Source organism: Hibiscus syriacus, unplaced genomic scaffold (genome assembly GCF_006381635.1).
Source record: "Hibiscus syriacus cultivar Baekdansim isolate YM2019G1 unplaced genomic scaffold, ASM638163v2 tig00110809_pilon, whole genome shotgun sequence".
In the NCBI taxonomy this organism is placed as follows: domain Eukaryota; kingdom Viridiplantae; phylum Streptophyta; class Magnoliopsida; order Malvales; family Malvaceae; genus Hibiscus; species Hibiscus syriacus.
The window spans coordinates 1030574-1174752 of NW_024062869.1; the positions used below are offsets into that span (position 1 = coordinate 1030574).

The window sequence follows — 144179 nt, forward strand, 5'->3', positions numbered from 1 at the left end:
GGTCCTACATGCTACAGTAGTGAAGCAACTTGAGATTGCTGAGTGGCTGGATAATATACGAGCATCTAAATATAATGTAGGTTTCATTCTCCTATAAAGTAGTTCAATTCTACAGTCTTGGAACCTTTAGCTTGGTCCTATTCTGATAAGGTTGCATGTGTTTCAATATTCTGTCAAATGTGAGTCAGCTGAATGAAAGGAAATATGGGATCTAGCCTCTAGATCGAAATGAAGCCAGTGATTGATAATTTCACACCACCTAGTTAATCCACTTACTATAGAGAAGTGTTATAAAGTCCTATGAAATGAAATACGGGGCCTAGCCCCTAGATCAAAATTCCAATTTATAATTTTGGTGTTTATAGAAATTACTTTCAAGTCACTGTTTTGTCAAATCGAGGAGTGATGGTTGCTGGCATACTTGTTGGCTATTGTTGCAGCAACGAAGATTGTTGTGTGGAGATTGACCTATGTTTTAGATCATGTGAGACCGAGGCTCTTGGAGTAGGAGCTTGATGCTGGCAAAGCTCATCAAGAGGGGCCAGCTTCCCCGGCGGCACTGCACAGTCGATAATGAAGCATAGGGGATGGACTTTTACATTGTAGCTTCTTCTTCTCCTCCTTTTAACCACTTGCTGTAAGTATGACATAATGAAGTTATAGTTGATCAGTACGTTTTTTTTTCTGAAGCACAACTTTGAAACTGTGCATGTAGAGAGAAAAAAATATTCATGTATCAGTGAACATCATCTTGCAATTTTCACATGCTGCAGGATTTTTGTTTCCTTGTCATTGTATTCGAGTATGTCCTGCTTTAACTGTAAAAACGAAGCTTGTAAAATGGAATTTTGAACTCTTATCTTCCACTGAGACAGCCACAAACAATACAGAAGTCCAAGAGAACATAAAAATGCTTACACTATTAACCCATCTTCACCATCTGGGACTGAAGAGTGACCATTCAAAACCAGACCTTGAAAACAGAACAACCATTAAGATTCATATCCAGGCAAGCGCTCTTTTGAGGTGTGGTCGTTTCCCCTTCCTACTCCATCATTGTGAATTGGATTTCCTTATTACTAAAAAAAAATTGGATTTCCTTCAAGTGCTATATAGGTACAGTCTGTGTAGGTCACCTCTTGGTGCTGAAAAGATTATCATTATGGGTTTCTTAGCAGGCAAATTCTTGGGTCATAAAGCGTCCACCCATGTGCAGCTTAATTAAGTTGATTCCAGCCAGCCTGCTGTCACGGCCATGGAATCGAATTAGGGTTTGGGTTGTGAAGATTTTGGGGTTTCTGGAGGAATTTGGGGAATCGAGGGTTTCTGAAATTGATTTGGGAATTTTGGAAGTGGAGTTGGGTGTTGAAGATGATACCCGATCATCTTTAGTGCAACGTCGTCGCATTGGTAAAATAGAACGGTGTCGTTTAGTTAATGGGGAGGTAATGCTGTATAATAGGTATTGGGCTGAAGACAGGTCCAATAGTATGGATTGTTGGTGTGTATTCCATTTCGTTAACCCTGTAATTAGTCAGCAGGGAAGTCAATAGTATAAAGGGGAATCTATTGTACTTAGAATGATAATTTTTTGAACAAATGAAATAAAAACTTACTGATCTTCTTCTTCAACTCTCTGTAATCTCAATCTTCTCTATCATCCTAATCCATAACAAATTGGTAATCAGAGCCATTCTTGATCCACCATCAAATTGGGTAAAATAAAGAAAATGCAACAAAAAGGCAATGGAAGCCATGACTCAACAACTATTCAGGATCCTTCACCAGAAAATAAAGAAAAGGAAGAAACACAAGAAGACTTACCAGCTTGGTAGACAGCACAAAAAGATACGCTGGAAAAACGAATGTCTGCGCTGGAATCCAGAACTGAAGAAATTCATGGCTACTTGCAGAGGATCTTGGAACTCATGTCCAAGACAGGAGATACTGTAGAATCGTCACCTGCGATTTCCCAATCAAAACACCATAGTAAGCTTGAGGGAAAAGACCCACACAGCTAACCGTAATCAACGAGAAAGAAAGGTACTCTTTTGACCCTAAAGAACCGGGCATTTTATCTTCAAGACCTCATATGGTATGTCATTCTACCCTTCAAGAAACACCATTGCACCCACCCACCACGCCTTATAATACTGCTTGGCCTAATATAGGGAATAATTGGAACAATAGAGAGGGATTTTCTTCAATGTAACAACAATATCAACATGTTAATGTACCAAAACCTAAGATTGAACTACAAGAGTTTCATGGAGCTAACCCTCGAAGTTGGATCCGAAAATGTGAAAAAGATTTTGCTATTTTTACAATTCCTGAACATCAAAAACTTGAAATTGCTACTATCTACTTGATAGGACAAACAGAAATTTGGTATGATGGATATATGATGCAAAAACATAGAATTACATGGTAGGAATTTGTTGCAGACTTGTATCATAGATTTTGTGACATAAATTTTGCTCATGTAATAGATAAATTTAATAAGTTGTACCTAAAGACTACAGTAGCAGAATATCAAACTCAATTTGAAGAGTTAAGGCCAGTTATTTTTCAACACAACCCTCATCTAGGTGAAAGCTACTTTGTATCCAGTTTCATAAGTGGGCTTAAAGAAAAATTAAACCACAAAGTGAAGGTGCATGAACCATAACTATTAAATGAGGCCTATAGAAAAGCAAAACTGTATGAATTAGCTCTGGAAGTAGACAATAGAAAAACCATAACAACATTTAAGATGAATCCTCAAAATTCATACTATTATGGACAAAGAAATTTAAGGCAGACAAGACCTACTATTCAAAGAAACCACACTCCTCTTCTAAATAATAACAAACAAAGCTTATTCGATTACATGAGAACAAATAATGTGTGTTTTAAATGTGGGGAGAAGCTTGGTCCTGCTCATTAGTATAAACAGAAACAACTGAACATGATGGAAAAAGATAATATAACTCAAGACCAGTACACTATTGAGATAAACCAGAAATTAAGCCCTTTACAAAATACAGAACATGAGGAAGAAAACTTGGAAATTTTCATAAATGCCATCACTGGCAATACATGTCATAGTACTTTAAGAATTAGTGGAACAATCAAAGTAAGAAATTTAAGTATACTGTGGACAGTGGAAGTACTCACAATTTTATAAACCTTTATGGGCTAAAGAAGGAGAGGAATTAGTGAATTCACTACCATTAGTAAATACTGTAGTTAGTGGAGAGAAGTTGCAGAGTACAACAAAAAGCAAAATTTTAGAATGGAAAATGCAAGGACATATTTTTTAACATTACTTTAGGGTTCTAAAAATGGGGGTAGTGATATGGTATTAGGGGTGGATTGGATGAGGAAACACAACCTTTTATGTATGTATTTTTTTTTGGTGAAAAGGGGATTATTACCATGTACCTCGTTTAAAACCTCTCTAAAAGAAGTTATTAATGATTGGGTTAGATCTTTGGGTTATTAGGCTGGCTCATTTCCTGCTGGTTACTTAGGGCTTCCTCTTGGGGAAAAAAGGAATTCGGCCTTCATTTGGGATCCTGTAATGCAGAGGTTCCAAAAGAAGTTAGAGGACTGGAATATGGCTACCCTGTCATTAACAGGCAGAGTAGTGTTGATCAAGTCTGTGTTAAGCTCCTTGATAATATACTTTATGTCTCTATTCAGAATTCTTTCTTGTGTGCTAAAAAAGTTAAATGCTATTATGGTGCGGTTCTTATTGTGGGGGTCAAGTGACAGGAAAAGTGTCCACTGGGTAAAGTGGGCATTGATGTGCATACCAAAGGAAATGAGTGGCATGAGAATAGTAAATTTGGAGATTATGAATATATCTCTTTTAGGGAAGTGGATGTGGAAGTTCGTTTATGAAAAAGTCATTGTGGAAAATGGTTATATGCCATGTTAATAATCTCGACTTGAAATCCTTTGCTGTCGACAAATTGATTTCCTCGAGAGCTTATTGGATATGGAAATGGATAGTTAAGAGTTGTTATGTATGTGATGATTTTGGTGCTTGATTTAAGGGCAATACTCTCATTAGGGTCGGCAATGGTGAATCTTTTTTATTTTGGCATGATGCTTGGTTTGATGGTGTGCCTTTGAAAAATTGATTTCCAAGATTGTTTATCATTTCAACTAAAAAAGAAGGGAGAATTGTTGACTTTAGAATAAGAAGCTCGTCTGAGTAGTATTGGGATATTCAGTTGAGGAGGAACTTAGCAGATTGAGAGATAGAGCAGTTGCTTCAACTGTATACGTTGTTAGACAATTTTCTATCCTCTGAGTTCAATGATGATTATTATGTTTGGTTTGGACAGGGTGATGGTTGCTTCTTGGTGAAATCGTTTATGAGGCTTATGTTTGATATGTATGATGTTAACTCCTTATGGTCAAATTTTGTGTGGATTGGGGTTTGGTCACTTGTAAATGTATATGTTAAGACAAGCAATTATGTTCAAGTATACACAATTGAATCAAGTAATATAAGGTAATCTTTTGTGTTGACAAACAATTATTCTAAGTCCAGAATGAATTATTATGACATGCTCAAGCTGCCCGACAGAATTGCTAAGTATTCTTAGATGGTTGCAATGGCAATACTACTCAGCGTTAACTATAACCCTTGGTTTGTTAGACTGTTGTTGTAGCAATACCTCTCAGCGTGAACTATAGTCGTTGTCTATCCTACTCTAGCATCTATCCCTTCTAGTCGAATGAAACCCACTCCTTATCTCTAAGGTAGACAAGTTAGAACATCACCATCCCAGATCTATTCTATTACTCACGTAGATCTATCTTAATTCTCTCGAATCTAATAATCAATATCTAGACAAAAGGTAATCCCTCGACGCTCTTACATTGCCAAGACATGTTTCACCAAGACCCTAGGCTATCTTTCAAAGCTCTTACAGTGTCAAGGTAAAATATTCAAACAATGAACAAAACAGTCATGAAAAAAATCATAATTCATCATTCATAAAGTAGAAAATAATTGTCTAGGCAATACAAAGTTTAACACCAAGTAAGACAGTCATGGTTCTATAAAAAAGTCATCCAAGTATCATCGTTTAATACAACCCCAAATATATAAAGAACTTAAGAACAAAGGAAGAACGACTCCCAAAACCGGGGGCTCTATCGTGACAATTCTGATCAGCACCGTGCCTACCTTGGTGATCAGCCTCTCTCGAGACCTGACCACCGCTCTGCTATAGTCTGGCTAGGAGGACACCAAGGAAGGTTGGTAAATGGTGGGAAAGCACTGTAGTTGCTCGCTCACACTTTCACTAAAGCTCTAACTTCATCTCCTCTCTTTTTTTTCTTTGGTGGCTACGATTGGATATTTATATATGGGAATCTCCTGGGGTTTCACATGAGTGGAGATTCCTTAAATAACCATTGCTATCTTGTTCAGACTAAAAAGGAAAGACGGCTGTAAGAATTTTGAGGGCTTGCTTACACGTGAAGGAAGTCGTACAGCTGGCTTGTGACATAGGCAATTTCGTCATACCTGCTTCAGACTTTCCAGATAAACCTTGACTTGGCGAGATAAATCTTCCCTTACGTTCTTTATCTTCTCTATTCTATTGGCCCTTACGAATTTCGTTGTCGCGAATGAAATGTTCTTCCTAAGTAAATTTACTGCACATACACAATTCACAAAAACCCTTTATCCTCAACAGCATCAGTTAAACCAAATAAATCTTGCTGAAGCAAAACTTATCCACCACAAGCAAATATAACCTAAATGCAACTAAAATATTGTGCATACTTTGTTTAGACGAGCAATAACTTAAGTGAAAAGACTAGAAATTAAGTCTTTTTACGGAGTTTTCACACCCCCAAACTTAAGTATTGGTTGTCCTCAAGTAATGTACCATAGCTAGAAAAAAATCAAAATTGTCATGGCAAAGCAATGTTAAGAAAATCATATGGTTTGAGATTTCAGCCCTCAGCAAAAAAAAATAATTTGGCCTCAAGATGTTGACGATCATATCAGTTAAGTCCCTTCCCTAGTCAGGATTCATTGTTATTGTGTGTGCGTGATTATAATCAGTCTATGAATTAAGGTAATTAGAAAACTTAAAGTAAGTGATTATGGTTTGTCAAGGCATCAAATTATTTGTCAGGCTTAGTTTATACTCCTAGTTATTTATCAATTTTTTTGGAGTCAGTTCATCACACCTACCTTCCCACACCATAGGTGAAAGAGAGCATACCTTCCACCCCCAAGCTAGCTGGTAGAGTCATCCTGTGACTACTTTCATTCACTCGTATGCCTCGACAACTCTCAATTTTCTTATGGAGTTTTTTTGTTTATGCCCTTGCATAGAGGAGTGTCCCTTTTATTTTTTTTTTCAAGTTTTAAATATAGGGGTTCAACCTTAACCTTAAAATATTTCCGATGTCTCGGCAAGAAAAAAGTTCTTTCCTAAAAATTTTACTGATTACCTTAACCTGGGACATCCTACAATCGTAGGGTTGGTTCTTTTCTTTAGACAGTCTCCACAATAGTTCTGGCCTAGAAAATCAAATTATGCATTCATCATTGGGCATCCCTAATCCCAAACAATAACCCTAACATGCTTATGTTATGACAATCAAAATTTTCAACCAAATATCATCAATTGCTTTTTAACAAAGTATGGCAAAGTATGGCACAATACCTCCCCCAAACTTGAGCGATGCATTATCCTCAATGCATGAGAACTTAAGCTATATAAATCTATATGCAAATGCGAAAATAAAAAAAAACTAAAATGCGATCTTACTGTGGTAGTGTGGCTTGACTAGACGCCTTTGTTCAGCGTTATTTAGGAGGAGGGGGACACTCTGATCCCGAATCTACTGCTGCTATCGTCAAGGGTGATGGTTGAAAGACACGGCCTGTCATTCTCTTAATGTGTCTCTTGGTTCTCGGGGCTCGTGCTGGTGTTGGTTGGTCTACGGTAAGAGTGAATTGTACATGAATTGAAGCTTGGATTTGAGCTATTTCAGGTACTTGCGTTGCTTGACGGACGGGGGACTATACTAGAGCTTGGTCGGCTTGCATTGGGCCTGGAGTGAAATCTTCATCGATGAAGAAGTTGGGTGGAATCTCTTGAGTACTTTCAGAGGTTGAGAATGAGGAGTAGTTGGGGAACTCATCTGTATCGCCATGGCTTTCCTCTGGTACAAGCGAGATATGAGTGGCCAGTGGTAGAAGGTCTGTTGGTACTTTTGGGGGAATATTCGATGTCGAGGCATAGAATGTACTGTCGCCAGCAGTGTGTTTCAGAATGACGTTGGGGAAATACGACAGGTTATTTGTTGTGATCGGGAGTAATTCCTTGAAAAAGGTATTGAGTTGGGCGTCCCGTGCCTTGTCGTACCCAAAGAAGAATTTCATATGATTCTCAAGGTGCTCGATCTTCTCACGTGTTTCTCACGTGTACGTGACTACCACTGTCATTCTTTTCGCGACAATATATTTTGCTCCTCTCTTTAGACCTTAATGTTAGTCGTTGTCATCAAAACTCATCAGTTCTGGTACTTTCTTTTGGTGGTACCTTCCTTGGATTTGATTAAATCCTCAAAGGGCTCCTCGGGAATCTTTTTTTTCTGCACAGAGCAGTTATCAAGTTAGGAAATAAGAGATTACCCTATTTTTTTGGCACACTAAGGGATTTGCTCAAAGATGAGTTCTTCAACATCAATCTTTCTCCTGTATATTATCGAGTGTAAAAGCATCAGTCTTTTCACGAGAACGGTTGTGTTATGAGATGTTGACATGAGTTTACCCTTAAGAAAATGATTCCATAACTTTACAATCGATTTAAGGGATCAGAGATCGACTCTCTTTCTTGTTAGCGCATTCCCTTCAAACTTAGCCCACCCGAAACAAAGATCTTCAAGTACTCCATCGTAGGTTTCTTGGTCTGCTTCAGCCACAAATTTCTTATGTTGCTCTTCCACTTTCCCTAACTTGAAGTATCTGTTGAGTGACGAAGGGGAAAATCGAAGGAGCTTCCATCGGACATAGACCGTGTGGTTGGATGGGTCTTTGAGATAGGCGTAGAACTATCTGACCATCGCTGGTGCTACGGCTTTGGGGTGGCGAGCAAACTTCTCCCAATTGTTCTTTCAACTCACGTCCATGACCTCCAGTCCAAATGGATATTCGTCATCTAATGGAAAGACGAACTCGTTTTCCAAATACATTTGTCATTTTTGGAGGTTTTTGAAGCGTGCCTCATATTCGGCTGTTTGGAAGCGCTCAAAGCTTGGTGTTGGGGCTGGATTTTTCTTTGATCTGGCCATGATACTTGTTTGGTGCAGTGGGTTTAGCGGCGGTGATAGGGAAATTGTTGAAAGAAAAATAATATTTGCTGTAGAGAGATAGTGAAACACGATGAAAAAGATGAAGTTGAGGGTGGTTTTTCTGGAAAGTAATGGGTGGCTTCTTTGGGGTAATTCGGTCAAAACAAGAGGAGAAAATATATGGTATTAATTGTGTGATATTTGATTGGACGTAAAGTTGGGGAAAAAAGATATTTTCCATCCTTAATTCTGCAGCTCAAATTTCTTGTCCTAGGGTTTCTCTCATTTCATGCGTGAATTATCTTCCCATGCTGCCACGTGTACTCTGCATGCCTACAATAAATAAAGAAAAACTAAAATAAAGCAAAACGAATAATGTGTGTATAAAATAACTCTTGGGCATCATGTGTCGTTGATGTCGGTTTGTCTCGCATGACTAGGACTCCTTTGTATTCCTTTAACCTCTGTCCGTTCACCTTGAAAATGGAACAATCGTCTCAGTTCTTGATTTCTATTGATCTATTGTTATGAACTTAATGTACAATGAAAGGTCCTGACCATCGTGACTTTAGCTTGCCTGGGAATAACTTGAGACACGAATTCTAGAACAATACTTGTTGTCCAGAATAAAATTGCCTAGGCAATATTTTTCTGTCATGCCATCGTTTTGTTTTCTCTTTATATACGTGGGTATTTTCGTATGAGTGTACTCTGAATTCATCCATCTTGTTCAGTTCCAAGAGTCTTCATTCTTCAGCAAGCTGAGCATCCATGTTTAACTTTTTGATGGCCAGTAAGCTTTATGTTCAAGTTCCATAGGTAAAGGAATTCTTTACCGTAGACGAGTTTGAACAGGGACATTCTAGCGATGTCTTGATGTTGTACGATGCCATCGTTTTGTTTTCTCTTTATATACGTGGGTATTTTCGTATGAGTGTACTCTGAATTCATCCATCTTGTTCAGTTCCAAGAGTCTTCATTCTTCAGCAAGCTGAGCATCCATGTTTAACTTTTTGATGGCCAGTAAGCTTTATGTTCAAGTTCCATAGGTAAATGGAATTCTTTACCGTAGACGAGTTTGAACAGGGACATTCCTAGCGATGTCTTGAATGTTGTACGATAAGCTCATAGTGTCTCATCTAGCTTTGGTGACCAGTTCTTTCGACTATGGTTGACCACCTTCTCAAGGATCTACTTTATTTCTCGGTTACACTTCGGCTTATCCATTAGTCTGAAGGTGGTATGCCATAGCGATCCTATGTTGTACTCCATATCATTTCAATGCCTTGACAATTAATTTATTATCAAAATGTGTGCCTTCATCACTAATGATAGCTCGTGGTGTTCTTAAACTTGTAAATACGTTCTTGTGCAAAAATTTGAGCACCGTTTTGGAATCATTTTTAGGTGTTGCAATGGCTTCGACCCACTTGGATACATAATCCATTGCCAAGAGGATGTACAAATCTTCAAAGGATGTGGGAAAGGTCCCATGAAGTCTATTCCCCATACGTCGAAAAGTTCAACCTCCATAATATTTTGCCATGGCATCTCATGTCGTTTAGATATGTTTCATGTTCGTTGGCATCTATCACATGACTTGTAGAATTCATGTGCATCTTTGAATAAGGATGGCCAATAGAATCCAGATTGTAGTATTTCGCCGCTATTCTCATTCCACCAAAGTGTCCTTCATACGGTGACAAGTGACATTGAAGTAGAATTTCTTTGTGCTCTTCTTCTGGAAAACATCTTTGCATAATTTGGTCTCCACATTGCTTGAATAGAAACGATTCATCCCAATAATAGTGTTGCACATCGTGTCGAAACTTTTTTCGACCCTGGCTAGATAAATCAGGAGGAACAATACCACTAACAAGAAAATTAACTATGTTAGTATACCACGACACAACCGTGACATAATATTTTCTCATCAGGGAAATCCTCTTGAATTTCTATTATGTCTTGACAATCAGATTTGTTATTTAGTATAGACAAATGGTCTACTACTTGATTTTTTGTACCTTTTCTATCCTTGATCTCTAAATCGAACTCTTGTAGTAATAATATCCATATGATTAGTCTAGGCTTTGCATCTTTTTTATTGATCAAATATTTAATGGCAGAATGATCTGTATGCACAATTACCTTAGTGCCTATGGGATATGGCCTAAACTTATCGAATACAAATACTACTGTTAAAAGTTCTTTTTCAGTGGTGGCATAGTTTACTTGTGCATCATTAAGAGTACGGCTCGCATAGTAGATAACATGAAATATTATACTTTTTCGTTGCCCTAGCACTGCTACGACTGCATAATCACTAGCATCACATATGAGCTCAAAAGTTTCGTTCTAGTTAAGTGGGACGATAATTGGTGTTGCTGAAAGTTTTTTCTTCAAATCTGTGAAGGCATTCAAACAATCATTATTAAATTCAAATGGAATGATTTTGTTGAAGTAAAAGACAGAAGGGTTTAGAGATTTGAGAAAAATCTTTTATGAACCTCCTGTAGAAGCCTCATGTCCAAGGAAATTACATACACTTCTCACGTTGGTGGGTGGGGGAAGATTTGCGATTACTTCCACCTTGGCTTTATTGACTTCAATGCATTGACATGAAATTTTGTGACCTAACACTATTCCCTCGGTTACCATAAAATGACATTTCTCCCAATTTAGTACTTGGTTGACTTCTTCACATCGTTTCAATACTTTTGATAAATTGCCAAGGCATCGATTGAAAACGTCACCTGAGACGGAGAAATTATCCATAAATATTTCCATGCATTCTTCCACCATATCTGAAAAGATGGCCATCATGCATCTTTGGAATGTAGCTGGAGCGTTACACAGCCCAAATGACATTCGTCTAAATGTGTAGGTATCATACGAGCATATGAAAGTAGTAGTCTCTTGATCCTCCGGTGCTATGGCTATTTGATTATATCATGAGTATCCATTGAGGAAGCAATATAATGCTTTTCTCGCTAACCTGTTGAGCATTTGGTCTATAAAAGGGAGTGAAAAATGGTATTTCTTTGTGGCTTTATTGAGCTTACTGTAGTCCATACATATGCGCCAACCCGTGACTGTTCTAGTAGTGACGAGCTCGTCATGTTCGCTTTTAACCACGGTTACACCACCCTTCTTTGGCACACACTGCACCGGGCTGACCCATGAACTTCGAATATAGGGTAAATCACTCCCCGCATCCAGCCATTTTATAATTTCCTTCATGACTACCTTCTTCATGATTGGGTTGAGCCTTCTTTGGGGTTCCACTGAAGTACTATGGCTATCTTCTAAATTGATATTGTTCATGCATATGCTATGGTTAATTCCCTTCAAGTATGTCATTGTTCATCCGATATCCTTTTTGTGTTGTGAAAAAAACATTCAACAAACTATTCTCCTGCTCGGAGGTTAGATTGGCAGAGATTATCAGTGGTAAAGTTTCATTACTTCCTAGGTATACATACTTCAAATGTGATGGCAAAGTTTTAAGTTCTAATTTGGGTTCGTGTTGTAAAGATGATTCTTGAGAATTAACTTCATCAAAATCTAAGGGTTCGAATTTCATACCTGATCTATTATGAAGGAGCCTCGATTGTTCCTTTGTCTTTCCTTCATATTCTGGATTGGTGTTGTTTTCAGGGAACCCATTGTGTGCTTTATTTAGATTACTGTTGCCAAGGCTATAACTCTCATAATATTCTTCTGACAATAATTCGAATGGGCCAAGGTTTTCTTGTTCATGCATCACGGTTAGAGGGTCTCGGTATAAAGATTTGTATTCGTCTAGATTTAAGGATTCATCGTGGCTGAGAATTACCTTTTCTTCATCTACTATTGAGTACACTTTTCTAATGAATTGGTATTCTTCTGATTCGTCCACATATTTCAAGGAATTGAAGACATTGATTGTGACGTTTTGCTCTCCTACTCACATTGTGAACTCTCCCTTTTCGTAATCTATTAGGATTCTTCTAGTGGCTAAAAAGGGTCATCCCAAGATGATCATTGCATTTTCATCGGTTTTGCAGTCTAAGATGAAGAAATCGACTGGGAATACGAACTTGTCCACCTTTACTATGATGTATTCTATTATGCCCTCGGGCCGCACATAAGATCGATCAGCTAGCTGTAGAATAATTGTGGTTGGACAAGCGTGGTATCCCTCTAGTTTCATAAATATGGACTTTGGTATCAAGTTCACACTTGATCCCAAATCAACAAGAGCTCGTCCTATAAAGTTATTACCAATTGAACATGGTATTATAAAACTGGCAGGGTCTTTTTCGTTTTGGTGGAAGTTTGCTTACTGCAGAACATATTTCTATTTCCATGGCAACATATTCTACTTTTCTCTTCTTTGTAAAGATGTCTTTAAGAAACTTATCATAGGAAGCCATTTGCTCAATGGCTTCGGGTAAGGGCACGTTGATATACAACTGATCCAGAACAACAACAAATTTCTTGAATTGTATGTCATCGTTATGTTTCTTCAATCGTTGAGGGAGCAGTGGTGGAGGTCTCACATTTTCAGCCGATGGTGCTGAGAAATCTCTGGCCTTGGTCATGAATTTCTCGTTATCTGGATGATGTTTTTCTAAGTCTTCATCATTTTTCTTCTCTTCGGGCGATTCATCATGTTCCTTATTTTCCCCTCAATCCTCTGGTTGTGTTATGCCATGGCGAGAATTGTTTAGCTATTTTCCCCAAACTTTCATTTTGGTTAACCTGTGTTTCACTCCTTAGTATAAGCACACTTCACTGCTTCTTTTCGTGATGCTTAGTGATTTCAGTAGCACTAGGGAGATTTCCTTACGGACAAGAGTGTAATACCATAGCAATTTGGCCCACTTGATTCTCAAATTCTCTTAGAGATGAACTATGGCTTTGCAAAAGTGTAGCTTGGCTTTGTAACAAATTTCCTTGGTTTTTAATTATTGTTGAATGCTAGTGCATCAAAGCCTTTGTTGAGGCCATGAAATCTTTTGTCGAGGCCATAAATTCATGCAATGACAACTCCAAGAAATTAGTATTGGAATTAGTATTAGTGGAAGAATACCTTTATTATTTTGCCAGGGTAGCTGATGATGTTGATTCTGAAAATGTTGATGGTCTGAATTAGTTTGTTGTGGCCTATTGTAACTAGGTGCTTGATTGTTATTGTTTCCTTGATTTCTCTATGAAAAATTCAGATGTTGTCTCCAACCAGGATTGCATGTGTTTGAGTAGGGGCTATTATTGCTCCGGTTGTAATTGCCCACAAAATTGGTGGATTCATGATTTTTGGGACATTCACTCTCATGATGGTTGCCGTAACAAAATATGCATACGTTATTGGTGGCCTTGACTTCTCTTACCTCATTAGGACGCTACAAATTTTTCAGCATATTAGTTATGGCAGAAAGTTGAGCCACTACTAAATCTTTACCCTCTAATTCATATGCTCCAGATATTTTTCTGCCGGTTCTCAATCTTGTATTTATGAATTGGTAGTCATTATTTGTTATCTTGTCGAGTATATCAAAGGCTTCCTCGGTTGATTTGTCAAGTAAAGTGTCATTTATTGAGGCATCTAACATCATTTGAGTTGGTGCATTAACTTCGTTGTAAAACATTACTACTTGAGTCCAGTCATGAAACCCATGGTTGACACATTTGCGAAGTAAACTTTTATACCTATCCCAACATTCGTACATTGATTCATCATCTCCTTGGAGAAAATTTGCAATATCATTGCGGAGCTGTGTATTCATATTGAGAGGATTGTATCTGAGTAGGAAACTCTTGCATAAATTTGCCCATGATTTCATTGAGCCTGAAATGAATCACATACTTCAAGGAAGACACAATTATGTTATCTAGCATCCTCATTAGGTGAACCACCAAATTAGCCGATGGAATTTAGCATATTGAACATCACTGGTTTAAGCTCAAAATGAGTTGCTTGTATTTTATGTTCCATGATGTCTGGATTGAGGTCATCTAGAATTGGATTCAAATGGTCTCGTATTACTCTTGATCTTGCAACTTGAAGATTAATTGCTACATCGGGATCATCGAGATCTCCCATGTTGTTGCCTTGTAATTGTAGTTGATTTAGATATTCTCTGGTTCGTTGGTCACGTCGCCTCTGTCTGAACGACTATTCAACTTTAGGGTCGAATGGTTCCAATGGTTTACCAGGGGATATCAGGGTCATGCAATAATAAAAACCTATAAAAGAAAATAATAAAATACGTTAGACTAAGTAGAATAAGGTGACAAGAAAAACTTGTTATGGCAAAAATTAAAAATTTTGTCAGATGCCAATCCCCGGCAACGGTGCCAAAAACTTGGTCGCTTGTAAATGTATATGCTAAGGCAAACAATTCTATGCAAGTATACATAATCGAATCATGTAATATAAGGTAAGTGAGTTATCGTCTCCTCAGAGATTGGTTGAAAGTTTTTAAGCTTCACCACAACCAGAACTAGTCGTCACAAGCTAATTCCTACTATCTTGTCAAACTATAAAACAATTATTAATAAAACAAGAAAATACTATAAAGTATGATTGTAGAAAAGTTTAGCCGAGACAAAATAAATATGCAAATTATCGAAATAAAATAAAACAAAGGCAAACGTTGATTGAAATATAATTCAAACAACCTCGTATATTCAGACCTACCGCAGAGCACTTATGCTAATCTTTTCTGTTGACAAAAAATTATTCTAAGTCCAGAATGAATTATTATGACATGCTTAAACTGCCCGACAAGATTTCTAAGTATTCTTAGACAGTTGTTATGGCAATACTACTCAGTGTTAATTACAACCCTTGGTTTATCAGACTGTTGTTGTAGCAATACCTCTCAGTGTGAACTATAGTCGTTGTCTATCCTACTCTAGCATCTATCCCTTTTAGTCGAATGAAACCCGCTCTTTATCTCTAAGGTAGACAAGTTAGAACATCACCATCTCGGATCTATTCCATTGCTCACGTAGATCTATCTTAATTCTCTCGAATCTAAGAATTAATATCTAGACAAAAGGCAATCTCTCGATGCTCTTACATTGCCAAGACATGTTTCACCAAGACCCAGGATATCTCTCGAAGCTCTTACAGTGTCAAGGTAAAATATTCAAACAATGAACAAAACAGTAATGAGGAAAATCATAATTCATCATTCATAAAGCATAAAATAATTGTCTAGGCAATACAAAGTTTAACACTAAGTAAGACAGTCATTGTGCTATAAAAAATTCATCCAAGTATCATCGTTTAATACAACCCCAAATATATAAAGAAATTAAGAACAAATGAAGAAAGACTCCCAAAATTAGGGGATATATCGTGACAATTCTGATCAGCATCGCGCTTGCCTTGGTGATCAACCTCTCTCGAGACCTGACCACCGCTCTACTACAATCTGGCTATGGAGGACACCAAGGAAGGTTGGTAAATGGTGGGGAAACACTGTAATTGCTCGCTCACACTTTCAGTAAAGCTCTAACTTCCTCTCCTCTTTTTTTTTCTTTGGCTGTAACGACTAGATATTTATAGAGGAGAATCTCCTAGGGTTTCGCATGAGTGGAGATTCCTTAAATAACCATTGCTATCTTGTCCAGACTAAAAAAGAAAGACGGCTGGAAGAATTTTGAGGGCTTGCTTGCACGTGAAGGAAGTCGTACATCTGGCTTGTGATATAGGCAATTTCGCCATACCCGCTTCAGACTTTCCAGATAAACCTTGCCTTGGCGAGATAAATCTGCTCCTCACATTCTTTATCTTCTCTATTCCATTGGCCCTTACGAATTTCGTTGTAGCGACTGAAATATTCTTCCTAAGTAAATTTCCTGCACATACACAATCTATACAAACCATTTCTCCTTAGCAGCATCAGTTAAACCAAATAAATCTTTCCGAAGTAAAACTTATCCATCACAAACAATTATAACCTAAATGCAACTAAAATGTTGTGCATACTTTGTTTAGACGAGCAATAACTTAAGTGAAAAGACTAGAAATTGAGTCTTTTTACGGAGTTATCAGGGTTTCACCTCCTCGAAAGGAGTCCTTTGTGTGGCAGGTGGTTCATAAAATGGTGGCAGTCAAAGTCAAGTTAGTTAAGCGTAGTGTAATTAGGATCGAAGATCAATTGTGTTCCTTGTGCAGAGTTTTTATAGAATCTGTTACTCATCTTTTTTTTGCATTGTATATTGGGGTCTTTGGATAAATTTCATGAGAATGTGGAACATCTCATTCGATGTCCTCAAGAGCCCGATTAATTTACTCTCGACATGGTTTGGTTTGGTTCCAAATTTAGCTATATGAACCTTTATTCCTGAAACAATATTGTGGTTGGTTTGGAAGCAAAGAAATGAAATTGTTTTCAATAAAAGGTATTCTCGATCGAGTACAACTTTTCTTTTTGGTGAGATACAGAGTGGCAACATGGTTTTCTTCAAAGTTTCAAAATCATTCGGTCCTTTTTGATAGTTTAGTGGGCTATCTCTAGCAAATTTCTACCAATGTTAAAAAAAGGTTAATTTTGTCCATGAAGGTTGGTGTCCTCTTCCGCCAGTTTTTTTTTTTAAAGGTAAACGTGGATGGTGCTATGGACAACTTTTGGTAGAATGATGACATAGGTGGTTTACTTCGGGAAGATAAGGGTGTCATGTTGGATCGTTTTCTGAGAAAGTTAGATCATATCATATAATTTTGGCAGAATTGTTGGCTATTACGAAGGGTTTGAAGCTATTTTTGGAATCGAAGTGGGCATTAAGGGGAAGGCTAATCTTAGAATCTGATTGTTTAGTTGTTTTAGAATGAATTAAAGATATAGTTTCTTGTACTCCTTTGTTTAAAGGAGTGGTTAATGTCATTGTTAATATCGTGTTAAGTAGAGGTGTGGTCATTAAGCATGTTAAGAGATGTGACAATCACAAGGCAGATCAATTTGCCAAATTGGGAATTGGTTAGGTTTGAAGAGGGTGTTTAATTTAGGGATTAGTTAGGAGTCGTGTACTGGGTTTTTGTTGTTCGATGGTAGAAGATGTTCGGATGTAATTGGTCTAATGTACTTTTGTTGTATTTTGTTTTTCAGTAATAAAATTCATGGCACTCTTTTCCTCCTTCCAATGTCCGCTGAGCTACCTTTGTAGATTGACGGTTATGAAGGGGTTTTTTAACAAAGCTATCTTTTCTATTAAAAAAAACCTCTATAAACCTATCGGAGGAAAAGAGTACACACATAAATAATATTACAACATACGCAAATTTAAGCAAAGTAGTATGCCCAAGCCCCACATCAAGATCTCCAAACAGTAACAATATCACTCTATACCCTCATTCAAAAGAGGACGCCAAGTAGAGTAGAGACCGACATAAACACCCCAAAGTTCTGCTTCCAAAACCAAGCATACCCCTAGAAACTTTCTAAACCCCAACATCCAATCCCCCTTATGATTTCGGGCTACACCTCCACATAAAATAAAGCCATTATTATCTCTACGAGCATCATCAAGATTAACCTTAATCCAAGAGTCTGACGACATCATCCAAGTAACAACACCCTCATATAAATTATTCCTCCCCCGAATTTACACACATGTTTCCACAGGATAACACCAAATAATATTTCCCAACCTCTATCATCCATGGCGAAATAGCTCGTATGTACCAAATTGACATGGATCCAGGATTTAATATCCTATATGGATACACTTTAATAAGATGAAGTTAACATTTTACAAAGACCACAAAGAAATCACCTTACAAGGAGGAAATATGAATATTGCAATTAGAATGATTTCATGAACTAAGTTATAGAAAACAACAACAAAAGGAACATATTCAATAGGAAAAAAATATTTTCTTGCTACTGAAGAAGAGTCTACCTATGACACACCCAATGTCCTGCAAGAATTACTGAGTCAATACTCTACAATTTTTGAAGAACCAGTAGGCTTACCACCTAAGAGAAGTCATGACCATTCTATTATACTACAACCAAATGCTCAAGCTATTACTATTACGCCTTATAGATTCCCTCACCATAAAACATAGAGGTAGAAAGAAAAATCCCTGATATGCTAGCTTCCTTTATTATACAACCTAGTAGAAGCCCCTTTGCCTCTCCTTGCCTTTTAGTTAAAAAGAAATGTGGTAATTTGAGGTTTTATGTAGACTATAGGCAACTTAATAACATTACAGTAAAAAATAAGTTTCTTATTCCTATTGTAGATAACTTACTAAATGAATTAAAAGGAGCTCAATATTTTTCTAAAATTGGCTTAAGATCTGGTTATTGGCAAATAAGAATTAAGGAAGATGATATCCCTAAAATTGTATTTAGAACTCATCATGGTCACTGTAAGTTTAAAGTAATGTCTTTTGGGATTATTAATGCACCAACAACTTTTCAAGCCCTCATGATTGATATTTTTTGGACCCTACCTAATAAAATTTATTTTAGCTTTTTTATGATATCTTAGTTTACAACCTTACATTAGAAGACCATGTGAAACATTTACAGTAGGTTTTACAGATATTGTAACAACATTAATTGTATGTTAGAAGAAAAAAAATGCTTATTTAGACAACAAAAAATAGAGTACTTAGGGCATATAATAATAGTTGATGGTGTTGTTACAGATCCTACCAAAATATAGGCTATGCAAACCTGACCATTACCTACTAATATTAAATCTCTAAGGGTATTTTTTAGCACTAACAAGATATTATCAAAAAATCATTAAAGGTTATGGGTAAATTAGTAAACCGTTAACTAACATGTTGAAAAATGAAAAATTCCAATGGACAGAGGAAACAAGGTTGGCTTTTAAATTATTGAAAGAAACTATGTGTAAATCCCCTGTTTTGACTCTACCTGATTTTTCTACTAATTTTGTTTTGGAAACAAATGCTAGCTCAAAGGGGATTAAAGTTGTTTTATCACATCAAAGAAAGCCTATTGCCTATCACAGTAAAGCCTTGGGGCCCAAACATGCAGACCTATTGATATATGAAAAGAAATACCTGGTTATTTTGTTAGTTGTGTCAAAATGGAGACACTATTTGGAGAGCAAACTATTTGTTATTAAAACAGATAATGAAACACTTAAGCATTTGCTGGAGCAGAAATTAACAAAGTTGTTGGGCCTTGACTATGTGATTCACTACAGAAAAGGCAAAACTAATAGTGTGGCTGATACACTTTCAATAAGTTATGAAGAACAATATGATTTACTACAAATGACAGCAGTAGTTATTGTTCCTCAGTGTGTACAGGATATTGAACAAAGTTATTTGGAAGATGAGCAAGTTCAGAAGGTAATTCCAGCTTTAGGAGTTAATCCTTAGTCTTATAAGGATTGGACTTATAAAAAAAGACATTTTGATATTTAAAGGAAAGTTGTATGTGGGGAGTACAGGGGAGTTAAGAAACCAATTATTGGTACATTTGCTTGATTCCCCTCAGGGGGGACATTCATGCATACATAATACTTATCAAAGATTACATGCTTATTTTTACTGGCAAAGAATGAAATTAATGGTACAAGATTATGTGAAGCAATGTGATGTGAGTCAAAGGGTTAAGGGAAAGCATGTTCTTAAGCCATACTTATTGCATCCATTGTGTATTCCTAAACAAGCTTAGTAAGTTATTGCTATAGATTTTATTGAGGGATTACCTACCTTACATAAGTATAATTGTATTTTTGTTGTAATTGACAAATTCACTAAGAATGACCATTTTGTGGGGTTGTCTCATCTATATACAGTAGTGGAGGTGGCCAAAACCTATCTCAACCAAGTTTATAAGTTGCATGGACAATTGGAGATAGTTATTTCTGACAGGGACTGTACTTTCACTAGTCTATTTTGGAAGGAATTCGTGAAACAACTAGGGACGACTACATTTTTCAGCACCTCTTATCACCCTCAAATAGATGGTCAAACTGAGCGTTTGAACCAATGTTTAGAGCAGTACCTCATGAGTTTCTGTTTCCAGAAGCCAACTAGTTGGGCAAATTGGCTTTCCCAGGCAGAATGGTGGTACAACACGAATTACAATTATGCACTGGGTAAGACCCATTTTAAAGCACTTTTTGGGTATAAACCCCCACTGTTTTAGTGGGAAGGGGGTCACAAGTGCAAAGTGTTCAGCAAATGATGTCGGCTCGGAACCAACTTAACAAGGAACTACATGACTACTTGACTCAAGCACAGATCGAATAAAGCAAAATATTGTTAAAAAAAGAATAGAAAGAGAATTTCAGATTGGGAATAAAGTTTACCTCAAGTTACAACCTTATCGACAATCAACAGTCGCCTTACGAAAGAATCTGAAGTTATCTGCTCGATTTTATGGGCCCTACAAAGTGACTGAGAGAATCGGGTCAGTAGCATATCGACTGGACTTACCCAAAACCTCTAAAATTCATGTATTCATGTAAGCCTACTGAATAAATGAATTGGGCAAAATACAATTACCTCTCTGCATCCTCTGAAGTTGGGGAAAGAATGAAGTTATCTGCTCGATTTTATGGGCCCTACAAAGTGACTGAGAGAATCGGGTCAGTAGCATATCGACTGGACTTACCCAAAACCTCTAAAATTCATCATGTATTTCATGTAAGCCTACTGAATAAATGAATTGGGCAAAATACAATTACCTCTCTGCATCCTCTGAAGTTGGGCGCTGATTCGCAACTTCGAGTCTACCCAGCTATTGTTCTTGATAAACGCATCATCAAGCATGACAACTGGGCCGTCACTCTGTCATGATGAAAGGGGAATTAGTGTTCGAATGAAAAGAATTAGGAAAAATAAGGAAGGGAATTGGGGGAGAATCAAAATAAATTGGGAATTAAAGGAGATTTAGGGATTGAAATCTTACCTGATGAAGGAAAGGTCGAAGCATATGGAGCGTTTGGTTGAGAGGAGCATGCCAGAGCAAATGAAATTAAATTAGAGAAGTGGGCCGCATCAGAATTAGACACAATTAACTCCTCAACAGATATGGGAGGCAAGTCGAGCTTGGATGACTTATTGGGCTCAGCTGAATAGCCCACATGGGTAGATTGTGTGAGTTAGCAAATTATCAGTTAGATTGTTAGATTTGATGTCCATGATACAACTGTAGGTACTTGTAAATATATAATTGTACCTTATCTTAGTAAGGATCATCTTTTGGAATGAAAGATCGTTTTATGTACCTCATTTCTTTTCTTCCTGAAATCTCTCATTTCTCTATACAAAATTAACCCTAAACATAACATACTCAACTTTTGATATAGTGGTTGAATATGGGAGTGGAAAACGCAACTTGGGAAGATTTTATAGTGTTGAAGTCCCAGTTTCCTGATTTCGGCCTTGGCGGAAAGAGTCATTTACAACAAGGGTATTGTCACGACCATGGAATTGAATTAGGGTTTGAGTTATAAAGATTTAGGGGTTTTTGGAGGAATTTGGGGAATCGAGGGTTTCTGAAATTAATTGGGGAATTTTAGAAGTAGAGTTAGGTGTTGAATATGATACCCGATCAGCTTTAGTGCAATGTCGTCACATTGGGTAATAAAATAGAACGACGTCGTTTAGTTAATTGGGGAGGTAATGTTGGATAATAGGTATTGGGCTAAAGGTAGGTTCAATAGTATGGATTGTTGGTGTGCATTCCATTTCTTTGACCCTATAATTAGTCAACAGGGAAGTCAGTAGTATAAAAGGGAATCTATTGTACTTAGAATGATATTTTTTTGAGCAAATGAAATAAAAACTTACCGACCTTCTTCTTTAACTCTCTGTAATATCAATCTTCTCTAAATCTTTATTTTCTATCACCCTAATCTATAACACCTGCATCGATGCTTTAATGAGGGAGAATAAAGAGCCAGAATGCACTAACAACCAAAGCGCTACGCTGAACTAAATTTTGTTGGAGTATCAGTCAAGTCAATCATCTCTTATAAAAACCCTAAAAAAAGTACCATCTAAATTTTTTGAATTCATCGATGTGTTATGAACCCATGGGAATCGAAGAACAGTAATCGAAAAAAATAAAGATAGAGATTGAGAGAAGAGGAAATTTAAAGAAGGAAGAGAGAATTAAAAAAAAATAGCTTTCATTCAATATTCAGATAATTTCTCTACATTCTTAGTACCAGGGTTTTATTTGTTTACACCGTACTATTCAGCTGGATTCCACAACTGGCTGTCCTTGATGTAACTAATTACAATGGTCCTTCGTAGATTGTTGTTAGCTCATTGCATCTGTCTTCTTGTTGGATTCACAAGTCCTTAAATCTACCAAACTCATATCCTCTGGCCTACTGATATTTGCACAGCCCGTATCATCATATTTACCTCTTTGGTCCATTTGACTTTCATTCTTCTCTTTTAGTTGATCCAGCCCACTCCTCTTCTCTGCCTCTAACCCGACAACCCCTATTTTATCAATTGAAATCCCTAATTTATTTCCTCCTTTTCCAGCAATCCCTAATCGCTTTCCCCACTCTTCAGCAATTCTCAATTATATTCATATCTCTTCTCCCCAATTCATGATGACATACAGGAAGTAGTGTTTTTGTTAAGATATTGTGAAGCATTGCAGTAAGCAAAGATTGGAAAACAAACTGAATTCTGGAAATACTTTTCATTCATAAAAAACGTGAATTATACATCACCTAGGCTTAAGCTTTTATAGCAAATTGATAACAAATATAACAATCTACAGCTTCTAGAATAGAGTCCTAACAACTTTGACACGTAAGCAAATTAGTTATACTCCTGCTTCTTTATGTATGCCATGCATCAATTGCTAAATCATGTGAACATCACCCTCAGCTACATCATATATCTCAACATTCTCCCTGCTTCTTTTCCTTCCCTTCCTTAACAAGATACGAAACACACAGTTTTTCTCGAAACTGCTCAAATGCTGGTCTAGTGAGTGTCTTGGTGAGCCCATCAGCTACTTGAAACGTAGCAGGAACATAACTAACCCGAAGATGACCAGCTGCAATCTTTTCTCGAACAAAATGCACATCCAATTCAACATGTTTGGATCGATCATGACACACCGGGTTTATACTTAAGGCACAACACTTGTGTTGTCACACCAAATCACAGGTGCATCACTCAAGGACAGCCCAAGATCACGTAGTAAAGCAGCAAGCCAAGTAACCTCAGCAGCTGAATCAACAACACTTCTGTATTCAGCTTCCATTGTCGATTTGAGAGATAGTCTTCTGTTTCTTGGAGTTTCATGCAACCAAACAGCCCCCAAGAAAAACGTAATACCCAGACATGGACCTATGATCAGTGGCATCACCAGCCCAATCTGCATCAGAAAATGTTTTAAGACATAGTCTGGCATTACTGTTCGAAAAAATCAGTCCATAATCCAGTGTACCTGCTAAATAACGCAGGATGCTTTTGACAGCTACCAAGTGTATTTCACGTGGAGATTGCATGAATTGAGCTGCTTTATTTATGGCGAACGCTACGTCTGGTCGAGTGTGAAAAATATACAAGAGAGCTCCCACAATGCTGTGATACTCTTGTGCATTAGCTAGAAGAGCACTGCTTTGATCATCAGATTTTGTAGCAGCAACCATTTGAGTGCAAACAGGTGATGCTTAACTCATATGAGTTTTCTTCAACAAATCAGAAATATAAGCCCTTTGAGTCAACATTAAACCAGAAACAAGCTTCTTAACTTCAATTCCCATAAAATAAGATAATTCACCTAGATCTTTAAGGGAGAAGCGAGAACTAAGCATGCAAATTACCTGATTTACAGTATCAGCAGATGTGCCTGTAATTATAATATCATCAACATATACTAAAGCATACGTACAATCATCGTCTCGAATTCTAACGAAAAGTGACACGTCTGCCTTGGATTCAATATATCCTAAGTCCAACATGCAAACCTTAAGTTTGTCATTCCAATTGCGTGGGGCTTGACGAAGGCCATAAAGAGCCTTTTGCAACTTACAGACCAATGGATTACCATCTGAATCAAACTGTTCAAACCCTGGTGGCTGTTGCATATATACATCCTCATGCAAGTCACCATTTAAGAATGCATTATTAATATCAACTGCCTCAGGACCCAACCTCGAGCAACTGCCATGGTTAAAAGAACATAAACTGTTGAGAATTTCACAACTAGACTAAATGTGTTTTGAAAATCAATACCAGGAACTTGAGTAAACCCTTTTGCAACTAGTCGAGCTTTGTACCTAAGCACAGATCCATCAGGATTCCGTTTGAACTTAAAGAGCCATTTGCACCCTACCACACTTCTATCAGTAGGCAAGGGCACAAGCACCCAGGTTTCATTCTCAATTAACGCTGAATACTCAGCATGTACTGCTTCAGTCTATGCAGCAGACTGAAGTGCTTCTTGGATCGAGGTTGGTACAATGTCATCAAAAAATGTTGTATACACTTTTGGCTTAAACACGCGACGTTTACTACGGGTTATCATTGGATGATTATTACTGACTGTAGTCCCCGTATTATCTACAGGCATTGTCGAGTTAACACTGGAAATGTCAGGCAGAGCAATAGATTCTGTACCTGACCCTGAATATGTGGACCTGAGACTCGTATTATCTATAGGTGATTGAGAAACGACTGGTGAAGAACCAACATCTGACTGCAGCTTAGTAGTGTCCATTACAATATCGAGAGGCCTGCTCACAGATATATCAAGTGATAACTGGGTTGTAGGTTTATCACTAGCAAACGGGAAATACCATTCATCAAACTGCACATGGCGTGATATAACAACACGCTTATCAGGTGTTAAACAAAGAAAACCTTTATGTTGAGAGCTAACACCCAAAGAACGTACATGGTTGAGATCGAAAATCAAGCTTATGGGAATTAAACGATTTGAGATGAGGAAAACATATACATCCAAACACTGTGAATGATTCATAATCTGGTTTCTTCTTGAACATACACTCAAATAGTGAACGTCCAGCTAATACCCTAGAAGGAAGTCTGTTTATTAAGTGCACGGCCATAATTACTGCATACGACAAAAAACTGGTTGGCATGGATGCTTGTGCAAGCAAGACTAACGCCAACTCAACAACATGCCTATATTTACGTTCCACGACACCATTCTGTTCAGAGGTGTGTGGACAGGTAATCCGATGAGAGATGCCAGCTTCAGCAAGCAGTCGAGACAGACGACGATATTCACCTCCCCAATCACTCTGAACAGCCAAAATCTTTTGCCCAAATTGTGTCTTGACAAATTGATGAAACAGATTAAAAACATAAGCAGCCTGAGACTTATCCTTGAGAAGATATAACCACGTGTGTCGAGTACAAGCATCCACAAAACTAACATAATACTTGTAGCCATTAGAGATAACAGGTGACAGACCCCATAAATCTGTAAATACAAGTTGAAAAGGTAGCTCATACACAGTGGATGAATCAGAAAATAGAAGTTTATGGCTCTTTCCCATACGACAAGCAACACAAGTCTCATTAATACTTTGGACATCAAGTAATTTGCAAATTTGCGAAAGTGTTCCATGGATAGGATGCCCAAGGCGTCTATGCCATAGTTCATACAAATTACGTGAAGCAGTAACACTATTGACTTCAACAGAAACATTCTTATTACTTATAGAATCTACTTGAAACAAATATAGACCATCATTCTCTTGTCCTTGCAACAACACTTCACCAGTTCCTTCATCACGAACGCAGCAACGAGATGCATGAAATTCAAAATAGACCTCATTGTGCCTAGCAAGCTTCGAGACCGAGAGAAGGTTTTTAGTTATATTAGGTACATGAAGCAAATCATTCAGTATTAAAGCTCGAGAGGAAGAAGAGCATAAAGCAGTTTTACCAATTGCCCTAATAGAAAAAGAATCACCACTGCCAACAGTAACATTACCTGGTCCAGAGACATTCTTTTGATTAAACACGTTTGTTGAATCGGGTGTGACATGATGTGTAGCCCCGGAGTCAACCACCCAGTGATCCCTTGTGGTAGCAGTAACACGCGGCTGAGTCTGCGAGGAATGACAAAGCTGTGCCTAAGCACGAGATTTGGTGCAGCATACACAATCATCCTCACCAGTAGAAACCATCTCAACACCAGAGTAATTAGCAAAGCATGACGCACCACGAGCTACTGCATGATCTGTTGATTGACCAGTGAAGGTCTGATCAAACCTATACCAACAGTCAACAACCAGGTGACCATTTTTGCCACACAACTGGCACTGAACACGTGGACAACCACGACCACGTCCTCCACCGCGGCCAGAATTGTTAGATCCGGATCGTCCAGAACCGGAATCATGATAGCCCTGACCAACAATCTTCAAACGGCTTGCACGACATGTGCACTCATTGGAATGGACTCATCCTGAGAAACAAACCCAGCCAATTGCGTTTCTGCATCGATTAACATCGAGCAGATCTTGTCAAGAGACAACGCATCCTTCATGGCAATGTATGGTTGATATTCACGAGGGAGACCTTTTAATATACTAGCAACATGCTCGGCTTGAGGAATCGCACATTTACATGATTCTAATGCATCACAAACCCTCTTTGATACGAGTGAGGTATGTGCTCATGCTGTCATTGCCTTTTTTAAGTGATTGGAGTTTGTAATGGAGACTGATAACAGCCGTGGTAGATCGGTTCGCAAAGAACTGTAGAACTGTGCTCCAGACCGCCGTTGCCGTCTCCTTTCCAACAAACTAGGACAGCAAATGAGGGCTGATCGTGGACAAAAGCCAAGACACTAATGCACTGTCTTGTGCAACATAGTCTTCATACAGCTCATTTGGCACCAAATCACCATGCTCATTTATAACCGTCGCAGATGGAGGAGAGGTAGCTCCCGTTAACAACCGTTCCAGTCTATGACTGCGAACGGTCAGCAGAACTTGCTGCTTCCAAAGAAGAAAGTTGGACTCATCAAGAATGATGTTAACCTTCTTGTTTGTAAACGTCTTCCCTGCCGAGAACTCCATGGCGACGAGAACATCACAATATACAGAGGCAACCTCAGGAACGAATAGCGAATGATACCATGTGAAGCATTGCAGTAAGCAAAGCTTGGAAAACAAACTGAATTCTGGAAATACTTTTCATTCATAAAAAACGTGAATTATACATCACCTAGGCTTAAGCTTTTATAGCAGATTGATAACAAATATAACAATCTACAGCTTCTAGAATAGAGTCCTAACAACTTTGACACGTAAGCAAATTAGTTATACTCCAGCTTCTTTATGTATGCCATGCATCAATTGCTAAATCATGTGAACATCACCCTCAGCTACATTAGGAATGGCAACGGGTCGGGTTCGGGGCGGGTTTTGCTCGCCCCGTCCCCGAACCCAAAATAAATCCCCATACCCGACCCCGACCCGATCCTCGACGGGTTTTTTATCGGGGCGCCCCGCCGGGGATTTTTTTTGCCCCGTCCCCGAACCCGACCCGAAATATTATACCCGAACCCGAACCCGAAAATATTTTATATATAATTAATATAAAAAATATAAAATATTATATATATAATTAATATAAAAAATATAAAAAATTTTATATATATATATAATCGGGGCGGGGCGGGGCGAGGATACCTTTCCCCGAATCCGAACTTGACCGGGTTTCGGGTTTCCCCGTCGGGTTCGGGTCATACTGCCATCCCTAAGCTACATCATGTATCTCAACAGATATCATTAGCAAAACCCAAAAATGAGTTGGGTAAACCTTTGTAAAAAGATGAAGTAAAATGATAGTGGTTATTTATTTGCAAAGTTAGTGCCCAGTGTATTCATATTTTGTTTGTGTCCTATAATGGTATTATGTTAGCAAGTCTTGACCTGGTGGTGGGAGGTTGGAAAGAAGCCGTATGCCCCCATGTGAGTTTGGACCCAAATCATGGTCGATTTATGCACACATTTTTCGAACAAATACATAAACCATTTACATCAAAGATTAAAATATTTAAATTCAGCTAAGTTTCTTTAAAAGGCAAAGAACAATAAAAGAAAATTGTTAAAAGTAACTTTTAGTCCCTCAATATGATAATATTTTTCTAACTTAGTCATTTCGATGTTGAAAAACTCTTGAGATTTTATTCTAGGTGTCACAATATCAGATTTCCACAGCATAATATGCCCAAAAAATTGATTCGAAGAGCAAATTAGAACAAAGTTCTAAGTTCGCGGATTAAAAGTTGTGTTATCCCAAGAAAACTGCTACCCATACTAATACTCGTTAGAGTTAGTGGTTGGTACGAACCAAGCGAACTCAATGATAAAAAAAATTGTTATTATTTCTTGAGGTCTCGAGTTTGAGCACTAGGGATGTCAAGGGTACGAGTGTTCAATATCAAATAGTTAAGAATTATTTTTGAATAGATACTTCCATGTACTTATCCCATATTAATCAGAAAAAATAAAATAAAGTAAAATAAAGGTAGTGATAGGAAAAAGAAAAGGGTAAACTACTTATTTAGTATCTAAATTATTAGTTTTTATCTGTTTTAGTACCTAAACTTTTATTTTTTTTCTAAAACATAATTTTAAATTTTGAATGAGATACTAAAATAAAACAAAAATTAAAGTAACGAATGGATATAACATGAAATAAAAATTAAATTTTAGATATGATTTTATAAAAAATTAAAAATTTAAGTACTAAAATATATTAAAGCTGATAGTTTAAGTATTAAATACGTAATTTACGCAAATAAAAAAAGTGACGAGCTGTAATCAATTTTCAATGATTACAGAAAACACGGCTTACACTATTAACCCATTTTCACCATCTGTGACTGAAGAGTGACTATTCAAAACCAGACCCCGAAAACAGAACAACCATTATGATTCATATCCAGGCAAGCGCTCTTTTGAGGTGTGGTCGTTTCCCCTTCCTACTCCATCACTATTAGGATTTTGCATGCCCTTATGCGGAACAGATCAATGACTTGATGACCGATTGCTCATCGACGATGTTCAGCTACATTAATATTTACGGTAAATACCCTCCCGGCCTTTTTGCTTAAAGATAAATATCGTCCCGGCCTTTTTGCTAGCGAGTGTCGTGAAGGTAAATTAGGGCTGGCTTGCCCGGGATACCACCGTCAGCATCGGAAAACTCTAGTGGTAGTCGGCAGCTGATAACTGATAAGTAATCCACCGGTGCTGGTGTTGGTGCTGATAATGACCGCAACTATAGCCACGGCTATGTTGTTATGAAAACCCGGAAACAAATCCCAATCATTCCATTTGTTGATACATATACATATATTCCCACTTTTAACCTTGTGAATAAGAGTTGGTGTTCTCATTTCAGACATCAGGTTTGTTCTTGTCGCATGCTTTTATTTGTATTTTCGTTACAATTACATATTTAATTTAATTATTTTACGATTGATATGGCTAAAAATATTCAATGTATATATTTAAGTATATAAATATGCCAGAGTTTACAGCACTACTAGCTTTGTTTATGGATAATTACATCATAATTAATTTTCTATCCATTCAAGGGAAGATCTCCTATATGGACTCGCCTTAAGAATAATGTTCCATGGAAGAAATTTGAAACCAAGGAGTTAAGAACCTTGAGATACTTTTTAGGTATGGAAGTCGTAAGATCAAAGGAAAGAACTGTTATCAACCAACGAAAATATATTATAGACTTGCTTTCAGATATTAGAATGACATGATGTAAGCCTTCAGAAACTCCAATGAAGTGAACTGGAAGCTAAGAAAGGAAGAAATGGGAAGTTCGATGAACGAAGAGCAGTACTAAAAGCTAGTAGGTAAGTTGATTTACTTGTCACTCACTTGACCAGATATAGCTTTTTATGTCAGTATAGTAAGTCAATAAATGAATGATCTAAAAGAAGAACATTTTAGAAGTTGTGAACAGAATCCTGAGGTATTTGAAAATGACACATGGACATGGATTAATTTTTTAGAAAAAGTGAAGACAGAACAATGAAAGTTTTTTCATATTCAAATTAGATAGGGGAATTAATTGACAGAAGATCCACCTCTGTGTATTGTTCATTTTGTGGAAAATTTGGTGATATGGAGAAGCAAAAAGCAGGATGTAGTTTTCAGAAGAAGTGCTGAAGCAGAGTTTAGAGCCATGGCTCTTGGAACATGTGAAGGAATTTGGTTATAGAGAGTTTTGACTGAACTAGACTTTTGTGACAACAAGCACTTTGAACTTCAAAGTGTTAACAAGTCTTTCATAACTCTAGCTAAAAATCCAGTCCACCATGATAGATTAAAACGCGTAGAAATTGACAGACATTTCATTTATGAAAAGGTAAATTGAATTATATTCCTACTAAAGATCAGCTGGCAGATATTCTTACAAATGCACTTGCAAGAGTTACCTTTGATGAACTTATGTTCAAGTTGGGTCTTTACAACATCTACTGGCCAACTTGAGGGGGAGTGTTAGTGTGAATAGAATAAGTTGTAGAATATTTACATATGAATATACTATAAATAGAGTAATTATTGTAATTTAGATTGCAGAAAAGATAAGATTAAATTCCCATATATCTACTTGCTAATTATTAGGAATTTGATAGCTGATCTTGTGTAACTTTCCTAGATTAGACTCTTTTTGTAACCTATATACTATTTTTTTCAATAAAATATATATTTTTTTCAATAAAATATAAGTGAAAAAGAGAGAATCACTCTCTCCACCAAATACCTATTATATTCTACAATATAAGTTGCCCGGATTTTATCATTTGCAGGTTGATGTATTCTCATTTGGCATTGTTCTCTGGGAGATTCGTACCGGGGATGAACCTTATGCCGATATGCACTATGGAGCAATAATAGGTATGAAACCTCGATCGCTGCTTCGTTTGATGTCTCATTTGTTTTCTGTAATAGGGTTCTATTCAAGGGTCCCTTACCATATTTCGTTGATTTAGTTGCTATCTTGAATTTTCTATTTTTCATAAAATTTCTTCCGTTAAATTCAAAACTTATCATGTCCATAGTTTACGTCCATTTAAAGGGTCGATCTATGAATAACTATAGCATGGACAATGCTTCGAACACACGTTTCCATGCACGTCCATGGTGAATAGAATACATTAACATGGTACTCTATGGTCTGATTACCTCTTATGACATATCCATGCAGGAGGCATCGTTAGCAACACGCTGAGGCCACCTGTTCCGAGCTACTGCGACCCTGAGTGGAAATTTCTAATGGAGCAGTGTTTGGTTCCGGATCCTACGGTTCAACCCTCGTTCACGGAGATTGCTAGACGCTGATGTATGATGTTATAGGCATGCCGGTCGAAGCCATCAACTTCAGAACCAAGCATACAAGTAGGACGTGTCTCAATATTTCCCTTATTTTGATGGTAAATGTTTTAAGCGTGTAATTGTTATGAAGAGGCTCCCACTATCTTTAAGACCGGTGACTCAGATTTGGTTTTGCTTATGTAAGTTCTTACATCACAGAAATCTACTTCATTCCAATTGCTTTTGATCTTGCTCTGAGATTTTAATGTTCGACAACAAAATCTTCCATGTCAGAAAGTAAAATAAATAAATTTTGGAAAAAGTATTAATTCTATACACGTTTTTTTTCTTCAATACTTGGATTTTTTGTTTGAATCGAATGTGTAATCAGTAATTTGATACACGAATTTTGAAATTGCAATTCAAATATACGCATGAAACAAAATACAATATATACATAAAAATTTGATTTTGATTCAATTATACATATTTAAAAAATTGTATCTATTTTGATAAATATATTTATTTGTATGCATACTATGTATAAACACTTAATTCTATTCGAATGTTTTGATCTGAGTTAGAATATTCGAAAAGAAATTTAAACAGTTTGAACGGTGATAAATTTGGATTTCAATTCGTGTTTCCAAATTTTGGCTGAGAGCTTTTGAATTAATTAAAATTTATTAAATTATCTATTTATATTTATATAATTACTTTTAAAAAATAGTTAAATATATATTGGTTAATTTGTAGCATTAAACAATAATAAATATTCATTATAAATTGTTATATGCTTCTGTTAATTTTTTTTTCAACAAATTATCAATTAAAGCTTTTAAAAAATAACTAAATTACAATTAGATTATTAAAATATCCGTTTATATATATTAAAAAATTATTTGAATACATGTCAGTTGGTGACATTAAATGATAGTATAATTATTATCATTAAGTAATAATCGATTTATATTAATGTAGAATTATTTTAACCATATATATTTATAGTTTAATATAACTAATATTTAATTGAAAAAATTATTAATATAATTATATTTTAAATTTCGAAGTCGATCTAATATAATAAACAATTTGTTAGTACAACTAGAAAACAGATACTTATTTTTATACATCTTAGATTTCTTATACTAAAATATAGTATTACATATTTTTTTTTAAATGCAATTATTATTCTGGTTTTTTGTTAATCTCCAGATCGGAGACGAAGGCCAGCTTCCCATCCCATAATAATCTCAATTATTTGAAAGGTCTTGTTTTTTCCTCTCTCTCTCTCTGCTGCTTCACGATCCAATTGCTGATGTTTATATTCTGCGATCATGATTTTTCTTTGGTTATGTGATCTTTTTTTCTAATCGCTTCATAGGTTCGTATAGAAATGGATTCCTTTTTATTTATTTATCTTTAGGAAAGAAAATTAAAATTAGGGTTCCCCCACCCCACCAATTTTTGTTGTTCAATGTTTTGTTTTTGGATAACTGTTATTATTCTCATGTGAATTTCGTTCTTGTTGTTGCGTGATTGTGTTTTGATTTATTTTTATTTTTATTTTCCGCCGGGGTTTTTTTATTAATCTGGCTATTTCCCCGTATTTTTGAATCTTTGTTTGCAATTTTATTTTAAAGACCCTAAAGCCGTATGTTTATGAATTTCACGAAGATTTGGTTTGTTTATAGGAGACAAAAGTTTCTGAATTAGGGACCATGGGAAGGTTTTGTTAGCGTTCTTTTCTGGGTATTGCATACTTGAATGGAGAAGCTAATTTCTATATCAACCCTATTCCTTAAAATAACCCATGATTGTATTGACTTATGGACTATATTGATGTCTAATTTGTTTATCTCCTTACCGGTGTAATCATGTAAGTGTTGTGCTTTGTAGTGTTGAAAAGGAACATAAAACTATTACTGATATGATGGGTCTGTGATTGTTTAGGGCATGCTATTTTCAAAAAGAAAAATTAGATTGAAACTTGCATAAGTTGTGGTGGCACTACTCACCATATTACTGTCATGATGATATTAATATTGCTCCATCTGATCAATTTAAATCTTCAGTTCATCAGTGTACTTAGCAAAAAGTCCACTCCTTAAAAATCTAAGCCATGACAATATTCCAATTCATTGTTGCGTGACCTTTTTCTTTATTGGTATGGACGTATTGTTATTATTGTTGAGTTATTATTAATTTATTATTGATGCTTAATTTATATTGGTGTGTGTTGTTATCGGTTGGAATATGTCCCATTACCAAGAAGATGGTGCTGAATACATGGATGAGTATGACGTTGAAGACATAGATGATGAAATGGATGAAGAGTTTCCTAGCAGATATATCTCTGGCTCGGACTCTGATGTTGATGAAAATGACTACTCGGTTTGTTTTATGTTTTACAAGACTCACATGGACACATCTTTAACAACTGAGTTCATGAATCATTATTTTAGGCAAAATACGATATGGCTTTTCTATTTTTAAATCTTTTGAACTTTTTGTTCTAGTATTAATTATATTATTCATGAACTTGAAGCCCATATGTAATTTGAATATACTGCAGAACAATAAAATTTCAGATACTTCTGCTGCTCAAGCTAGAAGAGGAAAAGACATCCAGGGAATTCCTTGGGGTCGGCTTAGCATCACTAGGGAAAAATACAGGCAAACTAGGCTAGAACAGTACAAGAACTATGAGAACATTCCTCAATCTGGAGAAAGGTCTGGGAAGGTAGAAGTCCTTTATAAGTTTCTCACCTCCTTGTATATGAATTCAATTCTCTAATGTTCTGGTGCTAATTGAGCTAAATTTGTATATAGGATTGCAAAATTACCAACAAGGGCGTATCATTTTATGACTTCAGACTAAATTCAAGATCTGTAAAATCAACAATACTTCATTTTCAGGTTAGCAAAATTGGAAATTTTCATTTCGTTAATCAACTTTCTTTACCCCATTCATATTTTGTGAGTTCATAGATTTTTTTTAAGTTCCTTTCACCCCATTCATGTTTTGTGAGTTCATAGATTTCTTTTTAAGTTCCTTTTTCCTATCTTAAGATGTTACTAGCAGACCTTTTGTTTTTGTCTGCTTGACTGTGCTGTGATTACTTTTGTTGACTGGTAAACATTTCCATTTGTGGTGATGCAGTTGAGGAACTTGGTATGGGCTACATCAAAACATGATGTTTACCTTATGTCACATTTTTCTGTCATTCACTGGTCTTCGTTGAAACACAAAAAGCGTGATATTCTTAATGTTTCTGACCATGTGGCACCATCCGAGGTTAGTGTTCGGGCAGTGATTGGCTTTTTCTGAATTGTTGGTTTTCTACCCTTCTTTCCTCTCTTATTTCCCCCTTTCTTAATTCTTCTGAGATTGACCAACGTGTTTGTTCTTCCTTTAGAAACATCCTGGAAGTCTGATGGAAGGCTTTTACTCAAACACAAGTCAGTACTCTTGGAGTTAAAGATAAGCTGCTAGTTGCTGGAGGATTCCAGGGTGAACTGATATGCAAGGTAAGTAGTGTATTGACCCAAAAGAAAAATGTTATATTGAAGCTGAATGCCTACACCTTAGCAGTTTTATTTCAATCCATTGTTGGATTTTCGGTCATGTTATAAGATGAGTCTGGCTAAATGATTCCATTAAGCTCTTCAGAATTTATGATGTTTGTTTTCTTGTTCATTCTGTTCCAAGATTTTCCAACTTTTAAATGGCTTATTGCTTAAAACGAAAAGCTAAACGTGTTTTTTTGTTTTTGAAGAGGTTTAATGTTTGTTCTTTTGTCTGAGTTCTTATTTACTGTTGTCCTCTTGCCAGTTATCTTAAGAATTAATGTTGATTTTGATCTGGAATGTAGCATTTAGATCGACCTGGAATAAGCTTTTGCTCAAGGACCACATACGATGACAATGCCATTACAAATGCCATTGACATTTATGTCACTCCAAGGTATATCTTGTTCCCTGAACTGCTGGTGGCATCAACCACATTCAACCTGAACCTAATTTTGCTTGGTCTTCAAATTACTAGTGGTGCAGTTCACTTTACTGCCTCAAATAATGACTGTGGAGTCAGAGATTTTGATATGGAGAAATATCAGCTTTCTAAGCATTTTCATTTTCTTTGGCCAATCAACGTAAGTTCCTTTTATGGGGGTTCTGTTTGTTTTAGATTGGTGCATACACTTAATATTATTCTATCTAATTTTTTTTGTGTAATATGCTAATTATTGGTTCTATTAATACTGTAAAAGATACACTTGAGGAGAGATAACTGTAATTTCTGCTTGTGCATGCTTTTGCAGCATACTTCTCTGAGCCCTGATGGCAAACTTCTAATAATCGTTGGAGACAACCCTGATGTTATGCTGGTGGATTCTGACACGGGGAAGGTAGTTAGCTGCATACTTTTTCACAATTTTATTTTATATATACCTTTTTTTGGAGGTTTAAAAGGCTAGGGGTTAGTTTTGATAATGAGAAATTGCACTGCAGACTGTTATGCCTTTGCGTGGGCACTTGGACTACTCATTTGCATCAGCATGGCATCCTGATGGTGTCACTTTTGCCACTGGTAACCAGGACAAAACTTGCCGGATTTGGGATGTCCGGAACTTGTCCGGGTCAGTTGCAGTTCTCAAGGGGAATCTTGGAGCAATACGGTCCATACGCTACACATCTGATGGTAGGTACATGGCGATGGCTGAGCCCGCCGACTTTGTCCATGTGTATGATGTGAAAAGTGGGTATGAGAATGAGCAAGAAATTGATTTCTTCGGTGAGATATCCGGGCTATCCTTCAGTCCTGACACAGAGTCTCTCTTCATTGGTGTATGGGATCGTACATATGGGAGCCTTCTTGAGTATGGCCGACGGAGGAACTACTCATACCTCGATTCCCTGATTATGTGAGTTGATGTGAAGTATGCAAAATAAGCATGTCGGTTTGGTTACTGATGAAATCTGAGCGGTAGAAGTGGGGGGAAATACATAATAAGTGTCTGTTTGGTTATTGGTGGTATCTGAGCAGTTAAAAGAGGGGGGGGGGTGTTTGGATGTACATTTAATATGTATGCTGTAACTTTAGGGACTGGCTATTAAATTAGATACCGGTTTGGCATCAAACATAAGTAAAATGGGAGTATGCACAGAAGGCTAGAAAGCGCTGTTGATGTGAACAAGAATGAATGATATTATAGAAGTAGATAATTTTATTAGCCATTTGCGTTGCTGTAAGCGTCTTTGCTCTCTGTCTTCCTTCTTGCTCTCTTATTTCTAACAAATTTATTTACGCGCCCATATGAATCAAGATCCTGGAAAATGAATGTACTTAAACAATTCAGCCACCTTGGTTTGATTAAAGCGAAGGAAATTGTTTTTTTTTTCTTCCTCTCAATCTAAGCAACACCGCAATGGCTTCGTCCTCAGCTTTGATAGCCCCAATCTTCTCTGTCGCCACCACTCAAAACGAACACGGCAGCCGCCGACACCATCATTCGAAGCTCAACTCCATCTGCAGAAACTCGCCTCGCTGGGCACGGGTGTCTCCCTTTTCCTAGGCTGCTTCATCGTCTTCAATTTTCCAGTGAGAGAACGTGGCAAAGCAAGTGCCCGAACAAAACGGATTGACCCTTGGTACCTAAACTATCAGTTTTGATCCGTTTTAGTATATTAACTTTCAATTTTTCAAAACCATACCTAATGTTTAGTTTTTGTTTCATTTTAGTATCATGTCGTTAAAAACTTAACTCTCTTAGTACCTAAACTATTAGTTTTGATCTATTTTAGTACCTAAGCTTTCAATTTTTTTAGAACTTAATGTTAAATTTTGAACAGATACTAAAATGAAACAAAAACTAAGTTTTATTTATGGTTTTAAAAAAACTACAAGTTTTTATATTAAAACGGATCAAAATTGATAGTTTAAGTACTAAATACGTAATTTACCCTATAAAATATTACGAATTTAAGAAAGATTTTAAATATTAATATATATATATATATACACTTTACTAATGTTTTAAGTTTGATTTTCCCTTTCTCTTTCATTCTTATTAAATTTACTTTCTTTTAATTATGTAGTAAAAAATTAAATTTATTAAATTAAATTTTAATTAAAATCAAATTGAAAAAATATATAAATAAAAGAGATTAAATATGTAATTATACATATTAAGTGTTACATCACTTTTTTGATAGATTGATTTGAGTGATATTATTTAAATAATTAAATGATTTAATTGATAAAATTAAAATAATATATATCCATACTTAAGTAATTATAATTGGCTAATTTTTTTCCCCCGTAATTGGCTAATTTTTTTTACCGTGATTATAAGTATAATGTAATCTTATTATTATTTATAAATCTCAATTATTTTAGTAAATATCGGGGGGAGGGTTCGGTTATCTTTTCCTCTCAATTATAAAAATTCTATTATTATTATTATTATTATTAGTTAATTATTAGGGTAAACTATAAAAATAGTCCCTAAACTTTTAGGATACTTATATTTGGTCATCAAACTTTTGAAACTTGCAAAACAATCATCAAACGTTTAGTTTATTTTCATTTTAATCCCTACCATTACTTCATAGTTTTTGCTAATGTCACACTTAACCCGTTAACTCCCTCCTCCTCCTCCTCCTCCTCCTCGGTTGCCTTTTCTTGAAAATAATTTCACACGGCACCATGCATTTCACCTTCACTGCTCGTACCTGGCTCTGCACCGCCATCATTCTTCTTCTCCAACAGCCGCTGATGAACATACCCCACCACTTCCCTCCCGACGCATCCTTAAACAATTTATCTACGTAAACCGGCACCGTCGCTCTGTTCTCGTAGTAGCGTTGGAACCCGAAGGCGTCTCTTCTTGCTCTTAAGTTGAAGGCGTTGCCCTAAAAGCAGTGAAGGCCTAGTAGTTTTGGAAGCAGCTTTTTGAACCGGAGCCTTTTCTATAGGCATCGACTTTTCCATCAGATGCACACCCAACATTCAAAAGTGCTTGAACCAGAGCCTTTTCTATAGATAAACGACTTTTCCATTTGATGCACGCCCAGCATTCAATGTTTCAGGGCTTATGAAATTTCTTTCGACGTCCTCAGATTCTTAAAAAACTTTTTCAATTTTTTAATAGTTCAAAGTTTTTAACCGCAGTTACTTTTTTATTTTTGGATTATAATCTATACCGTATAGATTCTCTCTCGACTCCAGCTTTCTCCAATTCCATTCTCCATTGCGTTGACCCCCTCCCTTAGTTATTTTCGTTTAGGTGATTTTCTGTTCCTCTGTTATTTTCCATTCTCTTTTAATTTAGTTTTTATGTTTGATCTGCTCTTTTTTAGTTCATTTCATCTTCTTCATCTTCATCTTAAGCTCGAAACTTTTGATGAAGAATTCACTTGATTCCCGTGTTTCTATCCTTATTTTGAGTCTTTGACCTTCTGGAATACCGTCTCTCTAACCATTTTGATCTCGAAATTTCCATGTTGAAGAAATGAAACTCTGCCAAAATAAAACCATGATTTTGGGGTTGAACATGGACGTTTCTCTGCTCAAATTTCTCTTGGAAAACAGTGCCATATGATCCACTCAAAGTGATAGTTTTAAGGATTCTCTTTGAGCTGCATTGAGATTTAAGATGAAAAATGAATCTCATAATACCATGTGTTTTGAAACATAGTTGAACACTAAACATGAAAGATATATTGATGAGCCTTTGCTTCTTTACACTTACTCTGTTTTCTTTCTTTCTTTCTCTGTTTCGTTCAAAGAAGAAGAAGAAAGGCAAAAACTAACTGATGTAATGGCAGGGATCAAAATTAAAATGAACTAAAAGTTTGATGACTATATTGAAAGTTTAAAAAGTTGGTTGACCAAAATGAAAGATTCCTAAATATTAGGGGACTATATTTTAGTTTACCCTAATTATTATGGTGTATTTTTGACTATGTTTATATTAAAAAAATCCTTATAACTTTTTATTAAATTTACGTTGTCCTTATCCTGCACTTTCCCCGACCCAACTTTACTTTGGTATCGCTTGTTCTTAAGATTAATTAACTAATATTAATAGGGTAACATAGCATACCATAAATCATAAGACAAAAGGAGGGGGGGGGGAATCATAATCCAAAACTGTTTTTGAATGGGGGGGGGGGAATCATAATCCAAAACTGTTTTTGAATTTGGGTCTAAAGATGTCTCAACATCAACAGCAGAGTCAGAGTAGAAATGGGCATCCCTCTCCAACCCCTAACTACGACGATGTTGTTCAAAGTCCTGACCTTTTCTGGGAAAAGCTCAAAGCTTTTCACAAATCTCTCGGCTTGAAATTCAAGTAACTCTTTTTTTTTCCAATTCCCAACCTTATTTCCTTGTCTGGGTTGTTCTTTTTTCCTTGCTTTCTTACTGCTGATTTTGCAAGAGTAGCCTTTCACAGATCCTTGTCCATCGTATTTCAAGTCCTCTTTTTTCTTTTTTTAATTTATGGGTTGCAATTTTCAGGGGTTCTGGATGTTCTTATGATTTGCATTCATTACAATCATTTATGAGTTCGATTAGTTTTTCTAATTTCTGTGTACTGAAAAAAGGCATCTTCCACTTTAGTTGTTTAATTTGAAGTTCCATTATTGTAATTTTCCCCTATTTCCCTTTTCTTCTTGATAAGCACCCTTTTTCTTAGATTGCATGCAGGGTTTTGGCTGACTACTTTTGTGTGTGTGTATATATAGATAGATAGATAGATAGATTCCGTTGTACATAGCTCACACTTGGTGTTTTTCTTATATAACTGCTAATTGTAACATTTTTAGGATCTCATTCTCTTTATTGAAAAATGAAACAACTAAACTAGTAAAACTTGCTCTTCAAGGGAGGATTATAGCAAATCCTGCGTGTTCATTTTGAATTTGAACGGTCTCAGTTACTCTAGGTTAGCTTCAGCCGTATTTAGTAGTTTGCAATTAGATCCTGACACTTGGAACTATAGCATCAAATTATCTGCCTATGGTTTATGCTTCTGCTTTCTTGTTACTTATATTGCTTGATGTATCTGGTCTCCTGGTCGATGCAGAATTTGTAACCTTTTTCTAACTGGAAACTTCATAGTCTACCCCTTTTTGTTTCCTTTTCCTTTGTTTACTTTGTGATATGATTTGGAATGTTCATGCATGAATAAACATAACACAAGGTGTGCACACCTGTTAAAGGTGGGAGACTGGAGATTCTATTTTCATTTTCATTAACGCTTTTAAAGTATGTATCATTTGACTTGTTAAAGGGAAAATTGGGTGTTGGGAAATGATATAACAGGTTGAGACTTGAGAAAGAAAACTACTACTTAGGGTATATTTTCTTCTGTTGTTTTGGTCGGATAGGGTTCCGGTTGTTGGAGGAAAGGATCTGGATTTGCATCAACTCTTTGTAGAGATCACATCACGTGGAGGTCTTGAAAAGGTATTACAAATTCTTTAAAAGCTTTTGAGTTATCAACTAATTGAGTTGTCCCAACGTGTTAGTTTGTTACACCCAAACTGAAGGGAAGTTTATTTTCGTTTTCCGTTTAAATTTCCTTGAAATGGTTTACAGGTAATAAAAGATCGCAGATGGAAGGAAGTGATTATGGCCTTCAGATTTCCAACAACCATTACAAGTGCATCTTTTTGTTTTAAGGAAGTATTATTTATCGTTGCTTTATCAATTCGAGCAAGTCTATTTCTTCCGCAAACAAGTCTCTTCAGTCTCATCCCCAGGTATTTGGTAACTACTCCTTTTTCCCCTCGGATGGAAGCATCCTCGTCTTTGAAGAAATATTTGCAGCTTGTAAATTTTTATATTTTTTAACTACATCCTTGCAGGCAGTGCCAGTGGGAGCCTTGTGACCGGATCTGCAAATTCTAGGGAAGGCGCCTCTCCAAACCAATTAGCAGCTGTCGGTATGTTTAACTACCTATTGATATGATGGATCTGTTTACTCTGACGGGATATTTTAACTTCTAGCTGTATTTCATATGAAGGAGCTTTTCATTCCAATATTCGTGAAAATGACATCGGTATATCTGATCGACATTCATTACTTAATATTTCTAGGCTTACTAGACTTGCATAGACATGTCTTTGTCAATCCTATCATAATTTGATAGCTATTATAGTTGCCATCTTTTTTCTGGAGAAAACAATTGCAAATATATTTTGAATTATGAAAACCATGCATTACAGTTGTGTTTCCATGAATCCAGAATAATCTGCAATAAGTGATGTTCCTTCATACCTAGATGGTTGTTCGAACCTAGTTGGTTGAAATGGTTGTGAAACCCGCAATTCAAATTTCCTTAAAAAACCAAAAACAACATCATTGAACTTTTTAATGTCAATTACTGAGTTTTTGAGCTTCTAGAGACTAGAATGTTCGTTTGAAAATTATATCAGTTTACTTTGAAAGGATTTCAGAGGGTAGTTTTAGTTATAATTTATATCAAAATTTTCACCATCTTATTTGTCTATTTCGTATACCTGTTTGTGAGTGTTTGAATGTAGCTATCTTGGTAAATGAGGGCTTTTACCATTCTCATACAAGCAGGTACTCAGGAGTTGCAGATTGGCAGTTCTGTGACGGGGATCATTGATGGAAAATTCGATAATGGCTATCTGGTTACAGTTCGGGTTGGGTCTGATCAATTTAAAGGTGTCCTATATCATATCCCCCAAATGCTTCAATTGTCTCAAAGTTCAAATACATCAGATGTACCCCCTCTACGCCGAAAGAGATCCCGGCTAGCTTTACAAGACCTCTCTAGGCCAAAGCCTAACAGGAGTGGTTATAATGTTTTCTTTTCCGAACATTACGATGGAATCAAACCCTCATACTATGGGGAAGAGAAAGTCGTCAATGAGAAGATTGGACACCTAGAGAGCAATCTGACAGGGGCCGAGAAACAGGTGGAAGTAGACTAGTAATCTTTTGTTTCAGATAATCCAGCAGTATCTGTATATTGGATTGTCTCTGCAGTTTTACTACTACATTGTTTCATTCAAGTATTGGAGCTCTCTCAAAATGACATTTCTTAATTGGGATGTAGGTTTATCAGGGGGGAGGGATGAAGGACGACGAGAGATACAGAAGTGAGAAGTTGGAATATAGATCTTCCCGTGATTCGACGCCTTAGTAGCCTCTGATGTGTTGGTTGTTAGGAACTAAATGATGGGACGTAAACCCTAGCTCAAAGTATGTTTGTTGTTGCTCAACATTTCCCTTTTCTTAGATTTTATGTATGAGGATTATGTTAACCCTGCCCCATTGCTGAAACATAGGGTCATCAGATGGGAGAGCTTTGTAGAATGTGGTTATTTATCTATCAGACTGCTACAAACCTATAACATAATTCCAGTGCTATATATTTTTTTATTTTACTTTTGGTATCGTTCCTGCCCGGGTTTCGAGATTGTTCCTCCTAACAATGTTTCGTTCTCTCAGCCCCAACACTCATGGTATACTCCAGTGCTATAAAATAAAAGATTTATAGTGAGGTTAGTATATTGTTGTCTGGTAGAAAATATGCAATCTGGAAAGCATATGGAGATAGTAAATTTACATGAACATCTACTTCAAAACCAGATTTTAAGGTATGGGGCTCATCAATGATACTTTGCTGATTCATTGCACTTTTTTGAATAAAATGTAAGCTGTAAATCTTCTTTTTCTTTTAAAAAGTAAATAGAATCTCGTTAAAAATCTCCTCGTAACTTGATCGAGCTAAAGCTCATTCAAGATAGAGGAAGTGGAAAAGAGTGCCAATAAGCTTTTATTAACATGTGACTGTTACACATTACACCTACATTTTCCAACGTGTGAAGTTTAAATTTGACTCGGTTAAAACTCGATAAATACTCGATTTGGGTTGATTCGACTCGAGACATTAACGAGTTGAGTCGAGCAGAGTCTAACTCGACTCGATATGTTTGCGAGCAGCTCATTAAATTTTTATATAATTTTTTAGAAATTATCTCAAAAAATTATTTCATACACTCAAAAATCAAAACTTATTTATTATTTTAATGTATTTGTGGATTGTGACTTCGCAGTTTAGACTTCAAAATTACTTCATATACTCTTTTGATAACTTTTTTGTTAAATTTATTCATTTATGTTTATATTAAGTTCTACATAGTATTAGTAGATTTTACCTATAGTTAAGAAAATAAGGTAAAAATTTCGGTGAGTTTAACGAACAAGGAGGCGAGTAATGAACGTCGAGCTTAAGGAGCAACGAGTCGAGCAATAAAAATTTTTAACGAGCACGAGTCGAGCACTACCCAACTCACGATCGACTCGCTTAATACACACCCCTAGCTAACACACTACAACCCACTAAAAGTGAAGATAATCCAACAACAATCTTAACGATACATCCAGCCTAGTTCAAAGGATGGCAACTGGTTGGGTTTTTGGTCAACCTGACCCAACCCAAAAATATGCACCCTCCGCCAGAAGCCGACTCGATCCGAAAAATATATACCCTCCGCCCAACTATGACCCGACCTAAATTTTTAGAGTATAAATTCAACCCAATTTGTCCCGCTATAAAATAAGGATTAATTAAACAAAATAAAAATTTTAATAAAATTACATTATTATCTTGAGATCGGGTCGGATCGGAGTTTTTTTACCATCGACCTGAACCGACCTAACCCCACCCCTTAAAAAATCTGACTTGACCTTAATCCGATTTTTTTTTTAAATCGTATCCTATCAGGTCGGGTCAAGACCATCGGATTTGGGTTAAATTGTTCAAAGGAAAACATGGCTCATAAAAAGAGTGCAGAATGGAGCCGTCTCCTAGCAGTAAGCAATTCTTCTACAATGAATACCGTTCAATACTAAGAACATTCCAATTGACTATAAATCTAACTGATGAAACTTAGTAAGGTACACATCTCAACTGTCACCTCATCACATAGTTCCCCTCAATGCCAAATTATAAAGAGTAAATAATGGAGGTTTGCTCAGATAGACTAACACTACTATTCAAAGCCAAGCCATCGGCACTCGGCAGGCAGCAGCCCCCCATGACCAGAAGTTTAGAATTAAATTATACATACTTTCACAGCAAAAGGAACAAGCCCTGTATTTATAGGTAAAGTAGTAATATGGAGAAGTGAAGCCCAAATCAAGTATGAAAAAGGTTCCCACTTTTTAACAAAGTTGCGGTATTTTAACCAATGAAATCTTACAGTTGGATCATTGCCTAGACACAGTAGAATACACACATACACTCGCAAAAAGGCCTATTTTCCTCAATTCAGGTGGGGACAACCACCCCTGAATGGGTTGAAAAATTCAAGATAAGGAATAAGAACACTAAAACCAGCAGTACCAGTTGTATGAAAAAACATGACATAACCTTGCTCACTCTCCCGTGCATCTTCAAAACCTCTTCCACCTCTAAGATGTTTCCATGATACTTTTCCAACTCCACTGCTTGTTTCTTTAACGTTACAGCCTTGCTTTCTACCTCTCCAAGCTTATTCAACATCTGTTCTTGTTCTCCAGCCAATGCTGTTTTTTCTTCAAAAACTGTACCGTTCAACTTCTCTACTTTGTAGGTTAGAACTAGAAATTCAATTTCAGATTCCAATTTTTGTTGGAACAGGCCCTCAAGGTCAAGTTCCATTTGTCTATATTTATCTTGTTGCAACTCTGCAGTGCTTGATTCTTCCTTCTGTGACCTGCTACACTTTACAGTTTCCAGTTCAAAAATTCTTGACTCCTTCGCCCGAAGTACGACCCTTGCTTCCTCCAGTTTGCTCTCCAAATATTTTACTTTCTGTGTTAAGATTAATATTTGAGTTTCCAAGGAACTTGAAGTACCTTTTGTTATCTTTCCAGAAACTAATTGGTCAGATGAACAAGTTTCTTGGATTTCCTCGTCAGCAAAAGTAGAATCCACATCAACGCCCTTAATGCTAACTGAACCATCATGTAGAGGTTCCTTGCCTATATCTCCCAGCTTGTGTAATTCTGCATGGGGGGAAAATATGCACGGTCAGCAATTATGCTAGATGAAATGATAAGTACTTGGGTAAAATGGACAATTAACAATTTAACTTCACCAACAATGAAAACAAATATGCTTAAGTCCTAGACTCGTTAACCAACAAATATCCATGATGCATTGAAGACTATCGAAACAGATGTGTGTTGTAACATTGACCATAAACCAGCAAAATCAATTGATCTGAATCTCATATGAACTGAACATTATTCCTAGCTTCACCAAATACTTACCATTGCTATCAATTGTTAATTATTGAAAAATAGTTTCACTAACTTAATGATAGTCTGAAGTTCCCTTATGCTTTTCTCATTAGCATTTTACAGCCTATGTTGACAGCAGCCCTACCTGCCCATTAAGAAGCTTGTTCTAGACTTATCTAAGACTACCTGATACCAGTTCAGCCAAGAACATGCATGGAGACTGGTTTTGAGAATTTAAAAGTTGGCCCCAACGAGGCTTTATAAATAACAACTAAGTTCAATCTTTTTCCCAACCCCAACTTAAAGGAGGACCTTGTTATCATTTGCATTAAGTAAATACTTAACGAAATATCTCTGAAATTCCAAAATAAGCTAACTAAATATGAACAAATTAATACCACCAAGATAAATTTGCAAGATATGATACAGTATCCATTAGTAAATAATATATAAACAAACAACGAGGAGGTTCATCAAAATTTTCAGGAGGATAGCCCACCATTTTCAAGGGCTTCCTGAACAGACCGGAGTGCAAGAATAGACTGGACCAATGGGTCTTGATCTGGTGAAGGTTGATGATCCTCAATTTTCTCATCTTTATCCTCCCAAGATAATCCAGCAGCTAAATCAGATGAAAGTTCCTCAATGTCACCAGAATTTTCTTTCCTAAAAGCAGTTTGAACTTCTTCACTGATCTGTTGTTCGTCTTCATGGGCCTCATCACTATTTTCGCCATCATAATTCATGGAGTTTCCACATTGCTTTCCGTTACTCGTCACTGAAACTTGACCCCGTGTAGAGATGAAGTTCGAGCTTCTTGAGTCGGATTCCATGCTGGAATGAGAGTTTTCCTTTTCGATTTTGACCCTTACTCCTCTGGCCTTCTTGCTGCTTTCAGCACGACCTTTTCCCTGTTGAACTCCTTGACTTGAATTACCCATGGTGTTCCCACTTAAATTCTCCAACTGGTGTTTCTCGTGAATGTAGCCCAAAACTGAAGGCAGATCATATCTGACCTTTGGCATACTGGCTGCTGTAGATGACTTGCTACTCCGATCCTCGCTATTTTCAGAGTCTGTAGCAGCAGCAAAAGCAGCTCCAACTGCAAAAATGGAATCTGAATCAGGGCTATGCATCATGAACCCAGGAGAATCACTTGCATTCTTCAACATATTCAATGGTCCAGTAGGGGTTCCACTGTTCTGCTTGATCTCAGATGATGCCTTATGTTGTGGTTTACTAGGATCCGGATTTGTGGAACCGGTTAAACCGCGCTTCAACATTTTACCGCTTTCCATTGTGACAGTAGCATCCTTAACAAAGTCTCGCTTAATCCGCCTCCATTTCTTCAAGCCATACCCTTTGGTGGAAGGAGTAGATGACGCAAAAGGAGATTTAACTGCTGCAAGAGGTGAATGCATTGGCTGCACAATCCGAGAAGTAGCGTTTAAATGATTATCGGCTGTAAAAGCATCGGATCTGTCGGTTTGAATAGTGGCCAACCTCTGAGTCTGATCATCATTTGTGCACGATCCATTATACTTATTCTCGTGATCATCAGCGTGCTTATTCTTGATTGCATCGCCATCGACATGAGGTTTTAAGTTCTGAGTGGCTTCATTATCCTCAACCAATTCAAGTGCAGAACATTCGCTTTGCAAATCCATAACTGTAAATTGGGTATCGCACAAGATTCACTCAGATCAAAATCAAGAACAATAATTACCATTCCACCAAAATCATGACCCAATCAATTAAAAGTTTGAAAAAAAATGAAAAATCAACCCAGTCATTTCCCCCAATTAGAAAAAAAAGAGAGTCAATGAAGTGAAATAAAATATAAATGCATCCATCATTGGATTAACAATTAAACATCAATCCCGAATACAAATTAAAGAATTCCACAAGCAAATGAGCTTTACTTTTTCTATAAATACACATCACGAAAAACGTATCAAAGATTAAATTGAAATAATTAAAAAAAAAGAATTGAAATTAGGGGGAAAGGTAAAAAGATGTAATGAAATGATTACGTAATTAAAAGCCGTTCCTTTCTTTAAGCAGACATAGAATATATGTTTGTGAGAAATTGAAGTGAAGGTTTAGAATCGAAGATGAAGAATGTAACGGTGATGATAAACCGAAGGAAATGGGAAACCCCATACATAGTTATATTTTAAATTATATAGGGCAGGGATTTAATTTATTTTTTATTAAGCAAAAATAGTGTCATATCATATAATTTCATTTTTTAAAATCTTATATAATTAAGAGTAAACTACATATTTAGTACCTAAATTATTAGTTTTAATCCGTTTTAATACCTAAACCTTTAATTTTTTCAAAACCATACTTAATATTTAGTTTTCATTTTATTTTAATACTCGTCTTTAAAAATTAATGTGATTAGTACCTAAACCATCAGTTTTGGCCCATTTTAATACCCAAACTTCCAATTTTTTTCAAAACTTAACGTTAAATAAACAAAAACTAAAGTTTTTAACGACGTAGTACTAAAATGAAACAAAATGTAAACTTTAGGTATGATTTTAAAAAATAAAAGTTTAGGTACCAAACGCATAAATTACCCCATAATTAATTTGGGTAAAATTCAAGATTGATCATTAACCTAACTCAAAACAATAATTGTAAGCATAAAACTTTTAAGAGTTAAAAAAACACTCACTAAATTTTAGATTTTTCATCATCTCCGACAATGTGGACTCTCTTCTTTCACTGAATGAGGATTCACATTGTGAAGATCTTAGTCGACAAGCATGTCATCCTAGTAGAGAATGCCGTCGGTTTGGACTTGACTGGAGAGGAGGATGAGCAAATATCAGTGCTCACAGTGATGAAACTACGGTCATGAAGATGATATGAGCAATGCATAATTCGAGTTTGGCTTTCATTCATGGAAGGAACAGATGCATTGATGACAATGAACAAGCCAACAAGGAATGCGTTTTCTGATCAGCTCTCGTTTAAACACCGTTTTCTGTTTTTGTAATACTTTTAGAATTATTATTTAGGAATATTAAAAATGTTCAATGACATTTTAATAACAGTCGACGAATCAAGCGACATATTGTTCATTAATTTTAACATTTTACATTATCCATTATGGTAAGATAAGCCTAATATAAAAATAAGTGTCTAAATTATGTTTCGAAAAACGTTTTAGTGTTGAAAGAATTTTTCACTAATAATAAGTGCCTAAAGTTTTCGATCTTATACTTTTAAGTGTCTACCGTTATATATTATTTTTTTCAATTAAAATTTGATTTTTAAAATAAAAATATTAAAAAATCATTTTAAAAAAGGTGGATCCCACCTCACCCTCACCTCCCACCCGTCCCCTTTCTCCCCTAAGGTGTGCAAAATCGGATATTGGATTCGATCCGATCCGATCTGAAAATTCGGATATCCGAAATTTCGGATACTTAAGATTGTGATCTGAATTTTCGGATCGGATATCCAAATATCCGATCCGAGCATATCACTTATTTTACTTAGAAATAATCCCATTTTTTAGAATTATATGGGCAATATTCTGATACAACATTAAAATTATTCAAGAGTTTTAAGATAAAGAATTAAATAAATTTAAAAATAAATAATTAAACAAAATATCTGGGTATTTTCAATTTGTTTTAGAATCATATTGACAGTTTTATAATGGCATCTTTGATGGTGAAAAGAACAGATGAAGGTGAAGGCTCGCCATTCGCCAACAACTTTCGATGAATGAAGGCTTTTACGTTTGAATAACTCGTGTCCATAAGCACGTAAAAATATAAACAAAGACTTCAAATTATACGGAATTCGAATCAATAAATAGGTGATTTTAAGATGCAACGCTGATATGTGGTTTAGAAAATGAAAGGAAAATAGAACAAATAAAGTTGGAGGGCGTTAGCAGCAATATTACCTTTAATAGAAAAACATTAAACTTTAATGGATATCGATTAGAGAAGGAACTCTACAAGTTTCCAGGATCACGTGTACAAGCAAAAGGCCCATTTATTTGAAAAAGCTTCCCGTGAAAGATATAGTTATTGGGCCTAGGGTTAAAAAGCCCATTTATTTTCAGATAATTCGAATAATCTTAAACTAAGATTTTTCTGATTCGTATCCGATCCGATTATCTAATTTTTCTATCGAATATCCGATCTGAATTACCCAAAAAATATTGGATCGGATATCAAAATATTCGGATCAGATTGTTTGGATTGGATATTTTTGCACACTCCTACCCGTCGTAGCAGCTTCCCCCTCGCAGTAGATTCCACAATATGCTAAAATGATAAAAAAAAATGACACGATCGACAAAAAAATGTCACTTTTGGTTACCGCAGCCTTCGGTCCCCCTTCTCCAGTCTGAACCATCAAGATTATTAAGATTAAATCCTAGCTAAATCCATCACCCATTAAATTTAGATTTAAGGATTCCTAGATTTAGGGAGATTTGAACAACGGTAAGAAGGATGGTCGGCAATGGAAGTTCGACGACAGGTGGGTGGCTGTATGATGATGGTGATGGCTAACGATGGGTGGTTGAGAGATGGAATAAAAGATTTTAGAGTTTTAATTTTTTTTTAATTTTAGAAAAAGTTAAAAAATTAAATTAATAATATTTTAATTAAAAATTCAAAAAAAATGAAGGCGGAACATGTCAGAAATGGTCAAATTTAATGATCGTTATGGTCAAGTACCTAAAAATATAACATTAGAAACTTTATACAATTATTTTTGGCAAAAAATTATTTAGATACTAAAACATATTTCGAGATATAGTTTAAACACTTATTTTTATATTAAATCTTTAAAAATAATTTAATAACATTTTTAAATTTTACCTATTAACTTTTTCATAACTTTTAAAATTTCAGTGTCAAATAATATTTTAAGATAATTTAATAAATTTTTTAAATTTTACCTATTAACCTTTGTTAAGCACGAAAACTACAGAAGATTTAAAATAGTTTTAAATTCATACCAAAATGATGAGATTTTAATCTTTATAAAAACTATTTTATCTCCCTCTCTTAATTTTCATTTTTTTTCATTCTTTAAACATGATCCGAGGACCAACGAAGGTTGGCCTGAGTGGAAGGGATTCTGGTCGCTTAAGCAAGGGGTCCCTGATTCAAACCCTTGTGGATGCATCAAATTTTCTTGGGAGATGTCCCCACCTTCATGCCCGACAGTACCTCAGGGATTAGTCTCAGCCTGGGGATACCTTTGGATATACAAAAAAAAAAACATGATCCGAGGGATAAAGCCAGGATTTCAACTTGAGGGGGGCAAAATATAATTTTCTAAAATCAGTAAGGGGGCAATTTCATAATTATTTCATAAATACTTAAATTTTATATATAAATTAAATGTAAAAAAAATGATGGGTTGGGGGGCACATCCCCTCCCACTGCCTTAGTAGTTCCATCTCTGCATGAACCATTTCTATCACCGTGTCGATCATTGTTATTATCATAATCGGTTATTGTCGTTGGAGATCGATAAGTCTCAAAATTTTCTATCAAACTCGTCTTGTCCTTTTGAACACGAATATAGTATATATTTAACTATAAAATACCTCAAGCTCCATAAATATATTGCCTAACAACTTCAATTATTGTTTGACATAACTTCTCACCAACAATAATGTCATTCAACTCAACTTTTCTTCATTTGCAAGTATCTCAGATTAATTTCTCATAGAAACTCTATAAAAAGATTAAAAATTTATCTTTCATTTTTAGCTTCTCTTTTACTGATCTCAGGGTTTGATTGTGATTTAAAGTTTAAGGGGTAATTATGATTTATAGATTTGAAAAATAGAGACCGAATTTAGGTTTAATGGATAAAAGAGCCTAATATAAAATTGTTGGGTTTAATTATTGCTGACAACGATAATCGATGACATGATTAATCTAAAAATTAAATTGTGTAAGATAAACATTTCAATCCAAAAGTTTAATGATTAAATTTAAAATTTTATTAAAATAAAAATGCGAAGAAAGTTGATCAATAATTTGTAGATTTTTTTGGATTAAATTGTGATGATTATAACATGATATTTGTTTGGAAGATTTTTAACTATTTGACAATTAAAATTAAAACATGTTTATAAACATGTTTGAATATGAGATTATTAAAAATAATAATCATTCTTTATTTATTGAAGTGGTTTGGTTTGTATTAAAAAATTTATATTTTTATTAAATTAAGGTAATTATAAAATAATATTATTCTCAAAATTCTAAATTATTTAACTTTAAATGTTCAGACAATTCTATAGATATTAGTGCTCCGATTCAAAATCTTTAATCACATCAAATATTCCTTTAACTTATAAAATAATTTTGATTCGTGTTTAAACTTTTTGTACTTTAAATACTAGTAGTTGTACAATTATAATTACCTATCAAGTGGAACATAAAAGAGGGAATGAAAAAGAAAGTGGACGACGGGGAACACATGGTGGATGGGCCCCCCACCGAGACAATAGGGCTGGCCCGGTCGGCTGCCCATCTTGCAGAATTGACACAACAGAAGAAGACGGGTGTGTGATTCCCTAATTACCAAACTGCCCTCCTCCTTTTCATTTTGTAATGGTTGGTTGGTTGTGTTGGTTGTGTCGGAGCATTCGATTTGATTAGTTATTGTTTAATTGCAAATCACTCAAACAATTCACTGAATAATCCCATACGAAACATTAAACTAATTGATTATCAACAAATCTATTGTGTTACGGACGTGTACACAGAATATTCAACATCAAACTTACTTATACAATTAAATTAAATTAAATTATTATTTTATTAATTGAAAGTCAATTCTTTTGTTGTAATAATTTTTTTTAAAAACTTTATTTTCTTGCTTTTTCTATTGCTGTTTGTCAAAAGCTTATTTAAGCTGCGAAGTAAGCACGAATGCAAACACACAAGTACGTAGCCATGGCAGTATATAAATCATCTTTACAGTGGAGAAGCAATTATCTCCACTTGTGTGTGTATATATATATATATATATATATATATATAATACCATTCATCCTTCTCTCTCTCTCTCTATAATATATATATATATACACACTACGATGTGTCTATGTTTCATATCATAATGAAGCACGTAAATTATATATGATATCTCATCTGTATATTTACCTTTCTAAAGTCCAAACAGCTACCTACCATTAACTGCCTCAAGCTCGTCAGCCATGCAATGTATGCAAATACCCTCACCTCGACAATGCCTCAACTATGAAAGATCAATAAACTCAAACCTCTCTTGTATTACATATGTTCACACTTAATGATCTTCATGTTTATATTATGTCGTCAGGTTACTTCAACATCTAGATATTCACATATTACTTGATATAAGGACACCTTAAACTCTGCCCTTCGTCAGGTTTATTCTCAAGGATTTGGCTTATATATTATCTGGTTTTTGTGATAACTTTCTAGTTGCCGAAGCTTACAAGTCTCAAGAACTGTGAAAAGTTTGTTCAACAGTAAGTGAAGTGAAAAATAAAAACATAAGAGATCTCAAATGCTAAACTTGCACGGAAACTATTATAACTCAATCTGCAATTATTTTGGCTGTCGCGTATCATCATGTAATGGAGAAGCTCAAGATTCGGTACAAGTTTGATATGAAACCTGCGGATGCCCAGTATAGACCATCTAACAGTTCCCGTACGTCACAAAGCGCTAAGACAAACTCGGAGGATAATAAACTGCGGGTCTGAAATGGACTCTTGTGGGCGATACAACCATGAGAGGAGCACGCTGTGGCACTCCAGAGCCTTCTGAAGAGCAATCCCATTGGAAAGGAACTGTATTGGCTCGACCAGAAGGGATTGCATTGAAGTTCTTATTTTGTACCATGGTTAGGTCGCCACGTAAAGAGTCTTCCGACTGATTATGAAAAAAAGGATTCATGCGCCTCACACTATTGTTGGGAACTAATGGCATTGAAAGGCCGGGTGATATCAGTGAGCTTTCCCTCAAGCCTTCAAAATGCTTGGCAGTGTCACCAAACTTGTTTGTTTCACTTTCCGGAGCATCATCAATGACGATTACTTCTTTACTGGAAACAGTAGAATCACCTTTCCTGTGTCTGTGGTCTAGAGTTGCGGCTTTCACCATATCTGGTCCTGGCCTGTTCTTCGCTCTGCTTGGTTGAACTGGCAAATTATAGTCACCCGCATATTTGTAGAGCTCCATGGAGGTTGACAAACCACATTCCATACGCTCGTCAAAAAACATGCCAGCTGGAAATTGTGCTTCTTTTCGTGGTGTTCCAAGATTTGCAAGGTTTCTATAGCCACTTGCTAATTGGACATCAAAAGATAGCCCCGCCAAATCTGTTGGATGCTGATCTAAGATTAAAGAACTCTGAGGGATTGTCTGACAGAAGGGTATTCCACCTTGATTCCCGATATTGGTAGGAGAGGTTCCAGACGAAGTTGGAAACCTAGGAGTTAGATGATTACTCTGGGCACATGACTCAGCCTGACCAAGTGGCACAGGTGTGTTTTCTTCCTTGTTAACCACCATTAAGTTCTTTCCCATCAGCCTGAGAACGGGATTATTAGAAGATGGGGTTGCAGGATCACAGTTACTGCAATCAGAAAGCTTGACATCAGCATCATGGAATCCTTTACAAGCAACAGAACCTGCAGGAGGTTTCATGAAAGATAGAACCCTTTGTTCAGATCCTAAACTCGCACTACTGCTCAGAGAGTTTGTTTCTGGTCTTCCATCCAAACTATGAGGATTGATATTTTGATTGGCAGCAATTTGCATCGCCATGGCAGGGACCATCAACGAAGCTGTTGTCCGTTGCCTTAGTAGTTGCGACTCCTGATAATTTAGGGCAAAAACCTGGGAAGATCCGTCTTTTCTTTGGCAACAGCAAGGCTGATCGTCACTTTTGAAAATCAAAGGTCTTTTTTCAAGAGACGTTCTATGCACTCTCAACTTCTCTCCTTTAATAGTTCTTTCTAGTCCTGCGCTTGTATGGGGAAATGCAACACTATTTTCAACTAAAAGCTCAGATTTGGCAGTGGAGTAGCCAGACCTATAATTTTCTAGCATTGAAGGATTACTGACAAATGGTAATGGCTCGGCAAACTTTGAATATGACTTCGCTTCCAGAGAATTAGAGATTCCAGACACTGCAGATATGGGCGAATCTGATGAGTCCCCATCAAGGAAATCAAGCCGACCCTGAGAGGATTGAATTCGGCTGGTGGACAATGATGAATTCCCTTGAAAATCATCAGAGCCCATGTCCCTAGGACTAGGCAAAAATGATCCCAGTGGACCAGGAATAGGTATCGGATCAACCTCAGGAAAAGAGTTCAATGGTGCCGCATCAGAATCCAATTCTCCTCCCATATTACCTGTTTGTCCAATAATATCATGGCTAACTTCTGCACAAAACATGTGCCTTTCACGAAGACTTGGCTCAGTAAGGTCAGCCAGTCCTTCACCCCCACACAAAGTCCTGCTGTAATCCTCATGAGCCTGTAAACAATTGGAACTATTCTCAGAAAGATGACTCAGTTTGTTAAACTTGGTTTCTAAAGAGTGACTCAAACTAGTGACAGTCTCCTCAAAAGATTCCAAACCATCAGCTTTATGCAGAATATTCTCAGTACTTCTTGCAGAAGAATCAGTGTTCTCCGTCTCATCATCATCAGAACAACTAGGAGCTGAATGTATGCCATTCAAAGCCACGGATTCCTCCCTCCAGGAAATACTTTTTCTTCCTCTTTGTTCTCCAGATGGGGCTTCTTGGATGCTGCTTCCACCAAATGACATTTCTTCGGTAATCTCTTTCATTCCACGTTGGTTTTCGGAACTATCATACACCAAGTCGCATTCTTGATCAGACTCAGGACTCCAGGATACATCCTCCTCATCCGTTTCTTCCATAAAATGCACTCGACTTTTTGTCGCCAAATGATTCTTAACCAAGTTAGAACCAGATTTGCCGATGGAAGACCTTCTGCTAGCAGATGAAACATTTTTCTTTGGTGAGGATCTGATGCGTCTGACTGCAAAAGAACGACCACTAATAGGAGCTGCAGCAATGACAGGAGTATTGGGATTACTATTTGCATCAATATCAACCACCTTCTTGCTCAATGAAGATGAGCAATTTCCACCAGTGTTAAAAGATTTCACCAAATGATGCTTATCTAGATGGGGAGGAGGGTCTTTGCTCAACTGATTTTCATTTTGATCAAGCGATCTCCGTTCCACATTGTTACGGATTCTTGCTCGGCACAAGGAGCTCCTTACTCTCTTTCTTCCAAAAGAATGCTCCCTCTCATCCATATCCGGGGTTTCATAAACTGGCTTCTCTGTCTTTTCACATTTTCCAGAAGTACCAGATGAAGTTCGTAACTTGTGAACACAATTTCTCTCCGCAACAGAATCTCCTTGATGTGGTTGGTCACTCGGAACCTGCAAGTCAAGGGTAACATTCCGTCTGCAAAATGAAGGTTGATTTTTATCTAGATTATCAGGCTTCCTCGAAAGACCAGCTTGTTTAGAGCACACCCTTTCCCTAAGATTTCTAGAGTCATTGAATTTAATTTTCTTTGGCACATCTAGTCCCTCACTCTTGCAACTTTCTGCAACTCCACAGTACCCTTCTTGACCTCCAACCGCCTGTTGAAAAACAATATAGCAGCTGTGTTGATTACAAATGCTAAATTCTTCTATTATGAAAATTGCAAACGGAAGAGAAGTTAATTTTTTTTAGATCAAGAAAACATTCATCTTTTTATACCATATTATTCTAGCAGCATGAGTATACCATAATCACTGCAGAGCTTATAATCACAAACAAAACAAGCACGGAGCGGGTTTGGCAGCTAAGGGCATATAAAATTGTTTATTTTTAATTCAAAATTTACCGTTTTTAACTCATTGAAGAACTTATAATCACAAACTACAACAGCATGGTGCGGGTTTGGTGGCTAGGGGCATGCAAGATTGTTTATTTTTCAATACCAAATTACTCATCTTTTCAACTATATCACTAGATTTTATAAGTTTTGCCAAAGACCATGGGAGATTTTCAAGGTAGAATGAAGAGTCCGGGCAACATAGGTTTTCAAGGCGTTTAAGAAGATAACAAAATCAGCTAGTAGAAAACCAAATCAGCTAGTCAACATCAAATAAAGGCAGAAAAGTTATTCAAAAACACCCATGAAGGAAACATAAAATGATCTGGTAAAAAGGCAGAACATATGGATAAGGAGAAAACAAAGAGAGCATACCTTGGAAGAACGGCTCTTGTGCGAGAAAAAATTTCGGCTTTGAGGAGCAAGTTTAAGATACTTGTGATGTTTTGAGGAATGTTGTCTTTTCTTTTTGGTTGAAAGGAATTTGCTACCTTTATTCCCTTTGAAAGCTTTGTCTGGCCCAGGATCATCTCCAACTTTTGACACTAGTGGAACATTTGATAAAATGCGAATTTTCGTACCATTGGCATCAAAATAAACAGCACCTACATCACCATTGTCCTTGGGATTAATAGAGGAAGCTCTTTGCTTTTTCCCTTCATCAGATATTTCTAGTCTCCCAGAATCCTGGTTAAGGATGTTTGGTGCAGTGGCCCAACATGTACCATTCCTCCGATCAAGTTCTTCTAAAGTGCATGGTTTAGCAGTAGCATATACATCAACCATCATTCTCGTCTTCCTCGGCTTTATTCTATGGCGGGTAAACTTAGAGTCCACTGTCCACTTGGGAGTCGATTCATCAGAAAGGCACTGGTCGATGTGAGCATTCAAGGTGGTATTGGAAGAGGAAGAAAAAGTTTTACAAACAGGGCAAACTTTAGAAGCCATGGGTTCAGATAACATGGTAGAATTTGAAGTAATATCTTCAGTCGTGCTACGTTCAGAATGGGCAGCGAATTTCACGATTAATCTGCACTTCTTCCCTGACGGTCGGATTGCGTTTTCAGCCTTACGGATCTTACCAGCAGCTTGAACTTCAGCTGATGCTTCCACTGCTGTATTGATTTCCAATGGTAAGTCGGACTGCTTGTAGATGAGAACCGAGTCTATATCAGACTGAGAAACACTTGCTGTTGTGGAAGGTAAATCATTCCCATGTTCTCCTCCCGATCTGCACGAACTATTGTCTATGCAAGCACCTGCTTGGTTATGGTTTGAGTAAGCATCAATCGATGACTCTAGTACCACATGATCCGGCTCATCACCGAATTTAGTCCTAGTAGTCTGCTTCGCAATTGGACTGGATTCAACCACACATCTCTCTATGGATTGGTTTCTCACAGCACCAAGAGGCTCAACTGGTGGCAATGGATCTTTCAAGCCATGCTTCAAACACAGTTGCAAATTCTTGGGAGAAAATGGCCAATTCTTCTTGATATCCTTCCTCCGAGCAGTGAACACATAATCTCTACAGTACAAGAAGATCTCTGTTGTCAGTAACTGGAACAAATTACATGAAAATATTTACTTGTTAAAAAAGGGACAGTAATGATAAAAGGAAGCAAAAACTGAACATTCAAGAGCTTTCTTAGGGGAATCAAAGGTTGAACTATAGAAGATTCTGATATTGTATGTTGAGTCGGGAAGGAGGGGGACACATGGACCTTAACAGATTCTCAAAAGAGAGAAGGAAATACACCAACAGTGAAGAAACAGTCAAGCAAAACAAAACCCAATATCCAATGATCTATTATAAACTGATTACCCCAGCAGCAAAAGGGAGAGGGAAAATGAGAAGGTGCACATGTAGCAGCAAAGACAAGGCAAAGACCTTTCCAGAAGTTTGCTCCAAAAAATAAAACCCAGGTCCAAAGTGACATGAAATCAAAAGATAATAAGAAGAAGAAAAAAACCCTTCCCCAAGACCAAAATAGGGACAAAGATTTGGGGGGTGTCAATATTGTTGAACGGAGTCACCAAGCAACGTAAAACTCTGGATCTGACCCTACAGATGTCTTAAGATGAGATCAAAGAAAAGCTGTCAGAATCCATGAGGGGGAAATAGCAAGAAGGTTACTGTTCATTATGAAGATGAATAGAACTTGAATTGTACTGGATTATTAGATCATATTACCTGATGGAGAACTTGGGGAGTGGGGTATTATGCTGATGCTGCTGATTGTCAAAAGATGGCTTCTTTAGCAGATCTACCTCAGACAAGGGAAGCTTATGAGGAGGCCTCTCAATCTCACCACCACCACTTTTCAGCTGTACTAGAGCTTGGCAGGGACATGGGGGATCTGGTGGAGGGTTTTCAATGGATAACATCTGATGGAAAGCTTCTCTCTTCTTATGCTGTTTTCACAACAGTCACAAGCCACACTTCTATCTCCAGCAGTAGACCCCCTTATCTTCAGCATAACACTTTCCCCCTCTGATCTCTTCTTCTTCCTCTCTTATAATTTCCTTCTAGCAAACAGTACTCAAAAGATCAAACAAATATCCCACTAGCATCTTCATTCATATATAGCCTGCAACAATAGGGACAAGTAAAAAGATGAGATGATAAGAAGAAGATGGAAAAGACAAGGCAGTGAAACAACGTTATTTCATGTGAAAGAGGGGAGAGTATTCCAAGCATGTGCGATTTCAGTTCATCAAAGAAAGCAAAGAACATAACCCCGCAAGGAAAGATGTTCATGGAGGAACGTTATTTTATGTGGGCAAACCCAGGGAAATGAAAAGCACTGATCTTTGAGACTTTGTGGCAACACTATCCAATACGAAAAGTCACGAGAAAAATGATCAAGATCCATGAAAAAAAGGCAACCCATAATTAATTAATAGTTAGATAGAATAGAAACAAATATTAATACATATAAATGGGAAATTTTTGAAACCGTGTAAGAAACTGAACGAAGCAGCAAACACAGAAAGCTTCATGAAATAAAATAAAGAGAAGAAACTCAAATCAGAAACACGCAGTTGAACAGATCCCAGGAAGGAAAGCTAGTGTTTTAAAACCCACATACTAGATTTTCCTTCTTGGTAACCTTAGGACTAAGCAAGAAAGAAACCCAGAAGCTGAGAAGACAAAGGAGATGGTGAAATCAAATGTAAATATATATAGTAAGTAAATAGTTTTATGAAAGAACGTTTAAGTATACAAATGAGAAAAAGAAGAATTGAAAACAAGTTAAGCCTATGCTTTGAACAAAAACAGCAGGCGGGATCGATGTAGAAGAAGAGAAAGCGAAGGCAAAAGAAATTACCTTTGGGGGAAATTTTGGTCCAAGAGAAGGCAAAAAATTAGTTTTTGAGAGGAAGAGTTTTTGTTTGGGAAGAAAGAAAAGAGAGGAAATAAAATGAGAGATGAGAGAAAGTTGAAGTGAAAATCAGAACCACCCACTCACACATCAAAAGAGGCATCAGGTTCCCCCTTCCCCATCTTTTTCTTCCCACTTCCACCCCTTAATTAAGTTAAATTATATAATTAAAAAGAAAAGCAAGAAAAAAGTCTGCAGTACCATTCTATTCAATTCAAAACAGTGAACAAATAGAGAGTGAAAGATTGATTTTTTTTCAACATTCATTTTTTTAAAATCTTATGATAAACAAACAAAAAAACTAAACAATCCCTTAATTATTTTCTATAATTATTTTATTGTAGATATTTTTCTTCTTCATCTATTTCCATGGCTGAAATATCGGTTTTAAGTAGATTTAATATAAAAATATCGTTAAAAATATATACCTATTGTTTCTAAAAATATATATACTTAATGTTTCTAAAATTATACGTTTAGGTGTCAGTCCTTAAAAATCATCGTTAATTAATATGTTTCACGTTCTGATAATTTTACGAATTTATTTTTAAAATAAAAAATAATTTTTGTAAAAAGAAATTAACAATGCCCCCGTGCTCCCTCTCCCCTTCCCCCTTTTCTTGCCCCTGCAATAGGTTGTCAGTCGGAAAGCGGTGACCATCAGCACCACTATCACCAACACTAGAGTTGACATCCGATCAAATTTTCGATTATTTTTCGCCAGTAAGTTGTCGCCGTTTGTCGTAGAGAAACTTTCAAGGTATCGTCGAGTTTTAAGTCACGGTCACTATTTTTCGTCGATTATAGTATATCATGACATCCATATGTCACGCCGTCACCAGCATTCAAACCACCGTCCAATTCTACTCAAAATTCATCCTCGTTGTCACTCTGTCAATGCTCCTCCAATGTTCCACCATGGTAACGGGTTAAAATATGATAATTTATTTTTTTGAATTTTTTATAATTTTATTAAAAGTTTAGGAATTTTTTTTAATTTTAATTTTTATTAAAAAAATAATATTTTCATTATTAAAAAAATAAAAAAAAAATAACTACAAACCCTAAAAATATAACTAAAAAAATTAAATGATAAATTTTTTAAACATTTTCAAGATAAAATTCACACTTATTTTATATTAAACCTTTTAAATATAATCACTTTTTTTTTCTTTTTTTCCTTCAAATTCCAAACGCAACAACAGTTCTTGGATTATATTTTTTAGATTATGATGAAGAAAAGTCGTCGTAAACCGAAACCCATGTTGCGCTGCCCCTCCCACTACACGACACACTCTCCCTGTTTTCGCCATTATTTCTCATCATATTATTAATACACTGATGTATGATTCACCATCCAATTCCAAGTTTCCGTCCACCATTTGAATATGAAACTTCCATTTTACCCCTCGAATTATAATAAATTTCCATTTTAATATCAATTGATGATAACATGTAAATGACCTCTGTAGAAGAAATTTATCGTATCACTTGGTTTCGTTTGAAAATAGTTTTCCAAATGATTTTTTTATAAAAAATATTAAACGTAAAAAATTATTTTTTTCAATTTTTATTTAAGTTTAAAAATAACATTTAAAACATGAGTTTTTTTTATTAAAATAAGTTGTTTATAAATATTTTTACGTTTCAAATTAAGTTTTAAGTTAAAAACATTTCAATAAACATTTTCAAACGACCACTTAAAGTCTTTAAAAAAATACATAAAAAGGTAACTTTTTTAAAAAAAAATGCGCATAAAAGATATGATATTTTTTCAAGTTATAACTTGTAACCTTTCATCTTCCATGCATATGTCGTGTTGTTCTACTCATACGTCACGTAGGAGATATCTTACCGTCTGGTTAACTTTACGAATACATTAAATAGTTGATCATTTTTTTACACTATTTTTTCCCTTCAAATCAGTGTCTTAATATTATTCTTATTATATTATATTCTATTGATTGATGTTGGTAAAGTACACAAATGGTCTCCTATTATAGGATACTACTTTATTAAATTTCTCGATTATTAAAAATTATAAAATAATTTTTCGACTATAGAATGTTATTTTGTTAAGTTCTTAAATTATTAAAAATTATAAAATAGTCATTCAATTATTCATTATTTCCAAACTCGTCATTTTTCATTAAAAAGTTGGCAAGCTTAGTGTTAACAAAATGACTAGGATATGATAGTCATTTGAAATTCTGATATCATATTTTATCATATCACAATCAATATATTAAAGTTCATCTCAGAATATTATCTATTTCTTAATGGGAAGGACGAGTTTAGAACATAATGAACAGTCGGGTGATCATTTTATAACTTTTAATAGTTAAAAGACTCAATAAAACAATACTCTATAATTAGAGGAGTATTTTATAACTTTTTAATAGTCGATGAACTTAATAAAATAGTATCTTATAGTTAAAGGACCATTTGTGTGCTTTTCCCTAAAATGTAAAGAAAAAACCACCCTTTTTCACGGTTATAGATTGAATTTGGGGGGTTGAGGGTAGTGTTGGTGTTTAACTGTGAAGGGAAAACGATGGCTTTTATAATAATCATTGATGCATTTGAATTTTTGTAGTTTTCTAAAATTAAAAAAAAATCATTTTTTTATCGAGACGTTGTATCAAAAGTTCAGCTTTTTCTTTCCAAAAAGATTTACAAGCCAATAATAAAGTTAAAGGACGGTACATTACAGTACTGTTCCACCTATCCATCTTCTTGCATTGGGCGGTAAAATTTTATTAACAGTAGCTTTTACTTAAGTTTTATGATTTAGGGATGGGCATGGCAATTAGACCCACGAGTTTCCATCCGAGTTGGACTTTTAAAAAAAAAAAAAGGTTTGGATCATGTTAGGTTTATAATAAAAAATACCTAACTTGACCCGAAAAAAAATATAATTTTATTTTTATATTTAGAAATAATTACAATAATATATTTCTATGTATTATTTTATTCAATTAAATCTTTATTTTTATTAAATAAAATAATATTTTATTAAATATATTATTTTAGGTCGGGTAGGATGGAAGATGTAAACTTTTTGCGCAGGATTGGTTTGACCGAAGCTCATCCCTATTTATGATTAGTATTTATATTATATGTATTTTATAAATTTAATTTAAACTATGCCATTGAACACTCAACTATTTAGTCATTTTACTTTTACTACTGATCTTTTTATTTTGTCAATCAGACTATTTAATTATTTAAATGGATGTCCTTTTTTTCCCATATATATGGGGTAAGGGAGAGGTAAGATAGTAGACTACCCCCAACACCAGTTTGAGAGCAGCTTCCGTAAGAGACCTCCGAATTATGAAATGCCCATTATTATCAATTAAGCCATTTGTTGTTAGCAGTTGACATAAGTGTTGACTTGACATTTAAAAAAATTGACATAATTATACATTTATTCATTAATACTTGTACATTATATCAAATTGATCCAAATTTTAATTTAATAAATTTAATCATCTAATCAAATCATGTTATGTTTCAAAACATGAATGAAAGATTTTTTTAAATTTAATTATTTTATTTTTCCATCCAATCATATGGTGACATGTGTCACCATTGGATTGGATGCAAAATTGAGAGTAGAATAAGAAATCACAAAGATGAGGTAATATGGGAATCAAACTTGGGTAAAGGTGGATTAGAAACGAACACCCAAACCACTAAGCTAGGAGCACTACATGGTTTCAAAATGCAATATATAACATATAATATATTGTAATGAATGGAAAAAAGAAAAAGTTAAAAAATTGTTACTTAAGTTAAAAAATAATTTAATGATTATATATATATATATATATATATATATATTTGTTAAATTTATCAAATAATTTTAAGTTAAAAAATATATATGAAATTATTAATAAAAATTTTAAAATTGTTATTTAAGTTAAAAAAAATAATTTGATGGTTAATAATTTAAGCTTTATTAAAGAACCTGGTTTACTCTTTGCTCATATGTTCCGAGCTAAGTATTACCTGGACAGTGATCTTTTACATGCTAAACTTGGATGCAAGAGTTCTTACACAGAAATGTCTCTATAAGACTTTACAGGCATTATCACCGGCTTTCTTTTGGAGAGTGGGATGTAATAGCGGTACTCATCTGTTTCATGATAAATGAGGAGACACAAAGCCATTAACCCTTGCAGGTACCTACAACATCCCGCAATTACGAGATATCCGATGCGGAGGCTTAATGTATAGGGATCGACCGCTATAGAGATAGGATAAGGTATGTGAGTTTTTTTACTATAAGGATGCTGAACAGATTCTTCAAACTCCAATTGCGCCTTGCTTCATCGATTGTATAGTGTAGGGGAACAATGATTCGGGTATGTATTATGTTCGCTCTGTTTATTGGTGGCTCCAGCGGCCAACTCACATAAATGAAGCAATTTCATCTCTTTGGCGAAACCGTAGCAAAGATAAGAGTTCTTAGTAAAGTATGTATCGTTGCTTGGAGGTTGGCACGAGAGATTCTCTTGATCGGAAGTAAAGTGCTAGTGGTTGGACTAGGCTATGGTTGTTGTGTGTGATAGTGTACTAAATTTGATACGTAAATTATGCAAGTATACACGATCACACAAGTAATAAAAAGTAAGTGGGTATTAAACCCACTAGGATTAGATGGATTTCGAGTAAAGATCGTGCACTTACAATATAAACAAACTAAAAGAATATTATATGAATAAATGACTGTGAGTATTGATACAAGTATCAATTATAGGAAAATGTCGTGGTAGAGATTAAATGAGAAATGTTGTAACAAAACTATAAATTGAGAAAAGTTGCAGAAATAAGACCACGATCTGACCTCACACAAATGAAACTGCTAACAAGGCTAAATAGTTAGGTTTACCTTGGGATCCTATGTCTTACCCTTAATGAATATCAACAATTTCCAGTCACATTATGCTCGACAGAGTTTTCTAAGTTGCGTCTAAACTAGCTCTAACAAGAAACCTGATAGAATAATGCTGAAGCAATACCTCTCAAAGTAAATCCTAGTTGGATACTATTGTTTAAGTTCTACTCCTTTTAGTCTTCGAAACTTACTCCTTATCTCTAAGGAAAATTAGGGTTTTACCCCATAGTTCCACCCTATTATTCACGTAGTTCTAGGTTTAACTCTCTCGATATCAAACATCAAATAAATCTAAAAGTTATCTATCGAAAGCTCTTACATATCTAAGCAATGAAATAGTGAACAAAGCATGAAGGTAAACTGAAAGATGCTATGCCATTCATCAAAAGGAAAACATATTCATCTAAAATAAACCCAAACCAACTTAAGTTAGTTCATGGCCGGGTAACAAACATCCATAATTATTTGTTTAGTATAACCCATTTCTTTGTGATTTCTTCTTTTACTCTCAATTTTCCGTCCAGACCGATGGTGACATGTTTCACTATATGATTGGGTGGAAAATTAAATAATTAAATTAAAAAAATTATTCCATTCATATTGTGACACGTGTCATAATCTGATTAGATGATTAAATTTATTAAATTAAAATAAGGATCAAATTGATATCATGTACAAGTATTGAGGACTAAATGTATAATTATACCAAATTTTTTAACTACCATGTCAGCACTTCCGTCAACTGTTGACAATAAGTGGCTTGATTGACAACAATTAAATAGTTAAGTGGTATGATTGACAAAATTAAAAGATCGATAGTAATAATAAAAGGGTTAAATAGTTGAGTGGTCAATGACATAGTTTACCCTTTAATTTTTATAATTTATCAATTTTGAACTTTCAGTTCGACAAGTACAATCGTTATGAAATCTGTTAAACTAAATTGTATTATTAGTTTATACATTACAATTAGTTTTCTCACTAAAATTAAGTGTGCGATTCTAATCGATTTAAATGAGTTAGAACGAAGCTCATTTACCTAGATAATTTACCGATAATTTACAATTATAACTTGTTTCTTTAAAGTTTTTGAAATTATCCGAACAACGATCATTATTGACAGCTGTCTTTTGTTGACGATAATAATTGTTCTTGCTGGAGGTCATTGCTGCTCAGTTATACATAAAATAAAAACCTTGACCTTCACGTAGAAAGGATTGCAGCAATTAATGCTGGTAATATAAATTCAATGTTGGTTGTAATCACTGAACATGATCGTTGGTCGTTAAAAACATAATCCCGGAGCCATTTTTGTATTCAACATAATATATACCTGGAATCCAAGATTAGGAAAACTTAAGCTTTTTTTTAAAAAAAGAAAATCAGATTCACTTTAATATGAAGCAATTTCAGCTTAAAAAATTCAGGACAGAAAACGAAGAGGAAACCCGAAATGAAAAATGAAATATTGGTTCCAGCCTGCCTGATCCACCAGTAGACATGTATGTCGAGATGAAAATCGTGCATGCATGCACGAAAGTTGCTGTTTCACATTCGAAAACCAAACAAAGAGGCGTGCGAGTTCGTAGCATATGAATCCTCTTCTTAACTTGAAGCAGGAGGTGGTTTTGGTTTGGACTGACTGAGTGGTTGTACTCTCTTGGCTCAGATCAGGTATAACTACTGAGACACTTATCATCGTTATATTCGTAATTAATGTTGGAAAAAATGTGATAAATTGAAAACTTATTTTTTTTAAGTGTAAAAGATGGAGAATCGAATAATGAATTGATTGATTCATATTCTACTACATGAGATCTTTACAATGGTATGCCATATGCTCAAAACAATCGAGTAATGAATGAAAAATTGATGCTCAAAGTAGGGTACATATGAACTGTGTTGTGTAAGGAAAATAAAAAATGATTTATATACACAAACCCTTCGAGGGCCTGCAGATATTTTATCTACTACAAATTAAATATTTTCCTTAGATTTCCTTTTAATTTAAACATAAATATGGTATGACTTGCAATCCAAGAATATATTATTTCGATTTTATTCAGATACTAGTTAATAGCTCAAATATATTGTTTCCAATTCGTCTCCTATGTGAAACGCTATAAATATATTGCTAACCTAGTTGGTTAATCACAACTCAAAAAAATTTCTTTCTTATATGTTTTCGGTGATATTCTCTAGCATGATAAAGTTTTTGGTCTCACAAGTTGTGCTACTATACGCTGATTACATTGTTGTTGTATCATCGGAGACAGACGACCAAGACATCTCAAGCACCAAAGAGTGACAAAAATTTATCTTAAGGAAATTGAGTAATTCAAGTCTCAACTCGCATCAGTTTATTATTCGGGTTATGTACTCTAAACTGTATCTCTTTCTTTTCAATAATCAAATTCTATTTTATTTTTCGTCTCGGATTGTGTAAAAATTAATATTACATATTATATACGAATGTAGGAAAAATAAATGAATCGTGTTCCAATCTTATAGATAGACAAATGCGGAGAGTAGGTGACTGCGGGAGCATATTTAAAACAGGTCCATTATAGCCAGAAACTGGGAACATGATGATGACATGAAATCCTTGGAATTTAATATTATATATTCCTTTGGGAGTTTATAGAACCGTTAAGGGATTAAGATATCATATTACATGGTTTCATAATGTTGAGTTTATGAACTTTCGAAAGAAAGGAAAAGGAAAGAGACAAGTGTTGTGATCCAAAAGAATGTATTGTGATGCTGATGGGTTAGGCTAGGCTACCTCAGAAGCCTTGGATTCCAAAACATGATAAGAATCACAGACCAGTGCTAAAGCCAAGCACAAGCAGCTGCTGCATTTGCAGAGATCATGAAAAAACTTTCAATTCTTTAAAGAAAGGGACCTACATGAATAAGGCAAGTTTCTCCATCTCAAATCGAAATGGGGTCAGGCTTCTGCTTCTTCAAATTCATGAACCATCCTTCCTTTCACATGGAAACGGAATGTTGTAGTTCATTTCATACACGAATCATGAATTCCGACAATGTTTACTTGCTAATGGAAGAAATGATGATTTCAATACAAGAGAATTGTGCTCTCATCTCGACTCTTTGGAAGCTCAATGTTCCTCAAACTACCATTACAGAAACCTGAGGATTTGAGCATTTGGACGATTCATTTCCAGTCTTTATCTAATGGATCATTGCTTTCGTAGGGTCTCTTTTCACCTGATCCAATCATCAGCAAAGGTTACTAGCTCCTTCCAAGTCTTTTAAGGGAACCGACAACATTTGATCCAATGATATTATTATGATTACCCTTTCTTTTCATACATATACATATACATATACATGTACATATACATGTACATATACATATACATGTACATATACATATACATATACATGTACATGTACATGGTCCAAGAGTCTAAGATAGGACGCAATGCCATGAAGACTTGTTCTCTGCTAGTTATAAAATATTAGTGCATGATAATAATAAGTAAATGAACAAAATTATTGTGGAGAGAAGCAGTGGATAGCTTAACTAGAACAAGTAGTAAGCCTAAGCCACTCATCCTGCAGCAGATACTTGTATTTGAGGGCTACCAAGCTAACTTAGCTGCTTTACATCAGGGGATGAAATCGATGGGGCAGCAACAGAAGAGAACTCGGTCATGAGAAAGAAAATAGGATATGACAGAGAGGAGATGAATTCTTGGTATTAATAGCAAGATATCAGAAACACAAGGATAGTGTGGTAACCCAAAGTTGTACTAGTTAAATGCCTTATGGTAAATTACACAAGCATGAAATATCACCAGGCTCAAAATCGAGCTTAAACACAAGTAGATAAGATTTGGGCACCATTCTATCCCCTTATGGAGTCTTGCAGATTCAAAACATATTTTGTGGCACAAGCAGTACAGTATCTTATCCTACTTACACTCGAGATCTATAGTCAACCTTTAAAATTTTCCTCCTAAATAAAGCAATATATCTACTTGTCTTTATCCCTTCTCATCAAGGCTTACCAGGGGTAGCCATGCAAGTACCATTGCACATCAGCGATTGTGTGAGTCAAAAGTTTATCTCAATCAGCATCATCCTCACTAAAAAATTGCTAAGTTGGCTACAAAGACTTTCAGCGAATTACTTGAATATCATTCTATATCTCAATCCAGTCCAAGCAAAGGAGGAGAAGAAATATACTTTAGAATTCAACATGATGAGCTTTCTTTCCTCTTATCATGTAGTGGAACGGGCCAAATGAAAAAAACGCTTCACCATGTTGTAAATTCCTACCGGCAGCAGAGATATACAAGCATAAATTCAAAAGCAAGTTGCACTAGGATGGAACAGACAATAATGAGAGAGGAACTCCGGTAACTAATGTTAACATAGTAAGCGATATTTCATCGCATATTCGCACAGTTATAGAATCAGAACGGCTTTTCATACTCCTGTACTGGTGGTTGCTCCCACGCCGGCAAAAAGCCTGTAAAAGATCAAAGGCTTCTCAGCGTAGAAAAATAAATGAGTCGAAAAGAATGAAAAATAATTCACAGCATAACCATATTTAGTTAGAAGAGCATAGGTATAATTTAACCTATTTTTACCAATAATAAGTAAGAAACTAGCAGCAACTGTTTATATTAAAATGCAATGCAGAATAAATAATGGAACAAAAATGGGGAAAAACTTGTCCTGAGGCCAAGAAATCATCGAAAATCTTTTTGAACTAATGAAAAAAACCTGAGCTACCCTAAAACTTATTCATGCAAGTTTGCAGCTATTCCAGGATGTTCTTACTCTTAGAAAGCCTTCTATGGGAGGAAACTTCTCCCACCACACATCTTAGCACCTGATTTACATAAAATAGAAAAGAAAATCCAAAATTAGCATAACCGTGGGGTCATTGCAAAACCCTGGTGCTTGAGAATTCATTTTTGTTCGGGTTAACCAAGGAAAATGGAGAAGAAGAACAGTCACCACAGGAGATACAATTATTTAATTTCCAAATCAAACCTAGGGGAGAGGTAGTTCGGATATAGTGAGTTAGTCACTATATTGCTGATTTATCACTTGAAAAATTCCCAGTTTTCAGTTAGCCTTCCCTTCAATCAATAAACCAAACAAGAGATTTAGCTCTTCCTCTTTGTATCCCTCCTATTTTTATAAAGTTATTCTTTCTTATCTTTTCTATCCAAAACTGACCAATAAACTATCTAGAATCCAAGTACATACAATAAGTTTCATAATCCTTTACAGGATTACAATTCTTTCAAATCGTAAAATGCAAAAAGTTTAGTTACTATCTAGAATCTAAGTACACACTAACCAATTCTACTGGCACCCTCTTGGTATTTTCATATGCTAAGCATATACATTTGTATTCTTTCAGCAAACACCACTGGATTTCTTTTCAAAGGAGTTCCCAGGATCAATCAACTTCGGGAAATTTGGTGAAAAAAACCAATTAAATCCCTTTCGGCAAATGCAGTATATGAAATGGTAGTTGTTAAAGGGGAAATGAGAAGTAAATTCTCTGCGGCTAAAATTCATAAAAAAGAAAGCAGTTTCCATGTACTTTATTTATTGCCTTTAGCAGCTTTTAAACATATATCATGTTTCCACAATATTAGATTGATGCATGAATGTACAATGTATTAAATTACTGGTCCAGGGAAACAACAGATCAGACAGGTCAACCAGCCAGCGGCCACAAGAGAGCAAACTATAAATTAAATAGGACACATACTTAATGGTATTTCTCCAAGGGACATATATATTGAGTCGTCATCAGCAAGAGTTCCCTGAAAATAAAATCCCAATAAACTCATAAAGCAACTGCTGAACTTATTCAACTGAAATGCTTTAGTATAACTATTCTTCAAAAAAGTAGTAATATTAATATAGTAATAATCATCATAACAATATCAATTTTTTTAAAGAAATTAGACATTTAGGAACACTCAAAATTTTTGTTAACATTAATTAAGGTCAGTAAGTATCAAGATACCAGGTGTAAATAACATTAAGATTTGTACGCTGAATGAATATCCTACTCAACGCAATTAGTGTTGTACCTCTCCATTATGAAGGCCCATCTCATTCTGCAGAGTGTTAATGTTTTCATTTTGTAGAGGGTGAACATTGATATCGTCTGAGGGGCAATTGGAAAAATTTCTGAGGAACTCTGTGATCATAAGCCCATCATATTGATCCGGTACATCAGTCATATCGCCATTCATGCTCACAAACATTGGTTCACTCCTACATGATAAACAAGTCACATTCAACACAAACATTGGTTCACTCCTACATGATAAACAAGTCATATTCAAGAAGACAATGGGAGCCTAGAGGAATTAGTTGCTGCATGAGGCACTTTGCACTTGGAAAAAAGGTAGGAAATAACCGAAAACCAAGTTGTGAAGATCCTTTTGCAAATATTTGTATGCATGAGGGGAACATATGAGCAGAATTATGAATAAAGCATACCGGTAAAGTAAACTTACTTTCTCTCCAAATTATCTACAATCTTGTTTTCTTGGGTGCAATCATTCTCTAGATCAATCACTTCAATCTCTTTACAGTTATTTGCAAGCCTATTACCTCCAGCAGAACCATTGGAATTACTCATTGACAAGTCTATACCAATCGTTGCTACTTCAATTTTGGTTTCTGGAGCAGACGAGTACATGATAATTGGATCATTATGGTGACTTTCATTGATATCAGACGTTTCAATCAGATTAAGGTCACAGATCTTGAATGCATTTGGAAAAAGTTGTTTTTCTTGTACATAATTGACACTTGATTCACCATTTCCACCTGGAAAATGTGAATTAGTAACCAAGCTGTCTTGGATCCCTTTCTCGACAATCATGCCAACTTCCTCAGAAGTTGAAGCTATCCCTTCTACTAGACCCACTTTCTTGTCCTCAAAATCAGGAAATGGCAAGAACTCAGCCTTGGTAGTCACAGGCTCAGGCCATTCTCTTGGTTTTTTGGCTCCTTCCCTCAAATCACTCTGTTCCAAACCTCGTTTTTCGCCTCTCTCTTTAACAGTAACCATAGAGCAGGATCTTTGGAGGCCAGACATTCCCGGAACCAATTCCTGCTCACTATCATGCAAAAGTGCTCTATCAGGGAAAGACTGAGACCTTGTGCACTTGCCTTGCTCAACACCATACATGTGATCCAAGCCAAAAGAATGAACAGACAAATCTACAGAAAGTTCAGAATCAGGTTTCAAATCCTGACTTCTATTTAATATCAGATCACCAGAGGAACCTCCCAAAGAGTTGTCTTCGAGTAAAACTTGAGGACCATTAGTAGTTTCAAAATCAGAAACACTTTCCTGCTCATTTACTGAAACTGAATCGGCCTTTAAGTTCTTCAATGTCAACGAAGAACGTGTTTTAGTAGGCACCTTAGCAAAATTGCAGAGTGCCAGTAAATCTGTAGTAGTCTTGCCCGAGACATCATCCTCTGTGGAATAATGCTTGACAGACAAATCCTTCAATATACACTCTTCTTCAGTTTCAGCATTATCATTGCTTCCATCTTTCAGCTCTCCAGCCTCCATTCTAAAATCTTTTGAATCATCGGATCTCTTCAAGAGTTCACCATCAGCTTCAGACTTAAGAACTTTGTCGGCACCAGAAGAACTTGCCTTTGAGCTCAATTCACCCTGTAGGCCGTACTTATCATCGAAGTTATCTAATTCTTCACCTTTCGGAGCAAGCTCGCTTGAGACATGCTTCTGCAATCCATCACCAACATCTTTACCATCTTGTGACTCTTCATGATGTCCAGAAACATTATCATCATCGATTTCCAAATCAGGGGAATCCCGGATCCAATTGGACCATGATCCGCTACCCCCATATCCTCGACCTCGGTAAGATCCCTCTTTCCTTCTTCCTTTAGAAAGATTTCTAGACCATGAGGAGTTATTATCATCAGCATACCTCCTCCTGCCTAAACCCAAATCAGAGTTAGAATTTCTCAGACGAGCAAGGGCCGATGTTCGGCCATCGGAGGAAAGGTGCAAGTTAGCAGCCTCTTGTGACCTATAAACTTGATAATCCCCCGTCTGCTTTTTCAACCTACCGGTCTGCCATTTAGCAGGCAGCACACTAGGGGGGCAACAATCCCTGAGAAACCAAGTATTCCGCAGCAAGACGGCCAGCTTCCATAAATATGTCAGTGACTTCGCGCGGTGTAGTCGGATGCGATTGGAATGATTTTGGGTGGCTTTGACCACGCCCAAAACCACGCTTGAAGCTGCGGTACTCTGAATTGTAGAGCCCATGGCCTCTACCCGATGTCTCAGGGGATATTCGGGAGGAGGAAAGCCCCACCGCCATAGAATTATACCTGTAGTCTTTCCCAGCGTTTCTATGTCTGGCATGCATGTTCCTAGCGGAGCAAGTACCTACACAGCGCGACGGAAAATCAAAGAAAACCCAAGAGAAAAACAATAAATTAAAATCTGGGTATCTGCTTTCATTAGTTTCAATCCATTGCTAAAGACTTCTATCAATAAACATATTGGGAGGGGAATACGAACAAGAGTCGATGCAGTGGTGGTTGGGCAAACCACGAAATGAAATATAGGATTAATAGTTAAAGATCTAACCTTTTGGTTTCTTTTTTTATTATTATTGAATTTGAATGATGTGTGCTTGGATGAAGCTGGATATCATCTACCTCAATTTTAGGGTTCCAGATCTAACCAGGGAGAATGAAAATCCCTAATTGAAATTCATTCAATTTAACTGTCTCTTTTATTTATTAGAGGAGCAGCAGAAAATTTGTGTTCGATCATTCTTGCTTTACCTTGTATTTCATTTTGTCTTAATAATATTTTTTCTGTCTTAATAATATTTTAGGTCATTTATCTTTTATATTTATACATTTTCATTCACCAAAATAAAAAAAAAATTAAATTTTAATTACTCACGTTTTATTAAATTTTGACCACTGAGACGTTGAGTGCAGTTAGTTTAATAACAGGAAACATTATTAGAAGTGTTTATTTTTTATTTTTAAGTCCTAAATTAAAGATAAAATAATAATTATGGACCTTTTTATAGTCCTAAAATAATTTAGGGGCCATATTTAATTTACTCTTTTTAATATGTTTCCCGGTTTATCCCGTTGTTGTTCATCTTCTTCAATCTTGAGGCAATGCTTTTTATAGTCTGCATTTATCATATTCAAAATCTTGGTAGTTTGTTGATCAAGACATATAACGAAAAGGTTCGATCGATGGAGCCTTGCCTAAATTATTTGTTCAATTGAAATTGTGAGATTGTTCTATTGGAGGACTCGTATATGGGATTATTTCCCATTCTCTAATTCTTTTAACTACCTACTGATATGTGTAAGAGCTACTGATATGCAATATCCAAATGATCTGTTTATTTATCTTAACAACAGAAGTGGCTAGAATTTGGGAAGAAAACATATTTAGAAAAAGGAATAAATTGAAATTTTGTGTTACATTATTAAACTAACAACACTCAACATTTCAGTAACTAAAACTTAATAAAATGATAACGTAAGTGATCAAAATATATATTTTTAAAATTTGATAAAAAAATATATATAAATATAAAATGTAAGTGATCATTCTTATAGCTTACCTTAATTTTTTTAAGCTAAACTGCCTTACAGCCTTAATGGTTTTCTTTTTTATTTGATAAAAAGCGAGTTTCCTACTAAACTTATTAGGAGAAAAGAATGCCCAAACTTCATTAGCTGTAAATAGCGTCATTGACAATTACATTGTCTAAACATGAAGGATAATTATGCGTAAAAGAAATAACATCAGAAGAACGGGATGCACTACAGCAAAACAGAGGATTAGCGGTGTTTTTTTAATCCTGGTTCAGAAACCAGAATCTGATGAGCTTCAGCAAGAGTAAACTGGAGAGTCGACAGATCAGAAGGTTGATGAAGCAGCTGCGTAACAACCGAAGCTGCATCGCTTTCAACCGTCACGCGAGAGTAACCCAACTCTTAAACCAACCGTAAACCATGACAAAGAGCACGTGCTTCAACACAGCTGGCCACCCGAGGACAGTCTATTATTCTCGCCCTCCCAGCCAAAACAAAACCATCTGTGTCACGGATCAACGCCCCTACAGCAGTTAGTCGATCATCAGAAGGACACGCTCCATCGACATTCAGTTTCACAAAACTGGGAGGAGGTTTCATCCAATGGTCATTATGATTATGAGTGTGGGAAGTGGACCGAGAGGAGCAGGAGCGGGCATTGGCCAAATCATAAGCAGATTGCATCGACTTGCAGGAATAAATAATAAGCCAACCTGGGAGTAAACGCAGGTCATGGATGGATACATTCCAAGGAAACCAAATTTGAGACAGCAGCACCACCAAAAACGTGAAAACTAAAGTTTCTAGAAGTGCATGCAAAGAGGCTAACCACGTACCGCATGATTCAAAGTATCCGAAAGTCACAAACGAAGGGAGACTAGCCATGGTGAATAGTGTCCGAACCTCCAAGCAATCGCGAAGCGAGTTGTCAAGGAAAAGTCGTCGTCCAACAGGCAATGCTTCATGCGTAGCCCTCCAGCCAAATAGACGAACTCGGGGAAGAGTCGATAAACGAAAGAGAGCAAGCCAGAGGCATGGTGGAGCTTGAGCATTGCGGTGGCAGCGAGACAGCCATGAATATCCTGATTTAACAGTATATGTGCCAGAAGAATGGCTACCCCAAATCAGTAAATCGCCATGAATCGGGGCAATGGGACAATTTAGAATAGATGCAGCATCATCATCATTAAAAATCTACCGCACCAAACTGACATTCCATAGAGGTTCCCCATCAATCATGAACTCCCGACTTGTACTAGATTCTTAAAACTATCGAAATACGAACCCAGCAAATGAATAGGTGCTAGACCCCCCCGAAGTATTACTATGATTTGCCACGGAGTTGTTAATTCCAACTCGGTAGAAGTAACTTGCTTGAAATTCTTGTAGTGCAGCCCATATACTGCGTCAAACAAACGAAGGTCTCACCCCTAGTGTAGCATCCAGAATCTGACCATTCGGAAAATATTTGGAGGAGAGGATGCGAGAAACAAAATTGTTTGGACACCGAATGTAGCGCCAAATCTGTTTACCGAGCATAGCAAGGTTAAATTGGCGGAGATCATGGAAACCAAGTCACCCGGCTCTCTTCGGTTTGCAGATAGTGTCCCAACTAACAAACGACCAACCTCGGTCCGAAGGATAATGTAATACCCCAAATTTTTGTTAGTGACCAAAACGTAAATTCTGAAAGTTTATTGGCCAAAGTAGAAAGTTGGAAAACTTTAGGGACCAAAAAAGTAATTTTTAAAAGTTAGGTATTTTGAACCGTAAATAAATATTTCAACCTCAAGAATTAAGCTTTCATGGGAATCAGAATTTTGATCATAAATTTGTGTCAAAAGCTATAAAGCAGTAAATTCTGAAAGAAAATCAGATAATCGGATCGAATCAGAATTTCACGAAAATTTGAAGGATGATAGATAAAGGTTGAAAATATTATTTTCAAATTTTAGAACAATGAAATTTAATATGGATCGGTGGAATTGAAGTCGATTTTACATATCTATATGAAATTGGAAAATTTAGTGACTAAATTACATTTTTTGAAAATTTACAAGGGCAAAGGTGGAAAGTGGGTTTTTATTTGTTCAACTTTGAATTTGGAATATTAAAAGGGATGATAATGCAATGGCAAGTTGAAATTATCTTGTTTCATTAAGGGTAATATGATAATTTTACATTAAATGAATTTTAAATTTATTTATGTTAGCTTAAGCCAAGAGAATTATGTTTTAATTGAAGAAAAATCAGAAATTTTCAGTTTCTTCCAGCCCCAAAATATACGTGCATCACCATAGCTACAAGGTAAGATTTTTTTTTAAGCTCATTCAATTGATTTTTGGATTAAACTATCAGATAGAGAATTAATCCCCTTGAAATTCTCTATCACTTGATAGTTTGAAAATTAGGGTTTATGTAGGGTTTGTTTATTTTGAGGATTTGATGAAATATTTTTATGTTTTTGATGTTGGAGATTAATTCTAAAGCTTGTATGATGATTAAAACTACTTGAAATTGGGTGAAATTCCATTTGGCCAAGACCTAGGGTTTTGAGAAAATTGTGATTTGGTTAAATTATGTTAGGGCTTTGATTGTAGAAGTCTTAAAATGTTGTTTGGAGGTGGAATCCATGCTTGAATCAAGTGAAAATCAAGAACCCTAACCACTGTGATATTCAGCCATAACGAATTAATTGGGGATAAATTTTCCCTAGACTTAGAAATGATGTTTGAAAGGTTCTACAAGCTTTAGAAAGTTATTTGAGCCATTTTTTTAATATTATGATCGTTGAGGGACCTATTTGGAAATTATGGAAAATTATGGGGTTTATGTGCAAATTTTAGAAATATGATGTATTATGCTGGAATTGAAAGTTAGAATATTGAATTTGATGTTAGAATGTGAAATTTGACTATTTTGGAAAGTTGACAACGTTTGAGTACTAAATGGAAAATATTGAGAAAGTTAGTGACTTAAGTGGTAATAGTGGAGTTGTTGAGGTATTGAGCTGAAAATTAGATGCTGGAAATTTAATTAAGTTATTTGAAACTTGAATTGAAGCAAAAGGCAAAGGACTATTTGGAATAAAATGGAAAGTTGATATGAATTCTAAAAGAATTCATAAATGGTAGTTAAAATGGAAAGTTGAAAAATGTAATGTGAAGCTTGGGTGAATTTGGATAAAAAGGATTTATTCTAAAGCTTGTATGATGATTAAAACTACTTGAAATTGGGTGAAATTCCATTTGGCCATGACCTAAGGGAGAAAATTGTGATTTGGTTAAATTATGTTAGGGCTTTGATTGTAGAAGCCTTGAAATATTGTTGGAGGTGGAATTCATGCTTGAATCAAGTGAAAATCAAGAACCCTAACCACTGTGATATTCGACCCTAACGAATTAATTGGGGGAAATTTTTGAAAAATTTCCCTAGGCTTAGAAATGACGTTTGAAAGGTTCTACAAGCTTTAGAAAGTTATTTGGGCCATTTTTTTAATTTTATGATAGTTAGAGGACCTATTTGACAATTATAAAAAATTATAGGGTTTATGTGCAAATGTTAGAAAGATGATGTACTACGCTGGAATTGAAAGTTAGAATATTGAATTTGATGTTAGAATATGAAATTTGACTATTTTGGAAAGTTGGCAAAGTTTGAGTACTAAATGGAAAATATTAATAAAGTTAGTGACTTAAGTGGTAATAGTGGAGTTGTTGAGGTATTGAGTTGAAAATTAGATGCTGAAAATTTAATTAAGTTGTTTGAAACTTGAATTGAAGCAAAAAGGCAAAGGACTATTTGGAATAAAATGAAAAGTTGATATGAATTCTAAAAGAATTCATAAATGGTAGTTAAAATGGAAAGTTGAAAAATGTTATGTGAAGCTTGGGTGAATTTGGATAAAAAGGGATTTATTGGACAATTTGAAGTATTAAGGTCAACATTGATGATGTGATACGAAATTCGTATCGAATGAGCATCGAAAGTTTTTTTTAGGAATTTATTTTCTATTGTGTGCCTATGTTAGTAAGAATTTAACATATGGTTTGAAATGTATATGTTTTGTAAATGGTGTTCATATAGATTATGATTAAAATCAAGATCAAGCAATGCTAAAGCTAAGGAGAAGCTTAAGGACATAATGTGAAGTGCTAGGAAGCTTTACAAGCTAAGGACACCAGGTGAATACATATTTAATTCGTATTTGTGTTATCAAGCAAACATTGGCTTGTGATGAGCCAGTGACTAAATTGCTATGGTAAGAAGTAACTTCTAATTATTATGTGAATTGTGATTCATACATATATGTTCAGTTCAAAATTAGTGAATAAGCTGAAAATATAAGTTAGTGAAATCTTTCCAAATTTGTGTTTTAAATAATAATTTTAGAAAATCATCATAAATTATAGAGAAATGATTAGAGAATGATTTTACACCTTTGGATTTTTATGTCAGTCTAGTTTCGTTTAAAACAAACGGATATTGATTTTGATAAGTATACAAAATGATATGAATTTTTAATTGAGGATCGATCAGAAAGCAAGGCAGCTAGAGATGGGCATGGAACCCGAACCCGACCCAATCCTATCGGGTCATTTTTTAAAAAAAAAATTGGGTTCGACTCGGGTTGGGTTTTTGTAACACCAGGTTAGTGACCAAATTGTAAAATCTTAGAATTTAGTGACTAAATTAGATAAATTGAAAAGTTTAGGGACTTAAGTGGAATATTTTTATGTAGGACTAAATAGAAAATAAGGAAGAATAGAAGGGAAAAATGGTCATTTGACAAGTAAGATAATTACTAACTTGCTATGGTTATATAGTATCAACGTGGAGATTAGAGGAGCTAAAAATCAAGATTTCCAGAGTTTTCTTCCTCATTCAGTCGTGAACTCCATTTGGAAAGGTGAGTGTCATGTTTGGTGATTATTTATTAAATTTAAGCTTGGTTTATGTTCTTTAGATAATACTTAAGCCTAAGGAAAGCTTAAGATGTCTTAAAACCAAAAGATGAAGGAGTTATGAAGGATTTAATATAAGAGGTTATTAAGTGAAATTGTGAAAAGAAGTTAGTAAGTGAAGTTTGAGACCAAATTTGACTTGTCATCAGTTAGAATAAGAAGTGTAAAGTGTTAGAAATGAAATAAAAACGTGTTGGAAATTTAGTAAGATTCTTGGTTTCAAGAATTTGGATGAGATATTGATATTGAAGATAATGATGTTTTGTATGGATATAGAATGATTTGAGTAAATATAGTTAAGTTTAGTGGCAAGAAGGGAGTTCAAAATAGAAGATTTAAGTAAGTACTGGTAAATTTTCGAGTTAAATGAGTGACTTCTGGGTAAGGAGTATTGGTACTGATTCATCCAGTACTGATACTTCAAAAGGAAAATGTGTGATAATTGGAGTAGGGTATCCATACTGTATGAACAATATTGATACCATAAGCTAAAAGATGATAAGATATTCAAGGAGCACCGATACCTACGGGGTAGTATTGATACCAAGGGTACCGATACCATTAGGCAAGTATCGATACCATTTTTGACATAGAATTCTAGAATCGGGAAAGGGTATCGATACCAAAGCATGGTATCGATACCACAGTAAAGGAAATATCGATATCATACCTTGGGTATCGATACTACTCAAAGTGAAAATGTGAATTAGATACTTCTTTTAGTTTAATTTATTGATGATTGATTCATAAGGTTTAAAATACTAATATTTGTATCAAATGTACATTGGTGTAGATATCAAACATAAGCCAGTTCCGGAACAGTCAAAGAGTTAAGATCAATCAATCGAGAGATAATGATTTATAGGAGTTGAATTGGACTAAGTGAGGCTAAAGTGAGTACATACTATAATATAGATGTTGTTTTATGGAAACAAGACTTGTGACAAGTCTATTTCCTATATTTAAATTTCATGGTTCAATAGTTATGACATGCATATGTTATGATCATTATGAGTACATGCATAAGTAATATATGTTTATATGTTTTTATATAGGTTATGTGATCCATGTGAACATAAACGAACAACATAAGCTAGCTGATATGAAATAAATTATTATATGCACATATGATATATGTTATGAGATAGAACATATATGATTATATGAGAAATGATATGAGTTATATGAGTACATGTATATGTGATGAGTTAGTTGACTATATGAACACATGAAACATATAAAAGTTCAAGCCCATGTTATGTGATATGAGAGTTGTGGGTATAACTGGCATGCCAAGAGTCGAGGGTTGTATGTTGTCCTTCGGGACAATTCTACATCATATGTGCACAATCTCAATGTACTCACATACCTTAAGTTCTCAGTAATGTACATGGGCACATAAAAAGATATAATAAGAATTAACTTTATGATAAGATGTTATGTGTTATTCGTTAAATGCATGATTATATATGTTATTGTTGAGTAGTTATATGATGATTGTGATTACATGCTAAAATGATTGTGATTACATGCTAAAATGATTGAATTACATGTTCATGACTTAGATACTGCATTATTGTATTATATACCTCACTAAGTCTGTGACATAGCGTGTGAGTGTTTCACACGTAGGTACCAAGAAGCAGGAAGATCAGATTTAGAATTCAACAAGGGAACATACCTTTTACCGAAGATCAGATCAGAAGTGATTCAAACAGTATGTCATTTTGTTGAATTAATTATGTTGGCATGCAATCAAGTTTAAATCACATATGCTCTAATAGATTTTGTAATATTTTGATTATACTTATGTAAATTAGTTCACTTTATTTTAATGAAAGTTTAAAATTTTCATGATTTTGTAAGAGTAAAGGTTTTGAAAAGTCAACGTGACACCTCGAATTCGTATCCGGGTCGGGTACGGGTTGGACGTGTTACAGTTTTTTAAAGGTGATGTTCGGGCCGGGTCAGATTCGGGTTTAGGGTGAAAAATAACTGACCCGACCATACTCAGAAAAAATAATTTTACCTTATATATTTAGGAATAATTACAATAATACCCCTCTATATATATTTTCAATTTAATCATTGTTTTTATTGAATAAAAATAATATTTTTATTATTTCAAGTCTGGTCGGATCGGTTCGGATTTTATCTAAAAAAATCGGGTCGGGTAGGGTCGGGTGAAGGATGTAAAATTTTTAAATCGGGTCGGGTTGTCCGAAACCCAACCCATACCCATCCTAAGGCATAGATTCTGCTAAAAAAAGCTTCTGTAGGTCAACTTCAAAAATTCACTATAAATTGTATAAGATGAAATGGAAAAAAGTGCCTTATATAGTTAGATTCGTATTCGAGTCTAGTTTCTAGTGGTATAAACAAAATATTTTTTAAGTGTGTATATTAATACAAAATAATATTTCTTTGCAAGTAATGTGTTGAAAACATTTTTATGTTTCGATATAACAAATTAAGTTTAAATGAATTTTAAGATTTTACAAATGATTTTCTAAGTATATTCGATTTAATTAATCGAATATCAAATTATTACTCCAAGTCTTTCAAGTTCAAATTCAAACCTTACTAAATGTGTAAAATTGTTTTTTATACTTAAACTATTTTTGAAACAAATTTCATAAAGTATTTTGAACCAAAATCAAGCCTAAAATCAATTTATCAAAGTGATGCACCAATGCACCAATCCATGCATCGATGCACCATGAATTAAATTGAGCATCGAATGCATTTCATGCATCGATGCACATACCATGCATCAATGCACTAAGGATTTTATGAAAACATCGAATGCATTTGATGCATCGATGCACCAGCCATGCATCGATGCACCAGCCATGCATCGATGCACTCTAGCTATTTTGAAACATCGAATGCACTTGATGCATCGGTGCACTCTTAGTGCACCGATGCACCATGGGTATGCATCGATGCACTGATGCACCGATGCACCATGGGTATGCATCGATGCACTGACACTCCTAACTACTTTAATTAATTATTTTCACACTTAAACGACTCTATTGACTCCACTAAGCATCCCCAACGTTCAGAATCATTTGAAGGTGTATTTAAACAAGCTTAGAAGCCATTGATCAATAACAAAAAACAATAATCAACAAGAATCAAGAGAGAATCAAAGAGAAACCATCAAACCTCAAGTTTGAGCATTTCAAGTCTATTTTTCATTCAATATTCATTTTGCTTTCAAGAACACTACTTGTACTCAATTGTATTCATTTTTTAGTGTTCTTTTCTTTGTTCTAGAATTATGCAAACAATCTACCTTGTGAGGATTTCCTTGTAAGTTTGCAAATTTGTAATCTTCTCTTTGAGAAAGAGTGTTCTCAAGAATTGGGGTATATTCTTGAGGGAGTTGTAAGGTTATCTCTTTGGCCTCAAAAGAAAGAACAAATTAGTGAATTTGTTGGAAAATCCTTAGTGTGGATAGCTAAGGTAGTGGATGTAGACTTTGATTGAGAAAGTCGAACCACTCTAAATCGATGTGCAATTACTTTCAATTTTCTGCAAAAGCTTCTACCAAAATTTTAATTGCCAATTCACCCCCTCTTGGCCGATTCTGTGGATCGATTAACTCAACAATTGGTATCATAGCCTCACTCATTTGAAGGTTTAATCGCCTCTTGATTCGATTCGGGAAGAGTTACATCGATTATCAAGTCATCAATGGCCTCTACTTCAAATGTCGACTCCGGTCTCAATTCGATGCCCGTCAACAAGCCTCCTTTCTTCAATGGAGCTAACTATGCCTATTGGAATAATAGGACGATGTATTTCATTCAAGCAAGTGGCATGGGAGCATGAAATGTTATAGAAGACGGATATATGAAGCCTCTCACTCATCCAAGATTGTGAAGTGAATGAGAGACAAGAATGTTCCAGCTCAACTCCAAAGCAATCCATATCATATTTTGTGCTCTTGGACCAGATGAATATAGAAGAGTTTCATCTTGTACAACCGCCAAAGAAATATGGGATAAACTACAAGTCACTCATGAAGGCACCGATGAGGTAAAAAAAATCTAAAATTAGTCTTCTAACACATAGCTATGAAAATTTCAGGATGAAACCAAATGAAGATATCAAAGCTATGACAGATAGATTCTTAACGATTATCAATGGTCTCAAATCATATGGAGAGATCATTCCAAATTAAAAGCTTGTGAGGAAGTTAGTTTACCCACTTCCAAAACCGTGGTAATCCAAGAAGACGACAATCATCGAGGCTAAGAACCTAAAATCCTTAACTCTTGAAGAGCTAATTGGTTCCCTCCTCACTCATGAAATGATGCTTGAAGATGAGGTGGACCTCGATAAGATTGATGAGACACGAAAGGAGAAGAAGAAAAATATTGGAGTTGCTCTCAAATCCACAAAAGATGAGAGTGGTTCAGATGAAGATGACGAGGAAATGGCATTGTTTTCCAAACGGTTCAGAAAAATGATGAGACCTTACCGAGAAAGAAAATTCAAACGAAATGAAGGTCTCAAAAATGAACCAAAAGAGAAGGATCCTATCATTTGCTATGAATGCAAAAAGTCAGGGCATGTCAAATATGATTGCCCACAATTGAAAAGAAAGTGTCAATCAAAGAATAAGCACAAGGCTCATGTGACTACATGGAGCGATGAAGAGGGTTCTGATGAAGAGGAACAAGAACTAGTAAACTTGTGCTTGATGGCATTTGGAGAAGATTCTAAGGTAACCTCTAACTCATCTGAATTAGATGATTTATCTTATGATGAGTTATTAGAGGAATATAATGGGTTGGCTTCAGATTATGAGAAATTGTTTTTAAAATATAAAAATGATGTCTCAAAATTGAAAAATGAAAATAAGCTCATATCCAAGACCAACAATGATTTTGAAAGTAAAATCAAAGATTTGCAAATCAAACTAGAAGAGTTTGAAAAGAAAAATTCGGATATGCAAAATTTACTTTCAAAGGTCAATGGTGATCATCAAAAGAAAATTGATGATCTTAAATCTTCTTTTGATAAAGTTGGAACAAAACATTTTGAAAATGGAGAAAATTCAAAATCCAACTTTGTTAGAAAAAGTTTTAAAAACTACAATCATAGAGGTCCCCGAAGAACCTCTAATGGAAAAATTGTTAGAAGTATATGGGTTCCTAAATGACTCATTACTACTAAAGATAAAGATATCCTACACAAATGGATACCTAAGGGGACTAGGATTTTGGAAACTTATGAATATGGACCCAAAAGAATTTGGGTACCAAAAATTAGAAATTAATCTATGTTTGTAGGAAAATGAGCATTGCTACAAGGCACGGGAAACAAATTCAAACTCATGGTACCTTGATAGGGGATACTCAAGACACATGACCAGAGACAAAAGCCGGTTCATAGAGCTTAACGCCAAAAATGGAGGAGAAGTGACTTTTGGTGATAATTCAAAAGGTCACATCGAAGGTATAGGTACCATAGGTAATACCTCTTCCATACAAATTAAAATATTATATATGTGAATGGATTAAAGCATAATCTCTTAAGTATTAGTCAATTATGTGATAAAGGATTCAATGTCATGTTTGAAACTAATGGTTGTAAAGTTATTGACATTGTATCTAATCGGATTATGCTTGTTGGTCATAGAATAGGAAATATATACATGGTGCATTTAGGCTCTATTGATATGACTAATTTATGCCTAGTTGCTAAGGATGAGCATGATAGTTGGTTATGGTATAGGAGACTAGGACATGCTAGTATGAGTGTTTTGCAACGGTTAATTCAAGGAAATTTAGTTCGAGGGTTGCCTAAGCTTAAATTTGATAATGATAAAATCTGTGATGCTTGTGCTAAAGGAAAACAAAAGCAAAATTCTTTTAAATCCATTAATGATGTATCAACTAGTAGAGTATTACAATTGATCCATATAGATCTTTTTGGGCCAACTAGGACTACTAGCTTGGGTGGAAAACAAGATACATTTGTCTTGGTAGATGATTATTCTAGATATACTTGGGTTCTATTATTAAGTACTAAAGATGAAGCATTAGAAAAATTCATCACGTTTTCAAAAGTAATCCAAAACGAAAAAGGTTACTCTATAACTAGTGTTAGGAGTGATCATGGAACTGAATTTGAAAATCTTAGATTTACTGATTTTTGTAATTCTAATGGTATTAGCCATAATTTTTCAGCACCTAGAACCCCTCAACAAAATAGAGTTGTTGAGAGGAAAAATCAAACTTTAGAACAAATGTCTAAAACCATGCTTTGTGAAAATAATTTGCCAAAATATTCAAAATATTTTTGGGCGGAGGCCACAAATACCGCTTGTTATGTTATTAATCGAGTAATGATTAGGCCTGTTTTAAAGAAAACTCTACATGAACTTTTTTTTAAAGCCTAACATTAGTTATTTTCATCCTTTTGGATGTAAATGTTTTGTTTTAAACAACGGTAAAGACAATCTTGGCAAATTTGATGCTAAAAGTGATGAAGGAATTTTTCTGGGATATTCCTTAAATTTTAAAGCTTATCGAGTATTTAATAAAAGAACTTTGGTTGTAGAAGAGTATATACATGTTGTTTTCAATGATAATCTCCTTCCGAGGAAGGATTCTTGTTTGAATGATGATGTAGGTGTTATAAATACAAATGACGTTGGACATGACGTTGGAGAACCATCATCAAAGGAAGAAACGAAAGATGAGGAAACTCAAGATCCTCTCGAGAATCCAACCATTGAAGAAAGAGAAGTATCTTTCCCAAGGGAATACAACTATGTCAAGGATGGTGAGATTATAAGTGATCCATCCAAGGGGGTAACAACTCGATCTTCTCTTAGAAATATTTGTAATTATGTTGCATTTATCTCATGCATACAACCTAAGAATATTAAAGAAGCATTAAATGATGAACATTGGATTACGGCTATGCAAGAAGAGTTAAATCAATTTGAGAGAAGTAAAGTATGGACATTAGTTGAAAGGCCTAGTAATAAATCTATTATAGGTACTAGATGGGTGTTTAGGAATAAGCTTGATGAAAGTGGTAATATAGTGAGAAACAAGGCTAGACTTGTTGCTCAAAGGTATACTCAATAAGAGGGCATAGACTATGATGAAACATACGCTCCCGTAGCTAGAATGGAAGCAATTAGAATGTTATTAACATTTGCATGTTTTCATGAATTTAAATTATACCAAATGGATGTTAAAAGTGCATTTTAAATGGTTTTATAAAGGAAGAAGTGTATGTGGAACAACCTCCAGGTTTTGAAGATTTAAAATTTCCAAATCATGTTCTTAAATTGACAAAAACACTTTATGGTTTAAAACAAGCTCCTAGAGCTTGGTATGAAAGATTGTCAAACTTTTTAATTGAAAAATTTTTTTCAAAAGGGAAGGTTGACACTACATTGTTTTTAAAGCATAAAGATAAAGATTTATTAGTAGTTCAAATTTATATTGATGATATAATATTTGGTTCTACTAATGATGTTCTTTGCCAAGAATTTTCTAAGCTAATGCAAAGTGAATTCGAGATGAGCATGATGGGGGAACTCTCATTTTTCTTGGGACTCCAAATCAAGCAAAGAAAAGATGGCATCTTCATCAATCAAGCTAAGTACGTCAAAGATATACTCAAGAAGTTTGGACTGAAAAATGGGAAACCGCATGACACTCCAATAAGCTCATCAACAAAGCTTGACATAGATGAAGGAGGTAAATGTGTGAATGTTAAATTATATAGGTCAATGATTGGTTCTTTGCTTTATCTAACTGCAAGTAGATCGGACATTATGTTTAGTGTTTGCTTATGTGCTAGATTTCAATCATGCCCTAAGGAATCACATTTACTAACTGTTAAGAGGATATTTAGATACCTTAAGGACACTCCTAGTTTAGGACTTTGGTATCCTAGAGACTCTAGCTTAGCTTGCATGCCTTCTCTGATGCGGATTATGGAGGATGCAAATTAGATAGGAAAAGCACCTCCGGTACTTGTCAATTCCTTGGAAATATGTTGATTTATTGGTTTTCAAAGAAACAAAATTGTGTTGCATTATCTACCACTGAAGCCGAATACATTTCAGCTGGTAGTTGTTGTGCACAAGTTTTATGGATGAAACAATAACTTTTTGATTATGGAATTGAAGTAGGTATCATTCCTATCAAGTGTGACAATACTAGTGCTATTTGTCTCACTAAAAATCCCATCCAACACTCTATAACTAAGTATATTGAAATTAGACATCACTTCATTTGAGACCATGTCGCTAAGGAAGATGTAGTTCTAGAATATGTTGATACTTTGCATCAATTAGCGGATATCTTTACAAAACCTTTAGACAAGGAAAAATTTTGGACACTTAGGAGAGAATTAGGTTTAACTGACCTATCTTCACTTAGTGTTTAAAATAACTTTAGCACTTTTAAGAATAAATGAAAAATGCTTATAATAATAATTTTTTATTCCATTCTTTGCTATTAGTTAGGGGGAGTTTATGTTGCTTGATGAAATTAATTTTATGTTCAAAAGTAGTTTAAGGATTAATTTGATTGATTGAACATGATTAATTTTCAATATATGAGTTGTCAATACCACTAGAGCCAATTAATTTATCATTTTGAGTGTTTAAAACAGATTTTTGACATTTTTGTGCTTCATGCATCGATACACCTAACAGTGCATCGATGCATCTTTGAATGTGCACCGATACACCATGAAGGTGCACCGATGCACGCCTTGAATGTGCATCGATGCACAAGGCCATGCATCGATGCATCCATCGGGTTTTGGTTAAAAACCCTGATTTTCTTCTTTGTTTCAAAACCCTCAAAAACACTCCCTTATAGCCTCTCTTTCTCTAAATCTCCTTTTGCTCAAAATCATCAAAAATTTGTCAGAATCTTCGAGCTTTTCATCTCTATATCCTGTTACTATCATTAAATCGTGCAACACAACATCTCATTCCTCTCAAATCTAAAATTTTCAAGGTATTTTTCTAAAAACCTCTATTTTATCATATTCTAATCTTAGGACTAGTTTTAATTAGTTCTAGGATGAACATTTTATCGGGCATTGATTGTTTGATGATTACAAACTAGATTTTACAACCAATTTCATCAAAACCTCACAAATTTTCAAAGAAATTTTTAAATTTTTGAAATTAAAAAAATCAAAAATTTGAATTTAATTTTTAAATTTGATGTTTTTGATTTAATTATGTTGTTTTCATAAAAACTATACATATTATGATTTTACAAAAATTGTTTTCAAATAGTTTTCAAAACCTTGCCCATTAGGATTCGGTTTAGAGAACCTTGAATTATTGATGACTCAATTGAGTTTTGGGATTGATTATTGTGCATACATGTGTTTCAAATTGCAGGTTACATTCCTTTTCCGAATCTTTAAAACATGTCAAATCCCAAACGCCATAGGACTTCATCGAGTCGTTCTTGTTCAAACCAACCTCCTAATCTCGTTCCTCCTTAACCTACATCTCTATTAGGATCTTGTTTTAACATGCCTGAGCGTCGTAGAGACGAATTGTACTCTAGGTACAGAAATTCTTTTCAATCTTATAGAATCAGGGAAGAGCGTATTCATTCTCTTCAAGCTATGATAGATATTGACTTTGAATACCTTCCGATTCTTAAAGCTTGGAAGTTTGATAAAATGTTTCAGCTCAAACCTATCGTTTATCAACAGTTAGTCCGCATTTTCTATTCCAATGCGGTATGTATTCAAAACGAAACTCAATGTGGGACTATAGCCATTAGATCCTATCTTTTAGGCCAATATATTAATATTGACCCCGAGACTATAGCTTTTCATTTTGGGTTAGATGATGATGGGTTATATAATGAGAATGAAAAATGTGGCATATCCCTATGTTCCAAATTCTAGTGTTAGTACTCTACGATCTCATCACGATCGTTTTCTTCATTTGATGATCTCTTGGTGGTTTAGACTATCCGGAGGTAGGTACTCTACTCTTCGTGCTAGGGATTTATGGTGGATGCACTGTATTAAAAATAAGATCAAAATAAATCTGCCCCAGATTATTTTTAGTCAACTAGTGGATATCATAAACATTGTTCCTTCAAAACATGTTGAAACATTGATTTATGGATGTCTTCTGAGTAACCTCTTTATCAAACTCGGTCTAAACGTCTCTCTCGACAATCCTATCCCACTCCAAAATCAAATCAATCTTACTTCCTTAAAGAAAGTGGATTGGAAACAAGACGAGGAAACCAGTCTTTGGGTATTTCGACCCGGTAAGCAAACTCCGGGAGCTAGCTCTTCACGAGCTGCTCCTAGCTCTTCACGAGCTGCTCCTAGCTCTTCTCGTGCTACTCCTAGCTCTTCTCGTGCTCCTCCTCCTCCTCCAGAACTGGCTGCTGACGATGATCCTGAGTTTCAGCAACTTATGCAATATATCGACGATCACGTTCCAGACGATGAGCTTGCACCGGAACCGGCACGGCAAGAAGATCAAATGACACTATATTTTCGATCCTTCTTGGATTCGTTTGATCTGAGGTTTGCCTCCATGGAGTTTCAGATTACTGAGTTTCAGCGGGAGATGCGTGAACTTATGGACGTGCTCACTCTTGAAGTTCGAGCTCATTATCCTCCTCCCGCCCTCCGATGGATTAGATCTTTTCTCCATGCTTTCTTAGTATTTCAAACTTGGATTGTTTTTTATGTTTCTGGATTGTTTGTTTTAGATTGTTAAATGCTTGAATTTGTTATAGTTTGGATGATTGGATTTTGAACTTAATATATATATATATTTGGTTTGGTTGAATTTTCTTACTTTTGCTTCATTAGATATATATGACCAATTATGCCATTTCACATTTGTTTATGAATATTGGTTATGAAACTAATGGCTAATCTCTCTTTTGATTGTGATCTTAGCAGCTTAAGCTATATATATATATATATATATATATATATATATATAATCAATTGGCTATGTTTTTTCAAAACCTTGTTTAAAACATTTTAATGTCTTTTTGATTTAACAAAAAGGGAGAGAAGTGTAAAAGTGTTAAAGGGGAGATGTATTGTAGTAAAGGGGAGTAATTTTTCAAAATTGATTTCAAAATTTTAGAAAATCTTAAAATAACACAAATGTTTTGTTATACGAAAAAGGGGGAGATTGTTGAAAATATTTTTGTGTTTCGATATAACAAATTAAGTTTAAATGAATTTTAAGATTTTACCAATGATTTTCTAAGTATATTCGATTTAATTAATCGAATATCAAATTATTACTCCAAGTCTTTCAAGTTCAAATTCAAACCTTACTAAATGTGTAAAATTGTGTTTTATACTTAAACTATTTTTGAAACAAAATTTTAAGATTTTACCAATGATTTTCTAAGTATATTCGATTTAATTAATCGAATATCAAATTATTACTCCAAGTCTTTCAAGTTCAAATTCAAACCTTACTAAATGTGTAAAATTGTGTTTTATACTTAAACTATTTTTGAAACAAATTTCATAAAGTATTTTGAACCAAAATCAAGCCTAAAATCAATTTATCAAAGTGATGCATCGATGCACCAATCCATGCATCGATGCACCATGAATTAAATTGAACATCGAATGCATTTCATGCATCGATGCACATACCATGCATCGATGCACTGAGGATTTTATGAAAACATCGAATGCATTTGATGCATCGATGCACCAGCCATGCATCGATGCACTCTGGCTATTTTGAAACATCGAATGCACTTGATGTATCGATGCACTCTTAGTTCACCGATGCACTAAGGGTCCAACGGTCAAAATATTTGAATTTTACACCGATGCACCGATGCACCATGGGTATGCATCGATGCACTAACGCTCCCAACTGCTTTAATTAATTGTTTTCACACTTAAACGACTCTATTGACTCCACTAAGCATCCCTAACGTTCAGAATCATTTGAAGGTGTATTTAAACAAGCTTAGAAGCCATTGATCAATAACAAAAAACAACAATCAACAAGAATCAAGAGAGAATCAAAGAGAAACCATCAAACCTCAAGTTTGAGCATTTCGAGCCTATTTTTCATTCAATATTCATTTTGCTTTCAAGAACACTACTTGTACTCAATTGTATTCATTTTTTAGTGTTCTTTTCTTTGTTCTAGAATTGTGCAAACAATCTACCTTATGAGGATTTCCTTGTAAGTTTGCAAATTTGTAATCTTCTCTTTGAGAAAGAGTGTTCTCAAGAATTGGGGTATATTCTTGAGAGAGTTGTAAGGTTATCTCTTTGGCCTCAAAAGAAAGAAGAAATTAGTGAATTTGTTGGAAAATCCTTAGTGTGGATAGCTAAGGTAGTGGACGTAGAATTTGATTGAGAAAGTCGAACCACTCTAAATCGTTGTGCAATTACTTTCAATTTTCTGCAAAAGCTTCCACCAAATTTTAATTGCCAATTCACCCCCCTCTTGGCCGATTCCGTCGATCGATTAACTCAACATAATGCATACTGCAAGTATATAAAACTTGTCATAAATTATGTTTTCATGTTACTCCTATGTTATAGATTATTATAAATGCTCGAAATAATCAACTTTATTACAAATGGTATGATAGTTATGATATTTATTACATGATGAATATGATGTTTATATGTTAAAGAAAGATAATTGACGATGATTATGATATATAAATGTTATGTGGAATTGAAATGTTTAGGGTATCAACTGTCCATTATGTTATGATATGAAGAGTTGGATATATTGATATAGTGATATCATTGATAATTGAATAATATATAATAATTAATGGAAAAGCCCATTGTATGTTGCATTAAGAGTCGTAGGTACATTTGGCATGCCATTAAGTTGAGTACTTTCCCGTTCAGTTATGGCATATTCATGTACATTATGATCCGCACCGTTGATGCTCATGTTATGATTGCACTTTGAGTGCTTTATATTTTTAGTTAAGATTGACACTATGATGTGCGCTGTGCGCACCTTATTCTCTACTCACGTTCCTTGCATTCTCATAAATATGCATTGGGCTATGAATCTGACAGTAAACTATGAGTCTGAAAATAAGTTCTGATTCAAAAAATAAGTTCTAAAATGTGAAAGTATTTATTATAAACATGGAATATGAAAATGAATATGTGAATGAATTTGAAAGTGGAAATTAAGAATAAAATAAGAAAGTTTTGAAAAGTATTTGAATGAAATAGAGTATGACATGATTGTTGTGTTTATTATTAATTATCATGGTTTTGAAAAAATCATGAGATGATGATTTTTAGGTCTCTGATGAGGAAATAAGGCTTGAATAAATCGGTTTGGATATTTAATGATTTTATTTGAATTTAAGTTTAATGTTTTGAATTGTTATGATATTTGAAGTCAAGTTTTATATAAAGAAAAATAATGTTATGATGTTGTTAAGTTGTTTAATATTTTATGTCACCTTAGTTTGTTTATAATGCCTTAAGTGAATACTTAGGGGCTGTTTGTTTGCCTCTTAATGGAACCATTCAGTGCTAAATGTTGAACCGTTCAGCATTCAGCGCATTTGTTTTGCACCTCTGAATGATTCAATGCTAACTGATTCAGCACAAAAGTACATTCTGAATGATTCAGAGCCATTATCAAGCAACATGTCACATTCAGAGCTAATTCATACAGAGCCTCTGAATCATTCAGCATTTGAATCATTCAGCGCTTAATCATTCAACGCTTAATCATTCTAAAGTAAACAAACAACCCCTTAATGTGTGATGATTTTCACACGTAGGTAAAGAAGGGCAATTGAAGTAAGGAGTCGAGTTGGCATCTCAACAAAGAAACAACTACATGGCATTCTACTATTTTAAATTTTCTAGATGGAATGTATACGAATAAGAAATGTCTAAGATATATTATTAGGGTTATAAATATGAATTGAAGTTTTATATTTTAGATAAAAACTATATTTTACGAGAACAAAGAAATATTTTAAAATTAAGCAGTTTTTAAGCAGTAATGTTTACTATTGAACTACTAAACTTCTGCCTAAAATTAAGCTTGATTTATATGATAATTATTATTTTATGATTTTACACGGTTAATAGAATAATTGTAAAGTTAATAATGAAATGTTTTATAATGGAACAAAATTTTTAAGCATTTATGATTAATGAATGTTTGTAAAGTTGATATGACATTTTAGCTCGTATTTTGAGACGTATACGAGCTATGGGTGTTACAGATCACCTGTCCATCAATATGATCATAGTATCGAAGTGAAGTCGTGAATAATATTCTCCGACAGAAGAAAGCATCCCATATCATACGTCGGAATAGCCTTCCCCACAGATTTGAGATAAACAGCCCGGCCCCCATACGATAATGTGTGTTTAATCCATTCCCGGACAATGGAGGAGAGTTTATCATGAAGGAACCCAAATGCAGTAGATCGATTCCGACCAATCACCAGCAGCATACCTAAACATGAACCTGGTTCAGTTACAATATTAAGTCCAAGTATGGAACTTAGCGTTGTAAACAAATTAGTAGGAGTAGACGGACCAAAATAAATGCTCGACCTTGCATAGTTCACCTTCTGGCCAGAGGCCCTTTCATACATATCAAGCATTGCACGCAATCAAGCAAATTCATCGGTTGAACAACGGAGGAATAATAAACAGTCATCAGCATAAAATAAATGTGTAATACGAGGATCGCCACAACAAACTCGGAGATCTTGAAGATTACCCGCTAGTTGTTCACATTTAAGGAAGATAACCCTTGGGCACATATCACAAAGAGGAACGGAGAAAGCGGATCACCCTGACGAAGATCACATTGTGGTTGAAAACCAGCAGTGAGACCACCATTAATCTGTATTCTATACGACACAGAGGTAACACATGACATAATCAAAGCAACCCAAGAAGGTGCAAAACCAAGACGTAGAAGAATGCGCTGAAGGAAAATCCATTCTACTCGATCATACGTCTTTGCCATATCCAACTCCAAAGTGGCACCACGTTTAGGATTCAGATTCCCCATTTTAGATAGTGGAACATTTCATGGGCAATTATAACATTGTCGACCCGACTCAAAAGCATCCTGAGTATCATCCACGCAAGTAGCCAAAATAGAACGAAGTCTGTTAATGATTACCTTTATAACAATCTTGTAAATAACAGTACATAATGCACTAAGCCGATAATGATTCAGCCGTTTAGGCTTCGAGATTTTGGGAATTAGAACAAGGACAGTTTCATTTACCTCCGACATTGTCGTTCGGCCATGAAGAAGGTCCTAACAGAGAGTGATAACATCCTCACTGACTATAGGCCACTTGCGATAAAAGCTACCTGGCAATCCGTCAATTCCCGGTGCTTATTCGGATGTATCTGTTGAAATGCCAGAAGAATTTCGTCACGGGTATAATCAGCAGTGAGAGAAGCATTCATGTATGACGTATCCACCGGAAAGACTGCATCCAAAATAGCATCAACATTTGTTGGAGTATCAGTGGAATAGAGCAATGAAAAATGACTTACTGCTTCTGTGTGAATATCGTCCTGTCGTAGTAATTAATCCTGGAATAAGATTCTTCTTACGACGAGCAGATGAACGGCCATGAAAATATAAAAATAATACTTTTGGGTTTCAGATTCCAAATATGCTTCTCTTGTTTTGTTGTAAGAGAACCACGCGTCGAAGCCTTTTGTACGGTTAGCACGCGCCTGCACCACAGATAAAGCACTCAAGCCGGCCACCGGCCACCGGTAAGATATTGTTTTGGTTCGAAACTTTACATAGATTATATATATTAAAAAATGGTTGTCCCTTGTTCCATATGTAATGGGAGGTAAGATAGTAGGCTGCCTCCAACATTAGGTTGAGAGCAGTTTTCGTAGGAGACCTCTGAATTATAAAATGCACTCCATGGGACTCGATCCCACGACCTCAAGATTAAAAACCTTGTGCTCAACCAACTGAGCTGGAGTATCATTTTTCTAAATTGAATAAAATAGTATTTTTCTAAAACAAAATGTAGTCCATATTAATTTTAAAAAACATATTTAAAGATAATTAAATGTTTTTTAACATTTTTCTTTAACTTTATCTAATTAGTAATTTTAATTATCTAGATAATATAAGAGACACGATCTACTTACAGAGTAATTTTTTTAGTTCTACATGTTTTAAGATAGTTAAATGAGTCAAAATAATTAATTAAAATTAACAATAAAAAATGAAAAGATATACTCTTAAAAATATAAAAAAACAATTTCAATATATATTTTCATTCACCAAACAATCTTAAAAGCTTTTGAAATTTATCATTTAGAATTACAACTACATTGACATAACATATACATATTCGATGTTAAGTTTATTATTATATTAATTAAAAATGTATAAATTTGTTGAAAGTATTAACTTAATGATTGTTTGTCCTTAGTTGTTCACTTTCAAAATTAACAGAGATCAATTAAATTTAAGAGATGATTTTTTGACAAAGAATTTAAGAGATATTATATTAGCATCAATGAGAAAATTTGTTATGATGGAACTTTGGGGGAAGAGAAAATGGCTGAAATGGGGAAGAAAAAATTATTTGTTGAAGTGGGGTGAAAGTTACAATAAACGTAAAAGATGATCGGAACACATGATATTTTTTGAAAGATGATTAGAGTATATGACGTCTTCAGATTCTTTATCTCTATCGTTGTTTTAAACTTAAAATGTGCAGGGTTGTAGCAAAGAAAGATAAGAGAGGTAGGCTAGCCATGGTGGTTTAGTTAGAACTGAAATAAGTCGTGTGCTTCTATCATTATACTAAAGATGTCAACTATTTGCGATGTCTTCCGACAACACTGTTTAAACGTCTTATTTGGGGAAAAAAATTCCTCTCCTATATTGTTTTTTTTATTTTTAAAAATATGGAGTATGATATAATGTAAATATGTTTATATGAAAATATAATTTTTTTTTAATTTGATAACTTATTTCAATAAGTATGTTTTAATTTTGAAAGTAATTACGATAAATATATATATACAAAATAAAGTAACGACTATGAAAATAAATTTAAAAAGATACTTACAATATTCAAAGAATGGATTGAAGATGTTAGATATAGACGTAATAGATTACTTAATTAACATACTTATGGATTAAATAACTTTAGTAATTAAAAGGATGTATATTATTTTTAGATATTTTAAATTTAAGTATTAATAATTGTAAGATATTTAAATGTTTATTATTAAATAATTAGAGGTTTTTAAAATAAATATTACCGTTTGTAATCATATTAAATTAATAAAAAAAATATTAAAACATCAATTTAAATAAGATAAGGTTAATTTTATTTGAATATATTTTAAAAAAAATAAATGTTATATTTCAACTAAAATCGTAGGAAAGGTGAATTTTTTCCCTTCATTTGTAGCATCCCTATTAGATTTCGGAGGGGATTAATGGATTGTAATTATAGATTCAAGGGGCAGGGCAAAGTCAATATTTTCTTTTTTGCTTTCTCGAACTATTTAGTGGAGTATTTATCTTCTTTTTCGTTTGAAGGTGGTATTTTTCTTGGGGTGCACGACCACGACCAGAGTCGTGTCAGAGACAATATTTACGACATTGGGCATATGTGTGTGTGGTTCAATCTGGTGGTACCAAACGCGAACGAGATCTGTTTGGTGCGGAGTCAAACGGCGCGCATATTGATGGTTGAAATTTGGGAACCAAATCAAATGAAATAAAAAGAGTTCCCATCTTGCTCATCAGAAAACAAAAATTCGAATCATGGAAAGGCAGGCTGAGGTTGGGATTCGGAAGTAGAATCAGGAATTGATAGAATTTGGGGTGGGAATGAAGGGAGGAGGAGAATTCAGCGATCAGAGGCATCTCCTTGGATCCAACAGCCATAAAGATGAAGAGCATGACAATGAAGAAAAAATTGATGACTTGGAATCCCAGGTGACGTACGACAACAGCAATAGCGCTGGAATCAACGATCTGATGAAGTATTTGGGGAGGGGGTTCTCCGGCAGGCGTCTCAGCTTCAAACGTCTCGATAGAGACAGAGATAGAGACGGAGATAGAGGAAGAGAACGCTCATCGCCGTCTTCCTTAGATCATCATCATCATCAACAACAACAACAACAACAACAACATCATGTTCACCATTATTCTTACGCTGGGGATGCCGCTGATCCGCTGGGAGATAGCGCCCCTCCCGAATGGGCTTTGTTGCTTATCGGTTGCTTGCTTGGTGTCGCCTCCGGTTTCTTCGTGGCAGCCTTCAATAAAGGAGTAAGTTTTTCCCCTCTCCTCTTGAAGGGCTTAATTTTAGTCTCTGTTTTTCAAATTTACCCATAGTAATATTATCATTCTACAGATGCTATTCCTTCAATTTCTACAAAAAGCATTTTCTTTTGGATTCTCATATCTGACCTTTGCAAATTTTGCTGAAATAAAAGCTTTAGCACATCGTCAATGAATTTGTGAAATTTTTATTTTTATTGATAGCTTCCTAGGAAACATACTAGTTTTTTCCCCATATTGTTGAGAATGACATATATTTTACGTTTCCAATCATATATCTTTTGTTTCTTGAATCAAACTCCTTTGTTACTATATCCTTGCTATGTTACTGTAGACTGCTTCCATTAAAAAGTATGCTATTTGTCAAAGTACCCAATGTTGCTTCAGTTTTTCTGTGTATTGATGTATACTATTACTCTACCAGGTTCACGTCATACATGAATGGGCATGGGCTGGGACTCCAAATGAGGGTGCTGCTTGGCTTCGTCTGCAGAGACTGGCTGATACTTGGCATCGGATTCTTTTGGTACCAGTTACTGGAGGTGTCATTGTTGGAATGATGCATGGTTTACTTGAGATATTGAACCAAATACAGCAATCCAGTTCTTCTCTACAAGTAGGTTTCAGTTTGGTTGCTGGGGTATTCCCCACGGTAAAGGCTATCCAGGCTGCCATCACTCTAGGTACAGGTTGTTCTTTGGGTCCAGAAGGCCCCAGTGTAGACATTGGAAAGTCTTGTGCCAATGGATTCTCGTTAATGATGGAAAACAACAGAGAAAGGAAGATTGCTCTCGTGGCTGCTGGAGCGGCATCTGGGATTGCTTCTGGTACTGTTTGTGTTATTCAAAGTTTTCAATTTCTATTTAAGAATTTTTTTGCTCAGAATTTAGCCTGTTGATGAGAATGCCTTATCACTATGGTTTTGCACATTGGTCCATGTGTTTATTATTACTATTCAATGTTATTGAACAGTGAATGCTATTATCAAGTTTTAACAGAACAGGGCAAAGTTATGTTGTGATCAGTCTAATTTGTTTAATTGGTCAATGGTCTTTTGGATACCTTAGTTATGTTGTGATTTTCTTATTGTTAGTGCAGGCACTGTATTTCTGTAGTCTGCTGTCTGGAAGAGTTTGGTCCTGTGTACTTAATAATGTATGGTAACGCTTTGGAAGCCAATTAAACAGGAATTAGTTTCTTAATAGTCCAGGGTATCATGTCATTTGAAGGATGACCTGAGTGATATTGTGGTAGGGTGTGGTATAACTCATTTACTGAAGTTTCTTACAGGCTACTGCCATGAGTCAAAGGAACTTCTCCTCTTATAATACTCTATGTGATATCAAGCAAAGCTGGATTTGATGACTTGGCCAAATTCATTTATTTTAGCAAAAAAAAAAAATCTTTAGTTTGCCATCTTCCACTCACCCCCGTCCTCCAAAAATTAATATCGTCCATCTAGGGCATGCTAATCCAAACTTTTCTGGACTTACTTCCATTTTTAGTTCTGGCTTTGATTGGCATAAGCTTTTAAGCTTCCTGCTGATCTAATAATTTAATTTAGGGCATTTCTAGATTGATTGATAAAATGTTTAACTTTTACCTTTCAATTTTTCTCCCTTCTTTTTAGGTTTTAATGCTGCAGTTGCTGGTTGCTTCTTTGCTATTGAAACTGTATTAAGACCTCTCCGTGCTGAAAACTCGCCTCCTTTTACAACTGCGATGATTATTTTGGCCTCTGTTATCTCATCTACTGTATCAAATGCTTTACTTGGTACAGAATCAGCTTTACCCGTGCCATCATATGATTTGAAATCTGCTGCTGGTATTTCACCTTCCTGAAATGAATCTCTTTATTTTCTTGATTGCAGTTTATTTCTGCTTGTATGTATTTGTGTAAATTTTGTGATGTAATTAAGTTTCTGGTAGTCCTTTCAAAAGTAATTTGTTGTCTGGGGAGATTGATGAATGTGCTATTCCATTAAAGCGTGCTTCTTGTACACGAATTGTCAATTGCAGCTACTTTATGTTTTGATTTCATGTCCTTATTACAATCTAATTTTTTAAAAAAAAAGGGTGAACGACCAATTTAGCGTGTAATTTCACTATGCTTTATCATTTCCAGAGGCATAGACTTATGGTTGTTTGGCTTTTTCACCTGTGTGGTATTAGGAAAGATATGATTAGAAATGACTCCATATAACTGATAAAATGACAATGTTATGATAATAATTTTGCCTTGCAGAGCTACCTTTGTATCTGATCTTGGGGATGCTTTGTGGCGTTGTAAGTGTAGTCTTCACTCGCTTGGTTTCTTGGTTCACAGCAGCATTTGAGTATATCAAGGAGAAATTTGGACTTCCTACTGTAATCTGCCCCGCTTTAGGTGGTTTAGGAGCTGGAATAATAGCTCTTAACTATCCTGGAATACTATACTGGGGCTTTACAAACGTCAATGAAATCCTACATACTGGGAAGTCTGCATCAGCTCCTGGAATCTGGTTGCTAACCCAACTAGCAGCTGCCAAAGTTGTCGCCACTGCTTTATGTAAGGGGTCTGGGCTTGTAGGTGGCCTTTATGCACCAAGTTTGATGATTGGCGCTGCTGTCGGTGCTGTATTTGGAGGCTCGGCTGCTGAACTTATTAATTCGGCTATTCCAGGCAATGCTGCCGTTGCACAACCACAAGCATATGCACTGGTAAACTATTCTTGGGAGTTATTGCATGATTATCTCTTGAACTTGGAAAAATACTGTTACAATTTTATGTAAGATGATTTTAATACATTCATGTTTCTACTCTAGGTTGGAATGGCTGCCACGTTAGCTTCAGTTTGTTCAGTTCCCCTAACTTCAGTTCTGCTTCTTTTTGAGCTGACAAAAGATTACAGGATCTTGCTTCCTCTCATGGTAATGTTATATGTTATCTTGCTTGCTTTTTATACTTTTGGAATAATCAATATAGAGAATAGGGGAGTCCATGAATATACTTTTCACTATTTTTTAATAGTCAGCCTGGTTACTTCTAGCGAAAAGAAAAAAGGTTCAGTTTAACTGCTGTCCAGCTTTATTGGAATTTGTCCTGTTTTGTGACCAACCATGAATGGAAACATGTTATGCACTACTGCTAGTGGTTTAGCTGAAGTCTAAATTATGGCCTTCTTTGTTTTATGTTCTAATACAAGATTTCTTTAGTATTTCCTGTTTTTGTTGGGATTAACTATTAAGGCTCTACTCTCGGGCTTTGCGTTATTCTTGAGCAATTTCTTTGGATGCCATGTCATGGGACATTGTCTAAATATTTTGCACTTAATTTTTCTTCTATGTCAATTTTTCATATAGGGGGCTGTAGGATTAGCAATATGGGTTCCTTCTGTGGCTAACCAGCACAAGGAGACTGACGCATCTGATTCGAGGAATTCAGCAAGAGGATATTCTTCTGTTTCTGCTGCTGAAGAACTCTCTGTCATAGAAAAGGCTTCTGACCTAGAAGCATTAGATGAGGATATGCTTCTTGAAGATCTTAGGGTATAGTTCTCTCTTATTTTATTTCAGAGAAGCTTTTTCAAAATGATCAAGTTTCTTGTTTCAATTGATTGTTTGAGCTCCTCAGTAGTATTCTCTTATTTGAAGTTTACTTTCCCGACTTCACAAATTCCTAATCAATGTTTGTTGTCAGGTTTCTAGGGCCATGTCAAAGAAGTTTTTGAAGGTGTCAATGGCTGTTACCATAAAAGAAGCAACGAAAAGCATGCATGACAGTCATCATAGATGTGCGCTTGTGGTTGATGAAGATGATTTTCTGGAGGGGATTCTTACATTCGGTGATATTAGACGGTGTCTGTCCAAGAAGCCTAGTGATTTCTCCAAGGGTGATTCAACAGCACTTGATGTATGGGATCCCAAACTTCTCTCTCTTGCTGTGTCGCCCTCTCATGTTTTGAATAACAAGTCAGTTAAGCCATGTCTACAGGTGAATGCATGCCTTGTTTCCTCTGTCTGCACAAAAGGGATAAGCTATCAGGGGCAGGAGCGTGGAGTTCTAACCTGCTTTCCAGACACAGATTTGGCAATTGCGAGGGAGTTGATGGAAGCTAGTGGAGTAAAACAACTGGCGGTGGTGAAACGTGGCGGAGAACCCCACAAAGGAAGGAAGCGGAGGATCATTGCCATTCTTCATTACGACTCAATCTGGAACTGTGCCAGGTTCATATTTACACTTCAATATATTGTATGGTATGCAGTTAGATATAGAGAAAAAACTACGAATATGATTTCGATTTAAACGTTTATCATTTGTTGTCCATGCCATTGTCATGCAGAGAAGAGATAAATCACAGGAAGGCCATGTATCAGCATGTCCATAGGAAGGATAATCAAGAGGAGATTGTAAATGCCAATGGCAATTAATCAATGCATCTGTTTCTCTCTCTTGGCCTGCTGCCTGCAAACCACTTAAATATAAATATATATATATATATATATATATATATATTAGAGCAAGTTAGAAGAAAATTGTTTTTTGGTAGGAATTATAACTAGAATTGGGTCTTCTTCAAATCAGACGAGTGAGGATATCACGGAATGTTTTGCCGTGGATCCTTTTGATGTAATTTGCAGAACAAAATACACACACAGAGATCATTTATATGTGCTTTTGTAATTGTGCTCGCAACAACAATCATATGCATTTTGTCTCCTCCACGTCACTGAATAAGACACGGAGCAAAAAATATTCCATATATATATATATGAACCATAATACTACTCTACCACCTCCAAAAATCAAATGCAAATGATCTTTTTAAACATCAAATTCTTTATTTAAAGAAATATTTTTAAATTTTCTAAACTGGATATTGATGATTTCTCCTATTTTTTGAGTAAGAGATTTTTTTTTAATTCCCATTTCTATTTGTCAGATGGGCTGGACTTAATAGCTTTTATATTTATTGCCCGAGGAGAAAGGACAAAATCAGGGTAATGAATGAGTAGTTTAAAATTTATTTTGGGATTTACGACATTTAGTAAGTGAAGGATAAATTATTCATCAGTTGATTTTTAAAAAAAAAATTTATTATAATTTGTCATGTAAGATATGAATTCTAATAAAATAAGTTTTCTAATTATATTTTATTAAAACTCATTATTCTCATGTAACAAGTTTCAAGTCATTGTAACTCTAAGTCTAACAATTATGGTAGATTGCTAATTAATTTCTACAGCGTCTTATAAGTCCGAATAATTATTGAGCCTGGATTATTGGACTAATTCTGCCGAGAGAGAGCCCATTATATTAATTAAGTTCAAATCCAAATCAAACTCCAGCTATATAAAATAAAATAAAAATAAAATTGCAGAGAAACCAAAGCAGAGCAAAGTTAAGCAAAGGGAAAAGAAGCAACGCATCGACTGAAACTGGTGAAGAATGAAAACTTAGAAATCAAAGAATGGCGTCATCGTCGAGCAGCGGCCTAACCTTCAAGCTTCATCCGCTGGTAATCGTAAACATATCGGATCACTACACTCGGGTCAAGTCCCAAATGAACCCTCCGCTTGTCACCTCCACCTCCTCCACCGTCAACGGCGTCGAACCCCAACAGCAAGCCCCTCGAGTCTACGGATGTGTCATAGGTGTCCAGAGGGGTCGCACCGTCGAGATCTTCAACAGCTTCGAGCTTCTCTACGATCCCTCCACCCACTCCCTCGACCGCCCCTTCCTCGAGAAGAAACAGGAGCTTTGTACGACCATCACTCTATTTCATTATTTTTCTTTCTTTTTTTATTGGTTTTATGCTTCCAATTTAAATTTTCTGCTATTGAATTTGTTTTCCCAGATAAGAAGGTTTTCCCCCCATTTTTATATTCTTGGATGGTACTCCACTGGGAGCGATGCCCAGGAATCTGATATGCACATTCATAAAGCCGTATGTTTTCTCAACCCTTCCCCATCCTCTCAGTGTTATGTAGTATATATAATTGCTTTGTAATCCATCACAAGATAGATGTTTTATTTTGTTGCTTTTTGTTAATGTTTGATTGATACGGTGATGGCTTTGTTTTTGCACTCCTATTTGTAACTTATATATTCTAAAGGAACCATTATGATGAAATACTTGGCTGCCTCCTCTTTTCTTTGTATGACGCGTTTTGGATAATAGTTTCTCCTTGTTCATTTGTTGCAGTTGATGGATATTAATGAAAGCCCTCTCTATGTGCTTCTCAATCCTACAATCAATCCCGCCCAAAAGGATCTTCCAGTCACCATTTATGAAAGTGGTTTGTAGCCTTTTCTGTCTTTATTTCATTCTTTTATATTAATCAAATATCTATCCTCTCTTATTCTGTCTCTGATTTCTTTGCAAAAAGGTATTCTATGTGCCATTATAGGATATTTTATATTCTGTTTGATTTGTTATCCGTGTAATTTGTTCCTTTATTTAAATAAACCATCTTGGATGATCAACTTGTGTTATTGCTTGTAACTTGTAAGTAGTTTCTGATCATTTTATGGCTATTAAAAGGAGGGGGCAATATCGTCCTGATAGGAACGTACGAACAGAAAATCTTGTGCAGTTTTAGATAGTTTTAATAACCTTTATAGTTCCTAATTATTCTTTGGTGATAACATTTCTATTCATCCTCTTGTTGGTCATGTCAACATAAAAGAGCTGCACGTTATAGATGGGATTCCACAACTTATTTTTGTCCTTTCAAGCTACACAATTGAGGTTCATACTCTTACTTTCCAAGTTTCCTTTCTTATCTACACGGTTTTCTTTTAATTTTCTCCCAGTTGGAATTTCTGAGACTGTTTCTTCCCCCTTTTATTTTCTTTCTTTTTATTATTATTTTTTGGGGGTTGGGGGGGTTGGGTTGGATTAAAGACTGTTGAAGCTGAGAGGATCTCTGTGGATCATGTTGCGCATCTAAAGCCATCTGATGGAGGTTCTGCGGCTACTCAATGTAAGCCTGCATCCTTCTTTTCCTATTTTCTGTGAACTGTGACAATCTTATTTGATGGAAGCCTTCTATTTTCTGTAATTGATGAGTACAAGTATACTCTTTGTACTTATGATGCAGTGGCTGCTCATCTTACTGGTATACATAGTGCGATCAAGATGTTGAATAGCAGAATCAGGGTGCTTCATCACTATCTTGTTGGAATGCAAAAAGGTATGATCCCTTTCCTTCTGAATGTAAAGCAAATTAAGACTAAGTTCAAACATGGAAACCTATATTTGTAGTGTAGACTCTAGATAAAAGTCCAAACATGGAAAATACTTCAAAATAAATTATAATTTTCTATTTCCATTATAAATTGCGCTACTAAAGTTGGCAAGTAGTTGTGCATGTAAGCAGTTACAAACACTACCATCTTTTATAGTTTTTGACTTTTGATCAGTCATTTCCCATTGTTTATTGGATGGTCCATAGAATACTTATATAGGATAGGCTGACAAAATTTGACTATTATTATTTGGGCTATTTGTGGATTACAAACATGGCCATAAAGTAGCTGTAATATGTTTTCCATTTCAGGTGACATTTCTTGCGAAAATTCATTATTAAGGCAAGTATCAAGCCTCCTTAGAAGGTTACCTGCCATTGAATCAGAAAAATTTCAAGATGACTTTCTGATGGTGAGCTCTTTTCATTTATGTATATTTTGGGTTGTTTAAGTTAGTGAAGATCCGTTTGTCAATTTGTGTAGCCTAAAGTGGATGGATTTGTAATTGCACAATATACCATAATCATAAGAATTAAGAAAGTAGTGGTTTTTCTGATCTTGTGAGGATGATTTTGTTTTTCTATTATATTTTTCTGTTCCGGATGTAAAGATTCGAAAACCAAACTTACCTGCAGAAAGTTGGTAGAACATTCAGTCATGTTTTGGTAGGGTCTTCAAAACTTGTGATTTCATAGAAGCTTGTTAGAAGACTTGAAGAAGATGTTTGTTGCATGTTAATTGTTCTAAGGCAACAGTGAAAATATAAAGATAACTGTCGAGCTGCTTAGCAAGTATGTTGGAAACAAAACTGGTGGAGATCTTGAGTCTGGGCGGTTCAAAATGCACTGATATTAGAATATTTATTGCCTACTTGAAAACATTTTTGTTCTTTTGGATTTGGCAACCCTCTTTTTGAGGATTTGCCTATCAATTGTTTAATCTGCTGAATTTTTCCTTTTGAAATTATTCACAGGAATATAATGATACTTTGTTGATTACTTATCTTGCGATGTTCACCAACTGCTCGAGGTAAGGATTATGTTTACTTTTGTTTACATAATATGCCTTCTTTGGCTAAAACAATTCGACATTATCATGACAATGATGACGGTGTTTGCTTTACAGCACAATGAATGAGCTAGTCGAAAAATTCAACACTGCTCACGATAGGCATAGTCGAAGGGTTGGTCGGACTGCTTTCATCTAAATACGGTTATTGTTTATTAATGGGTTGCGTTTTTGTTGGAGAGAATGGTTGTAGTGTTCGTGTTTGCAGTGTTTTAAAGCCTCTTGAATAAGGTAATTTAATTAAGTACTCACATGGTATGAATAGGGATGCTTCTTTCTTTTGATGGAATGAATAGGGATGTTTCAAAATCTAAGAGAGATGAATGAAAGTATTGCTTTGCCTTAGCTTCACTGACAAAAGGACTTGATATATCAACAACATTTTTATATAATATGTGAGAGTACCTGTTGAGTCCCTCTATTATAGGGCCTATATCAATTTATGGGATACTAGTCCATGAGCATAAAAGCAAGAAGCAGTGCGTAACAAAGACTTTCACTAATGTAAAAAGACACAACCCAAACATGCAATGCACAATTGCGTAGAGAAGAAAGGAAAAAGAAAGACCAAGGAATTAACAACAAAATGTGAGTGAAAGTGAAACAAAAACCAAGGAATTAACAGTCGACTGTTTCGGTTGATTCAGTCAGATGTTGAATTAAACTGACTATAATTTAATACTTTAAATTGACATAGGTTAGTCGATTTATCGATTAATCAATTAAATTCAAATATATAATATATTTCTTATATCATATATTTTGAGTTATATTTAAAATATTTTATTGATTCAACCGAAAAAATCGACTATAAAACCAAAAACCAATTAATACCCACAACTGCATGCAGATGGAACAAAGCTCAAGCTTTTACCTATCAAATCATATTCCCAGAAATAATTTTGTTGCATGATATTTCCAATAACAGAAACTCCAGGAAAACGTGCAGGCAAAAACCCAAGGCACCTAATCCCACCACCAGCAGTAATGACATAGCTATCCCAGTGTGGTTCGAACCGAGCTCCATCTTCGAAGTGAATGATGAATTTCGGCACCGAAGTCTCATCGAAGCCAGTAGAGTTGAAGCAATAATCCATCGGTACCGTGTCCAACTTCACCCTCGGGTACTTAGATACCGACATCGTAAGGGCTTCCATCACCGTCTGGTATGCTGGATCCGTCAGATATGTCAAGCTGCTTCCGGAGTCGAGGATCGTCCCACCGCCTTGTGTCACATCCCACACTTTCATAGGTATCTCCAACATTTTGTCACCGAGGGAGATTCCCCTAACGTTTACCCCATAAAATGGAACGAGGGATTGGAGTTCAAGCGTGGTGCGGCGAGCATTGCCCAACGGTCCCACTCGGTTTCGACTGGTGCCGAAGGTGATATAACTGGTAGCATTTATGTTGCTCAAATGATCAACGAGACAATAAGAAAAATTCCCACCAAATTTGTGAGCAGCATGTGTTGCAAAAGAATGCTTTGTATTGCCTAACCCCAAGAGACCATCGACGTTGTCGAAAGTTATACCCTGGTACGAGTCACTGCACCCAATTAGCACGTTACGGAGCCTCGTTTTCCTACCATTGCTAAGCCCAACAGTGACGGTCTCGTCAGCAAATACTCCCCTGGTAGCTGACCCATCTGCATAGCTGCTCCAAAACAGGTAAAATTAGTACAAACAAAAAAATCGACAAAATCAAAAATCAATTTTTGATTTTAACAAGTTTAGAAATTACGACTATTCCAATAGATATAAAATCAAACACATTTGTCCAGTGCCACTAGGAATTGCTGGCTTTCCCAAAAGCAGGCCCCACAACAGGACTTAATGTCCTGTTTTGGTACGAAATAATTTTGGGTCATGTGAACCTTACCTACTAATAATAACTACCACTAATATCTTTGTGTTGGATGGAGTTAAAGACAGCAATGTGGGTGATGGTATCTGCAGCCAGACTCATCTGCTAACTCTACCTGTGCATTTATTATCGGATCTATAAATAGTCTATGTTTATTATGTCCGTAATCACGATAAATACGAATTCAGCTACAAACGTGCCATAAAGATCTCAATTTCAGAATCCATATTAACTATGTGTGGGGTTTAGTCTTGTCTAATGGTTGGTGCTCTGCATTTAAAGCCAAACTACAAAAGAAGCAATAGACATGAATACCAGTGAGCCCTAAATGCAAGCTATTAACTCTCCCCAACAGCATTTACCTTCACCCATTTTGGAGGTTGTATTAATGTTAATGTCCGGAAACATATACTTACTTATGTTCGACACTCACCGGAGTTAGGTCAATTAGTACCACCATTGTATTGACTAATTCCATTTAATATGCATACGAAATTGGAAATTAATCTTATTTAAGATGAGAGATTAGGTACCCGTAATCATAAGCACAAGGAGTAAGTGGCGTAGGGCATATTGTGAGTGAGAAGAGAGTCATGAGCTCAACTTTACACCTCTCCGAGCTGCAAGGAACCGGGCTAAAGGAAGATGATAAAGGACACCCTCTTTCTGTTCACCCTCCCCTTACAATCACCGCCACGTTTCGAGCACCGATACCGACACCGGACCGATGTCAAATCGCTCCCGGTGTCCACGATCACCCTGAACGTCTGCGACGGTGTCCCGACTCTAAGCGTTGTAATGTACTGTCCAATCCCAAGATCACTACCGGCGTTAAGCGGCATTTCGATGGAAGCCGCCGGCGGAACGGCTTCTTCGGCGGCTCGTCTTCGGGTTCGCAGCCTGTGGGAGGTGATGTTGTGGCGGATAATGTCATGGTGAATAAGGTCCTTGAGGCGTTCATGCTGAGCTCTAGGCCTCCTGTAGTTGCTGAACTGATTAGCATGGCTGTGTATTAACTCTAACGAGAATGAATTGGAATCGTGCTGCATTTCATCCACATGGTGTCGAGCTTCAACAATGGCGACCAAGACGATCAAAGGGAGCAAAACGATGAGTTTCCCCTTCATGACTTTATGCCGACTGAGAAACGCAAGGAAACAAAAGGAAAGGAAAGATCGAGAGAGAGAGAGGGAATAAAACTACAAAACAAAGGCTATTTTGATTGCCATTCATACATAATATATATGCAAACAAACAAAACAAGGCTATATATATATTTGAGCCTCCTATGGTTCAAATCTGGCATTAGGACATTGATTAGCTTCTGCTTGCTTCTTGTAATAAATAACATATATATTATTGTTGCTTGAAGTCTTCAACCACACAGACATCCCATCCCACTTCTCGTTTCTGTGTGGATTTTTCTCTCTATTTAATAATTAGTCAGTTTTCAGTTTTTGGTCACTCTACTCTGTTAAATTTTAGAATTTAAGCTTTGCACTTTAATTCGACATTATTTGATCCTCCATTCTTATAATTTTACCACCTTTTACTAAAGTACTTAGTGATTGAAAATCGACGGTCTTTGATTTAATACGATCGAGTTTTCGTATGAAATTCGAATTTAAAGAGAACTTGTCCCACCATGAGATAATTATGAAGATATCCTTTGTATTATTAATTAGGTTTTGATAAAAAAAAATATTTAAAAATCCATTATATTAAACTAAACTAAACTAAAATTTAATTTAATTATTAAATTAGATAAATTAATATTTTATTGAATTATTTTCTTTTTCGACAAAAAAAAAATCACGTGAAAAATTTAAAAGTTATATTAAATCGGATCATCATATTTAGATAAAACAATAAATTTTAGCACAGTAGAGGGATCAAATTTAGAAATCTGAGCATCGTTATTATGTAAATTACCCTGGCTAACTAATTAATTTCCAAAAGTTTAATTTATATACGCAAATACGCCGCCTGGATGCCTCCTCTCGTTTATTATTGGTTGGATTCCAACGACTGTCTCAAAATTCAACCCTCTTAGTGTTTATAATAAAATATATCTTTTTAAAAATATATATTATATAAATCTCAATATATATTTGTTAAAAATTAAAATTTGATTAATCGTGGTTGACCTTACCCTTGCAGTAAGTTATTGTATATTATGCCCAGATAATGGAAGCATGGACAAGATCTTAAAATAAATAAATAATTCAAAGACGATGATATGACATGAAAAAGAAAAATTATAAATAAATAAAAAGTCACTAACGCGGCGTACTTTGTGAACTCTCCCAGCTAGCTGGCTGCATATGGACGGTTGCTCTTTCATTCGTATAAATTATTATCTCTGTCAAATTAGGTGTAATAAAATAATTGGAGAATTTTAAGCTACCATTGTACTATAGTAGCCCATACATTATGTATAGTTAATCTCTTTACTGTATGATTGGGTAATTTAAATTTCAGATGTCACTGTCCAAATACATCCATTTTTATGAGGGATTGTCATGTTTATAACCTCAAAATCTCTTTACGTTGGATCCGCGCTAATTCTTTTTCTTTGGGTTGCCCCTAAATTACGTTGTTGGTATCAACTTGTCTCATAAAATATTTTTTGAGACGTTTTATTTCCTAAAGTTTAAAATTTATCCCAGTTGGTCAACTCCGATAAAAAGAATACATGGGTAAATTATATATTTAGTCACTCAATTTTCGTGCGATTTTTTTGGTCAGTCAACTATTTTTTGTTTTCAAAATCATCACTAAACTTAAGCTTTTGTTTTATTTTGGTCACCCAATTCGACTAGATTTATTTTTTAAAATTTACCATATATAAGAATTATTTTATACCACATATTTTTTTACTCAACACATAAATTTAATGTATAATAATGAATAATACTCCCTCTGTCTCATAAAAGATTTCATTATTAACTTTTTTGTCACTTTTTTAAAATTTTAACTAGTTATTATTTAAAAAATTTTATTTATAAAAATATATTTTAAAAATATTTAATCAATTAGTTTTCAAATATATATTTTATAAAATTTAATTATTCAAAGTATTCAAAATAATCAAGGTCAAAGTTTAAAAATTTTGACTTTTCCAAAATCAATAATGGACATTTTTTATAGGACGGATAATAAACAATATATTTAGTTGTGTGTACTTAAAATTTTAATAAAATAAATATTAAATTGTCCATTTTGTAAATATACATGTTTGGTAAAATTTAAATCTTGTATTTTAAATCGAACTTAAAGAGATAGTGCTAATAATCAATGTCTAAGTCAAAAAATTCATCCTCACTAAAGGAGGATCCACCACCCCCACACACTATTCCTAAGCCATTCTGCGAGATATCATCCATAAACTCCAATCCATTAAACCACATATAATCCGTCTCTTTCATGGACTCATCGTCTGTTGTTTTTGCCTCCTCGTTCGCTTTAACTATGTCAGTGTTCGCATTATGAATATCATCAGTTGTAGCCGTATTATCCATTGCATCACCGTCCACATTTCCATCGTATATTTCAGAGATACTCGATGCAGTCATCGAGTCAAATTTGGCACGAGTAACCGACATAGCCTTTGAATTTGTTACCATCAATTTTTTTTTAATAGTCGTTACAATCAAATTCGAATACGAAACACGAGAAATATTTTAAGAAGGCTTTATCACCATACACGGTCTCGACGACTTCTTCGTAGGCTAAAGCAGCTCCTTTGCCTTTCATATACCCCTTTTTGGAGCCCTCTGAAGAGGATTTAAGCAATAGTCTGATATTAGATTTTCACTCTATTGTTTCAGAGTATCGACATCTGATAAACCATCTCAACTCTTTCTTTTTCTACAAAAATCTGTGAACAGAGGAGTAATCACTTTGAAATCTGATTCTAAAAAAACCCCATATTTTAATTTCTTAAAATATTCATGATATTATATTTTAACATTCAATATTTCTTTTATTAAATTTTTAATTACAAACAATTAATTTTTTTTTGTTGTTTATTATTTATTATGATACATTAAATTAATGTGTTGAGTAAAAAAATATGTGATATAAATGAATTCTTATATATTGTAAATTTAATAAATAAATCTAGTTGAATTAGGTGACCATGAAGCAAAAGATTAAGTTTAGTGATGATTTTGAAAATAAAAATAGTCGACTGACCAAAATAGGACCGCACGAATAGTTAAGTGACTAAAGTTGTAATATATCCATGTAGACCTGTCCCATCAGATGTGGAAGTTATGTGCTATTTTTAAAATAAGACCCTTAAAATATTTTATAATAAGACGAAATTATAAAATATCAAATTTATCATATTACGATTATTTTTTACAAAATAAAAAAGTTCAAACAAATAAAATTAATTTTTCTTCACTAGATTTTTTTATGAGTTCGTATAGTAGGAAAAATAAAATTTTTAAATTAATATTTTTTTTCAAAGTATAGATCCCTAAATTTTGAGACATTATGACATATTACAAGTTACACTTGTCCACATGTTTTTTCAAACAGAGTTAAACTTTAAGAGGATCGAGAAATACTTTAGAGTAACTCAGTAGAAAAAACTGTACAATTTAAGAGATAATTGTGTATTTAAAACTTTTTTCATTAAATGAAAAAATGTATTTTTAATATAAATATCTAAAGATTAAAAATGAGAGAATATAAATATTTTTGATGAGTTCTTCTGTTTATATACTTACGATTTTACTTGAAGACTCGTTTGATCTTTTATTTTCTTCACGGAATTGAGCTGTGGGCGAGATGGCAAAGGAAAGGAAGGCTCTACACGCACAAGGACAACTAAACTCCAAATGAGAAATTTACGTAATACATCCCTGGAAAAGTTCAAAGTTCTCAGAATTTATTTCTAATATTCATTCGCATTCGATAAGGTCCCCGATCTAGCACAATCTTCTAATATCCATCCTTCATATGTAATTCGCCTTTAATGGAAGACGTTACGAAGTCGTTCATTCCGTTAACACGCAAAAAGATTTCTAAAATATCAATGATTGAAGATTAATATTTTTTTTTACATTTTAAAGTATTTTATGGTAATATTTGTGTTTTCAGTTTGAATAAAATTTACTCAAACTTAAAGGCATTTGAAATAGAGGCATATATCATGCTTTGCTATTGAAACCACTCCTTTAATTCGACTAAAGATTAAAATCTTATTATACTTTCAGTTAAATCCTATGTTTATATAAAATAATATTTGTTCATTGAAGATATCTAATATCAATAATAAATATATAATATCTTTCAAGATTAAATTAATACTTTTGACAGCCTAAAGTGTTGATAACGTGGACACATGTGATTGAAGAGAGAGAAAAACAAGGAAACTATTATATTTTCTAGTCTTTGGATTCCTTTATTTTCTCACAACCCACAAATTTTGACGACGATGGTGATCACATGTAATACTTTGCAGCTCCCTACTCCCACTAGAATAATATCATATCTGCTCATCATAGAAAAAATGGTTCAATATTTTTATTTATATGAATACATTTTATCATTATTTTGTTACTTCAATTTCTATTTTGAACTTTTTGATCGTGATGTATATCATTTTAATTTAAACTTTTTGTTTGGGTTGTTCATGTACGATTAATCGTACTATTTAGCCTAAATGATCGGTTAATCATTATGAGATTTTCTAATAGTAATCTAATTAAGAAACGATTAACTTATTATGATTATTTGCCAAACTTTTTTCTTAATTCATACTTAAAAAATGTAGCACTTAACACGAACTTATATCGGTATAAGTGAATAAAATAAAATAAAATAAAAAGTATAGCACTTAACACATACTTACACCGTTGTAAGCGGGAACGGAGCTCCCTTAGGGCCCAAGGGCCCCCCGACCCTTGTTAAAATTTATATATTCGATATAATTTTGGTTTAATAGTGTTTTGGTTCATGTAAAAATAAATATTTAAATTTAAAAAATATAAAAACTTATTAAATATTTAATCATGTAGGGGTTGAACTAAATAATGATAAGTCCGTGTTCTCAAATTTTTGGTCTAATTATAATTTAAGACCTTGTAAGTTTAAATATTAGACAAACTAGAAGTTGTCTTTTGAGTTTTAAGTTTTTTTTAAAAAAATTAGGGTGAATACAAGGTAATATTTGTACAAAGACTTTTAACTATTTGACAATGAACGCTCATACCCCTACATACGTGCTTGAACTTGGGACCTCAAGGATAACAACAATCCTTTAATTACTAAGATCACTTGGTTCATATTGAATTTCAAGTTTAAATACCTAATAAGTCTTTATATTTTTCTTAAATAGTCTAATATTTCGACCCCTTCAAATATTTAATTCTGGCTCCGTCCCTAGTTGTAAGTGAAAATAAAAATAAAAAAGTATATCACTTAACATATACCTACACTAGTATGTAAGTGTGTTTATGTATTTTCGAAGAAATAAAAAATTGAAAATAATATATATATTAAGTTACTTATGTAAAAATTTTATTATATATATATATAAATTAAAAAATAATAGAAAATTTATATTAAGTTATTTGTGTAAAAAATATAATAAATTAAAAATATATTTATAAATTTAATTTATCAACGATTGGTTAATCGTTTATCAAAATTTGTAATTGTAACCTTAACCATTAACCATAATTTTTAACGGTTCAGTTAACTAAAAGAGAAAATCGCCTCAGTGACCAAAAAAAAGTTATAATATACGATTTTAACCAACTTTTTTTGGATTTGCCAAAATGACCAACAAAATCGCAACGCGAAATAAAAATCGCAACGCGATCCCCAGAATCGCAAATCAGTTTCCAGAATCGCAAATCAGTTTCCAAAATCGCAACGCGATTCTTGAAAATCGCGATGCGATAGTACAAATTCGCATTGCGATTTTCCAAAATCGCAACGCGAATATGAAAATCGCAACGCGAACACATAAATCGCAACGCGTATCCGTAAATCGCAACGTGTATCCGTAAATCGCAACGCGTATGGGTAAATCGCAATGCGTATCCGTATATCGCAACGCGTATCCGTAAATCGCAACGATAATACATAAAATCGCAACGCGTATCCGTAAATCGCAACGCGATATTTAAAGCGCCATTATAATCGCTACGCGTATTTTATTTTCAAATTACAAAAAGAATATTAAGACAAAATCCCGTAATCGCAACTCATAACCTAAAACCTAAAATCACAACTCAGTCCCATCTCCATCTCTCACTCTCTACGGCGAAGAAATCCGTCCCCATCTCCGAAGATTTCCGTCCCCATCTCCGGCGAAATCCCTCACAACCATTCACGGTCAGAAATCCCTCACAATATTCAGAAATGGAAAATCAACCTCCGAGGGTTAGTTTTTTAATTATTTTTATTTTGAAATGTTTGCATTATTGTAGGTTTCTCATATTGAAACTGATGATAAGTTTACTGGTCATTTCAATAATAGATTAACCATTTCACTTAGATTTCATTTCGCGTTACGATTCTGTCGTTGCGATTTTCATTTCGCGTTGCTATTCTCTCGTTGCGATTTTCAAGTTAGTATTTGTCTTTGTCTTTGTTCTGTCTTTTGGTTGAAGTAATGCAATCCATTCAAGTTTCAATTTGCAGAAGAGTCGCAACGAGATAAATGAAAATCGCAATGAGAGAATGACTGTCGCAACGAGAGAATCGCAACGCGAAATGGAAATCGCAACGAGAGAATCGCAACGCGAAACCAAAATCGCATTGCGATTTTCATTTCGCGTTGCGATTCTCTCGTTGCGATTTTCATTTCGCGTTGCGATTCTCTCGTTGCGATTGTCATCTCGCGTTGCGATTCTCTCGTTGCGATTTTCATTTCAACCAAAAGACAAAACAGTGTTGCAAATTTTAGTTTCAAGAATAAACTACTACTTTTTATGTTTATTGTTTTTGGTATATCTTCACAGTGTAGTTTTTGGTATATCTAACTTGGTATGTTTATTGTTTTTGTAGAAATTTTTTTCGGCTCAATTGACCTTGAGAAATAAAGTCAGCCTGGCCACTACAATTGCAAAGAAGCTTTCACCTGCTCAAAGACAATTGTTTGAGGAAACCTGCTTCGGGCCATGGCTGAGAGTACAGCATCCGGGTGGAGATGCTAATTTGACCCATTTGTGGCTTCAGACCATGACATCAAATCTACCCGACAGTATACAACGTGGTGAGGAAGAGATATGGTTTCATTTTCCACCAGCGTATACTTGCTTTGGGCGGAAGGAGTTCTGCTTAATCACTGGTTGATTTTCATTTCGCATTGCGGAAGAGATATGATTGAAATGTAATGGTTGATTTTGTTGATTTCAATCTGCATTATGTTGAAGGCAAAAATGACTATCGCAATGCGAAATGAAAATCGCAATGCGAAATGAAAATCGCAACGAGAGAATCGCAATGCGAAATGAAAATCGCAATGCGGAAATGAAAATCGCAATGCGTTTATAATTTCGCATTGCGATTATCTCGTTGCGATTTTCATTTCGCATTGCGATTTTCATTTCGCATTGCGATTCTTTCGTTGCGATTTTCATTTCGCATTGCGATTTTCATTTCGCATTGCGATTTTCATTTCGTATTGCGATTTTAATTTCGCATTGCGATTTTCATTTCGCATTGCGATTCTCTCGTTGCGATTTTCATTTCGCATTGCGATTTTCATTTCGCATTGCGATTCTCTCGTTGCGATTTTCATTTCGCATTGCGATTTTCATGTTGGGATTTTCATTTCGCGTTGCGATTGTATTTTCCGTGTTGCGATAGTCAAATGCATGCCTAATAGTGATAACAACTGAATAACAAGAGTTGGTTAAGTCAAAATGGTTGGCCTGAGTCATTAATTCAACTGAAAATGTTAAAAGTTCACACATAAAATCCACATAATACAACGTTTGCATATGAGCTTTTGATGGCAACGTTTACATAATACACATAAAATGTTAAATGTTAAAACGTTTACATAATACAACTGAATAACAACGTTTACATAATACAAAGTTCACACCATATGAGCTTTGGATTTTGATGAGGATCCATATTTTGGTAGAGGAAAGATGATTTTGATGGCACTGGTGATCCACATGTCAACCTTGTATGACCACTTTCCTTGCACCGACTACATGTCGATCTCTTCTTCTCTTCACCCTTAGACGGTATACGATCGTGACTTTTTGGTCGGCCAGGTAGCCTTCTGTCCATGGCTGGTGGCAAAACTGTTTGTAAGTCATCTGGTATGTCCCACTCAGAAGGATGTGGAATAGGGTAGACAATCTCGGCATAAGTCTGTCGATAAACTTCTGTAGTGTAGCAATCCATAGCGTATGCGCTTGAATCATCTTGGTTTAAATGAAGAGCAACTTTTATAACATGGCCACACGGATAACCAGATGTTTGCCATTTCATACAACTACACGTCTTTGCATTTAGATCGACTAGCCCATTTAAGTTATTATCCAGTACTTGAAACAAAGTGTTTGAACATGGTTCAACTCTCCATGACGTTGACTTCACAACACGTTTCGTTATCTTTTTTTCAGTCCATGGTGTAACACGATGTTCCAATGTTCCTGTAAATTTAAATAAACAATACTTAGTAAAATATATAAATATGATAAGTTACGAATTCAAAGAAATAATACCTGCATGGTTTCTTTTCTTGTAGTACCACTGTTGAATAGAGGCTCGAAAAAACTCCATTAACATAGTAATATAATCATTTAAATGTGAAATGCATGTAACTAACAAAAATGAGTCAACAAAATTATATTGATTTACTAACCGTAGCACCAATGGCGATAAACAGCAACTCAAAGCGTCCATCTCTATCTGTTTTGATATGAGTTACCGACCCAGGATTTTTCAGCTTTAAATTGTGACAATAAGCCGGCAGTTGGGCAAACGATGCTTCTGGCGACCCCCTCAACAATTCCAAGGCATAACATTTGGCTCTCCAAGCTTGAGAATATGATATACTAATCTTGAACCGAGCATTCATGTCAGTCATAATTTCATGTCCCCGATATACCCTGCCATTCAAAAACATTAACTCAGCCAGAAAACCACCCAACACCTTTTTGTTTGCCTGTCTATGGTGAGGAAAAACTTGGGTTCTTGAACATGTATGTTTATCAATAAAAGTCCTAACTTGAAACATTTTGCAATCTTTTATTCTCTTTGCAATCATACGCCACGTACAGTTTTTGTCAATCATACACCTTGTTTCGAAACGATCTTTGCTTGATTTGTTAACTTTTAGTTGATAGCCATCTTCCACACATTTCGTATATAAGCTATCTTCAAGTCTTCCTTTGTATCAAAACAATCATCTTTCTTGATACGAATAACTTTTGTGTAACAATCAACTGCTTTCTTTATCAACTCTTCTTCCGGTATCTGAAGTAATTCTGGCATATTCCAGTTATACGCCCGTGGCATTTTCTTTTCTTCGGGGACTTTTTCTTCTTCTTTTTCTTCTTCAGGATTATATGAATTACAGAATGGATGTTCAACATGTTCATTCACAGTCGTAACTTCCTCCTCATTATCATCAACATTACATTCTTCGGCAACGGCTGTTCATCATCAAAATTCGGGTATTGACCAATATCAATATCATTACACGCATGGTCTGTTTCTTCTTCTGAAACATCATCAAAATCCGTGTATTGACCAATATCAAAGTCCGGATATTGACCAAGACCAAATTTCGAATACTGACTAGTACTCACAATTTTTTCTGTTGGCTCATCATCGTCTAACTGGTCAATACGAAAACCGGAATTTGGTGCTGAAAGTTGATTGGGATTTGGATTAGAGAAAGGTTGTGGGTTTTGAGAAAACTTAGTTGATTACTACCCGCTACTGACCCAACAATACTACTTCTAGGTTCAACAACATACAATGTAACATCATCTTGTGAAACACTAATGTAAGCAATGAATCGTTCAACATCTTCATTGTCGGTTAACAAATAAACTTTACCATTTCTCTGATAAGATAGCCTAAATCCACTTAGGGGCTCTAAATTCAATTTATTTGAAACACGTAGCATTAGAGTTTCATAAGTTAACTTTTGTAAAGACAATTTTAGTTGAAGATTTATGGGTAAAGGCATATATTGTAAAACACCATTAACATTATCCCATGACCCTCCAAAACACAAATCTATCCAAACATGATCAACATTAGATGATTTCATGGTTGTAACTAAACAAACGAGATGCGAAACTAAGACCTGTTGCCGGATGGGGAAGGATGTCGTTGGATATAGGAACGGATGTCGCCGGAGAGAGTGATAGATGGAGATGGAATGAGTTGCGATTTAGGGATTTAGTTTATGATTTCAGTGTTATATACCCAAAATTTCAGTGTTGTGATTTACAGATTCTCGTTGCGATTTACGGATTATCGTTGCGATTTACAGATTCTCGTTGCGATTTACGGATTATCGTTGCGATTTACGGATACGCGTTGCGATTTACGGATTATCGTTGCGATTTACGGATACGCGTTGCGATTTACGGATACGCATTGCGATTTACGGATACGCGTTGCGATTTACGGATACACGTTGCGGTTTACGGATACGCGTTGCGATTTACGGATACGCGTTGCGATATACGGATACGCATTGCGATTTACCCATACGCGTTGCGATTTACGGATACACGTTGCGATTTACGGATACGCGTTGCGATTTATGTGTTCGCGTTGCGATTTTCATATTCGCGTTGCGATTATGGAAAATCGCAATGCGAATTTGTACTATCGCATCGCGATTTTCAAGAATCGCGTTGCGATTCTGGAAACTGATTTGCGATTCTGGGGATCGCGTTGCGATTTTTATTTCGCGTTGCGATTTTGTTGGTCATTTTGGCAAATCCAAAAAAAGTTGGTTAAAATCGTATATTATAACTTTTTTTTGGTCACTGAGGCGATTTTCTCTTTATAAAATTATATTTAAGTCGCACTTCTTTTTTCAGTATACATTTTCTTGGTTTGCAACTTTTTTCAGTTTGCCTTTTAAATAATCATTTTTATTTAATTTATATTAAAAATATAAATTAAATAAAACTCTTAGTTTTACACATATTTTTAGAACACCTGGATTGAGGGAAATCAATAGCTGAGATAAACTTCTTGCTCTATTTTTTTTCCAATGAATATCTTCTCATTTCCTACTGTTAATCTCGGCTTTTGATTTCTCTCATCCAATGGTGTCCTTAAATATATATAATGAAAAAAATAGAGAGTAAATCTTAGCTATGTATTTCATATTATCCAACAATCCCAAGTCTATATAAAATTAAAAAAAAGGCTACATTGTACAAGTATATATATATATATAATCCAATGATAATACAAATCAAGATATTGGTATAAAACCTTAACTATAGATCACATAAAAAATGCAATTTCAATCACAAAAATAATCATGCTAGAGTTTACTGATAAAAAATGGTAAACCATAATAATTATAGTGGAATAAAATTCATTGCACACTTGATTGGTATCTGAATTGATGGTTACTTTAAAGTGCATGTTTTAGATTATCAATCCATTGGGTGGACGTGGACGTAAATTCGAGAAGATGGGCCCCCTTTTTGCTTAATTGCTTACCGAAATTTTATACTAAATTGATAAAATCGTTATTTTCTTTTCTTTCATCCTTGTCGATATTTCTTTCAATGGAATGCCGTGGTCGACGGACATGCAGTGCATTCAAAGGTTTCACTCGCATCACATGAGATGATGCGAACTGGTTGAGCATATGCAACTCAACTAAAACCATGGAAAAGCATGAAACGTTTTCTTCTTCGTGATTACACAAACTAAACACGAACCAAACTTAAAATAATAGTATTTGAATATGGATTAATCGATCAATGATATGAATACAGAGTGATAATATATAAAAAAATATTTTTAATCAAAAGCCTAGGAATTTAGACAGATGATTTAGTCAAGTAATGCAAAGTCAAAAGAAAGATCCAGCTGTTCAATCAACCCTTAATTTCCTCGATATGCAAGCTGCACCCAACCTAAAGTAAAGGAATGTCACGAAGTTCTTAGTAATGATTTTCTTTATTTAATTTATGAGAAAGTTGGAATTGTTTTAAGTCAACATATAATGAGTTGGCCCTCAATACAAAATGATCAAGTTTCTGAGCAGGGAGTCTGTCTCGGCCACCAAAATGCAATATTTTGTTGCTATAACAAGCTGCCTCTAGTCTGGACTGGAACCAGACAGTTTACTAATATTAAACACAGAATAGTTTGATTCGGTCCGAATGAAATGAAAAGTACTTGCTTTGAAGTTCTATGGCAGCTTCTTGAGCACAGCTTTAAGATGTGGCTGAAGAGCGGTAAGATTGGTAGCCATTTTAACAACATAATGTAGTTCTCCATTAACCATCTCGTAAACTCGACTTATCTCCCTCACCTGCGATCAGCGAAAAGAAATGTTGAACTGCTGTCAACTTTATTACTCATAAGCCATCCACACTGTGTTCTTCACTCTAGATGAACCGGAAACAAAAGTCTCCAACTGCCTAATGTACAATTTTGGATTATTAGTTAGGGTATTTTCTATGCTTTGGATTGCAGTGTGTCCCACTTGCAAACATGCATGCCTTTAACCAATGAAACGAAAGAGATAGGGCCGAATGAGATAATGCTTGAAAATTGGGGGGAAATCAGTCAATTCAGTTCCATCACAGAAAAAACACAGAGAAGAATCAAAAGGTGATAACAAAGTGGTAGGGCTGAATCAGATACTGTAACATGATCTGTCTAAACCTGAGAATTTTGAATCTATACATTTGGAAACTAAATGGTCTAGTGAAGTGCTACCTTGTAAGGGTTCCTCTGATTTAATCTTCCTAATCTAACTAAGCTCATATCTATCGCAGCAAATGAAGAATTGAGTGCAAAGTTTTCCATCTACTTCATCATTTGACATGTTTTCAAGAATTTAATGGCATCAGAAATGTACTATTGTTGATGCCATAGTTGCACCTTATGTATACTTGTTTAGGGTTTTCCATGCCATCCTCCACATCTTTGAGGTTTTCTCCATCGACATTCTACAAGTCTAGCATTCTCTATGTATCATAATTCCTTCACCTCAACCATCCAAATGTTTGAAAGTTTCGATTTCCACTTGTTTGGGGCTGTCATTTACATTATTTCTCCGAATCTTTGAGATTGCTTTATAGCATTCTCCATGAGTCATAATTGTTTATTAAAATAGTATATAATTGTTTTTAAAAAGTTGGAGGTCTTACCGTTATCCCTCTCCAAGGTTCAAACTGTTTTGATGACTGCCCCTTATTTTAGGATCCTATCATTGATTCCCAAAGTCTTCAAGATTGTTTTGATAACCTTCTCTATGTATAGGAGGTCTTCGTATCATCCCTCCAAATGCTTAGCGTCTTTCAACAATGACCACCTGATCCTCTCAACCTTTGAGATTGTTTTGACAAGTTCTTTCTGTATTGGAAGTTTTCACATCATCTCTTGAAGAGTTTGAATTTTTTTAAGAACTTTCTCCACTTGAAGGTCTTTTACATCATCTCTAAGGTGTTCAAGGTGTTCAAGTAACACCCTCCAAATGAAAAAACTTTAGGTCATCACTCAGTTGTTAAAGGTCTTCTAATAACATCTTCCACTAAAAGGTTCTTGCGTCCTTAGGAGTCTGTGTGGCTTCTTTGGGCCTTTCTTTTGCGTTATTCCTCTCTTCAAATGTGGTTGAGGTTTGTGCTTTCTTCCTCTTAAGATGCTACTGTTAATGGCTTGCACTCTTTTCTCTGTGTGGCATTTGTGGCATCAATTTTGCAAGCCTTATGACATCAGAGACCTTACTCCTTCCTTCAAGACATCAAATAAAGTCTTACGGCGGATTCGGCAGATGCTTCAAGGAAGGATAGTGCCATCCCTCAGGCCTTTATGTATTTGACTTGGCCATCAATCCCCTTGCATGGTGGAGTTGGTGTGCCACTTCATGTTTGTTACGGAGGATATCACTTCTTTTCATGCCTTTGCTCTTTCAATGACTTGGCACTTATTTGGTATAGACGTATAAAAGAATGCTTCATTTGTTGTCATTTTCTAATCACATTTTCTCTTTCTTACACACATGATAAATGAGGTGGTCCAATACGAAAAGAGAAGTATTTGCTTTCACCTTTTCTCTTTCTTCCACATGCATAACAGTATACTTGGTTGCTTTAACTTTCTCTTTCGTCCTTAAGTGGCAAGTCAATCAAAAGTAGCAACTAGAGCTTAAACTTTCAAGGGTCACACAGTTTAGGCTAGAAAAATTGTGGCTAGAGATGCTTAGGCCCAGATTGTTACTATCGGAATCATAGCATGTGTCAGCATGATGCATGCTTCTGCACCATGCAGGTCAGATCTTGGTCCAAAGAAATGGGCCTTGTTGATCCGTGACAATTATAAGGTTGTCTAAATTTTGGGTAGCAGGTATGTGAAATGCCAGCGTGCACCTGATATGAATGTATGCAATAGAAGGGAATCTCCAAGCGTGTAGCCCTCCTAAATCTCTCGTCACCCTATTTCATATCCTTCTTCAACTTTAATCAAAATCCCCAAGTGTGTGGAATGTGCAGCAACATTATCAAGAGAACAAAGTAAATTTCATCTGAATAAGTCCACCAAGATTAATTTCAAGTAAATGTCAATCATAGGTTGCAAGAAAAAAAGAACAAAAAAGGAAGAAATGGGTGGCAGTGGCACTAATAAATCCAAGAGAAATGACAGTTTCTTCTTCCATATTTAGCTACTATTTCTGTTAAGTAATTACATTGCATCACATCAACTAATTTTCTGTATTCATGCCTTATCAATAATTTGCTATTCGCAAGCACGTAGACAGTTCAAGTTAGACCCATCTTCAATGGAAAAGGAACTCAAATCGCATAATTTCAACAGTCAATTACTTGGATCATAGAAAAGGAAAAAAGAATCGTTATTCTAAACTCAACACTCGAACATTCCAAATGGAAAATATTTGAAGATATGAAAGCTTCACAAAGGAAAATCCTCTCCTATCAACAGTTCCTCTATCTAACTTACCACTCACTAGTAAATATCATAAATTCATAACTAGAACTAACAGGTTTGACGGAAATCTACAAATAACAAAACATGATAACTAGGAATTGGCCAAAAAAGAAGAAGAAGAAGAAGAAAATATTGGATTATACAAAATTTACCTTGGAAGCGTTGGCAACAACTTCACTTTGAAGCTTGATGACTTTGTCATCTGCGCTGTATGTTCACTTCTGAGATGGATATAAACGTGTTAAGTAAAAGAAGAAAAAGGAGGGTTAAATACAGGAAAACAAAGAAAGGGAAAGGAGATTACGAGAACTTCAGCAAGGCCCGTGCTCTGAGCAATAACAACTTCAATGGAGGCATCAGGTTTAGGACGCCAATAGCCGGACTCAGAGTGCATAGGCATGCCAGAATCGAGTTTCCAGGTCTTATGAGAGTAGACTATGACGGGCTTCCCAGACACAGGATGGGAAAAGTGAAGCTCTTCGCCATAGCGGAAGGAGTTGATGGTGGGATATCCTCCTTCGCCTTCGCCTTCCCATTTTCCCAACAAGTAGGACAATGGCGCAACAGCTGGGTGCATAGCGCTACTCTCTTCCTTATTCTCCTCCTCCTTATCCATGCCTTTTCAAACTCTTTCACCGTAATTTCCGATGGGTTGGGATTGGGGATGATGAAGTTAGCCTACCCTCTGTTTTACCCGCCCTCTTCTTTTTGTCTCACACTCGTCTCCATTTTAATCAGGAAATACTAGTACTACTTTGGTAAACTCCCTTATCAGGAAATAAAAGAATTATTTCAAAAATATCCTTCTCTCATTCTCACGCATGACCTTCAAAAGTGAGAGAGTAAATTAAATAAAAAAAGGGTAAATTGTAAATATGTTCCAAACTATTTTAGATCTGAAAATGTTCATAATTAAAATTTTATATAAAATTAAAGTTAAAATAAAATAAAAACCTTTTATTAAAATCATTTATCTTTTAAATTGTATAAAAAAAAATTATATAAATTTTGTGAGTTTAAATTTTATAAAGAAAATATATAAATTAAAAATAATAAAATAATATATTTTCTATGATTTTTTATATAAATATTTTTCATTTGAATATTTAGAATTCAACTTGTTAAAAAGGAAATATATCACAAAGACAATTTAGTAAAATATACATCTAGTAATCTTTTATTCTTTTAACCAAACACTATAATCTTACATTCCTATCAAACAAATCAAACACAATAATTTAACATTCTCAGTAATGTGTGAAGTAATGTTACATTCTGATAATCTTATTCCCATAAATAATGTTATATTCCTTGAACCAAATGCCCCCTAAATGATTGAGTGATCAATGATATAATTTATCCTAATAAAAGTATCTCATCAGGACGTTGATTCTATCAAATAAGCACGAGTGGCCTCAATTTATTGTACTCCATATTGGTGTGGAATTCATACATTATTTATTATGAATCTATATAAGAGTGGTGTGCATTAGAGGACAGGTATCAGGCATTTTCTATTGGCAAGTGTATATGAAGCTAAAAGTGAGATGAGACGGCACAAAGTGCACACGTTTTACAAATTTGATTTCACATGCAGTCTTCTGGTCAACTCCTTGGCTACTGCATCGATGAACTCTTCGGTACTTAGATACTGAGATCTACTAACCCTGAACAAAACAAGAATTTAAGTAACCCCATGTACATGCACATACACTTAACTAAGGTCCAGGCAGCAGAGCTAAAAAGTTAGTAGAGAGCGCCTACCTTGGTCCATGAATGAGAAGCGCAAGATCTTTTGTCATCTCCCCGGATTCAACAGTTCCAATACAGGCTGCTTCCAGTTTTTCAGTAAAATCTAGCAGCCGATCGTTGCCATCCAGTTTTGCCCTGCACATATATCATAATGCCTAAGCGCACATGTTATGTCTAAACTCTCAAACAGTATCAAACATCCTCATTGCTACCGAGTGTTTGTCAGTATGGAAATTCCATTGCCAAAACTGAAGAATTTAATTAACATGCGTCAATCATTCCCATGTTCTAAACTGTTGCTACCAAGCCTAGAAAATTGTTTTCCATGAACAATAAAACAATTGCGATTGATTCCAAACCTAGAATTTTCCTGCATATTGTTGTCCATCAAGAATTCCCAGTTTCCAAGGGAATTTAAACCCCAGCTTAAACTAATTCCCTACGGATTTCAAGCTTTTAACAAAACAGACTACATTAACTCAATAACTAGATTAAGAATAACAAAACAATACCTGTGCGCAAGGCCTCGTGACCAAGCAAAAATTGATGCAATGCTGTTAGTGCTGGTTTCACCTCCTTTCTGATGGACACGATAGTGGCGGGTAACTGTGCCATGGGCCGCTTCAGCTTCAATAGTCTTCCCATCTGGGCATACCTGAAAACAAATCCAATTACTTATATATCCAAAAAAGAAAACACGAGATAATAATTTAAAACCATAGTTGGGAAATTAGTCATGAAGGTCAACTAAATTTACATATACATAACCTTTGGAAAGCAGGCTAAAGAAAAATCTGAAAAGTATTTAGTTTTTTATTCATGAAAATTAGTCATCAAAGACAGCATTTTCTTCAGTTTTTAGTTGATTTTAGTCAAAGGCAGTAATTACATTTTCCATTATGCCCAGGTACTCTAATTTTTGTTTGATGCTTCAGCTGCCTGCAACAGACATTAGCCACTTGAACACTACAGTATACCATATCTCTCTTTCTAAGATATTTAGTCTTTCTGAAATCGAGTTACAATGTATTTCGGAACGTCATTTGTTTTCCATTTTCTATTTCATGTGAATGAGGCCATTATGGTGTTACATTTTGTTTGTGCATTGAGGCTGTGTCCGTCTTCTTCCTTACATCTTTTCTGTGAATGAGGTCATTATGGTATGGTGCATAGGTGCTGTTTTCTACCTATTTATGGATTTTATGTGATTGGTTGAGAGAGAGAGGGAGAGAGAGAATTTACCAATACTGATGTCATCAACCCAAGAGATCCAAACCCTGTCCCACTCCAAAAAAAATACACAAGCTTAGGAAATCAACGGAAGTCAGGCATAGCATGGAGACCTTGGTCAGAAATTGCTCATGAAATGCCTCGTACTACTTTCAGAAAAACAATTGATTATAATTATAATGAAGTAGATGTAATAACTCTTAAATATGACAGACCTTGGGCTAAGAAATCACTCTGCACATCTCCATCATAGTTTTTGCATGCCCATACATAACCTCCTTCGCTTTTTAAAGCATAAGCAACCATATCATCAATAAGTCGGTGCTCATACCTACAACACAGCAACACAAGTTATGCTAGTGTAGTTGCCCCAAACAAGAACAAGTACAAATTGCAATGGGTACTGTATCTCACCAAATACCTTCTGCCTTGTACTTGGATTTCCATTGAGTTTCATAAACTTCCTGGAATATGTCTTTGAATCTTCAGGAAGAATAAAAACAACAGAAGATGTCACCGAACTATAGAAATACATGGTTACAACGATCAAATAAGAATGAGGGGGAAAATATGTTGAAAATACAAACCTTCCATCGTAACTCTTCAGAATTGTATTTTTTGTGCTAAGATAAAGTGGCCATTTTTTCTGGTAAGCGGTGTTCATAGAAGACTCAGCAAAAGCACGAATAGACTGTTTTCAATTCAAAGCCATAATAATAGTTATTGGCTTCTAGAATCTTGTTGGACATAGTAACACATGTTGAACATGTACCTCATCAGTGTTGTACATGGACAAAGCTACACCACCAGCACCTTTGAAGTTGAAAACCTCAATCTCCTTCTTCTCAACACTCGTACCAGGAACTGAAAAAATCAGGATTCATGAGATAAAATAAAATGAATTAAGATGAATTTGGGTTTTCTAATACAGAAAATCTGCAAGTTCATGTCAAAGTAAAAAAACCCATAGATTGAAGATTGACAGAATTTCTCTATTAAATAGGAGATTACCAAAAACAAGCATGAGTTTTCCAGGTTCTTGTACAACTAAATCAGTTGCTCGGTACTGATCACCAAAAGCATGTCTCCCGATGCAGATTGGCTTGGTCCAGCCTGAAATGTGTAAGATGAATTAAACAAATAACAGTAATGATATAAATAACGAAACAGAAATATTAAGATGATGCACAAACTTGGGACAAGCCGAGGGACATTTTTGCAAATAATTGGTTCCCTGAAAACAGTTCCTGGAGTCACACAAACAAATTGAACCCTTTCAAATCCCCAAAACAAAAGCAAATAAAAAATATATCAGTAAACTGGAAACAAAACCATACCAAGTGAGAAACACTTACCATTTAAAATATTTCGAATAGTCCCATTTGGACTTTTCCACATTTTCTTTAAGTTGAACTCCTTAACACGGCCTTCATCTGTCAAAAATCATATAGTAAACCACTTCAAGGAACCCTCTTAGACAATTTGGACAACTGCAGTACTCTTCCACGGATACATTATCTAATGAGTAAAATTACTAATTCCATTAGAAAAACACCATTACCACGTCCAGGATGATATGACATATTTTACAATGAAATGGAATGAGAAATGGAAACACTTTCGTGGTTCACCTATGCTATATCTTAGAAAAATTACACAGAGACAGTATCAAATTTACTATTTAGGTTTTTCTTCTGGCTTTTTTTCATTGCATAATCTCTCATTTCTTCCTCTAAGTCCTCTCCATAGTAGTAAGTCAAAGGTTTAGGAAATCCATACCTGGAGTTATAGTTGCACACTTAATTGCAACATTATACCTACAATTGCATATCAAAAGCAATTAACATCAGAGCAAAGGCATCAAATGTTGCGTACAATTACAAGCATACGAACACTGATTTCAAAGCCATACTTAAGAGTAGCTTCAGCACTTGCGACTGTAACTTCATCATTCGTGGCATCACGATTAAGAAGACCAAGGTCAAAATACTTTATATCCAACTCCAAGAAGGGGCAAATTAACTTAGAACATTCATCAACCAAAAACAGATAAGAGAAAGGAAAAACAAAACAAAACAAAACCGAATAGAAAAAGAAATAGAAAGCAAAGAAAATCACCTTTTCCTTTATAGATTTCCAAATAACACGAGTCATTTCATCTCCTGGATCAGAAAAAAAGAGAGAGGGAAGAATCATCGGTTAAGGTAGGCAAACAAAAAGCGGGAAGATTGAGGAGGGAGTTTAGGGGATTGAAATCTCACCGTCCATCTCGACTATGGGATTCATCACCTTAATCTTACTGGGAAACGCCATTTCGACTAAAAATTTGGTTGAAACAACCCGACGCAAGCCGATCGCCAACTACTGCAAATAAATGTCAACGGGAGATTTATTCGACAAACTAATAAAATAATCATTAGGCTTAACTCTCAAATAAGTGCCTAAACTATCTCTTTTGTGCCAAATAAGTGTCTACGGTTTTTTTTTGCCTATCCTGGTGCTTAACGTTACAAATATTACTCTTTTAGATACCCAAGTCATAAACGCCGTTAGTTTTCCTTGTTAAGTGACATGTGCTAACACCTGGTAATTTTAAAAATTTATATAAAATTTAAAAATAAAATAAAATAATATATATTTAAAAAACATAAATTTTGAAATAACCCCTCAACTTTGAAAACTTTCATTTCAACCCCTAAATTCACGTCGATCGCCGCCCTTTACCATCGAAGAAGCTCCACCTGACCTCCCCTCCCCCGGAGACCATAACCCCTATGAAATCGTGATCGGTTGTCGATCAATCGACCACAAATTAACGTTTTAAATCTCACAAACCTTATGATGAAAATCGCGATCCCAAGCGATTTTGATGGAGAATCGACGACAACTACGACGACATATAACTAGGATGGTGTCAAGAACTATGTCGGCGATGACGGTGGTGGTTGGAGAAGGCACCGATGGTGGATTAAGGTTAAGATTTAATATTTTAGGGTTGTTTTATAAAACATGATAATAAATTTTATATAAAATTTTAAAATTACCAAGTGTTGACACGTGGCACTTAACGGGAAAAACTAACGACGTTGATGACTTGAGAACCTAAAAGGGTAACGTTTGTAACGTTAGGCACCTGGATGAGTAAAAAAAACTATAGGCGCTTATTTGACAAGGAAAACATAGTTTTGACACTTATTTAGGCATTAAGCCTAATCATTAAAGTGAAAGTCGCTATATCTAGGATAAATTATGCATTTAATGCCTAAATTATCAGTTTTGATCCGTTTTAGTACATAAACTTTCAAATTTTAAAAACTATACCTAATGTTTTGTTTTTATTTCATTTTAATATCTACCATTAAAAACTTAACGAACTGGCTCGCTTGCCGCTACGTCTATACTCTTCAACTGTCGAATTTGTCAGCGGATGAAACCTAAACTTTTTTGCTTGTACTTTTTGACCTCTGAACGTGATTTTGGTCTCGGTTTCACCAAAAAATGACTTAATTTTTTTAATCGACGATGGACTCCTTGACTTCTTCATCCTCCGTTCCTCGTCGTCAACTGTCCGATGGGCTTGAAACTGGACTATGTTGGTTGAATTGTCATTCTCTCGTGGCCCACCACTCAGATTGGTTATCCGTCCACTAGAGCTATGCCCTGTCAACCCATCCGCTAAGTTTTTAACGGCAATGCACTAAAATGAAACAAAAACTATATGTTAAGTATGATTTTGGAAAAAATTAAAAGTTTAAGTAATAAAATTGATAATTTAGTTACTAAATACGCAATTTATCCTATATTTTATTCCGCTATTAACAACATGTACGAAAAATGTTGAATGTGTCTTTTTCCCTACATGATACATCTTGTCAATTTTTTATTAATATGGGATAAATATATGATAATATTTATTCAAAAATCAATCATTAGGCTTATACCCTTATATTCATAGTGCTTGAACTCGATATCTCAAAGAATAATAATAATTTTTTTATATGTGAAAATATTAATGTTAATTAAAGTGAAAGTCGTTATAATTTAATATATTAATCAAATTTCAAAATAAATTAAAATTGTAATAAATAATTAGATAAGATTAAAATGTAGAAATTCTATGAGAAAAAGAAATAATTATTTATGCTCGAACTCACTTTCCATTTTCTAATTTTAGTTTATGTTTGAAATAGGTTGTTTATTGTTAAATAGTTATTTATTTTATTTGTACAATTCACTTTATGTTAATATATTATTTATACCCAATTATTCATTGAGCTGGCCTACAAAATAAAATGGTCGATACGTACCGATTATTATTATCATAATTCATCAAACCTTATTTAATTTTAAATATAATAAATAAATTATAAAAGAGAAATTTCCAATTATTTCACGTCTTTAAAAAGAATTACATATTTAGAATGTGAGAAATTTTACACATTTCCAGTATAATGATGACAGGAGAGCTTGAAACAAAATCTAAAATCTTATCATAATTATAATTGTAATCATACATTGTAATCCATCGCATTTAGAATTAAATTGTGCAGTAGTGAAGTTAATGAGAAGAGATCAATGCAGTGCTAAAAGTATTCAAATTGTATGTAGTCAGATGAATTGGATTTTTTAGCTGCTTGATCTCCGACAAGTTCATTATGAAGATGATGGTGACCACCATGGCTGTTCTTCTTCTCTTCCTTTGCGACCAACTGTGAAAAATCCACCGGTTCAGGTACGTGCGGCGGCATTGCGCTCCTCACCAGCGCCCAATTCACTCCTTCGAAGAACGGGTGTTGCTTTATCTCCGTTGCTCCCCGTTTGCACGCGATGCGTTTGCTCGGTTCTTTGACCAGCAGACCACTTATGAGGTCTCGAGCCACGAAGCTCACTTGTGGGGTTTCTGGGAATCTCAATGGCTGCCCTACTACGTTGAACAATGTGGCTCGGTTGCCTTGGCCTTTGAATGGGGTCGTCCCATGCAAGAGTTCGTATAAGAAGATTCCGAACGTCCACCAGTCAACTGCGCTGCCGTGTCCCTCCCCGCGGATGATTTCCGGCGCTAAATATTCATGCGTACCGACGAACGACATCGAACGGACGTTGGTCGGTTCAGCCATCAACTCCGGCATGGAGCCTCCCACGAAGAGGCCAAAATCCGATTTGGATTTACGGTTCTTTTTGCCATGCAAGATGCGGGGGAAGAATGTGGAGGGCTGCATGCAACCATGCCCGGGTACTTGCTCGTTATCCAAGATGCCGCCATTACCGCCGCCGTTGCTTGCTTGATGCGTGGATGAAGATTTCACAAGTGTCGGATTAACAGAGCAACGAAGGGATAGGTCGAAATCCGAGAGCATTATATGACCTTCATCTCGTACCAACACATTTTCTGGCTTCAAGTCCCTGTATACAATACCCAGCATATGCAAATACTCAAGTGCCAGCAACACCTCTGATGTGAAGAACCTGAAACCCCCAAAAATGAATCAACATATAATATTAACAAGATGAAATGGAAAATTAATGTGGGATTGGATGATAAAGAGGATATGAACCTTGCAGCTTCCTCTGTGAAATGCTTATTGGGTTGCTTCTGGCGCAAGGAATGAAGATTGCCCCCACTGCAGAATTCCATGACCAGACAATAGAATTTTTCAGTCTCAAAGTAGGAATACAGAGTAGGTAAAAAAGGGTGGTCAAGAAGGCCAAGAATCTCTCGTTCCGTTTGAGCTCTCAATAACTTGTTTCTACTAGCCAAAGACGCCTTGTCCATCACCTTCATAGCAAAAAAAGCATTGGTTCCTCTGAGCTCCACCAGGTACACACTCCCGATATCTCCGTATCCGATTCGCTTGAGTAGCCGAAAGTTACTGAGACCGATGGGACCTCTAGCACTCACCGAATTAATGGCGTCCCACCGCACGTCGCCGCCAGTGTGCGGCCTAAGCGGCGTGGTGGTGCTCTCTATGCTATCGCTGCGACTGCTGTTTCTACTCCCAGAAAGATTGGTGTTCTTTGCATCATTTGGTACTTTCACGTCAGCTTCCAATGGCGTCCTGAGCGTAATTGCAGGAGCCATGATTTTGGGGCCGTTCTCATTCACTGGACTGTTATGTTTATTGTTCTTTTTCTTGTATTGTGAATCAGTTGCCGCTCCTGATGACTTACCACCCACCTTCATCAACAGATAAACAAGATTCAGGAGCAAATGTCATTCAAATTCAATTCAATACAAAACAAAACAAAACAAAAATCCAACCTCTTTTACAGAAGAGTTGAGCATCCTATTAGCTCTTGACGACATCGACCTGGTCCGAAACCTCGACTGCTTTCCTAATCATCACAGAGAAAGAAAATCACCACGTTGCATGCATATCTGTGTACGTGTTTATTTATATTTATATGTCTGAATCCAGGGAAAAAAAACAGAAGAAGGGTGAGAACTAACCAGAAAGAATTAGGGAATTAATGACTGTAAATTAAGTTATAAAAGAAGTTAAGGAAACAGCCGGCTAAGAGGATTTTAGTGGGAAATGAAGATGGAGGAGCAGCGGCAGCACCACCCATGATAGAGATGTAAAGAGGGGGGAATTAGTGTGTTAATGATGCATGTTTTATTATCGTGACGGTGATGGGGAGAGAGTTGGAGAGGGATTAAATTAATCATAAAATGACAAACAAACCCATGAGCTAATTCAAGTATTTGAGGATTTATTGAATGGTTCACCGTTTAATCCTCACTTTAGTAATGAAATAGAAAAATTGTGGTTTAATTCATGCCACTCTATTTCTCTCTAACACATTCCCCACCCTCGATTTTCTGGGGAAAAAGATTTATTTTCGGTCTTATTCTTATTTTTCTACATTTGTTCTTATGACCATTACTTTTCATTTCCTTTTATTTAATTTGGTACCATTTTATGCTTGTTTTTGTCTAAATTATATATTGTTATTTGTAAAAATAAAATAAAATAAAGTTGATTCGTAGTCAATCAAGCCATTTATTGTTAAATGACCAATCAAGTCATCTATCATTAATATTTAACAGTTGAGTTTATATGATAATTAATAAAATTGGTATAATTATAAATTTAATTATCATTATTTACACATTCTATTAATTTAGTTTAATAAATTGTGAATAAATAAATAATGAAAATTAAATATATAATTATTTTAATTTTCTTAACTGCCACATTTCGTCAAATACTCATGTCAAGAGGCTTTATTAGTATCTTTTAAATAATTGGGTGATTTGATTAACAAAATTAAAAATCAATGATCAAATTAAAATCATCATAATTAAGTGATGGTTATGTAAAGTTATTATATATAAATTTTTATTTATGGGAGTAAGCTCAATTGATAAGTGCTGGCAGCAATTTGACCGCAATTGATGACAATGATAATAGTCGTGTATATAACAGACTAAAAAGAACACATCAACTAGTGTCTAAAATTGTGGTAAAAACTTGCATTGTTTAAATCTTTAAACAATAAAATCCAGGACAATAATAATAAGAGAGATTTAAATTTCTTGAATCTAGTATGCATCATCATCATCATCAGGCCAGTTTTTTTTTTTTTTTTACTGGAAACATAAAATGGCTTTTGCAGAGGAATGCTAGGTCTTCAATTGTTCATAGAGCATTCTCGTCTTGCAATCAACATGAATTAAAAGCTAAAATCCTAGCAGACACAGGTTATCAGTTCAACTTTTTGGACACCTCGTGGTTCATATTTCTCTTAACCCGCTGCTGCTTCATATATCATTAAGCACAAAAAACCTTCCTGAAAAAGTATTGCTAAAGCAACCCTACTCATACTCAGCCATGCACAGACAGAACCGAGTTCTATCAAAACTCTTGGAGAAACTTAAACCCAGTAATATAAAGAGTTGTCCATCTAATGCTCTCGAAGACACAACGCAACAACAAATCGAGTTCTATCGGGGCTTCCTTACTGGTGCACACCGTTACCATTGCTGTACACACCATTTAATGAACCATTGGCAGATTTTAAACAGTTTCCGTTTTGCCAGACCTTTGGAAGTGCTTTTCCGGTATTTATCCCGTTTGTCACTCCGTTGATTACATGATCGGACTTGTTTAAAAGCAAATCCAATTGCCCACATGATGCTGCAATGAGTCCTGGAGATTTACAAGAACGTACAAAATGAATTCAAATGCCAAGGTTAAACGGATGATTTTCAGGCATTACTTCGTGAAATAAAAGGATTATCATGAGATGAGATATAAAACAAGCATAAGTTATATTCCTAAATGCATCATTAAACAAATTAAGGGACATCATCGGTAGAGATGGAATAATTTGATACCGAACAATTATGCTGCAACCAATAAAAACCCTTAATGACAGATTTTAGGGATAAGCACCTGTAAAAAGTGCAGAAGGTTTTCCCGGCCTGGACTTGAATTCAGGATGGAACTGAACACCGATAAAATATGGATGGCTTGGTAGTTCTACAATCTGTACAGCCAATATACAACGCTCATAACCATCAGGAACTAAATATAAAAGTAATGATCAATGAAAATGTTGCGCAATGTCTGGGTTTTCATAGAGATAAGCTATGCTACATTGTATGTAACTTACCTCCATCCTCCTACCACTTTCATCTCTGCCAACAAATGAGAGACCAGCTGCTTCAAGTTTTGATATCATATCAGGATTGACCTACAAAGGACAGATATCATTAAGAACTTGAAATAAACCATCACCATTATCACATGACATCTATTAATGTCATGCATGAGTAGACTACCTCATATCTATGCCGATGCCGTTCATCAACAAAGGTTGCATCACCATACCTAGAATAAACAACCATTAAGATAAAGAAATTATGCATAGAATATAAACCCCAAACGATTTCAAGACATTTGTAACATTGCATTTAGGGATTAAGCTTAAGAGAGCCTTACAACTTGGCAGATTTGCAGTAAGGAACCGTGAAGTAAGTCCTCCTTGATCCCAGACGCATTGTTCCTCCCATATGAGTTTTTGAACCCTGTAAAATAAATATAACATACTATTCACTTAATGGGACAAGACGGGGAATTTTTTGAGTGGAGGGAGTGGTTTCAAACATAATATGCTAATAAACCTCTGGCATAAATATGACGCAAGGATTTGATGTTTGAGGATCAAACTCTTCAGTGTTCGCATCTTGCAAATCAAGAACTGAACGTGCATATTCTACGACAGCTATCTGCATCCCAAGGCAGATGCCCAGGAAAGGAACTTTGCTTTCACGAGCATACTTTGCAGCAAGAATTTTCCCTTGTACTCCCCTATCACCAAAACCTCCAGGAACTAAGATACCATCAGCACCCTACATTAGAAGACCTTTTAGAGGTTCTTTCGAAGGAAATAGCTCAAGAGAAACTGCAGGATATAAGCATAAAGAGAAAAAACCTTCAAACGGTTCCATGCTGCATTGTAAGTGTCAGGATCCTGTAAGGTGTAAATTGTAAATATTGTGAGCATACAAGTACTACAAGAAGTAAAAGTGCTGGGGAATTTTTTTTATTGACGAAAATTATCATTAAAAAATCCATGAAAATCAGTGCAGAAAACAATCAAAACAGACCTCTTTAGCAGTAATTTCAAGGTGACTTGCTTCAACCCACTCTACAATTAGCTTCTTGCGGCAGCCAACAGATGCATGTAAAAGTGCCTATCACAACAATAAACCTGAAATATTAGAAGCCAATTTCACTACACGCCTATTAGCCTTCTAACCTTTAGAGCTTCTTTCCAACTAAGGCCTTTAAAGGTTACAAGTTAGGAATTTACATACATAAAGCAGCCCTAGTTGAAATTGACTTGGTAAAAGAGGAATAAATAAAAAAACAGATAATTTATAATGAGTTGTTACAAAATGTTAGGTATTTACATGCATAAAGCACACCTAGTTTAAATGACTTGGTTATGGGGGGAGAAAATAAATGAATAATATAGAGATTCATGACTTGCTAAAAGGGGCAGAAGTAAATAAATAACAATGCAACAACAAGATTTATCATATTTTTTAGAACTAGTAAAGCTTTTACCTTTAAAACAGAGAGGTAAGAATCTTTAAGCCCAACGTACTTTCCAACCATGGCAATTTTAACCTGTAATGTAAATGACTGCAAAGGAATTATAATTTTCACCATACGCAAATAAACGCAGACTACTCGACAATTTAGTGATTCTTGGCACCTACAGGATCATGAAGCATGTCATAAACTTTGGTCCTAGAAGTCCACTCTGTTAAATCAGGCTTTCTTGCAATCCTGTAATTCAGACAGGTGTAAATATACATACCAGAAAACTAGAGCCAGAACTTGTTACATAAATAAGTATTCACACCAGAGCCAAAACATAAAGAAAACATATTTGGATTAGAGAGTTCATAGGGCAAACCCTAGAAGGTTCAGTCTTTTCAAGATTGCTTCATGTGCCTTTTGTTCCTATTCAAGATCAGAAAAATAAACAAATGAACCAGAAAACACAGATTTTCATTTCTAGCTTTGTACTAAGAATGTTAGACAACAAAAAATACTCAAAAAGTGAACTACTTACTCTTAGTAGTAAAGGAATGTGCCAAATATTTGGAACGTCATAGAGAGTGACAATATTTTCAGCCTGGAAAAAGTAATATTGCTTAATAAAAGTAGTAAATAATGTAGGAGATGAAGAGAAGCCGACTAAAAGCATTCATGTTTCATTACCGGAACATGGCAAAACTGAGAGAGCTTTTGCTTGACATCATCATCAAGTGCCTAATGCAAAAAATAGGTAAGTGAATTAATAAGAAATGCCAAATCGGCGCTGGTAAATACAATTGAAAAAGATAAATAAGGGTAGAACCATTGTACTGCGACAAGCAAGAATATTTGGTGTCAAGCCAAGTCCTCTAAGTCCCCGAACACTATGCTGGGTAGGCTTTGTTTTCTGTTATTTGAATTAGTAATCATAGTTAGAAATAGTGACTCATCAAAGCAGAGAAGATGATTTCATGCATCATGCTTCTCTCATTTCATACACATTAGCTAAGAACTACTGTACACAAGACAATAAAATGAAGCATCGAGAGGTACCGGTTCACCAACAACATTGAGAACAGGAACCAGGCTGACATGAACCAAACAGAAATTGCCAGTGCCTAAAAAAAGAAACAAAAAGTTGAAATTATCATCCCACAAGAAGAACATCCGAAAAGAAATTGGCATAAACTAATTACATAAGGAGGCAAAACAATATTCTTACCTACACGGTAAGAGAATTGACCCAGTGCCTCGATAAATGGCATAGATTCAATGTCTCCTGGATCCAGAAGAGTTATAAATGAGAAAAAAAAACAAATACAACAAACACAGACCGTTGGAGTAAATGTACCTATAGTTCCACCCAATTCAATGACACAAATATCAGCCGGACCTTCCTTTCCATCAACTGGTATCTTTGCTGCACGTTCTATCCACTCTTGTATAGCATCAGTAATGTGAGGAACAACCTAGAACAAAGAAAAAAATATAAAATTTGGAAAATGTAAGTAGCATAACACATTTAGGGAATCTTTTTTGAGATAATACCATAACTTTTAAAACAAACCTGAACAGTCTTTCCAAGATAATCTCCCCTTCTCTCCTTGTTAAAAACAGACTATAAAAATCAAAAGCATGAGGTTGAACAGTATGTTCCAAGAGCTATAAAATCGTGGATTGAAAGAAGAAAATGATATAAGAATCGACCTGATAAATCTTTCCTGTTGTTATATTATTGTCGCTGGTTAATGTAATGTCAAGAAACCGTTCATAGTTTCCAAGGTCCAGGTCCACCTTCAAATGCAAAACAGAGTCAATTTACCCCATCATTAACATTTGACCACGGTTGCTTTGCTTTAATTATAAAGCGCGACAAAATAAACATAAAAATATTACCTCGCCGCCATCGTTGAGGACATAGACCTCACCATGCTCAAAAGGGGACATTGTACCGGCATCAGTGTTGAGATAAGGATCTGCAAACGACATCATAACAGAAAAAAAAGTTTATTTTATTCCAAAAGCGAAAACATTGGGAACATGAGATTTCAAAGAAGAACAAGTACCAATCTTAATGGAAGTGACACGAAAGCCACAAGATTTAAGAAGAAGACCAATGCTGCTAGCGGTAACCCCTTTTCCCAAACCGCTAATAACGCCTCCAGTAACAAGAACGTACTTCATTTTACTCTCCTGCTTTGCCTTCTTTGAAACTAAACGAAAATGGGAAAAAAAGAAGAGCAAAGAGAGTCGTTATTTATAGCAGTAAAAAAAACAGCAAAGCAGAGCAAAGGCGCAGGGTAGAAGAGAGCTTTGGCCTTGGTCTGATAAAACCAAGGTCCAAAGCCAAATCCAAGGCCAAACCCAAACCCAAAGCCACGAAATCAAAATCAAAAGAGAAAAAAAAAAAACCGGTGACGGAGTTTACGATAAATTTCGCAGAATCAAAATGAGAATCTGAAAGTTGAGCGAATGTGGATAAGGTAATCAAAATCAAAGATAGGCAGCTGGCTCCTCTCTCTCTCTGTTTATACCTCAATGCTTGGCCTTCAACTGCAAATTTATAGCTTCAACTTCAAGGCGAAGGGTCAGGCAAAGGATGGGAGCAAAGGGTTTTCATTCTTATTATATATGTACATACACGCTCTAGACGAAGACACGGTTATAGCTCATAATAACTACACATTATTCATTTAAAGGTTGCATGTGGATAAACAGTGAGATTGTTATTTGATTCGATGCTCGTGGGATTTCAAATCACAGGCATATGAATCTCTTATGTTAAAACAAAATCAATTTTGTTTCTTCAGTTTTTGGATTCGTGTTGTAAGAATATTCAGGATCAACTTGAATTATATTATGTTCGTGTTTAAGTTAATAATATATTTCTATTGAACCAATTAAGTGACTTGAGTGATTAAAATTAAAGGTGTTATTTATTGAGATCTTAAATTCGAACAATTACATTTTTATGTATATGTTGCTAATAGGTTAATTTTTTTTATAAATACTATCTTATAATCACTTTACTATTAAATTTTTTATTATTCATTAGTTTTTTAGATTCTTATTAATTTTAAACAAGGTAAATTAGACTACGACCTCATGTTGGGTCAACACAAATATATGTACGTACATAGATAATTTTCATTCTAGTAGGTATAATATAAACATAATTAAAAAAAATAAGATATTGATATAATTATTTCTATGTAAATAAAAGATTATTATATTATTATCTCATATTGAACAAAAATCATAAAATTTTCATCTTAAATTTAAATTAAACACGAATATTTTACAGAATTAATTATATAAAATTGAATCGAATCTAGACTTATTAAATCTATATCTCATACTAATCCCTAATATGTATCAACAAATCAACAAAAGGATTGAAGGCTTATTACAATCGGACGGTTGAGGACTAGTTATCAACTTCTAAAGGCAAAGGTTTAACATGCACCAACTTTTATTTAATATGCAAAGTAATACGTGGATGGACTAATATGTTACAACTACATAAATGATGGAGCAATAGCAACGATGTGGACAGTACACAAACGGTTGGTATAATTTTAAAACCTGTCGCATATAAAATTTTTGAGCGGACTCAAGTTTAAAAAATATTGTTATTATTTGAAGCTATAGATTTTAATTGTTTTATAAAGAATGCATAATCGATAATCAATATTATAAATAAATATTATCTTACGATTATGACAGACTATTTAAAAAAACTTATCTCTCCATGATATTTTAAATACTGTAATTCAAATCCTTAATTTTTGTAAAGTAATTTAACTCTTATTTTTCAAACAAATTATCTTTTAAGCTTTTTAAAGCTCTCATAAAATTTATAAATTTTTTGATTAATCCGGGATCATTATTTATTTAAAAATAGATTTTAATCATTTGGTATTAAAAGTTTATATCCCTAATATTTTTAATGCTTAAATCCGAGACTTTAATAAATAATAATAATTTTTAAAAGTTTAAATTTAAACTCATAAAATTTTTGAAAATTTTAAACAGTCCTTAGATTATTTTATCAAGGATATGTTGAAATTAATTGCCATATGGATATATATTAGTTGATTTTTATCCCCCAGCGCCACGACATGTGGGGGTGATGGACAAATAAGAGAGGTCGAAGGGTCATTTCAAAGGAATCTTTAAAAGCCTGCCGTTGGTAGTTTCAATAAAACTATTTTTTTTTGGAATGTTATTGAAGAATAAAATTCAAACATAATAACTGAAAAAACCGAGTCATCATCCACCCGACAAATCCCACATATTAGGCTTAGTATTACAGACAAACAAGAACAAGAAAGAAGAACGCAGCTAATCACTATGGACTCATCTAATAGATAAGCCTAAGCCATTGTCGTTGTCGTTGCTGTGCTCTTGTAATCAAATGAATTATAATAATATCCCACATTTTTTTACATTATCATTTACTTCGGTTAAGCCTTTCCCTTTTTGACTTTACGTTGTTGACATCTTCCCCGCTTTTGAGCAGTTCTATTGTACGTTAATTTTAATATACAACTAAAGAAATATTTTACCATAAATATTAATAATTTTAATATTTTTGATAAAATTATATTTAAAATATTATTTTTACTAAAAATATTATTTTTACCAAAAATATTAATTTTATTAACTAATTTTCGGTAGAACTTAATATTAACATTTCTGGTAAAAAAAAATAATGTTTTAGGTAGTGTTTTACCATAAATATTAAACATTACAGGTACTGCCCAATATTAATATTTCTGATAGTACATTTACTTAGCCGTATATTAAGGTTAACGTACCTCATACATCGTTTTTGCGCCTCTCGTTTAGGCTTTGCTAAACTAATAATTCAAATTAAATTCGGATCAGGGTAGAAAAGGCGGGAGAGGGAACTACTCTGTTTATTTTCTTCGTCCAATTCATTTGTCTTTTCCCAAATGATGGTGGCTATGTTAAGTTTTACGTTACATTTACTCTGGGTTAGCTTAATTCGACTTCTTCTTTTTTTTGTTGAAAAAAATAGACCGTTGAAAACGAAGTGTTAGTATTGATTAGATAATAATAAAATAAAAAACCAAATAATCGATTAATTGTTAAGTGGTATTAATCACCGTCCTAGAAATAAATTCGTTTTAATGTGTGTAATCATATAATGAACTAATGACCCATAAGGTTAGCACGACTCTTCAAATCTCATACATCAAAAAAATGGAGTGGAATTAGGTGATACTACTCTTCTCTAAGAAGGAGAACATCGAAAAAGCTAAGGAACTTTTGAGCCTGAGATCTCAAAAAATAACAACAAATTTTTTAATAGCTTGGTTCAAACTATTTGAACATGTTTTTAGTATTTGCATTAATCAGTTTTGTATTAGCTGTTTCGGCTGCCAACTTTAACCAAGACATAGCAGTTACACGAGGAGATAGCAAGATTCTCTTAACTCGTAGCTCTTAGCTCTTAACTCTTAGCCAAATGTACGATTCACACCCGAGTGAAAAATGTTTGAAAGAGAATTTAATCTTTTTGTAATCGCAAAAAACTAAAATGAACTCTATTTTTAGACCAAAAGTAGAGGTAAAAATAGTAAAAAGATTCAACAACAGTTATAAAATAATTAATTATAAATATGATTTTAGTAAACATAAATATTATTTTGTAATAGTTATAAATAGTAAAATATAAATTCTTATCAATAATATCTTATCAAGAGGCTCTTACTTATAAAAACACACACAAGAATTGAATCATACCAAACCAGACGATTCATACCCAATATTAAATTCTTTGTATTACCAACACTTTTAATATGAAATAAAATAATATTGTAAATATAATTTTAAAAAACATACAATTTTGTATATATAAAACGTTAAATTCATGTTATTTAATTGACATTTGAAATATGTTAATGGAAGAAATGAGATTGCAGTGGATTTTAACTGTTTATCCCTTTTAATTTGGATGAAGAATCACTAATAATTGTACAATGGAGGAAAAAGAGATAATAAACAAATTAAAGAAGATGATGAACTGTCAAAAAAATGATCAAGAGAGAGTGAGAGTTTTCTCCCCTCTTCATCCTTGTATGATAATTTATATATATTCTTAGTATTAGTCATTCTCTGAAAATTTAAAATTATTATATATTTTAATTTTTTCTTTATATTTTCTATTAAAAAATTATTTTCGCCCCCATAATTTTATAATTTCAAGTTTATTTTTATAATATAAAATCATACATATGCCCCTTATTATTGTCAAATTTAGGGTGATCACTATTTATAGACCGACAATGTAAGCAATTTTAGTTGTCATATAATAATTTAGATGATAGACCACGTGAGTCTGCTAGTAATCATGTCAATAGATTGTAACTGATCGAATAATATAATTTTTTTTACATTTAGAAAAACTCTTAATGATTTAAGGTTCAATAGATTAAAAAAATGATAACGAAAGTGTAATTTTAAGGTTCAATGCAATACTACTCAAAAGAAAACTTCAACGGAATATTTTAATATTTATTATATATTATTATTATTATTATTATTATTATTATTATTATATTTTTATCATTCTAAAATTTATTTTAAAATATCAAGTTTGGACGAGACAAACAATGGTATTGACTTAACATTATGAATTGAGATATTTAAAATATCTAAAGACCAGTAATAAGTTATATATGTATTTTCTTTTGAGGAGATAAAGAACCATTTTACCATTATATTAACCTAAAAGTATCTTAATTTTT

At 35.0% G+C, this 144179-nt stretch overlaps 8 protein-coding genes and 5 pseudogenes across 13 annotated transcripts in view; 5 read left to right on the top strand and 8 right to left on the bottom strand.

Moving 5' to 3' along the window:
* LOC120141446 (phosphatidylinositol/phosphatidylcholine transfer protein SFH13-like) overlaps positions 1–1558 on the top strand; it is a 5747-nt gene extending 4189 nt beyond the window's left edge. For all 3 annotated transcript variants that reach the window (XM_039156309.1, XM_039156310.1, XM_039156308.1), the window contains exons 14-15: positions 2–76; positions 441–1558. In XM_039156309.1, the coding sequence (XP_039012240.1) occupies positions 2–76; positions 441–467 (102 nt within the window). In that variant the 3' untranslated portion in view covers positions 468–1558. The remainder of the gene's footprint in view (position 1; positions 77–440) is intronic.
* Positions 1559–33855: 32297 nt separating this feature from the next.
* On the top strand, positions 33856–36848 carry LOC120141492 (annotated as a pseudogene).
* A 2808-nt stretch (positions 36849–39656) lies between these two features.
* Positions 39657–43042, top strand: LOC120141493 (annotated as a pseudogene).
* A 1721-nt stretch (positions 43043–44763) lies between these two features.
* On the bottom strand, positions 44764–48058 carry LOC120141491 (WPP domain-interacting protein 2-like). Its single transcript, XM_039156343.1, has 3 exons — positions 47938–48058; positions 46387–47556; positions 44764–45650 (listed from the first exon to the last, which is right to left on the bottom strand). Exons 2-3 carry the CDS (start codon positions 47552–47554, stop codon positions 44932–44934), a joined length of 1887 nt encoding a protein of 628 aa, XP_039012274.1. The 5' UTR covers positions 47555–47556; positions 47938–48058; the 3' UTR covers positions 44764–44931.
* A 5220-nt stretch (positions 48059–53278) lies between these two features.
* LOC120141494 lies at positions 53279–60376 on the bottom strand. Its single transcript, XM_039156344.1, has 4 exons — positions 60150–60376; positions 59012–59408; positions 57193–58345; positions 53279–56578 (listed from the first exon to the last, which is right to left on the bottom strand). The coding sequence occupies exons 2-4, from the start codon at positions 59203–59205 to the stop codon at positions 53606–53608; spliced, it is 4320 nt and encodes a 1439-aa protein (XP_039012275.1). The 5' UTR covers positions 59206–59408; positions 60150–60376; the 3' UTR covers positions 53279–53605.
* An 8797-nt stretch (positions 60377–69173) lies between these two features.
* On the bottom strand, positions 69174–73960 carry LOC120141521 (annotated as a pseudogene).
* Positions 73961–76809: 2849 nt separating this feature from the next.
* On the top strand, positions 76810–106612 carry LOC120141489 (COP9 signalosome complex subunit 6a-like). Its single transcript, XM_039156341.1, is given in 13 exon segments — positions 76810–76820; positions 86683–86686; positions 99439–99453; positions 103483–103791; positions 103887–103900; positions 103902–103976; positions 104235–104328; positions 104719–104780; positions 104937–105015; positions 105133–105225; positions 105592–105692; positions 106254–106309; positions 106406–106612. Coding segments are annotated over 10 exon segments (948 nt in total). The 5' UTR covers positions 76810–76820; positions 86683–86686; positions 99439–99453; positions 103483–103499; the 3' UTR covers positions 106488–106612.
* On the top strand, positions 97275–102481 carry LOC120141486 (chloride channel protein CLC-f-like). Of its 2 annotated transcripts, XM_039156340.1 has the most exons (10): positions 97277–97867; positions 97898–98037; positions 98474–98876; positions 99680–99874; positions 100295–100749; positions 100855–100959; positions 101392–101577; positions 101729–101941; positions 102023–102255; positions 102372–102481. In XM_039156340.1, the coding sequence occupies exons 1-10, from the start codon at positions 97594–97596 to the stop codon at positions 102457–102459; spliced, it is 2292 nt and encodes a 763-aa protein (XP_039012271.1). In that variant the 5' UTR covers positions 97277–97593; the 3' UTR covers positions 102460–102481. The 2 variants fall into 2 exon arrangements, with proteins under 2 accessions (XP_039012270.1, XP_039012271.1); XM_039156339.1 differs by having other exon boundaries at positions 97275–98037.
* Positions 106613–107134: 522 nt separating the features above from the next.
* On the bottom strand, positions 107135–109448 carry LOC120141488 (annotated as a pseudogene).
* Positions 109449–121402: 11954 nt separating this feature from the next.
* On the bottom strand, positions 121403–125050 carry LOC120141463 (annotated as a pseudogene).
* A 745-nt stretch (positions 125051–125795) lies between these two features.
* LOC120141442 (isocitrate dehydrogenase [NADP]-like) lies at positions 125796–129741 on the bottom strand. The gene is made up of 15 exons (XM_039156306.1): positions 129610–129741; positions 129467–129510; positions 129261–129370; positions 129128–129165; positions 128704–128781; positions 128542–128595; positions 128360–128461; positions 128121–128212; positions 127936–128039; positions 127763–127831; positions 127564–127679; positions 127361–127395; positions 126631–126773; positions 126131–126253; positions 125796–126033 (listed from the first exon to the last, which is right to left on the bottom strand). Exons 1-15 carry the CDS (start codon positions 129659–129661, stop codon positions 125940–125942), a joined length of 1254 nt encoding a protein of 417 aa, XP_039012237.1. The 5' UTR covers positions 129662–129741; the 3' UTR covers positions 125796–125939.
* A 2190-nt stretch (positions 129742–131931) lies between these two features.
* On the bottom strand, positions 131932–133467 carry LOC120141475 (serine/threonine-protein kinase AGC1-7-like). The gene is made up of 2 exons (XM_039156330.1): positions 132904–133467; positions 131932–132814 (listed from the first exon to the last, which is right to left on the bottom strand). The coding sequence occupies exons 1-2, from the start codon at positions 133425–133427 to the stop codon at positions 131932–131934; spliced, it is 1407 nt and encodes a 468-aa protein (XP_039012261.1). The 5' UTR covers positions 133428–133467.
* A 1391-nt stretch (positions 133468–134858) lies between these two features.
* Positions 134859–139886, bottom strand: LOC120141525 (CTP synthase-like). 3 transcript variants are annotated; one of them, XM_039156369.1, is made up of 22 exons: positions 139832–139886; positions 139470–139605; positions 139300–139379; positions 139111–139197; positions 138971–139021; positions 138755–138872; positions 138626–138682; positions 138457–138521; positions 138227–138310; positions 138088–138138; positions 137939–138001; positions 137780–137826; positions 137580–137649; positions 137425–137502; positions 136962–137048; positions 136787–136825; positions 136476–136703; positions 136294–136379; positions 136134–136182; positions 135965–136045; positions 135745–135838; positions 134859–135498 (listed from the first exon to the last, which is right to left on the bottom strand). In XM_039156369.1, exons 2-22 carry the CDS (start codon positions 139585–139587, stop codon positions 135308–135310), a joined length of 1824 nt encoding a protein of 607 aa, XP_039012300.1. In that variant the 5' UTR covers positions 139588–139605; positions 139832–139886; the 3' UTR covers positions 134859–135307. The 3 variants fall into 3 exon arrangements, with proteins under 3 accessions (XP_039012300.1, XP_039012301.1, XP_039012299.1); XM_039156370.1 differs by having other exon boundaries at positions 137425–137487; positions 139470–139608; XM_039156368.1 differs by having other exon boundaries at positions 139470–139608.
* Between the last annotated feature and the right edge of the window lie 4293 nt (positions 139887–144179).

Coding starts and splice junctions, on each gene's coding strand:
- LOC120141491 (XM_039156343.1), bottom strand. CDS start 47,554: ATGGATTTGCAAAGCGAATGTTCTGCACTTGAATTGGTTGAGGATAAT. Junction 45,651..46,386: donor TCAGGAAGCCCTTGAAAATG/GTGGGCTATCCT, acceptor CCCCCCATGCAG/AATTACACAAGCTGGGAGAT.
- LOC120141486 (XM_039156339.1), top strand. CDS start 97,594: ATGAAGGGAGGAGGAGAATTCAGCGATCAGAGGCATCTCCTTGGATCC. Junction 98,038..98,473: donor TGGCAGCCTTCAATAAAGGA/GTAAGTTTTTCC, acceptor TTACTCTACCAG/GTTCACGTCATACATGAATG. Junction 102,256..102,371: donor TCAATCTGGAACTGTGCCAG/GTTCATATTTAC, acceptor ATTGTCATGCAG/AGAAGAGATAAATCACAGGA.
- LOC120141475 (XM_039156330.1), bottom strand. CDS start 133,427: ATGGCTCCTGCAATTACGCTCAGGACGCCATTGGAAGCTGACGTGAAA. Junction 132,815..132,903: donor TTCACAGAGGAAGCTGCAAG/GTTCATATCCTC, acceptor TGGGGGTTTCAG/GTTCTTCACATCAGAGGTGT.
- LOC120141494 (XM_039156344.1), bottom strand. CDS start 59,205: ATGTTATCCATTGAAAACCCTCCACCAGATCCCCCATGTCCCTGCCAA. Junction 58,346..59,011: donor CTCCCCAAGTTCTCCATCAG/GTAATATGATCT, acceptor CTTGTACTGTAG/AGATTATGTGTTCACTGCTC. Junction 56,579..57,192: donor ACAAGAGCCGTTCTTCCAAG/GTATGCTCTCTT, acceptor GTTTTTCAACAG/GCGGTTGGAGGTCAAGAAGG.
- LOC120141525 (XM_039156369.1), bottom strand. CDS start 139,587: ATGAAGTACGTTCTTGTTACTGGAGGCGTTATTAGCGGTTTGGGAAAA. Junction 138,522..138,625: donor TCAATTCTCTTACCGTGTAG/GTAAGAATATTG, acceptor TTCTTTTTTTAG/GCACTGGCAATTTCTGTTTG. Junction 136,380..136,475: donor GCGTCATATTTATGCCAGAG/GTTTATTAGCAT, acceptor TTTATTTTACAG/GGTTCAAAAACTCATATGGG.
- LOC120141442 (XM_039156306.1), bottom strand. CDS start 129,661: ATGGCGTTTCCCAGTAAGATTAAGGTGATGAATCCCATAGTCGAGATG. Junction 128,462..128,541: donor TGTCCCTCGGCTTGTCCCAA/GTTTGTGCATCA, acceptor TACACATTTCAG/GCTGGACCAAGCCAATCTGC. Junction 127,396..127,563: donor GAGTGATTTCTTAGCCCAAG/GTCTGTCATATT, acceptor GGAGTGGGACAG/GGTTTGGATCTCTTGGGTTG.